The sequence below is a fragment of the Dendrobates tinctorius genome, unplaced genomic scaffold, assembly GCF_039654945.1.
Source record: "Dendrobates tinctorius isolate UK_male_01 unplaced genomic scaffold, ASM3965494v1 ptg000192l, whole genome shotgun sequence".
In the NCBI taxonomy this organism is placed as follows: Eukaryota; Metazoa; Chordata; class Amphibia; order Anura; family Dendrobatidae; genus Dendrobates; species Dendrobates tinctorius.
This window is the reverse complement of record NW_027361859.1, coordinates 9,651,503-9,772,324: the sequence shown is the minus strand read 5'-3', so window position 1 is coordinate 9,772,324 and position 120,822 is coordinate 9,651,503. Positions and strand designations below refer to the sequence as shown.

Below are 120,822 nucleotides of genomic sequence, written 5' to 3'. Positions count from 1 at the left end.
GATGCACGGAGCGGAGCTGCGTGTGTATGAAGCGGAGCCGCGTGTGTACGAAGCGGAGCCGCGTGTGTACGCGGTGGACAGAGCAAAGCCGCGTGGGTACGAGGTGGACGGAGTGGAGTCGCGCGTCTGAGGTGGACGGATCGGCGTCGCACGCGCACGAGGTGGATGGAGCGGAGCTGTGCGTGCATTTTGGCATGGGGGGGCCCCCCATTTGAAAGTTTGCTCCGGGGCCCATAACTTTGTAGTTATGCCACTGCACCCAAGTTATGGGTATTCCGATATGGTGGCCGGGATTCATATCCCACGTCGGCTGAGCAAATGAGTCTTTTCGTGCGGGATTTGAATCCCCTGCCAAGCTGTGGAGATGGATTCAAATCCCCCGCCAAAGCCGCAGGGCCCTGCTCATTGGCTTAGCCGGCGGCGCGGGGGATTACTTACTTACATACTTACCTGACCGGGAGGAGCGTTGCCTCGGCGCTTCTCTTCTCACCGGAGATCGGGGGGCAGGAGTGCGGTGTCGGAATCGCGCATGCGCATAGCGCTATCCGGCCCCATTTTACTGAAAACATATTTGCAGTGTGCCTTCAGCAATATGGCGCCGGACAGCACGGTATGCGCATGCGTATACTCTGGCGCTTCTCCCCCGGCCTCCGGCAGAACGGGACAGCGCTGGAGCACAGGGAAGAAAGGCGAGTATAAATGTTTTTGTTTTTTTTTTGTATGTGTGCAGTTTAATAGGGGTCAGAGGACCCTACATATCAGGATAGGGGGGTGAGAGGCAGCATGCATACCAGGATAGGGGGTGAGGGGACCATGCATATCAGGATTGGGGGGGGTGAGAGGACCATGCATATCAGGATTGGGGGTGAGAGTGTAAGAGAAAGTTCTTACTGAGAGCTGGAAGAGCCGGAAAAATATGGAAACGATCCTCTTATCAAGCTGAGGTCGAAGTTTATTTAGAGATACACGGCAGAACAGGCACAGACAATCAGGGAAGCTAAAGCATGCGGGCACAAAAACAGGAAACAGGAATTCAGACAGGCAGAGATTCGCTGTGAAGTCTGGCAATGAAAAGGCTCCATGCCCTGGCCATGGTGTGGCACAGCGGCATGATGGCGGTGGAATGGCACCGAGCAACAGTAACGGGCTTTTTGTACATAATGGGAACAAAGAAAGCTGCATCTTGCCGCAGAGGGCGCTTACATGATAATTCTAGAGAAACATGGTTTAGAGCAAAGAATATAATGACATAATACAAAGACATTAATGTTTCCCCAAACAACACTAAACCCATAAAAGTCATTGATATGTATAGCTACTGTCTTTAGTCTTATCCCTGCTTCCAGGCTTGATCCATAAATTTATGCTTTTGACATTTTAATGAGTCTTGTTTTTCTACCAACACTATCACGTATACACACATTGACCATATATTTGTTAACCCCATTCCCCTATTGATCCAATTTTCCTGCCAGATCTGCTAGCAGACATGATCTTATTTCACATCCTCCATTTCAAAGTACATCTTATTAGTTCTTTTGTACCTGTTGAATCTTTTTCTAACTTTGACAAGATGGCTGCCTGATTCATCATGGCCGCTCAGTATATTATGGCTGACCATTCTCTTACAAGAGGACCATGCATACCAGGATAGGGGGTGAGGGGACCATGCATATCAGGATTGGGGGATGAGGGGACCATGCATATCAGGATTGGGGGGGTGAGTGGGCCATGCATGCATTCAAATCCCGAGCAGCACCGCTCATTGGCTCAGCCGGCAGGGCGGGGGATTTGAATCCCGCACTGCTCATTGGCTGAGCGCCAGGGGCGGTCAGCCAATGAGCGGTGCGGCGCGGCTTTGGCGGGGGATTCAAATCCCGCGCAGCACTGCTCATTGGCTCAGTCAGCGGGGCGGGCGATTCAAATCCCCCGCCAAAGCCGCGCGGTACCGCTCATTGGCTGAGCCGCCCGCCGGCGAATGTTCATTTCACCGCACTCCCGATGCAATGGCATCGGGCCTATTTCTTGTGTATATATATATATATATATATACACACACACTCACTGGCCACTTTATTAGGTACACCATGCTAGTAACGGGTTGGACCCCCTTTTGCCTTCAGAACTGCCTCAATTCTTCGTGGCAGAGATTCAACAAGGTGCTGGAAGCATTCCTCAGAGATTTTGGACCATATTGACATGATGGCATCACACAGTTGGCGCAGATTTGTCGGCTGCACATCCCTGATGCGAATCTCCCGTTCCACCACATCCCAAAGATGCTCTATTGGATTGAGATCTGGTGACTGAGGAGGCCATTTGAGTACAGTGAACTCATTGTCATGTTCAAGAAACCAATCTGAGATGATTCGAGCTTTATGACATGGCGCATTATCCTGCTGAAAGTAGCCATCAGATGCCTGTTCTTAGCTGAGAGGAGTGGTACCCAGTGTGGTCTTCTGCTGCTGTAGCCCATCTGCCTCAAAGTTCGACGCACTGTGCGTTCAGAGATGCTCTTCTGCCTACCTTGGTTGTAACGGGTGGCAATTTGAGTCACTGTTGCCTTTCTATCAGCTCGAACCAGTATGCCCATTCTCCTCTGACCTCTGGCATCAACAAGGCATTTCCGGCCACAGAACTGCCGCTCACTGGATTTTTTTTCTTTTTCGGACCATTCTCTGTAAACCCTAGAGATGGTTGTGCGTGAAAATCCCAGTAGATCAGCAGTTTCTGAAATACTCAGACCAGCCCTTCTGGCACCAACAATCATGCCACGTTCAAAGGCACTCAAATCACCTTTCTTCCCCATACTGATGCTCGGTTTGAACTGCAGGAGATTGTCTTGACCATGTCTACATGCCTAAATGCACTGAGTTGCCACCATGTGATTGGCTGATTAGAAATTAAGTCTTAACACACAGTTGGACAGGTGTACCTAATAAAGTGGCCAGTGAGTGTATATAATATACAGTGTGTCTGTAAAGTCATGGTGCACTTTTATAGTTTACATTTTGGCACCCTTTCTCTGGCCCAATCATATCAGACCTTTTCATGAGGAGAGATAACAATTACCAATCAAACAACACAAACTCATTTAAGCTGTTGCTGAGCCCCCAGATCCACAATGAACTTCTGGAGTGAGTTTGCTGCACTGAAAGTAAAGGGGCCGAATAATATTGCACTCCCCATTTACAGTTTTTGACTTTCCACAAAAATTTAAAATAACCATGTGACGTTCCACCGGAAGTGACGTGTTAGAAGCTGACCCGAAATGAGGTAATTTTGGGAGGAGATTGTGACGGAACCATGATAGTACTTCAGGGAATGCTTCAGATTTAACACCGTGCCCTCCTCCGACAGCGCGGACAGCCTTGGAACCGGGGATGCTGGCCATGTGAGCGGATCATGATATGTCCTGCGTCGGGAGGCTCAGGTGGGCACTACAATGGGAGCAGTGCTGCTATAGTATCTTTGTAGAATCTCTCTCTCTCCGTTCTCTCTCTAATCTTTCTTTTTTTTTTCCTTTTTCTCTCTGTTCTTTGTTTCTTTCCTCTTTCTCTCTCTGTTCTATCCTCTTTCTTTCTCTCTGTTCTTTCTCTGTTCTTTCTTTCCCCTCTTTCTCTCTGTTCTCTCTTTCCTTTCTCTCTCTGTCCCCTCTTTCTATCTGTTGTTTCTTTCCCCTCTTTCTTTCTCTCTCTCTGTTCTTTCTTTCCCCTCTTTCTCTATCTTTCTTTCTCTTGCTGGTCTTCCTTTCTCTCTGTTTTCTTTCCCCTTTCCTTCTCTCTGTTCTTTCTTTCCCATCTCTCTTTGTTCTTTCATTCCCCTCTTTCTGTTTTTCTCGCTTTTTTTTTCTGTCCCCTCTTTCTTTTTTCAATCTGTTCCTTTCTCTCTTCTTTCTCACTGTTCTTTCTTTCATTCCCCTCTTTCTTTATTTCTCTCTGTTTTCTTTATTTCCCCTCTCTCTGTTCTCTGTTTTCTTTTTTCTCTCTCTCTGTTCTGTTTTCTTTTTTCTCTCTCTCTGTTCTTTCTTTTCCTCAGTACCAGTCAGTGTACCCACAGTACCAGCCACTGTGCCCATAATGCCAGCGACTGTGCCCTCAGTACCAGTCAGTGTGATCAGCAGTGATAAATGTGTGTTTGGGGCGTGGACATGTGTGACTAGTTGTGAAATGGGTGTGGTTGGGGCGTGGCCTAAAATTGGCCATGGCGCACTGCGCACGCCGCAGCCTTTGTCCCTCATTCCCTTCTTCAAAAGTTGGAAGGTATGCATTACAGGCTGAAAGCAGTTCAGGACATGCTGAATCAGGTAATATTACAGGCTGGGAGCAGCTGAGGACATGCTGAATCAGGTCACATTACAGGCTGAAAGCAGCTCAAGACTTGCCGAATCAGATAGCATTACAGGCTGAAAGCAGCTCAGGACATGCCGAATCAGGTAACATTACAGGCTGAAAGCAGCACATAATTATACATCTTGTTTGTTCTACCCAAATACATGACCTTACATTTATCCCTATTAAAGCTCATTTGCCATTTATCAGCCCAAGCTTCTAGTTTACATAAATCCTCCTGTAATATAAAATTGTCCTCCTCTGTATTTTTTACCCTGCAGAGTTTAGTGTCATCTGCCAATACTGAAATTCTACTCTCTATGCCCCCTACAAGGTCATTAATAAATATGTTAAAAAGCGGGCCCAATACTGACCCCTGTGGTACCCCACTTCTAACCGTGACCCAGTCCGAGTGTGCTCTATTAATATCCACCCTTTGTTTCCTATCCCTGAGCCAGCTCTTAACCCACTTACACATATTTTCCCCTATCCTCATTGTTCTCATTTTATGTATCAACCTTTTGTGTGGCACCATTGTGGGGGGTTTGCAGGTACGCAGGATGCAGTGACGAGTCGCGAGACAATTTGGTGCTTTCTATAGTAACGTTTATAAGACTAGAGGGAGCTTTCCTCAGTCACGGCCTGATCAACAAAAGGGGTAACACGGATTGCCCTCGCAGGGGCTCTATACAAGCAAACACAAACGGGTAGAAAACGACTACTTCCGGCAGTAGCCGGTCACTATAGGGCCGCGGTATGGCCGACTACGGGTCCTTAATTATATAGTCAACTTAGCCATCCAGACGTCCCTCGCCGTTCGGGATGGTGGTCTTTCGGCGTAGTAGTCGCTGGGCCCAGTTGCTGAGGCGCTGACGAAGTCTTCGTGCACTCCGGCGTGCTGCTGACACTGGAGCCCCACAGGCCCCGGCGGAGTCCTTAGACGGAAGGGCCGCAGCCCCTGGACTGGGGCAAGCGGCGGCGATGCGGGGTGGCGGGTGATAGGCCACCTGTGGAACTAGCAGCTTCGACGGGGACTCCGCGGTGAGCAAAGGCCCGGCCCTTGCCGCGGACCGGGACAGTGGTGGTCGCCGATAGCACCGGACTTGCCGCGGCCACGGGTGAGAGCAGGGCAGCTGCGGGTGGCGGGAGACAGGCCGCAGCCGTGAGCTGGGGCGAGGCGGCAACGGCTGCGGGCTGAGGTAAGGCGCCAGCAAGTCTCGGACCGTCGTCCCAGTGCCGTCCCTCTGATGTCCTCCGTGAGCGTCTCCCCTGTGTGACGTCCGTCCGCGAATCTGGGCTGCAATAAGGACAGCACCCCAAGAAACCCCGAGACCCTTAACCCCTATACAGGGATCTGGAATTGTAGCAAGGCCCAGGGGGTGGCTGTCTAGAGGAGCAGTGGGCCAGAGCAGGACAGTCGCCAAGGCAAAAAGGCAGGGAATCAAAAACGTAGACAGAAATCGGGAGAGCAGCGAGGTACGGGAGGTACCGAATCGGCAGGCAGTGGCAGAGTAAACAGTCCAGGCCAATTTTGGGAGAGTGGCAAAGGTACAAAAACGGCAGGCAGTAGCAGAGTCGAATATCCAGGCCAAGGTCACAAACCAGGAGAGTAGCAGAGGTACAAAATAGTCAGGCAGTAGAGGGGTCAGAAATCCAGGCTGAGGTCAGAGTCAAACAATAGCAAATCACACCATAGCACACAGGGGAACCAAGAATATATCCGGCGGCTTGCAAGACCAGTCCCAAGGTATTTGAGGGATCAGGTCATCCCTCACAGGTTTTCGGACTGATGATGTCATCAGGACCGCCCCCAGGACCAGGCCAGATGGTGATGCACCAACCCCTTCATGACAGAGGAGCGGAGCCTGCGTCCACCAGATGCCTGCGCAGGAGCCCCTTCTCTGTCGCCGCCATCACTCGGGGGCAAACCACGGCTCCTCCCAGTGGCCAAGGTAGGAACAGCAGGCCCCGAGTCAGACGGCGACGTGACAGTCCGGGGCCTCCTGGTGGCCGAGGTCGGGACAGCAGGTCCCGAGTCTGACGGCGATGTGATGGTCCAGCGCCTCCTAGTGGCCAAGGCTGGGACAGCAGGCCCCGAGTCTGACGGCGACGTGACACCCTGGCACTGGTAAGTCGCTCTGGCTCTCAGTCGCTCCCACGGTCTTTGCTTTTGTCCCGGTCTGCTGACTCATCGTCCCGGGAATTCCACGCCTCCTTTATACTGGTCCCTCCCCCAGCCCATCTGCCTGTCACAATGGTCCATCCCCGAACTCTGTCCCCCTTGGACAGTTTCCCCCTGAACCTAGATGACGGCTCCCGTGGTTCCAGCCCGGACACTCGACGGGGGCCGTTACTCCCACACCGTATCAAAAGCTTTTGAAAAGTCCATGTACACCACGTCCACTGCATTTCCTTGGTCCAGTCCGTAACTTACCTCTTCATAAAAGATTATCTGATTAGTCTGACAGGAACGGTCCCTCGTAAACCCATGTTGATATTGGGTCATGAGGTTATTCTTCTTCAGATACTGCAGTATAGCATCTCCTAGAAAACCCTCCAGGATTTTACCCACAGTTGAGATAAGCTCACTGGCCTATAATTTCCAAGTTCAGTTTATGTCCCCTTTTTGAATATTGGCATCACATTTGCTATACGCCAGTCCTGTGGTACAGACCCTGTTATTATGGAATCTTTTCATCAGGTAATTTTTTATTAAACATTTTCAAAAACTGAAAAAAAAGAGGTAATCACATACAGGATAGTTCTCAAATAGTGTATTGCATAAACACAATAGAAACCCACAAAAATCCCTCCCATCTTACCCCCCACCCTCACCTGACAAAAAAACTCTCTTCTCTCCCGATGCATTAGGTCTCTCACGGCCAGAGTTTTCCGGTTATATCCTCCTCAACGCTCTCATCCATGTTAATCTAGAAGGAGCCAACCCAGGTGTGTCTAACCAAGGTGCCCACATATCCTCCCATTTCTTAATTGTTCTCTTTTGGTACACATATTTCTCCATATCAATATTATTATTAACTGCATCAGTAACTGCCATGATTATGGGTACAGAAGATCCCTTCCAGTGAGCCGCCACTCTCTTACGAGCTTGGTATAATATTCTTGAGACTGCCAGCTGGTGTCCCTCCGAGAGCAGCAAATTCTCCACCCGACCCAGGAGAGCCATTTTGGGGTCTAGTACCATTTGACATTGATAGACAGTTTTAAGTAAATCAGTCACATCCCCCCAAAACCTACGTACCCGGGGACAGTTCCAGGTCATGTGTATCAGATCCGCACTGGGCATTCCAACAATCTGCCTCTCTAGCATATCCCATTTTCAACAGCCGTATAGGAGTTCGATATACTCGGTGAAGCAAATAAAGATGTGACACTCTCTGCGCCTCGCTAACCGAGACTTTTGTGACTTCTTGCAATGTATCTTCCCACTCATCGTCTGTTAAATCACCTACATCAACTTGCCACTTATTCTTCAATGCTCCAAGCTTGCCACTCTCTTTTCCAATATTGTTGCATATATCATGGACATAATACCTCTTGATCCTCCTCCTCTCACTACTCTATCCAACAGCGGAGTTTTGGCTGGGTTACCTAGTGGAATGAGTCACTGTTGTGTTTCACAAGCATGTCTCAGCTGGAGATATTGAAAAAATCTTGCATTAGGAATGGAAAACGTCTGTTTAAGATCCTCAAAAGATCAAAACTCCCCTTCTGAATAAAGCTGTGATATTAGTTCAACCCCTCTCCTCTCCCATAGCTCAAAACCCTCCAATTTATTTAGCTCTGTACATGTCAAGTTTCTCCAGATCAGGGAATGCCCCATGACTCCCTGTATACCCAATATTTCTTTGGCCATGTTCCATACCTTGTCCATGCACTTCATTATTGGACTATTGATAGCTTGACCCTGACGGAAACGCCCCGAGTCTAGCGCCTGCACCAGTAAGTTCTTTCCCACTACACATGTAACCATACACCCCGAGGAACTTCGCATGATGGAATCCTCCTCCCCCATCCTCTAAAATGCTGCAACTGCGCTGCAAGATAATACAGAAACAGGTCAGGAACCGCTAAGCCCCCCAGTTCTTTAGATCAACGCAAAACCTCCAACCGAATTCTAGGAACACTCCTCTTCCAGATAAGCTCTCTAAATATTCTATTTATCTGATAAGACTCAACCATTTAAGCGTCCGGCCAATCCCAAGGAATTCTCGGGGGTCTCTCCCACCGGCATAATTGAAGATTTCTCCCAGTTAATACATAGACCAGAGATCGCTGCGAAGGATCCAAAGACCTCCATTGACACCCTCAAAGAAGACGGCCAATCTCCCAAAAACAAAAGCATGTCATCAGCATACAATGCTATTTTTTCTTGCAAAGACTCATATTCAAACTCTTTAATTTCAGGTGTCGCTCGAATCACTACTGCCAAGGGCTCAATTGCCAGAGTATCTGGATCCTGATCCTGCCGCGGCTGAACAGGGTATCTCACCCAGACTACGGGAGGACCCGGGGTCCGATACTGCAGGGAAAGTTCAGACAACAGAACCTGCGACACTGAAAGTAGTTTAGCAGTACAAGGACCTACGATCATGTGACCACAGGGGGCGTGGCTTAGCGTCCTGCTGCAGGATAGGGTTCTATTACAGGAATCCTGGAGCAAAGGCTAGGGAGACTCAGGTCAGACAAGCGGGGGTCATACACGGAGATGACGGCGTGGTACCAGAGGGACAAGCAGAGAATAGTCAAAACATAAGCAATGAATCATACACAGAGACAGCAATGCAGTACAAGGGAGGCAGTCAGAGTAGTCAGGTCCAAGGCAAAAGAGTCATACACACGGGAATAGCAGAGCAGTACAAAAGGAACAGGCAGAACTCGTAACAGGGACAGAAACGGATCAAAACCAAGCAAGCACAAAGTATCACAGTCACAAAGCACACCAGGGTCACACACTCGGCCAAGGGTCGGAGTATAAGCGACAAGGAGTGAGCCCACAATGAGGCTATAAAAAGTCTCCCAGAATCTCAGAGTGAGGCTGTCCAGATTAACCTCTGAACTACCTGATCACACAAACTCAGCAGATCATGACACAGAGCAAACAGTAGAGGAGACAGGGGGCACCCCTGTCTGGTCCCTCTGTGTAGGTTAATTGTATTTGAAATCTCCCCATGTACTCTAATTTTGGCCTCTGGATTCGAATACAGCAGCAGTATCCAGGCTCTGGAAGACAAGGATCCTTATCAGCCTTGGGGATCACCACTATGATTGCTTCATTCAAGGACCTGGGCAAGTGCCCATCTTCCCTACCTGCCTCAAACACCATCAACAGCTGTGGAAGCATTGTATTTGAGTACTGTTTATATACCTCCACAGGCAGCCCATCAGACGCCGGTGTCTTATACCCTGCCATAGAATCTAGAGCCTCCTCTAATTCCTCCAGACTAATTGGTGCCTCCAGTCCAACAGCTATTATGGAATCTAATCTTTAAAGATTAAAAATAATGGTCTATCAATGACTGTACTTAATTCCTGCAGTACTTGGGGGTGTATCCCATCCGGGTCTGGGGATTTGTCAATTTTAGACGCAGCCGTACTTCCTGTTGTGTTAAGCAGGTGACATTTAATGGAGAATTTTTTCTATCACTGATCATGTTATCCGTCATCGGATTTTCTTGTTTAAATACTGTAGAAAAAAGTCATTTAGCATATTGGCTTTTTCCTCATCCACCATTTCACACAGACTATTTTTAAGGGGGCAACACTATCATTTTATAGTTTCTTATTATTTATGTAGTTAAAGAATATTTTGGGATTATTTTTACTTTCTCTGGCAATGAGTCTCTCTGTCTCAATCTTTGCTGTCTTGATTTGCTTTTTACAGAATTTATTTAATCTTCTGTATTTAGTTAATGCCTCATCACTACCTACTTGCTTTAATTCGCTAAATGCTTTATTTTTATCTCTTATTGCGCCCCTTACAGCTCTATTTAGCCATAGTGGTTTCTTCCTATTTCTCGCATGTTTATTCCCATACGGTATATATTGTGCACAGGTCCTATTCAGGATGCTAATAAACGCCTCCCATTTTCTGTGTATTTTTATGTCTCAGGATATCGTCCCAGATAATTGCACCAAGATCATCTCTCATCCGTTGGAAATGTGCTTTCCTGAAGTTTAGTGTCCTAGTTACCCCTCTACTACACATCTTATTATCCCCTTTCTGCCATGAGACGTACTATCCCGTCCATGTGCCCTGGGACTTAAAGGGAAGGTGCCATCCCAAAAAAAATTTTTCAGCAATTGAAACAATGTAAAGAATTAATGTTTACATTTTCTTAAAAAATATTATCATTTGTTTTTAATTTTGTAAAATATGAAAAATAATTTTAAAAAGTTTGGCATTTCCACTTGTTAACACTAGGGGGAGCAGATACTGAAATTTGGCACAAAAACCTAGTGTACAACTAGCTCACATTACTGTCCTGCAGTAATTATGGGCATACAGTGTCCATGATGTTTGATTTTGATATATGATCATGCCCTAAAATGGACACTGTATGGGCGGAATCTGCTGACATGGGTGTGGTGTCACTCCTCTCATCCCCTTCTGGGTGTTTGCTAAGGGAAAAGAGAGGATGACATCTAGGAACACAGTGAGCAGCCATTTTGATGGGGCCTGCAAAGTTACTGACTGTCTTTGCATGCAAAGTCTGGATCAGAACAGGTCATCAATCAGAAGAAATGTTTCCTGGATTTCTGTGGAGCAGATGGTCCATCCATGTGTATAGAAGACAGCACTCTATGTACAATCCCTGGCACCGAACAGGGTGCCCCCCACAGACCAGCATACTGCTCTCCTGAAATACTCTGTGCTGCTGTCGCCCTGCTCCTTCCACCATATATCAGGCCCCTGTCGCCTCGCTTTCACACATCGCCAGGGCAGGATCTGAGGAGAGAAATGGGGTCTTCAGTCACCGAGGATGGCAGGCAGCAAGGATTCTGGGAGCAGGGTGACAGAAGCACAGAGTATTTCAGGAGAGCAGTGTGCTGGTCTATGGGGGGTCACAGAGGGAGATATATGGTGGAGGGAGCAGGGTGACAGCAGCACAGAGTATTTCAGGAGAGCAGTGTGCTGGTCTATGGGGGGCACAAAGGGAGATATATGGTGGAAGGAGCAGGGTGACAGCAGCACAGAGTATTTCAGGAGAGCAGTGTGCTGGTCTATGGGGGGGCACAGAGAGATATATATGGTGGAGGGAGCAGGGTGACAGCAGCACAGAGTATTTCAGGAGAGCAGTGTGCTGGTCTATGAGGGGCACAGAGGGAGATATATGGGGGAGGAGCAGGGTGACAGCAGCAGAGTATTTCAGGAGAGCAGTGTGCTGGTCTATGGGGGGCACAGAGGGAGATATATGGGGGAGGAGCAGGGTGACAGCAGCACAGAGTATTTCAGGAGAGCAGTGTGCTGGTCTATGGGGGTCACAGAGGGAGATATAGGGTAGAGGGAGCAGAGTGACAGCAGCACACAGTATTTCCGGAGAGCAGTGCGCTGGTCTATGGGGGGCACAGAGGGAGATGTATGGGGGAGGAGCAGGGTGACCGCAGCACAGAGTATTTCAGGAGAGCAGTGCGCTGGTCTATGGGGGGCACAGAGGGAGATATATGGGGGAGGAGCAGGGAGACAGCAGCACAGAAATCCAGGAAACATTTCTGCTGATTGATGGCCTGTTCTGATCCAGACTTTGCATGCAAAGACCCCATTCCCCTCCTCAGATCCTGTCCAGGTGGTGTGAAAGTGAGGCGACAGGCGCAGTCCGGGGTGACGTTGGGAAGCAGGCTGGGGGGGGGAAGAGAGCCATACAGTAACGATAAAAATGAGACCCCTCTCTTCAGCTGCCTCCCCAGCCTTCCCCTGACTGCACCTATTACCCCTGACCCGTGTGCAGGTGCTCAGCCAGAACCTGTCATGGTCACGTGTGTCTGGACGCAGATGTTTCTGCAAGGCGAACCCATGTGACACACGTGACCCTGGATACACCGCCTCCAGTGGGGCGCATTTAAATAATAAAACGTGCAGGTGGATACACCGCCTCCACCTGGCGAATTTGGGAATTACACGTTATATACATAAAATCTGGAAACCCCGCCTCCAGTATGGCGAATTTAAATAATAAAGGGGGAACCTGGGAAACTTTAACAATGGTGGGCCCTGCGATAGGGAATGGGGACATGGAGACCTCCTAAGCTCCCCTGAGCCAGTGTCCCTGCACTCCTTACATTCCCTAAACAGGCTCCGCACCTGTCGCCGCACGCGTACCTTAACGCCCTTGCTCACCCTGACCCTAAACCCTCACTAGGGAATGGGTCGGTGCGGAGACTAATCCCACCACTGCACTAATAACACACGAGGAAAGAGACAATACAGGGGAAACACCACTTAGCTTTGCTCTGCTGCGTGCGCTCCCAGCAACAGAGCCCACCACCTGCGTGCGTCTTCTCCTCCACCCGGATCCATCACCATAACAGGATCCTTCACCTTAGTGCAGCCTTGGAGCAGAGTCCACCACCAGTTGCAGCTGCTTAGAACCAGAGTCCCAAGGATGAGTTCAGCTTCTGACCCGAAGTCGAGCATGCTTGAGTCCAGTTCAGCAGCCAAGTCCCACATGGTGAGTGTCACTCTCCATAGTCGCCACTCCACCAGCCCATGCAGACACTTCCCACTGACACCATCACTGCGACTCCACCACGCCATGCCAGCCCTTCGTCCAGACACCATAGCTGAAACACATCCCCCCTGGCTAAGCTGCGCAGGACTCCTCACCAGCTCCATCCTTCCTCCAGGCTCTCCAACTCAGAGTGAATACAAACTCACAAGCAGTGATTGCACCCCCTAGCACACCTTTATAGGGTGTCACACCTGATTCATAATTAAGTGCAAAAACCTAACCTAAGGTGCAATACCACAACCACCACCGGGGACAGCCAAAACACCTTTGAACTTTCCAAAGTAAAAAAAGTTCACCCAGTGCAATTTAAAACTGTCAGATCATGACAGTACCACCCCAGAATGGGTCCCCTTTTAGCAGATCACAAATAATACCGCCATATACTTCACACACAATGCCGCCATATAGATCATACACAATACCACCATGTAGATCACACATAAAACCAGCAGGGTGACAGCAGCACAGAGTATTTCAGGAGAGCAGTATCACACGGCAGAGAATTAGATACACGGCTCAACAGACAGTATCACACAGGAGAGGATTAGATACACGGCTCAGCAGACAGTATCACACAGGATAGGATTAGATACACGACTCAGCAGTCAGTATCACACAGCAGAGGATTAGATACACGGTTCAGCAGTCAGTATCACACAGGAGAGGATTAGATACACGGCTCAGCAGTCAGTATCACACAGCAGAGGATTAGATACACGGTTCAGCAGTCAGTATCACACAGGAGAGGATTAGATACACGGCTCAGCAGTCAGTATCACACAGCAGAGGATTAGATACACGGCTCAGCAGTCAGTATCACACAGGATAGGATTAGTTACACGGCTCAGCAGTCAGTATCACACAGCATAGGATTACATACATGGCTCAGCAGACAGTATCACACAGGATAGGATTAGTTACACTGCTCAGCAGTCAGTATCACACAGGATAGGATTAGATACACGGCTCAGCAGTCAGTATCACACAGCATAGGATTACATACATGGCTCAGCAGACAGTATCACACAGGATAGGATTAGTTACACTGCTCAGCAGTCAGTATCACACAGGATAGGATTAGATACACGGTTCAGCAGGCAGTATCACACAGGAGAGGATTAGATACACGGCTCAGCAGGCAGTATCACACAGGATAGGATTAGATACACGGCTCAGCAGTCAGTATCACACAGGATAGGATTAGTTACACGGCTCAGCAGTCAGTATCACACAGCATAGGATTACATACATGGCTCAGCAGACAGTATCACACAGGATAGGATTAGTTACACTGCTCAGCAGTCAGTATCACACAGGATAGGATTAGATACACGGTTCAGCAGGCAGTATCACACAGGAGAGGATTAGATACACGGCTCAGCAGGCAGTATCACACAGGATAGGATTAGATACACGGCTCAGCAGTCAGTATCACACAGGATAGGATTAGATACACAGCTCAGCAGGCAGTATCACACAGGAGAGGATTAGATACACAGCTCAGCAGGCAGTATCACGCCAGACAGTATTACAGATATGCCCACACTGGTGAAACTCCCAGCCCCCCCCAATTATACACTAGACTATGGGCTGTATATGTCACTGTCCTCAGACAGCCATAAAAGCTCTCATAAAAAGGAAGGTGTCAGCTTACCGGAGATCACTGGGGCTGTGTGTGAGTGAGGATGCAGAGACAGAGCAGGAGGACAGTGGAGCTGGAGCAGGAAGCACGGTGCAGAAAGTGGAGCTCAGCAGATAGCACTGGGCTACAGTAAAATGGCGCCCAGCCACACCTACAGCAGTGAATGGTGCAGCCCACAGGGGCGTGCCCAGTTCACTGCTAAGGGTATGTGCACACATAGTTTTTTGTCTCTGCGGATTTTGTAGAGAAAACTGCATGAAATCCACAGGACAAAGTGCTGCGGTTTTTCTGCGGTTTTACACCTCATAATGGATGAGGTGTAAAACTGCAGCGTTTCTGCACCAAACAATTGACATGCTGCGTTTTGAAAACCGCAGCAAAACCGCGCGGAAAAAAACGCAGCATGTGCACAGCTTTTTTTATTTCCATAGGAAATAAAGGTACTGTACAACGCAGCAGAATCTGCTGCGTTTCTGCAGAGCCAAAACCGCTGCGGAAACGCAGCAGAAACCGCAAAGTGTGCACATACCCTAATGAGGCTGCAATGTGGGGTCGGGAGCCGACCGCAGTCTCCTATGTCCAGGGACGGCCATATTTGCAGACTGTATGAGTCCTCCACAGATCTGCAAATCAAGATGGCAGCGCCCAGTGGCTACATTAAAACATTATTACAAACAAACCATAAATCCTGGTTAGTACAACATTTGCTGAAACATGTTTTGTTACTCTTTTTTTGCAAATTATATAAAATTGCGGCACCTTTCCTTTAATTCCCAGGGACGGGATAGTACGTCATAGCGATCAGCGGCGCCCACGTGGTGAGCACCGCTGATCGCAACCGGGTGTCAGCTGATTATCACAGCTGACACCCAGCACAATGTGTCAGGGGCGGTCACGGACCGCCCCCGACACGTTAACCCCCTTGTACACCGCGATCAAACACGATCGCGGTGTACCGGGGGTTAAAGGGAAGCATCGGCAGGGAGGGGGCTCCCTCCGTGCTTCCCTGAGCCCCCCCACAGCAGCGCAATGTGCAGCGATGCTGCGGGGGGCTCTTTCCCTACAGGCCCCCGGATCCAAGATGGCGACGGGGACCTTCGCAGGCATGAGGAAGTCTGCAGCAGTGCCTGTGACAGATCGCTGATCTGTCACAGTGATCTGTGATGTGACAGATCAGCAATCTGTCACAGGACAGTGATGTCCCCCCTGGGACAATGTAATAAAGTAAAACAAAAAAAGTGTAAAAATAATTTTAAAAAAATCGCTAAATAAATTAGTAAAAAAAAAAAAATATTCCCCAATAAATTCATTTTTGAAAATAATTAAAAAAAAAACAATAAAAGTACACATATTTGGTATCGCCGCGTCCGTAATGACCCGCCCTATAAAACTGTCCCATTATTTAACCCCTTTAGTGAACTCCTTAAAAAATAAAAATAAAAAACGAAGCAAAAAATAATGATTTATTATCATACCACCGAACAAAAAGTGCAATAACGCGCGATAAAAAAGACGCAAATAAATATCCATGGTACCGCTGAAAATGTCATCTTGTCCCGCAAAAAACGAGCTGCCATACAGCGTCATCCGCAAAAAAATAAAAAAGTTATAGCTCGCAGAATAAAGCGATGCAAAAATAATTATTTTTTATATAAAATAGTTTTCATTGCAAAAAAACGACAAAACATAAAAAAAGACCTAATTGAGGTATTGCTGTAATTGTATTGACCCGCTCCATACACCTTGTACACACGAGCCTCAGCTCCGTACACATCGTAGACACACGGCTCCGCTCCGTACACCTCGTACACACACGGCTCCGCTCCGTACACCTCGTACACACGCGGCTCCGCTCCGTACACCTCGTACACACGCGGCTCCGCTCCGTACACCTCGTACACATGCGGTTCCGCTCCGTACACCTCGTACACACTCGGCTCCGCTCCGTACACCTCGTACACACACGGCTCCGCTCCGTACACCTCGTACACACGCGGCTCCGCTCCGTACACGTCGTACACGCGCGGCTCCGCTCCGTACACCTCGTACACACACGGCTCCGCTCCATACACCTCGTACACACACGGCTCCGCTCCATACACCTCGTACACACACGGCTCCGCTCCGTACACCTCGTACACACGCGGCTCCGCTCCGTACACCTCGTACACACACGGCTCCGCTCCGTACACCTCGTACACACACGGCTCCGCTCCATACACCTCGAACACACACGGCTCCGCTCCGTACACACACGGCTCCGCTCCGTACACCTCGCACACACGCGGCTCCGCTCCGTACACCTCGTACACGCGCGGCTCTGCTCCGTACACCTCGTACACACACGGCTCCGCTCCATACACCTCGTACACACACGGCTCCGCTCCGTACACACACGGCTCCGCTCCGTACACCTCGCACACACGCGGCTCCGCTCCGTACACCTCGTACACGCGCGGCTCTGCTCCGTACACCTCGTACACACACGGCTCCGCTCCATACACCTCGTACACACACGGCTCTGCTCCATACACCTCGTACACACACGGCTCCGCTCCGTACACCTCGTACACACGCGGCTCCGCTCCGTACACCTCGTACACACACGGCTCCGCTCCATACACCTCGTACACACACGGCTCCGCTCCATACACCTCGTACACACACGGCTCCGCTCCGTACACACACGGCTCCGCTCCGTACACCTCGCACACACGCGGCTCCGCTCCGTACACCTCGTACACGCGCGGCTCTGCTCCGTACACCTCGTACACACACTGCTCTGCTCCGTACACCTCGTACACTCGCGGCTCTGCTCCGTACACCTCGTACACACACGGCTCCGCTCCGTACACCTTGTACACAGACGGCTCCGCTCCGTACACCTCGTACACACACGGCTCCGCTCCGTACACCTCGCACACACGCGGCTCCGCTCCGTACACCTCGTACACGCGCGGCTCTGCTCCGTACACCTCGTACACACTCTGCTCTGCTCCGTACACCTCGTACACTCGCGGCTCTGCTCCGTACACCTCGTACACACACGGCTCCGCTCCGTACACCTTGTACACACACGGCTCCGCTCCGTACACCTTGTACACACACGGCTCCGCTCCGTACACCTCGTACACACACGGCTCCGCTCCGTACACCTCGTACACACACGGCTCCGCTCCGCACACCTCGTACACACACGGCTCCGCTCCATACACCTCGTACACACACGGCTCCGCTCCATACACCTCGTACACACACGGCTCCGCTCCGTACACACACGGCTCCGCTCCGTACACCTCGCACACACGCGGCTCCGCTCCGTACACCTTGTACACACACGGCTCCGCTCCATACACCTCGTACACACACGGCTCCGCTCCATACACCTCGTACACGCGCGGCTCTGCTCCGTACACCTCGCACACACGCGGCTCCGCTCCGTACACCTTGTACACACACGGCTCCGCTCCATACACCTCGTACACACACGGCTCCGCTCCGTACACCTCGTACACACGCGGCTCCGCTCCGTACACCTCGTACACACACGGCTCCGCTCCATACACCTCGTACACACACGGCTCCGCTCCATACACCTCGTACACACACGGCTCCGCTCCGTACACACACGGCTCCGCTCCGTACACCTCGCACACACGCGGCTCCGCTCCGTACACCTCGTACACGCGCGGCTCTGCTCCGTACACCTCGTACACACACTGCTCTGCTCCGTACACCTCGTACACTCGCGGCTCTGCTCCGTACACCTCGTACACACACGGCTCCGCTCCGTACACCTTGTACACACACGGCTCCGCTCCGTACACCTCGTACACGCGCGGCTCTGCTCCGTACACCTCGTACACACTCTGCTCTGCTCCGTACACCTCGTACACTCGCGGCTCTGCTCCGTACACCTCGTACACACACGGCTCCGCTCCGTACACCTTGTACACACACGGCTCCGCTCCGTACACCTTGTACACACACGGCTCCGCTCCGTACACCTCGTACACACACGGCTCCGCTCCGTACACCTCGTACACACACGGCTCCGCTCCGTACACCTCGTACACACACGGCTCCGCTCCGTACACCTCGTACACACACGGCTCCGCTCCGTACACCTCGTACACACACGGCTCCGCTCCATACACCTCGTACACACACGGCTCCGCTCCGTACACACACGGCTCCGCTCCGTACACCTCGCACACACGCGGCTCCGCTCCGTACACCTCGTACACGCGCGGCTCTGCTCCGTACACCTCGTACACACACTGCTCTGCTCCGTACACCTCGTACACTCGCGGCTCCGCTCCGTACACCTTGTACACACACGGCTCCGCTCCGTACACCTCGTACACACACGGCTCCGCTCCGTACACCTCGTACACACACGGCTCCGCTCCGTACACCTCGTACACACACGGCTCCGCTCCGTACACCTCGTACACACACGGCTCTGCTACATCCACCCTGTAAACCCCTCCTGACCCCACACAGAAACTTCCCCTCATCCAGCACCATGACAACCAGCACAGCAGAGTCCTGCATACAGTGAGGCCCCTGATCATGTGACCCCTGACTCCTCCCTTCCTGTGACCTCATCACAGGTCCTGTGCGCACAGAGCAGCCATATATGTGGAGTGCGGCTCTGCGGGTGGAGGTAGGTGCTGGAGATTCCCCATTATTGGGCGCGTGAGACATTAACCCTTCAGCACTGAGTCTCTTTTGGGGTCTTTGTTGCCACTGTATAAGAATCATAACGTTTCTGTGCTGTTTCCTGTAATAGATACATACGACCCAACTCTGGGAGACAGGAAGGGAGAAGCGTATTGTTCTCATAGTACAGGGCCCCTTTATTGATTCCCACACAGTGTAATGCCCCTTAAGAAGTATGTATGATGCCCCCCACACAGTACATTGTTCCCAGAGTACCGCCGTCTTCCCACGCACACACAGTATAATGTTCCCACAGTACCGCCGTCTTCCCACGCACACACAGTATAATGTTCCCACAGTACCGCCGTCTTCCCACGCACACACAGTATAATGTTCCCACAGTACCGCCGTCTTCCCACGCACACACAGTATAATGTTCCCACAGTACCGCCGTCTTCCCACGCACACACAGTATAATGTTCCCACAGTACCGCCGTCTTCCCACGCACACACAGTATAATGTTCCCACAGTACCGCCGTCTTCCCACGCGCACACAGTATAATGTTCCCACAGTACCGCCGTCTTCCCACGCCCACACAGTATAATGTTCCCACTGTACCGCCGTCTTCCCACGCACACACACTATAATGTTCCCACTGTACCGCCGTCTTCCCACGCGCACACAGTATAATGTTCCCACAGTACCGCCGTCTTCCCACGCGCACACAGTATAATGTTCCCACAGTACCGCCGTCTTCCCACGCACACACAGTATAATGTTCCCACAGTACCGCCGTCTTCCCACGCACACACAGTATAATGTTCCCACAGTACCGCCGTCTTCCCACGCACACACAGTATAATGTTCCCACTGTACCGCCGTCTTCCCACGCACACACAGTATAATGTTCCCACTGTACCGCCGTCTTCCCACGCACACACAGTATAATGTTCCCACAGTACCGCCGTCTTCCCACGCACACAGAGTATAATGTTCCCACTGTACCGCCGTCTTCCCACGCACACACAGTATAATGTTCCCACTGTACCGCCGTCTTCCCACGCACACACAGTATAATGTTCCCACTGTACCGCCGTCTTCCCACGCACACACAGTATAATGTTCCCACAGTACCGCCGTCTTCCCACGCACACACAGTATAATGTTCCCACAGTACCGCCGTCTGCCCACGCACACACAGTATAATGTTCCCACAGTGCCGCCGTCTTCCCACGCACACACAGTATAATGTTCCCACTGTACCGCCGTCTTCCCACGCACACACAGTATAATGTTCCCACAGTACCGCCGTCTTCCCACGCACACACAGTATAATGTTCCCACAGTGCCGCCTGAGCTCCTGCAGTTGGAATAACTCCTGAGATTTTACAGTTGGAATGATCCCTCTGGAAAATGGTTTGACATATGGTAAAAAGAAAGTCCGCTCACCTAGTAGTTGAAGTCCAGCTTGCACAGAATCAGGGGGATCCACACCAGATATTTTGCTTAAGGAAAACAAAACTTGTTGTTCCAGCGTCTGGTAAATAGTTCTTTCTTTATTTTAAGTCCATTAAAAACTTAGCAAGACGCGTTTTGAGCGCTCACTTGCGTTCTTTATCACAGCTTGGCTACATAGGCAAAAGGATTTACTAAAATACTAAAGATGTGCCAATGAAAACAGTTGGAACAAGTCACATGACACAATTATGTCAATGAATACATTCATTAAGCAACAGGTGTATGAAAACAGTCAATAGTGATACATGATTGTCTTTGCAACCATTGTAATTTTTGTAAGTTTTTAATGAACTTAAGATAAAGAGAGAACTATTTACCAGATGCTGGAACAACAAGTTTATTTTTCCTTAAGTAAAATGGTTTTACCTTTGCTTGCACCCTTACATACAGTTGAAACCAGAAGTTTCCATACACTATATAAAAAGACACATACAGTGGGTATGGAAAGTATTCAGACCCCTTTAAATTTTTCACTCTTTGTTTAATTGCAGCCATTTGGTAAAATTCAAAAAAGTTCAATTTTTTTCTCACTAATGTACACTCTGCACCCCATCTTGACTGAAAAAAAAACATAAATGTAGAAATTTTTGCAAATTTATTAAAAACGAAAAAACGAAATATTACATGGTGATAAGTATTCAGACCCGTTGCTCAGACACTCATATTTCAGTCACATGCTGTCCATTTCCACGAGATCCTCCTTGAGATGGTTCTTCTCCTTCATTGGAGTCCAGCTGTGTTTAATTAAACTGATAGGACTTGATTTGGTAAGGCGCACACCTGTCTATATAAGACTTCACAGTGCATGTCAGACCAAATGAGAATCATGAGATCAAAGGAACTGGCCAAGGAGCTCAGAGACAGAATTGTGGCAAGGCACACATCTAGCCAGGGTTACAAAAGAATTTCTGCAGTACTCAAGGTTCCTAAGAGAACAGTGGCCTCCATAATTCTTAAATGGAAGAAGTTTGGGACCACCAGAAGTATTCCAAGACCTGGCCGTCCAGCCAAACTGAGCAATCGTGGAAGAGCCTTGGTGAGAGAGGTAAAGAAGAACACCAAGATCACCGTGGCAGAGCTCCAGAGATGCAGTAGGGAGATGGGAGAAAATTCCACAAAGTCAACTATCACTATAGCCCTCCACTAGTCGGGCCTTTATGGCAGAGTGACCTGCCAGAAACCTCTCCTCAGTGCAAGACATTTGAAAGCCCTCATAGAGTTTGCTAAAAAAACACATGAAGGACTCCCAGACTATGAAAAAAAAAGATTCTCTGGTCTGATGAGACAAAGATAGATCTTTTTGGTGATAATTCTAAGCAGTATGTGTGGGCAAAACCAGGCAGTGCTCATCACCTGCCCAATATAATCCCAACAGTGAAACGTGGTGGCAGCATCTTGCTATGGGGGTGTTTTTCAGCTGCAGGGACATGATGACAGGTTGCCATTGAAGGAAACATGAATGCGGCCAAGTACAGAGATATCCTGGATGAAAACCTCTTCCGCAGTGCTCTGGACCTCAGACTTGGCCGAAGGTTCACCTTCCAACAAGGCAATGACCCTAAGCACACAGTTAAAATAACAAAGAAGTGGCTTCAGAACAACTCTGTGACCATTCTTGACTGGCGCAGCCAGAGCCCTGACCTATACCCAACTGAGCATCTCTTGAGAGACCTGAAAATGGCTGTCTACCAACATTCACCATCCAACCTGACGGAACTGGAGAGGATCTGCAAGGAAGAATGGCAGAAGGTCCCCAATCGAGGTGTGAAAAACTTGTTGCATCATTCCCAAGAAGACTCATGGCTGTACTAGCTCAAAAGGGTGCTTCTACTCAATACTGAGCAAAGGGTCTGAATATTTATGACCATGTGATATTTCAGTTTTTCTTTTTTAATAAATTTGCAAAACTTTCTACATTTGTTTTTTTCAGTCAAGCTGGGGTGCAGAGTCTACATTAATGAGAAAAAATTGAACTTTTTATGAATTTACCAAATGGCTGCAATGAAACAAAGAGTGAAATATTTAAAGGGGTCTGAATACTTTCCGTACCCTATGTATTTTTTTCCGCAATATCTGACAAGGAATCAGAAGAAACCTTTCCCATTTTAGGTCAATTAGGATTACCATAATTATTATTTGTCAAGTGCCAGAATATGAGAGAGAGAATGTTTTAAGGCATTTTTATTACTGCAAAATCAAAAGTTTACATACATTTCATTAGTATTAGGTACCATTGCCCTTAACCTGAATGACTTGGGTTAAACGTTTGGGATATCCTTCCACAAGCTTCTTACAACAGTTGGTCGGAATTTGAGCCCATTCCGCCTGACAAAACTTGTGTATGTGATCCAGGTTTGTAGGTCTCCTTGCTCTCACCGTCCTTTTCAGCTTTGCCCATAAATTTTCATTAGGATTGAGATCAGGGCTTTGTGATGGCCACCCCAAAACAAAACATTGACTTTGTAATCCTAAAGCCACTTTGGCAGTATGCTTCGGGAGAATGTCCATTTGGAAGACCCATTTCCGTCTAATCTTTAACTTCCTGGCTGATGTCTTGAGATGTTGTTTCAGTAGTGCCACATAATCTTGTTTTCTCTAATAACCCCGCCAAGACGGCACACAGGAGGATGTCATCTCATCCTAATAGGGACAGGAAACACGAAAGAGGTCAAATAGCTCCTCCCATCTCCTTTCCCCAGTGTTTTTCCTGTCCCCCTATAGGGATGAAGAGGTCATCCTAGGAGTGCTCTGTGCCAGCGGTAGACACTAGAAAAAAATATATAGCCGGACAGCAGGAGATTGTTTGGTCTCACCTCTCGTCTCCTTGTGCTGTTCCTGACTCCATCGGACTCAGGACTTTCCCCTTCTAGTTTCTGCCTTCGGGTAAAGTCTAAGTGGGTCTTCAGGCTGGAGGCCTCTCTGAGCTCTCCAGCCCATCTCTTCCCCCCTTCTTACTTGGCTGGATCGGAGCAGCCGGGATGCAGCGAGGGAGGCTTGTTTCCGACTTCCCTAGCTGAAGCTTGCGTGGCGTGATCCGGGTGTCCGGAAGTGATGTCAGATGCTGGGTGTCTTTTGATCCCATCACTTCTGGGTTTGCGTTCCACAGTGGAACGCACCGAAGAAAAAGTGCAAGAGGCAGACTGATACATCCTGAAGGTTCCCTCAACACCTTAAACGTAGGGGGAGGAGTCCCTCTGACTCAGAGGAGGCGCTGATCCGGGCACCTGCATAAAAGAGCACCGGACAGAGGGCCAAGTAAGGTAGGACAAATTTGTGAGATTCCAGTTGGGCTTCCAGCCATGTGCTTAGGGCATGCGCACTTGCTCCCGCCCTCTTAAAGGGCTAGCATGTGCTATTTCCTCCGCTATTGACTGAGAACCATTATGTATGTATTGCTTCCTCCAAACTAGGGAGGTGCCTGAGCAACCTTCCTGTTTTGCAGTCTATGTTGCGTAAGGTTGTATACCAGTCTGTTATGAATGGGTCACCGAGGAGGATGGCAGGAACAGGCTAAGCCACCAGAAGACCAGAGAGGTTGGTAACTAAGCGAATTGCAGACCCCTGATTCTATCCGCACAACTAGCAGTAGCCGTGGAGCGTTCCTACGATGCCCTAGACACTTCGTCACAGCCGGAGGACTAACTAAGCCTAAAGACAGAAAGATGAAATCTAAACTGCCCCGCAGATCCCCAGAGAAATAGACTGCCCCCAAACATATATTGTCGGTGAAACAAGATGAGACACAAACACAGGCAGAGGACAGACTGAGCAAACGGTGGGGCCCAAGCTGTCTAGACATGACAGAAAAAGATACTGTCTGCAATCACGCACAAAACCCTGAAAAAGTCCAACACTTCTGATATACAAAAATACCTGAGATCACACGCTCACCCCAGCTAGATCATCACTCTGGTATAATCTGGCAGCAAGCAAAAAGATACTAACATAACAGGGGACTGAACAAGCTGCAACATATGAAGCAGGGCCCAGCGCTGCCCCCAGCAGTGAGCACGCAGACCCCTAGCAGTGAGCACGCAGACCCCTAGCAGCAAAACAGAAAGCAAAAAAAAGACACAACGAGATTAGCTGCAAAGGATTAGCAAAAGTATCACTTAGCTGAACATGCAGATCAGGCAGTGGACAAAAGAGCTCCAAATGCACACAGAGGAAAAAATCACCGGCAACCTTCAAGAGCAGCCAGCTCCATTATATGCTCCCAGCCAGCAATCCTAGATTCCCAATTATCGTCAGGTGGAGAACCTCCATCCACCTGGCCAGCTCCACTACTCTCAGTAACCACCAGAGGAAGCAGAGGGAGCTTCGGCTCAGAAATCCGAGCAAGGGAGTTCACAACACCTGTCCCTGCTGCAGATCCTGCCTGCTGCACTCTCACATGAATACTGTCTGCTGCACTCTTATACAAAGTCTGCCTGCTGCTCCATCCAGTCTGTCCTTCTTGGTCCACCTGCTGCACGACTGTTGGTCTGTCCTGGAGTGGCACCTGGTGTTCATTGGGAGCCAAGTCTTACCTCACCATCAGAGGCTCTATTCAGCAGTCCGCTGCTTGCTTGGTCACGCTCCTTCAGGCTCTCCTCTGTCCGTGGCATAGTAGTTCCACAAACTACGTCTGTGACATACAGGTCCTTCCTGCTCTGTATCTGTGGAACCCAGTGCTGTTTCGTTCCCTGTAAGTAAACAGGCATTGTATTCCCTCCATGGTGCAGGTACAGAACATAAGAAACTTATTTCCTTCTCCCATTTTTTTCAGGGGGACAAGCTACCTGCACCAAGGAGCAAATTCAAGGCCACGAGCTGCTGTTAGGCATTGGGTTCCTGTCGCTGCACAGCGGGAATCCCGAGCCTTGCTTCCAGCGGTCTCCCATTCCTCTCCAGCCACAGAGGAGGTTGCTCAACAAACTTGTTGGTCCCGGCGCTCTGCCCAGACCAGCTCCGTGGGTTTGCTTGCTGCTGCCACCTCTGGCACAGCTTTGGCAATGCAGGCTGCTCAGCAGCGAGATTCTCCAGGGACTAAGTCCTCATGTCGGGCCACTGAGCATGCCCGTGGAGTGATCTCCCATTGGAGATCGAAGGTCACGTGCTCAGGTCCTGCTCCTGTTCGGATTGGCCCATCCGAGAAGCCAGGAAGGTCCCGGACGCTCGCGGCTATAAAAGGTTCGCATGGCCGCTCGGCCATGCGCTAGGATAGACTGTATTTGCAGACTATTTGGAGTGAGTGATGTATGCACGTATGAATGTCTCTGGTGAATGACTCATTAAGAAACCCCTACCCTTGGTACGCATGTGTTGTGCAGCCTAGCCTGCTAGTGCCCAGGCTTAGGTGTAGGTAGGTCAGTGGTTGAGTCAGGCATCAGTCCTCACCAGGGACTCGGCACGCCTCAGTGCACGTGCTCCATAGCCAGCGCGCTCAGTGGGCCTAGAAGGACTCTAACCCCGTGTCCTTGGGTTAGAGTTCTGTGGCCGTACACTGTGCGCTCTTTTGGCCGGGCTCTGTGAGCTAAACAGGCTCCGGCATCTACGTTCAGCGGTTGTGCGGCTCTGTGCATTAACAGAGTTCGCCCCTGTTCACATTGGGTGACGTAACCCATGTGTGACTGGTTTCACACCGCTTAATTCTTCCGCCATTACTTAGCAGCAGTATACCCCCTCCGCAAGGTGGACCCCGGGCTGCGAACGCACCTACTATTATTTTATAATTTGGTGCGTTCCGCCAGCCCTTACATTATCCTAGCGCCAGGGTCTGGCTAATAATGGCGGACGAACAACGACTGCATAGATACATCCAGCAGCTGGAGGGTAGGTTGGCAGTGCTAGAGCGTTCCACCTCAGCTGCGGATGTTACTTCGGTCGCTGTTCGAGCAGCTACAGAGGCTGTCGCCTGTGTCTCCACGGCTAGCCCTGCCCCGACCTTGTCTCGCCTCCCGCTGCCCGAAAAGTTCTTGGGTGATAGTGCTTCATGCAGGGGTTTCGTGAGTCAGTGCTCCATTCACCTGGAGTTGCTGGCAACATGATTTCCCTCTGAGCGGGCCAAAGTGGGATTTATCATCTCCCTTCTGTCGGGCAGGGCTTTGGAGTGGGCCACCCCACTGTGGGAGCGTGGGGATCCCCTGGTACAGAGTGCCACCCATTTTCTGGTCACTTTGAAGCAGGTGTTCCTGGGGCCTCGGGTCATGCACGACACCGCACTGCAGTTGCTGGCCCTAACCCAGGGTTCGTCTCTGGTCAGTCAGTATGCCATCCTCTTCAGAACGCTGGCCTCAGAGCTGGAGTGGCCAGATAAGGTTCTCAAACCTATTTTCTGGAGAGGCCTGGCTGATCATGTCAAACACGCCCTGGCCACCAGGGAGGTGCCCACCACTTTGGAGGAGCTCATTATGGTCTCCACCCGAATCAACATTCGCTTCACTGAGCAAGGGCTGGAGCGCTCCAAGTCCTGCCAACAATATAGATTGGCACCAAACTTTGTTAGGCCGCTGGAACCCCTCAGCCTGCCGCCTGAGCCTCCAGAGGCCATGGAGGTGTCTAGCACTGGGTCCAGGGCCCAGTCCGCGCGGTTACCTTCAGTCTGCTTCCGTTGTCCACAGCGCCCGGGAAACGCTCCCGTCTAGTGGTTATCGGAGGGGGCCTACTCCGACTTTCTCCTCCAAGCTCCTGTTTAAAGGGGCGTTAGAATTTAATTCCGCTCTGGTGGTGGAGGTTTGTGTGGACTCTGGAGCGGAGGGCAATTTCATGTCATCTGCCTTCGCCCTACAACACGCAATCCCCCTGGTCCTGCCTCCTCAGCCAGTCACTATCAGAGGGGTGAATGGTGCGACACTCCTGTCCCAAATCACCCACCAGACGGCTCCACTGAGACTCTCACTCTCTCCTTCCCATCAGGAGATGCTGTCTCTTCTTGTCATGCCCGAAGGTATCAACCAGGTCCTTCTAGGAGTTCCCTGGTTACGAGCTCACTCTCCTCACATATAGTGGTCCTCGGGAAAAATCCTCGGTTGGAGCAAGTCCTGCGAGGGTAGGTGTCTGAGGGACTGCGTACAGGTCGCTACCTCTGAGGTTCCCGCAGATCTCTCCTCGCTTCCCAAGCCGTACCAGCAGTATGCAGACGTTTTCTCCAAGAAGGCGGCGGAGACCCTTCCGCCGCACCACCCTTATGACTGTCCTATTGACCTCTTGCCCGGTGCTGAGCCTCCCCGGGGTCGAGTCTACCCCCTATCTCTCTCAGAGACAGAAGCCATGTCTCAGTATATCAGGGAGAATCTAGCAAGAGGATTCATTAGGAAGTCGGTGTCTCCGGCGGGAGCGGGATTCTTCTTTGTCCAAAAGAAGAATGGAGAATTACGTCCGTGCATCGATTACAGGGGTCTTAACGCCATAACCGTTAAGAACAAGTATCCTCTACCCCGATATCGGAACTGTTCAATAGGCTACGGGGAGCGAGAGTGTTTACTAAGCTTGATCTGCGAGAAGCCTATAACCTGATTCGCATCCGTGAGGGGGACGAATGGAAGACGGCATTTAACACCAGAGATGGGCACTATGAATACCTGGTGATGCCCTTCGGGCAATGTAATGTGCCAGCCGTCTTCCAAGATTTTGTGAACGATATCTTCCGGGATATGCTTACCACCTCGGTAGTAGTCTATCTGGACGATATTCTCATTTACTCTCCAGATATTGACTCCCACCGGAGAGATTTTCGCAAAGTTTTCGATCTCCTGCGGGCAAACTCCCTTTACGCCAAGTTGGAGAAATGTGTGTTTGAGCAGGAGTCCTCGCCTTTCCTGGGCTATATCATCTCGGCCCAGGAGTTGGCCATGGATCCTGCCAAACTACAGGCGGTGATGGATTGGCAGGAGCCCCATTCTCTCAAATCGGTGCAGCGCTTTATGGGGTTCATAAATTACTATCGCCAAATCATCCCCCATTTCTCAACTTTGGTAGCGCCCTTGGTAGCCCTCATCAAGAAGGGTGCAAACCCCAAACTGTGGTCGGAAACTGTCTCCAAGGCCTTCGCCGCAATTAAATCCCATTTCGCTAGCGCTCCCATTCTACATCGCCCCGATGTAGATAAGCCCTTCATTCTGGAGGTGGATGCCTCTTCCGTCGGTGCTGGAGCGGTCCTGTTCCAGAAGGACTCGCAAGGTCGAAGCACCCATGCTTCTTCTCTAAGACCTTCACACCGGCGGAGAGGAATTATTCCATCGGGGACAAGGAGTTGCTAGAAATGAAGCTGGCCTTCTCAGAGTGGAGACACCTCCTGGAGGGGGCTCGCCATCCTTTCCAGGTGTTCACCGACCACAAAAATTTGGTCTATCTACAGACTGCCCAGCGGCTGAATTCTCGCCATGCCAGATGGTCCTTGTTCTTCTCCCGATTCCATTTCACCTTGCATTTTCTCTCCGGGGAGAAGAACGTCCGGGCCGACGCTCTTGTGTGTTAGAAACGCGTATATCTGCACAGAGATTGAAGCTTCAGAGACTGGGAGTTCTGTGGAAACTGTTTGGGTAAGAATACAAGGACAGAACAATGGAAAGGACACCATTGTAGGCATTTACTACAGGCCACCTGTGCAAGCTGAAGATATGGATGAACTCTTTATGCATCAAATGGCCAAGTTCTCCCAAAAATATGACATAGTTGTCATGGGAGATTTCAACTATCCAGACATTTGTTGGGAATCTCTCTCAGGCAAAACTAACAGGTCAAGGAAATTCTTATCCTCTCTTGCTGACAACTTTATCTTCCAAAAGGTAGGGGAGAAAACAAGGGGAACTGCTACCTTGGATCTAATCCTTATAAACAGGGAGGAAATGGTTGAGGAGGTAAAAGTGGCTGGGACCCTAGGAGGTAGCGACCATGCTATTTTAGAATTTTGGATAACTAGAGGAGGAAGACCTGTGAAGACTCAGACGTCAAGGTTAGATTTCAGAAAGGCAGATTTTAAGGGATTCAGAAAGAGAATTGGAGGGATCCAATGGCTGGATATCCTTAAAGACAAAAATGTCCAGGAAGGATGGGAAATCTTGAAAAATGAAATTCTCAAAGCACAATTGTTAACAATTCCGAAAAGAGGGAAGAATAGGAAGCATTTAAGGAAGCCAGGATGGATGAACACAGAACTTAAGCACATGCTAAAATGGAAGAAAAAAATGTTTATAAAATGGAAAGAGGGAGGCATATCTAAAGAAGAATATAATGCTGTCTGCAGAACCTGCAGGTCACAAATCAGATTATCTAAAGCTGACAATGAATTGAGGCTTGCAAGAGATGTCAAAAGCAATAATAAAGGATTTTGGGGATATGTCAAAAGTAAAAGAAAAGTCAAAGATGCTATAGGATTTTTACAGGATGAAAATGATGAAATGGTAAGACAGGATGTTGAGAAGGCCGAACTTTTAAATTCCTATTTTGCATCTGTTTTCTCTCAGAAAGGAAATGTGACATCAACTGTTCTTCACTGTCCTATTAAGGGAATAGAAGAATCCAGGATATCTATAAACAGAAAGATAGTGAGGAAACACTTAGCTAACCTAAATGAATTCAAGTCTCCAGGTCCAGATGAATTACACCCCAGAGTACTGAAGGAGATAGCAGAAGAAATTTTTGAACCCCTCTCCATAATATTTGAAAATTCTTGGAGAACAGGAGAAGTCCCGGAAGACTGGAGAAGAGCAAATGTTGTTCCTATCTTCAAAAAGGGGAAGAAGGTGGACCCAGGCAACTATAGGCCGGTGAGTCTGACTTCTATACCAGGAAAGATCTTTGAACAAATTATTAAACAACATGTATGTCAGTACCTGGATAAGAATGAAGTGATTAAACAGAGTCAGCATGGGTTTGTAACTAATAAGTCATGTCAGACTAACTTAATTTCCTTCTATGACGGAATCACTGATTGGGTGGATCAAGGAAATGCTGTAGATATAGTATATCTTGACTTCAGCAAAGCATTTGACAAAGTATCTCATACAATCCTTATTGAAAAAATGACTAAGTATGGAATGGACAAGGCAACTGTTAGGTGGATTCATAACTGGCTTAGTGATCGGACCCAAAGAGTGGTCGTAAATGGCAGCACATCCAGTTGGAAGAATGTCTCAAGTGGGGTACCACAGGGCTCTGTCCTGGGCCCTTTATTGTTCAACATCTTTATCAACGATTTAGATGAAGGAATTGAGGGTAAACTGATTAAATTTGCTGATGACACAAAGCTAGGAGGGATAGCTAATACTAGAGAAGAGAGAGAGAGGATTCAAAAAGATATAAATAAACTGGAGAAGTGGGCAGCAACTAACAGAATGGTTTTTAACAGGGAAAAATGCAAAGTACTACATCTGGGCAATAAAAATGAAAAAAGCATATACAGAATGGGAGGAATAGGCCTAAGCAACAGCACATGTGAAAAAGACTTGGGTATACTAATAGATCACAAACTGAATATGAGTCAACAGTGTGATGCAGCAGCAAAAAAAGCAAATGCAATTCTAGGATGTATTAACAGAAGCATACAGTCTAGATCACGTGAAGTCATTATTTCCCTCTACTCCTCTTTGGTCAGACCTCATCTGGAATATTGTGTCCAGTTTTGGGCACCACATTTTAAAAAAGACATCAACAAACTGGAGCAAGTTCAGAAAAGAGCAACCAGAATGGTGACCGGTCTGCAAACCCTGTCTTATGAGGAAAGGTTGCAGGATTTGGGATTGTTTAGTTTGCAAAAGAGAAGACTGAGTGGAGACTTAATAGCTGTCTACAAATATCTCAAGGGCTGTCACATTGTAGAAGGATCATCTTTATTCTCATTTGCACAAGGAAAGACTAGAAGCAATGGGATGAAACTGAATGGGAGGAGACACAGATTAGATATTAGAAAAAACTTTTTGACAGTTAGAGTGATCAATGAGTGGAACAAGCTGACACGAGAAGTGGTGAGTTCTCCTTCAATGGATGTCTTCAAACAGAGGCTGGACAGACATCTGACTGGGATGATTTAGCGAATCCTGCTTTGAGCAGGGGGTTGGACCAGATGGCCCAGGAGGTCCCTTCCAACTCTACGATTCTATGATTCTATGATTCTTTCTCGCTCTGTGGTGTCATCAGAGGAGGAGGAGCCTCGGCTGATAGTTCCATCGGAGAGTCTGAGGACCGTGGCTCCGGTTGCTCTCGAGTCGGTACCTCCGGGCAAGACTTTTGTCCCTGCCCATCTGCGACCGGAGGTCCTCTCTCTTGGGGCTCGTTCGTTCAGGGTGGGGGGACATTTTGGGACCAAACGGACCTCTGATCTCCTGGCGAGGACGTACTGGTGGCCGCATATGGCTCGTGACGTCGGGGACTATATTCAGCCGTACGTCTCTTGCACCCAGAATCGGTCCTCTCGGCAGTGGCCCGCTGGGTTACTCTATCCCCTGCCGGTAGAGGACAGGCCCTGGGAGATGGTCGGTATGGACTTTGTGGTGGGTCTGCCAAGTCCAGTGGCAGCACCGTCATTTGGGTGGTCACCGATCATTTCTCCAAGATGGTGCATCTGGTACCACTCTCGCGGCTACCTTGTGCACGGGGCCTGGCAGCGTTGTTTATTAAACATGTTTTCTGCCTGCACGGCATGCCGGATAAGATTGTCAGCGACCGGGGTCCTCAGTTTGCATCTCAGTTCTGGAGAGAGCTCTGTTCTCTGCTCAGCATTGAGCTAAATCTCTCCTCGGCCTATCATCCCGAGACGAACGGGTTGGTTGACAGAGCCAACCAGACCCTGGTGACATATCTGCGACATTTTGTCTCGGCCAGGCAGGATGATTGGGCATCCTTGCTGCCGTGGGCGGAGTTCGCTTTGAACAAAGCTGTGGCCGATTCCACCGATCAGACCCCATTCCTCTTAAATTACGGCCAGCATCCGCGCGTCCCCATGCTCATGCCGGTGTCATCCATCGACTCTAGGGTGGCAGACTGGGCGGTGGAGGCACGTGACATTTGGGATCGCACGCAGGATGCTATCCAGGCCTCCAAGGAGAGAATGAGGGTCTCCGCTGACGCACACAGGCGTCCTGCTCTGACCTTCGCCCCTGGCGACTTAGTGTGGCTTTCTGCCCGAAACATCAGGCTGCGGGTTGAATCCGCTAAGTTCGCACCGCGCTATATTGGCCCTTTCAAGGTCCTCGAGCAGATCAACCCTGTGGTCTACCGCCTGGCCCTTCCACCACACTTGGCTATCTCCGACACGTTTCACGTGTCTCTCCTTAAGCGGGTTTTCTGAGCCATCTGACGGGACATCGGACCTGTCGTCAGACGAGTTTGAGGTCAATGCTATCATGGGATGCAAGGTGATGCGGGGCAAAAAGTTTTACTTGGTGGATTGGAAGGGTCATGGTCCAGAGGCTCGGACCTGGGAGCCGGTGGAGAACATCCACGCTCCTCTTCTCAATGCGGAATTTGAGCGCAACGAGGCTCAGACAGGAGGGGTCCCTAGGAAGGGGGGTAATGTTAGGCGTCAGGTTCCTGTCGCTGCACAGCGGGAATCCCGAGCCTTGCTTCCAGCGGTCTACCATTCCTCTCCAGCCGCAGAGGAGGTTGCTCAGCAAACTTGTCAGTCCTGGCGCTCTGCCCAGACCAGCTCCGTGGGTTTGCTTGCTGCTGCCACCTCTGGCACAGCTTTGGCAATGCAGGCTGCTCAGCAGCGAGATTCTCCAGGGACTAAGTCCTCATGTCGGGCCACTGAGCATGCCTGTGGAGTGATCTTCCATTGGAGATCGAAGGTCAAGTGCTCAGGTCCTGCTCCTGTTCGGATTGGCCCATCCAAGAAGCCAGGAAGGTCCCGGACGCTCGCGGCTATTAAAGGTTCGCATGGCCGCTTGGCCATGCGCTAGGATAGACTCTATTTACAGACTATGTGGAGTGAGTGATGTATGCACGTATGAATGTCTCTGGTGAATGACTCCTTAAGAAACCCCTACCCTTGGTACGCATGTGTTGTGCAGCCTAGCCTGCTAGCGCCCAGGCTTAGGCGTAGGTAGGTCAGTGGTTGAGTCAGGCATCAGTCCTCACCAGGGACTCAGCACGCCTCAGTGCACGTGCTCCATAGCCAGCGTCTATAGCGGCGCTCGCGGCAGCAACGCCGCACGCTCAGTGGGCCTAGAAGGACTTTCTAACCCCGTGTCCTTGGGGTAGAGTTCTGTGGCCGTAACCCATGGTGCGTTCCGCCAGCCCTAACAGCTGCTAGTGTGCAATCTGCTCAAAAAGATGGTATCTTCACTTAGAAAGCACGATGCCAAGAATGTTCAGATAAAATAGTTAAAGCGCAGCCCTCCTTAAGGAAGGAAATTAAAGGGATAGTCCGCCAGGAAATACAGTCCTGCCCCCTAGATTATGTAGTCAAGCGGAAAAGGGAGTTTAGGAGGAGGGTGGGGGGGCATTTTGGCTATACATGCCATGGTTGGGACACTCCTTTAGGGAGACACATGAACAGTGTACATCAAGGTGAAACCGGAGACATCTCCTTTTGTATCATTGAGGTGGTTAAACCCAATGTGAGAGGAGGTGATCACAACAGATGTATCCTCAAAAAGGAAAGAATTTTTAGACTGGATTCACTAGCAACTAAGGCACTCGATTAACACATTTCCTATGCCTGTGTAGTGTGAATACAGCCCCATTCTGGATTACATTTTGGATTTTATACTCTACCCATAGCTACTCAGTTACCTGTGAATGGGGTTCACATACTGTCCATCATCGAGATATCTGAGCTTCTATATCAGAAATATTTCTTACTAGCTGAGGAGCCCGGCGCTGCACTGGCATAGTAACTAACTATGGTTAGTTATAACAAATTATGATTAAATCTACATTATATGTATAAAGCTGAGTGTAGAGCCTCGCCCACTCCGCATAGCCACATTCACTATAATATCCCACATCATCACGTCAGCCAGAGCTACCGGACTACTACCACTAATATCCCACATCGTCCCGTCAGCCAGAGCCACCGGACTACTCTCCCTAATATCCCACATCATCCCGTCAGCCAGAGCCACCGGACTACTACCCCTAATATCCCACATCATCCCATCAGCCTGGGGTCAGAGCCAGAGCGCAGAGTGGATTTGCCCTTCCTTCCATACCGGGGATCCCTTTAAGAAAGGCCTGGGGTTAAAACCAAAGCGCTGGATGGATTTGCCCTGACTTCCATACCAATGATCCCTTTAAGAGAGGCCTGGGGTCAGAATCGGAGCGCTGAGAGATTTGCCCTAACTTCCATACCCGAGATCCCTTTAAGAGAGGCCTGGGGTCTTTACCAAAGTGCAGAGTGGAATTGCCCTCACTTCTGTACTGGGGATCCCTGTAAGAGAGGCCTGGGGTCAGAAACAGAGTGCTTATTGGAATTGCTCTAACTTCCATACCAATGATTCCTTTAACCCATTCACCCCCCAAGGGTGGTTTGCACGTTCATGACCGGGCCAATTTTTACAATTCTGACCACTGTACCTTTATGAGGTCATAACTCTAGAACGCTTCTATGGATCCCGGTGATTCTGACATTGTTTGCTCGTGACATATTGTACTTCATGTTAGTGGTAAAATTTCATTCAAATAAGGCTGGTTTCACATTAGCGCATTTTATGCGCGCGCACGGCCGGGGGTAGCTCCGCCCCCGAGCCGGCTCTCTGCCCGGCGTGCCCGCCCCTTCCTTGTAGCGCCGCCTCCTAGCGCACAGCGGCGCCTGCGATCGGCGCACCCTATCTTTAGCATAGGGTGCGCCGATCGTGCGCAGGTCGTGCGCTAGTTGCGCTTTGACCTGCGCTGCGCACTTTTGACGGTGCGCAGTGCGCGCCAAAATCGAACTTTTCGGATTTTGGCGCGCACGGCGCAGGTCAAAGCGCAACTAGCGCACGACCTGCGCACGATCGGCGCACCCTATGCCAAAGATAGGGTGCGCCGATCGCAGGCGCCGCCGTCCGCTAGGAGGCGGCGCTACAGGCAAGGGGCGGGCACGCCGGGCAGAGAGCCGGATCGGGGGCGGAGCTACCCCCGGCCGTGCGTGCGCATAAAATGCGCTAATGTGAAACCAGCCTTACTTGCGTTTATTTGTGAAAAAAACGGAAATTTGGCAAAAATTTTGAAAATTTCGCAATTTTCCAACTTTGAATTTTTATGCCCTTAAATCACAGAGATATGGCACAAAAAAAACTTGATAACTAACATTTCCCACATGTTTACTTTACATCAGCACAATTTTGGAACCAAAATTTTTTTTTGTTAGGAAGTTATAAGGGTTAAAAGTTGGCCAGCGATTTCTCATTTTTACAACACCATTTTATTTTTATGACCACATCACATTTGAAGCCACTTTGAGGGGTCTATATGATAGAAAATACCCAAAAGTGACACCATTCTAAAAACTGCACCCCTTAAGGTGCTCAAAACCACATTCAAGAAGTTTATTAACCCTTTAGGTGCGTCACAGGAATTTTTTTGAATATTTAAAAAAAAATGAACATCTAACTTTTTTTCACAAAAAAAATAATTCAGGTTCAATTTTTTTTATTTTACCAAGGGTAACAGGAGAAATGGGACTGCAAAAGTTATTGTGCAATTTGTCCTGAGTACGCTGATACCTGATTTGTGGGGGGGAACGACTGTTTCGGCGCATGGCAGAGCTCAGAATGGAAGGAGCGCCGTTTGACTTTTTCAATGCAAAATTGGCTGGAATTCAGATCGGACGCCATGTCACGTTTGGAGAGTCCCTGATGTACCTAAACAGTGGAAACCCCCTACAAGTGACCCCATTTTGGAAACTAGACCCCCCAAGGAACTTATCTATTATGTGGTGAGAACTTTGAACCCACAAGGGCTTTACAGAAGTTTATAACGTACAGCGGTACAATTAAAAAATCATATTTTTTCCACAAAAATGATCTTTTCACCCCAATTTTTATTTTCCCAAGGGTAACAGGACCCTAAAAGTTATTGTGCAATTTGTCCTGAGTACGCTGATACCCCACATATGGGGGTAAACCACTATTTGGGCGCATGGCAGAGCTCGGAAGGGAAGCAGCGCCATTTGACGTTTTTGGCTGGAATTGAGATTGGACACCATGTCGCGATTGGAAAACCCCTGATGTACCTAAACAGTGGAAACCCCCCACAAATGACACCATTTTGTAAACTAGACCCCCCAAGGAACTTATCTAGATGTGTGGTGAGCACTTTGAACCCCCAGTGCTTCACAGAAGTTTATAACGCCCGGGCGTGAAAATAAAAAATTCATATTTTTTCCACAAACATGATCTTTTAGTCACCATTTTTTTTATTTTCCCAAGGGTAACAGGAGAAATTGGACCCCAAAAGTTGTTGTCCAATTTGTCCTGAGTATGCTGATACCCCATATGTGGGAGAAAACTACTGTATGGGCACACGTCGGGGATCGGAAAGGAAGTAGTGACGTTTTGGAATGCAGACATTGATGGAATGGTCTGCGGGTGTCATGTTGCCTTTGGAGAGCCCCTAATGTACCTAAACAGTGGAAACACCTACAAATGACCCCATTTTGGAAACGAGAACCCCTAAGGAACTTATCTAGATGTGTGGTGAGCACTTTGAACCCCCAAGGGCTTCACAGAAGTTTATAATGCCCGGGCATGAAACTAAAAAAATCGTATTTTTTCCACAAACATGATCAATTAGTCCCCAATTTTTTCATTTTCCCAAGGGTAACAGGAGAAATTGGACCGCAAAAGTTGTTGTCCAATTTGTCATGAGTACGCTGACACCCCATATGTGGGAGAAAACTACTGTATGGACACACGTCGGGGCTCGGAAGGGAAGCAGTGCCATTTTGGAATGCAGACTTTGATGGAATGGTCTGCGGGTGTCATGTGCGTTTGGAGAGCCCCTGATGTACCTAAACTATTGAAACTCCCCACAAGTGACCCCATTTTGGACACTAGACCCCCCCACGGAACTTATCTAGATGTGTGGTGAGCACTTTGAACCCCCAAGTGCTTCACAGAAGTTTATAACGCTCGGACGTGAAAATAAAAAAATCATATTTTTCCACAAAAATGATATTTTTGCCCCCAATTTTTTATTTTCCTAAGGGTAACAGGAGAAATTGGACCCCAATAATTGTTTTGCAATTTGTCCTGAGTAGGCTGATACCCTACATGTGGGGGTAAAACACTGTTTGGGCGCATGGCAGAGCTTGGAAGGGAAGGAGCACCATATGACTTTTTCAACTCAGAATTGGCTGGAATTGAGATCAGACGCAATGTTGCATTTGGAGAGCCCCTGATGTGCCCAAACAGTGGAAACCCCCAATTCTAACTCCAACCCGAACCCCAGCACACCCCTAACCCTAATCTCAGCCCTAACCCTAGCCCTAACCCTAACCCTAATGGAAAAATGGAAATAAATACATTTTTTTTAATTTTATTATTTTTCCCTAACTAAGGGGGTGATAACGGGGGGTTTGATTTACTATTTATGGCGGTTTTTATTTTTGGCAGCTGTCGCACGCTAAAAGACGCTTTATATTGTAAAAATAGTTTTTGCATCACTACATATTGAGAGCTATAATTTTTCCGTATTTTGACCCACTGAGTCATGTGAGGTCTTATTTTTTGCGGGACAAGTTGACGTTTTTATTGGTACCATTTTCGGGCACGTGACTTTTTTGACCGCTTTTTATTCCGATTTTTGGGACGCAGAATGAACAAAAACCAGCGTTTCATGAATTTCTTTTGGGGGAGTGCGTTTACACCGTTCCGCGTGCGGTAAAATTGATAAAGCGATTTTATTCTTCGGGTCAGTACGGTTACAGCAATACCTCATTTAGGTCGTTTTTTTATGTTTTGTCGGTTTTTTGCAATGAAAACTATTTTATATAAAAAATAATTATTTTTGCATCGCTTTATTCTGCGAGCTATAACTTTTTTATTTTTTCGCTCATGATGCTGTGTGGTGGCTCGTTTTTTGCGGGACAAGATGACGTTTTCAGCGGTACTATGGATATTTATATGCGTCTTTTTGATCGCGCGTTATTACACTTTTTGTTTGGCGGTATGATAATAAATCATTATTTTTTGCTTCGTTTTTTATTTTTATTTTTTAAGGGGTTCGCTAAAGGGGTTAACTAATGGGACAGTTTTATAGGGCGGGTCGTTACGGACGCGGCGATACCTAATATGTGTACTTTTATTGTTTTGGGGTTTTTTTATTTTCAAAAAATGAATTTATTGGGGAATATTTTTTTTTTTTTTACTAATTTATTTGGCGATTTTTTTAAAAAATTATTTTTACACTTTTTTTTTATTTTTTTTTCACTTTATTACATAGTCCCAGGTGGGACATCACTGTCCTGTGACAGATCGCTGATCTGTCACATCACAGATCACTGTGACAGATTAGCAATCTGTCACAGGCATTGAAGAAGACTTCCTCTTGCCTGCGCTTTGCAGGCACTGAGGAAGCCAGCTTCCTCCAGGCCCCCGAAGGCCCCCGTTGCCATCTTGGATTCGGGGGCCTGGAGGAAAGGAGCCCCCCGCAGCAGCGCTGCACATTGCGCTGCCGTGGGGGGCTCAGGGAAGCACGGAGGGAGCCCCCTCCCTGCCGATGCTTCCCTTTAACTCCCAGTACACCGCGATCATGTTTGATCGCGGTGTGCAAGGGGTTAACGTGTCGGGGGCGGTCCGTGACCGCCCCTGACACATTGTGCCGGGTGTCAGCTGTGATAATCAGCTGTCACCCGGCCGCGATCAGCGGCGCTCACCACGTGGGCGCCGCTGATCGCGGTAGACGTACTATCCCGTCCATGGGCATAGGGGCCCGGGTCCCATGGACGGGATAGTACGTCGGATGTCAGGAAGGGGTTAAGAGACCCTGGGGTCAGAACCAGAGAGCTGAGTGGAACGGTCCTAACTTGCATACTGGGGATCCGTTTAAGAGAGGCCTGGGGTCAAACTAAAGCGCTGGATGAATTTGCCCTAACTTCCATACCGGAGATCCCTTTAAGAGGGAAGATGTATGATATGTACAGTATATTGGGCACAGGAGGGGGGATTTATTTCTGTCATGTGCGCTCTGCTCCTTTCTGGGGGGCAGACAATGGCTGGGAGCTTATGTTTCCGGGGTGCTAGTTTTCTACCACCAAGTCAGTGTCTGCTGAGGTGCTGTCATGGAGTGAGAAAACTGTTGCTCATAGCAACCAATCACAGCTCAGCTTCTTTTAAGCAGCTCTGGTGAAATGAAAGATGCTTCGTGATTGGTTGGTGACACACACACACACACACACACACACACACACACACACATTCAATTTTATATATAGAGATCAGTTATATCCCACATATATTATTTAGTAATTAACAAGTGTGGTGATCCTTGTGTATCTCTAATTATGCATTTGAAAGTCAAATATTATATTACTATTTAGGAACATACTGTGGGCCATCATCCCATGTTTTATCTTGAGATAATGTATGTCTACATGCCTATTGCATGACAGGAAGATGTGCCATACTTATGTGCCATACTTATTAAAATGATAGTGTTGGTCCCCTTAAAAATAGTCTGGGTGAAATGGTGGATGAGGATGAGGAAAAAGCCAATATGCTAAATGACTTTTTTTCAACAGTATTTACACAAGAAAATCCCATGATGGATAACATGATCAGGGATAAAAATTCTCCATTAAATGTCACCTGCTTAACCCAGCAGGAAGTACGGCGGCGTCTACAAATCACTAAAATTGACAAATCCCCGGGCCCGGATGGGATACACCCCCGAGTACTGCAGGAATTAAGCACAGTCATTGATAGACCACTATTTTTAATCTTTAAAGATTCCATAATAACAGGGTCTGTACCACAGGACTGGCGTATAGCAAATGTGGTGCCAATATTCAAAAAGGGGACAAAAACTGAACTTGGAAATTATAGGCCTGTAAGTTTAACCTCAACTGTGGGTAAAATCCTGGAGGGTTTTCTAAGAGATACTATACTGGAGTATCTGGAGAAGAATAACCTTATGACCCAATATCAACATGGGTTTACAAGAGACCGTTCCTGTCAGACTAATCTGATAAGCTTTTATGAAGAGGTAAGTTCCGGACTGGACCAAGGGAATGCAGTGGACGTGGTGTACATGGACTTTTCAAAAGCTTTTGATACGGTGCCACACAAAAGGTTGATACATAAAATGAGAACAATGGGGATAGGGGAAAATATGTGTAGGTGGGTTAAGAGCTGGCTCAGGGATAGGAAACAAAGGGTGGTTATTAATGGAGCACACTCGGACTGGGTCACGGTTAGCAGTGGGGTACCACAGAGGTCAGTTTTGGGCCCGCTTCTTTTTAACATATTTATTAATGACCTTGTAGGGGGCATAGAGAGTAGAATTTCAATATTTGCAGATGACACTAAACTCTGCAGGGTAATTAATACAGAGGAGGACAATTTTATATTACAGGAGGATTTATGTAAACTAGAAGCTTGGGCTGATAAATGGCAAATGAGCTTTAATGGGGATAAATGTAAGGTCATGCACTTGGGTAGAACGAACAAGTTGTATAATTATGTGTTTAATTGTAAAACACTGGGCAAAACAGTCACTGAAAAAGACCTGGGTGTATGGGTGGACAACAAACTCACATTTAGTGGCCAGAGTCAAGCAGCTGCTGCAAAGGCAAATAAAATAATGGGATGCATTAAAAGAGGCATAGATGCTCATGAGGAGAACATAATTTTACCTCTATATAAGTCACTAGTGCGACCACACTTAGAATACTGTGTACAGTTCTGGTCTCCGGTGTATAAGAAAGACATAGCTGAACTGGAGCGGGTGCAGAGAAGAGCGACCAAGGTTATTAGGGAACTAGGGGGTCTGCAATACCAAGACAGGTTATTACACTTGGGGTTATTTAGTTTGGAGAATCGAAGGCTTAGGGGTGATCTTATTACAATGTATAAATATATGTGGGGACAATACAAAGACCTTTCTAATGATCTTTTTACTCTTAGACCTGTGACGGGGACAAGGGGGCATCCTCTACGTCTGGAGGAAAGAAGGTTTAAGCATACTCACAGACGCGGATTCTTTACTGTAAGAGCAGTGAGACTATGGAACTCTCTGCCATATGATGTTGTAATGAGTGATTCACTACTAAAATTTAAGAAGGGACTGGATGCCTTTCTTGAAAAGTATAATATTACAGGGTATATACACTAGTCTCCTTAATATTGCGTTGATCCAGGGAGCTAGTCTGATTGCCGTATGTGGAGTCGGGAAGGAATTTTTTTCCCCAATGTGAAGCTTACTGTTGCCACATGGGTTTTTTTTGCCTTCCTCTGGATCAACATGTTAGGGCAAGTTAGGATAGGATATGGGTTGAACTAGATGGACTTAAAGTCTCCCTTCAACCTTAATTACTATGTTACTATGTTATTAGTCTCCCATGATGCTGATCTCAGAGAACTTTTCTATACTGATGGAATGCCATCCAAATCCTTTGTGCGCTCCGACGTGGAACACATGTTTCTAGATATGTGCAGTCACAGACAACAATCTTAGATGCACTCTGGCGTGGAACGCATAACTATGGACATGAGCAGTCACGGGTCCAAGTGGCAATAGGAGACTGTGTTGTGCTCAGGCATGAAACACACATATCCAGGCATGCGTAATCACGGACAATGACTGTAGATGCGCTAAGGCGTGGAACGCATAACTGTGGGAGTTCGCAGTCACGAGTACGAATCGGTTTTATTCGGTGTTTCAGTTTAATACACGTCCCTTCCAAACATGCACACTAGGGTATGGACATTATCGGACGTCTGAAGCACGAGAAGTAGAAAAGTCGCAGTACATTATTATAGACAGACTTCGTTCGATATATCCTTTGACAATTCATCTCTAGGAATGGGAATGGGTCTCCTAGTCTGGGGAAGTTTTTTTGATGAAGTGGGATATTTAAACATGGACACCTGACTATTAGGCACACCATACTGAACATCATGAATTATCATCTCTGTATCAAAGCTCCTTATGAACCTGTTGGAGAAACGTGTCAAGGCGGATTATTGAAACATTCTCTGAGTACTATTCTTTTTTCCTTTATTTATACCTTGAGACATATCTGGTGCTATTTAATATATCAGTGTGTTTTTTAGATATACAGCTCTAGCAAAAATTCAGAAACCACTGCAAAATTTTCAGTTTGTCTGATTTTTCTCTTAGGTATAGGTGTTGTGAACTCATTTTCTGGTTTACCTCTGGCTTGTGGTGAGGGTGGTGGAGCTGGCTGTGTTAACAGAGGAGTCGTGAGTTCTCCATCCAGGCTCCCTCTGGTGGTGACAGCAGGTAATGAAGTTGATCTAAATGGCAGAGACCTGCCACCTGAGGAGGAGGACTGTGATTGGACATCAGGAGTCTCTGACTGGATTTAAGACAGCCGACTCCCTAATTTTGTGCTGGTGATTTTTTTCCTGCCCTGAGGTTCTGGTTTCCAGTTCTGTTCCTGCCTTCTCAAACTAAGTGTGGTCTGCTATTTTTTCACATGAGATTTGTTCTGGTTTACTCAGTTTTTGTGGTCAGCCAGCCCCTGCTGGGGCTGTGCTGAATTTCCATTCTTATGTCTCTGTTTATGCCAGTTTGCTTTTTGTCCCTGATCAGATTGGTCTCTTTTTGCTCTGTCTTCAGAATATACCAGAGTGCTGATATAGGGAATTGAAGTCTAGCGACTTCAGGGTTTTTGTTATCAGAAAGTGTTGGACATTTTTTGTCAGGGTTTTGTGCGTGATTGCAGACAGCATCTTTCCTTTCCTGTCCTTTCTAGTTAGTGTGGGCCCCATCGTTTGCTCAGCCTATTTTTCTATCTGTATTTGTGTTTTCATCTTGTCTCACCGACAATAGATGTTTGGGGGCTGTCTATTGCTTTGGGGTCTGCTCTGGGGCAGTTTAGATTTCCCCTTTTCATGCTTTAGGCTTATTTAGTTCTCCGGCTGTGACGAGGCGTCTAAGATCATCGTAGGTACGCTCCACGGCTTCTGCTAGTTGTGTGGATAGGATCAGGGGTCTGCAATCCGCTTAGTTACCAACCTCTCTGGTTTTCTGGGGCTTAGCTTGTTTTTGTTTTTCCTCCTTGGTGACTAATTCATAACATATAGGTCTTGTAACGGGGTCTACCAAGCTGGGGTACCTCTTTCAGTACCACCCCGTGTTTTCGGAGGTCCGCTCTGCGTTGGCTGGAGTCTGAATGAATGACGCTGGTTGGAATTTCTTGGTTACATGGGTGCATATAAAAGATCACTGCTTCTCCATTTATTTCCAGTCTGACAACACTTTAATCACAGGACACAGAATATATCACACAGATACAGAGGGCCGGCCAATAGAAAAGCGGCAGGCCAGACATACATTACAAAAGCCGCAGGTGGCCGGAGCCCAGGGGCGCAGCCTGTGAACTGATGCATTAGGGACATGCATATCACATAGAACCTATTATACATACATATAACTGCACAACATATTCTGGGTGCTGAGTGGTTCTGTAACACGTAACACGGCTCCCCTTTTCAGCGACGCGATCGGCATACACAGTCTGATCCTCAACGGATCGGTTTGGGGATGACCGAAGTTTATGGGGTTGGTACAAGTTCCGTTTGTCGACTTAGTCCATCAGCGTTACCGTTTTGTTTGCCGGGTCTGTGGTGGATGGTGAAGTCCAGAGGTTGTAGGGCTAAACTCCACCGCAGCAATCTGGCGTTGTCTCCGGAGACCCGATTAAGCCAGACTAGGGGATTATGGTCCGTTAGGAGGGAAAACTGTCGTCCATACAAATATGGTTGCAACTTCTTGAGTGCCCATACTACCGCCAGGCACTCCTTCTCGATGGCCGCATAGCTTACTTCACGGGGCAGTAGTTTCCGACTCAGGTAAGCTACCGGGTGTTCTTGGCCGTCCGGCCCGACTTGGCTCAGTACTGCCTCCAGTCCAAACATAGAAGCGTCTGTGTGAACAAGGAAACGTTTAGTTGGATCGGGTGCGGCCAATACAGGGGTATTGGTGAGGGCGTCCCTTAGTTGGCGGAAGGCTTCCTCACACTCTGAGGTCCAGGTTACCTGGCGGGGTTGGTTCTTATGGGTCAGATCAGTGAGGGGCTTGGCTACGCTGCTGTAATTGGGAACGAATTTCCTGTAATACCCCGCTGTCCCTAGAAACACCATGACCTGGATTTTAGTGCGTGGGATGGGCCACTTGGCTATGGCCTCAATCTTGGCTGGTTCTGGTTGCTGTTTCCCACTTCCCACCCAATGCCCTAAATACTGAACATCTGCTTTGCCCACGTGACACTTGTTTGGGTTCAGGGTGATTCCGGCCTGGTGGATCCTGTCCAATAGTGTCTCTAGGTGATTTAGATGCTCTTCCCATGTCGCACTGTAGATGGCGATGTCGTCCAGGTAGGCACAAGCATAGTCCTGCAGACCATCCAGAAGCCAGTCAGCCAGCCTTTGGAAGGTCGCCGGGGCATTCTTCATCCCGAATGGCATAACTCGAAACTGGAATAAGCCGAACGGGGTGACAAATGCCGACTTGGGAATAGCGTCAGGACTAAGGGGAATCTGCCAGTAGCCTTTGCATAGATCGATGGTTGTGAAATACTTTGCCCCCGCCAGCCGGTCTAACAACTCATCCACACGCGGCATGGGGTATGCATCCGTTAATGTTTCCTCATTGCGCCTACGATAGTCTACACAAAACCGTGTAGTCCCATCCTTCTTGGGCACTAGCACTACGGGGGGATGCCCAGGGATTATCTGATGTTGTGAGTTCATTTTCCCCTTCACCATTGAGGTCTGATGAACTCCCTCTTCTGGTGAAGGAAGGTAGTGAGGCTGATTACCAAGCAGCTGGGCAGGATGATGATGACTGGGTGACGGGAATTACTGACTGGATATAAGGCAGCCGACGCCCTTCTGCCTTGCTGGTGATCTCTCTGTGGGATTCTAGGAGACCAGTCTGATTCCTGCTCCTCAAAAGCTAAGTTTTCTGTTCTACTTTTGCATTTGTGTTTTGGTTTTGTTTTGCATTGTTTTCCTTGATTTCTACCATTCCCTGCTGGGGTGAGCTGAATTCCTTTTTGCTTTGTCTTCAGAAAATACCTGAGTACTGATATAGTCTTTTTGAAGCCTAGCGTCTTCAGGGCTTTTTTCCCTATCAGTCTGTTGGCTCTTGTTTTGAGAGGGTTTTGGCGGATTACAGACCGCAGCTTTTCTATCCTGTCCTATCTAGTTAGCTTGGGCCCCATCATTTGCTCAGCCTATCTTTCTATCTGTGTGTGTTTTTTCATCTTGCTTCACCGTCATTATATGTTGGGGGCTGCCTATTGCTTTGGGGTCTGCTCTGGGGCAGTTTAGATTTCCCTTTCTGTCTTTAGGCTATGTAGTTCTCCGGCTGTGATCGAGGGGTCTAGGGCACCGTAGGAACACCCCACAGCTACTGCTAGTTGTTGTTGAAAGGTTCAGGGGTCTGCAATCCGATAGCTGCCAACTTCTCTGGTTTTCTGGACTTAGCTAGTATTTCTATTTTTGCCTCCTACGGTGACTCATTCATAACAATCTGACTCTTCAATGACCCCTAAACGCAGCATCTCTTGTATCTCTTGTCGCATCCCCTCTCGTACAGACTCAGGGACGTGGAAGGGGTTTCGTCGCAGGGGGGTCTGATCCTGGGTCTCAACCTTGTGTTGTGCCAGGCGAGTGTACCCTGGTCTCCCCAAAAACATCCTCTGTCGCTGCCTCAACAACTCCTCCGCCTGCTGTCTCTCCCGGGGGCCTAGATCTTCACCCAAGTGTACCTGGTCCCATGTTTTAGACTGAGTCCTTTCCCCTAAGACATCCGGCAAGGGAAGTCCGGCTAAATCCTCTGCTTCAGGTGCACAGATGGCCACTACCTCTTCCGGGCGCTCCCGGTAGGGCTTCAGCATATTCACGTGGAACATGTGGATAACCCTGGGGTCGTCACAATCGGCGACATTATAGGTTGTGTCGGCTATTTTCCCCACTACCTGGTAGGGCCCCTGCCATGCAGCTTGAAACTTATTCTGCTTAGTGGGCTCTAACACCAGGACCTTCTGTCCTATTTCCAAAGTGCGCTCTCTAGCCCTCTGATCATACCATATGCGCTGGCGCCACTGGGTCGCCTGCATGTTCTCACGTACAGCTCCTGTAGGCGGTCCCGGAATTCCAGCACATAGGGTACAATAGGTACCCCTTCTATGAGGCCCTCCCCTTCCCAGTGTTCCAGCACTAAGTCTAGGGGTCCCCTTACCCGTCTCCCGTATACCAGCTCGAACGGGGAGAACCCCGTGGATTCTTGGGGCACCTCCCGATAGGCAAACAGGAGGTGTGGCAAGAATTTCTCCCAGTCCCTGTATGTCCTGGTAAAAGTCCCAATGAGCTGTTTTAATGTCTTGTTAAAGCGTTCACACAACCCATTGGTTTGCGGGTGGTACGAGGCACTTCTAATGTACTTTACGCCGCACAGCTTTCACAGTTGGTTGGTCACCTCTGCTGTAAACTGGGTTCCCTGGTCCGAGATAATCTCCTGGGGAAATCCAACCCGTGAGAACACCTGGAGCAGGGCGGCCGCCACGTCTCTGCCAGTATGTTAGGTAACGCAACCGCGGCATAATCTACCACTGTCAATATATACTTTTTCCCTGACGGACTGGGTTTGGCTAACGGCCCTATCAGATCGACCGCTACTCGGCCAAATGGTTCCTCCACAATGGGGAGGGGGCGTAATTTGGCCTTGCATCGATCCCCCCTCTTGCCAATGCGCTGACAACTGTCACAGGTCTGGCAGTACTGACGAACATCATAGGTTACCACCGGCCAAAAGAAGTTTTGTGTCAGACGATGCCTGGTGCGACTGACGCCGAAGTGCCCGGATAAGGGTATGTCATGAGAAATTCGCAGTAGCTCCTGCCTATACTTCTTGGGAACTACCAGCTGTTGTTTTATAGTGGGGCTCGTCCCTGTGTGGTGCTGCTCTGTGATCCGGTAGAGGAGTCCCTGCTTCCATACAAACTGTTCCCCTTCCAGTACCCCTCTCCCCTCCTGTGCCTTCCCACAATATCCCTCTAATGAAGGATCCTCAAGTAACTCCCTCTTAAATTCATCTGGGGTGGCCCAAGAAATGTGTCTGGCTATGGGAATACGTGTAGGGCTGGGATGTCTTACGTGGGCCTCCTCTGAGTGTGATTCCACCTCCGCAGCTCGAGCTTGTCTCCGGGTGGTCACAGGATATGTCTCAGCCAGAGGGGCCACCGAGAATGCAGACAACATGGGCCCCAAGTCATTTCCCAGTAAGACGTCTGCAGGCAAATCCTCCATCAAGCCGACCTCAACAAGGCCATCCCCGACTCCACAGTTCAGGTGAATACTGGCAGTGGGCAGTCGATGTATGGCTCCCCCTGCTACACGGACTGCCACTGTCCGGTCCTTCTTCTCTTGGTCCGGACGAGATGAGGCTTCACAAGGGTCAAAGTTGCTCCGGAATCTCTTAGTCCCTGCATATGTTTCCCATTAACCCACACAACCTGTCGATGCTGTTGTCGATTATCTGCCCGGGCTGCCTGCACGGGGTCTACTTCATGCAGCACTTCCTCCATCTCTTCCACCCCTTGGTTAGTCGTAGCCCCCAATGCCGGGTCAGCTTCGCCTTGGTAGCAGTGTACAGCAGCCCGGCTGAAGGTAGCTGTTCCCGCCTTTGGCCACTGGGTATGCTGAGTCCGGTTGGGACATTGTCTTTGCAGGTGGCCCAGCTGACGGCAGGTGTGGCATCGCGCCCCAGGGGGACTGTGGTAGGCCGGGTTTCTAGCTGGTCCCCCTACAATCTTCGGTGGTTTGGGGCCCTCCAGGTCCATGGGCGGGCCCCTAGTGACCATCTTTGATCCGGTCAACTGCGGCCTCCTGGCATCATGATGTTCATCAGCCAGACGAGCGGCTTCCTCAAGAGTCGTTGGCCGCCTGTCCCGAAGCCATTCCTGTGTCTCGGGGGTTAGTCCATTAAAGAATCGTTCTAACAAGAAGAGCTGGAGGACGTCCTCCTTAGTGGTTGCTTGGCTCCCTTGTACCCACTGTAGCAGTGACCGCCGTAATTTACAGGCCCATTCAGCGTGGGTATCGGTTACACGTTTTATAAGTCTGCGGAACTTTTGGCGGTATGCCTCTGGTGTCAGCGCATACCGGGCCAAGATGACTTCTTTGATCCGCTCATAGTCCATACAGTCCTCATCAGGTACCGCGCGATAGGCGTCCGCTGCCCGGCCTGTCAGCTTGCTGGCCAGAATCTGAACCCGTTCCTCCGGCTTCACTTGATGAAGGGCACACTGCCGCTCAAAGCCCTGCAGAAAGCCATCAATGTCTTCCTCTGCCTCCCCCAACTGTCGGAAGGCATTATACTGAATCTTTTTGTGGCTTACTGTTGAAGGTACCTGGTCGAAGGCCAGAGCTCCCCCTGCTCGCTGACTCTCCTCTCCGCTCTGCCATCTCCATCTTGGCCAGCTCCACTTTGGTCCGCTCTGCCATCTCCATCTTGGCTATCTCTATCCTGGTCCGCTCGGCCATCCTTTCCTTCAGATCAGTACGCACATCAGCCATCACCTCTCATATGATCTCTACCACAGGTTTTGGGCCATAGAACGCCAATCTGTTCTTTACCTCCCTCTGGAATTCGGTCTCCTCCACGTTCACATTGGGGGGCACTGCACTGTCGTGTTCCATGATGGCTGCTATCAAATCCGCTTTTGTTTTGTTGCTGGCAATCAACCCTTGGGCTTCCACCAGATCTTTTAATGTAGTCCTCTTTAACTTCTGGTAGTTGTTTTCCATTCATTCATTTCCTCCTGTAGAAGGGGTATCATATCCCGCCGCTGCCACCAGTGTAACGGGGTCTACCAAGCTGGGGTACCTCTTTCAGTACCACCCCGTGTTTTCGCAGGTCCGTTCTGCGTTGGCTGGAGTCTGAATGAATGACGCTGGCTGGAATTCCTTGGTTACATGGGCGCATATAAAAGATCACTGCTTCTCCATGTATTTCCAGTCTGACAACACTTTACTCACAGGACACAGAATATATCACACAGATACAGAGGGCTGGCCAATAGAAAAGCGGCAGGCCAGACATACATTACAAAAGCCGCAGGTGGCCGGAGCCTGCCGATGTTTACTGTGGGAATTACAAAGGTAGGGGAAGGGCGGACAAAAGGAGAATATCGTGTCCCCTCTGCCCAGGGGCACAGCCTGTGAATTGATGCATTAGAGACTTGCATCTCACATAGAACCTATTATACATACATATAACTGCACAACATATTCTGGGTGCTGAGTGATTCTGTAACACGTAACAGGTCTATTTTGGAGGAAAATGTAAATTGCTCTTTTATTCTATAAACTACTGACATGTCTCCTAATTTCAAAGCACTACAATTTGTATTTATTTTCAGAAAATGAGACAACAATACTAATTTTTTAAATCAGGAAGAATTCAGAAATCAACATTTTGTGGAATAACCATGATTTTTAATCACAGCTTTCATGCGTCTTGGCATGCTTTCCACCAGTCTTTCACACTGCTTTTCGGTGATCTTATGCCACTCCTGGTACAAAAATTTAAGCAGTCTTTGTTTGATGGCTTGTGCCTATCCATCTTCCTCTTGATTACATTCCAGAGGTTTTCAATGGGGTTCAGGTCTGGAGATTGGGCTGGCCATGACAGGGATTTGATGTGGTGGTCCTTCATTCACCCATTGATTGACCTAGCTGTGTGGCACGGCACATTGCCCTGCTGGAAAAACCAGTCCTCCAGAGTTGGGGAACATTACCTGAGCAGAAGGAATCAACTGTTTTTCCAGGATAACTTTGTATGTGGCTTGATTCATACATCCTTCACAAATATTAACCTGCCCAATTCCAGCCTTGCTGAAGCATCCCCAGATCACCAGCCATCCTCCATCAAATTTCACAGTGGGTGCAAGACACTTTGGCTTGTACGCCTCTCCAGGTCTCCACCTAACCATTAGACGACTAGGTGTTGGGCAAAGTTGAAAATTAGACTCATCAGAGAAGATTACCTTACTTCAGTCCTCTTTGGTCCCATCCTTTGGCAAACTTCAGCCTAGCTCTCCTTTGCTTCTCATTGATGAAAGGCTTTTTTCTAGCTTTACATGACTTGAGACCTGCCTCTAATAGCCTGTTACAAACTGTTCTTGCCGTGCACTTCACCCCAGCTGCCATTTGCCATTCCTTTTGTAGGTCACTTGATGTCATCCTTCGGTTGCTGAGTGACATTCGAATAAGATGACTGTCATCCCTGTCAGTGTAGAGTCATTTTTGCCTTCCGGTCTGTAGCTTTGTTGTTCCCAATGTCTGCTGCTTGACCTTGTTGTAATGGACTGCCATCTTAGAGATTTTAAGGATGGAGGCAACATGACACTCACTGTATGCCTCTGCTAGTAAAGCTAGAATTGAGCCCTTCTTTTCCACGCTCAAGACTTTTCTTTTCAACGCCTTTGACATTGTTAAAATTCATTTTTCCTTTCCTATTACTTTTGCGATATTACTAGCAATTGTTTTGCCATCCAGCTTGTCCTATTGCGAGAGGATTGTGAACACCACAGCAGGTTTTTTTTATATATATACTTTCCTTCGTTAAATACGATTTAATCCATGTAATCACCTAATCAGATGCACGTTAAGTAAAATGAGGTGTACTATGGTTGGAATTCAACTGACATTGGAATGGAATGTCTGTCAGACATGTAGAGAAGCTAATTTTTATAACACTGTGCAGTGGTCTCTTAATTTTTGACAGAGCTGTACAGTGGGAAAAAAAAGTGTTTAGTCAGCCACCATTTGTGCAAGTTCTCCCACTTAAAAGATGAGTGAGGCCTGTAATTGACATCATAGGTAGACCTCAAATATGAGAGTCAAAATGAGAAGCCAAATCCAGAAAATTACCTTGTCTGATTTGGCAAGATTTATTTTTAAAATTATGGTGGAAAATAAGTTTTTGGTCACCTAAAAACATGCAAGATTTCTGGCTCTCACAAACCTGTAACTTCTTCTTTAAGAGGCTCCTCTATCCTCCACTCATTACCTGTAGTAATGGCACCTGTTTGAACTTGTTATCAGTATAAAAGACACCAGTCCACAACCTCAAACAGTCACACTCCAATCTCCACTATGGTGAGGACCAAAGAGCTGTCAAAGGACATCAGAAACAAAATTGTAGCCCTGCACCAGTCTGGGAAGACTGAATCTGCAATAGGCAAGCAGCTTGGTGTGATGAAATCAACTGTGAGAGCAATAATAAGAAAATGTAAGACATACAAGACCACTGATAATCTCTCTCGATCTGGGGCTCCACGCAAGATCTCATCCTGTGGGGTCAAAATGATCACAAGAACGGTGAGCAAAAATCACAGAACCACACGGGGGACCTAGTGAATGACCTCGATAGAGCTGGAACCACAGTAACAAAGGCTACCATCAGTAACATACTACCCCACCAGAGATTCAGATCTTGCAGTGCCAGACGTGTCCCCTGCTTAAGTCAGTACATGTCCAGGCCCGTCTGAAGTTTGCTAGAGAGCATTTGGATTATCCAGAAGAGTATTGGGAGAATGTCTTGTGGTCTGATGAAACCAAAGTAGAACTGTTTGGTAGGAACAAAACTCGTGTTTGGAGGAGACAGAATGCTGAGTTGCATCCAAAGAACATAATACCTACTGTGAAGCATGGGGATGGCAACATCATGCTTTGGGGCTGTTTTTCTGCAAAGGGACCAGGACGACTGTGTACATGAAAGAATGAATGGGGCCATGTATTGTGAGATTTTGAGTGAAAACCTCCTTCCATCAGCAGGGGCATTAAAGATGAAACATGGATGGGTCTTTCAGCATAATGATTCCAAGCACACCGCCAGGGCAGCGAAGGAGTGGCTTCATAAGAAGCATATGAAGGTCCTGGAGTGGCCTAGCCTGTCTCCAGATCTCAACCACATAGAAAACCTTTGGAGGGATGTGAAAGTCTGTGTTGCTGAGTGACAGGCCCAAAACATCACTGCTCTAGAGGAGATCTGCATGGAGGAATGGGCCAACATACCACCAACAGTGTGTACCAACCTTGTGAAGACTTACAGAAAATGTTTGACCTCTGTCATTGCCAGAAAGGATATATAACAAAATATTGTGATGAACTTTTGTTAATGACCAAATACTTATTTTCCAGCATAATTTGCAAAATAAATCTTGTCAAATCAGACAAGGTGATTTTCTGGATTTGTTTTCTCATTTTGACTCTCATAGTTGTGGTCTAACTATGATGTCCATTACAGACCTCTCTCATCTTTTTAAGTTGGAGAACTTGCACAATTGGTGGCTGACTAAATACTTTTTTTCCCTACCATATATGTATATTAAGGTTTACTAGGGCTTTTGAGGGACACTCATCGGTGAGCGAGTATGCCATTGTCATTCCTTATGGTGCAAGCATCAGCTTTGTTTAGGTACGGATAAGGTAAGGTAGTGACGATCAATTATTCAGCAGCATCATTGTTTACATCTGTTTATATACATCCACAACAAGACATTCAGTTTGTAATTTTACTAGTTTTCAATATATATATGTTTTTAGTCCAGTTTTTAATGCATATATTGAATAAGGGTGTAAGATTTTATTTTAGGGTTTTTTATAATAATAAATGTTATTTCTATAGCGCCGACATATTCCACAGCACTTAACATTTCGGAGGGGACTTGTACAGACGATAGACATTACAGCATAACAATAATCACATAGATTATAACAGATACCAAGAGGAATGAGGGCCCTGCTCGCAAGCTTACAGTCTATGAGGAAAGAGGTAGACACGAAAGGTGGGTGGTAACAGTTACCCTGATTGTATGGACCAGCCATAATGTTAAGTGTGTAACAGTACAGACACAGAGGGCTAATGGATGCATAAAGCATGTGGGAACATGATGCTGGGAACCTGGTTATGGTAAAACTTTTGGCTCTGCCACACAGGGATAGATTAGGTTAATGTGTTGAGGCGATAGGCCAGTGTGAATAAATGCGTTTTCAGGACACGCTTAAAATTGTGGGGATTGGGGACTAATCGTATTGACCTGGGAAGTGCATTCCAAAGAATTGGCGCAGCACGTGTAAAGTCTTGGAGACGGGAGTGGGAGGTTCTGACTATTGAGGATGCTAACCTCAGGTCATCAGCAGAACGGAGGGCGCGGGTAGAGTGGTATACTGAAACAAGGGAGGAGATGTAGGGTGGTGCTGAGCCATGGAGGGCTTTGTGGGTGAGGGTAATAAGTTTATACTGAATTTTTTTTTTCCCTCAGTACTGCCTCCTGACACACAATATGGTACCGTCCTCCCCACCTACTACCCCAACCCCATGGCAAATTAATAAATACTCACTTAGCCCCATTCTTGGTGCAAATGCTAATCAACGTAGAACCTGAGCTATTTACCACACAATAGTTGGATAGTCAGGGGCGTATCACCCATAGCAGGGCCACTATGGTGCCCGTGAATTGAGAGGACTCGGTGTTGCTCTTCACTTGTCACCCTCTCCTTACCCATCATCACAGTTTCAGTGATATCCATATTCCCGTGACTTTGATACTATTGAATAAAATAGTGAATCAGGGAGTTGAAAGATCCTGATCCACCATTCAGCCTTCACCTGTGAGTTTGAGAATTCAAGAACTGCATGCACAATGATGTCACTATGTCACATCTGTTGTATGGAGCCTCGGTACTCACACTGCACTGATCAGAGCAGCGTACCTCGGGAACGGGAATGGTTAAGTAGTGTGCATATTTTTTTTAAATATTAAGAATTATGGGGACATCATATTAAGTGAAGGGTTGTGGGGGCTCTCATACTGAGTGGTTGGCTAGTGGGGGCCATTATACTAAATGGGGGAGTGTGGTGCACTGTATGGGCCTTCATACTACAGTGCCTTGCAAAAGTATTCGGCCCCCTGGAACTTTTCAACCTTTTCCCACATATCATGCTTCAAACATAAAGATACCAAATGTAAATTTTTAGTGAGGAATCAACAAGTGGGGCACAATTGTGAAGTTGAACGAAATTTATTGGTTATTTTAAATTCTTGTGGAAAGTCAAAAACTGAAAAGTGGGGTGTGCAATATTATTCGGCCCCTTTAACCCCTTAGTGACATAGCCAGTTTGCAGCTTAATGACACAGGCCAATTTTTACAATTGTGACCTCTGTCACTTTATGAGGTTATAACTCTGGAACGCTTTAATGCATCCCTCTGATTCTGAGATGGTTTTTTCGTTACATATTTTACTTCATGTTGTGATAAAATTTCTTCGATAAGTCTTGTGTTTATGAAAAAAATGGAAATATGGTGAAAATTTTGAAAATTTTGCAATTTTAAAACTTTAAATTTTTGTGCCCTTAAATCAGAGAGATGTGTCACACAAATTTCTTAATAAATAACATTTCCCACATGTCTACTTTACATCAGCACAATTTTGGATGCAAAATTTTTTTTTGTTAGGAAGTTATAAGGGTTAAAATTTGACCAGTGATTTCTCATTTTTACAACAAAATGTACAAAATCATTTTTTTATGGACCACATCATATTTAAAGTCATTTTGAGGGGTGTACATGACAGAAAATACCCAAAAGTGACACCGTTCTAAAAACTAGACCCCTCAAGGTGCTCAAAACCACATTCAAGAAGTTTATTAACCCATTACGTGCTTCACAGGAACTAAAGCAATGTGGAAGGAAAAAATTAACATTTAACTTTTTTTGCAAAAATTTTTCTTCAGAACCAATTTTTTTTATTTTCACAAGTGTTAAAAGAGAAAATGAACAACAAACTTTCTTGTGCAATTTCTCCTGAATACGCCGATACCCCATATGTGGGGGTAAACCACTTTTTCAGCGCACGGCAGAGCTCGCAAAGAAAGGAGCCCGTTTGACTTTTTCAATGCAGAATTGGCTGGAATTGAGATGGGATGCCATGTTGCATTGCGTTTGGAGAGCCCCTGATGTTCCTAAACAGTGGAAACCCCCAACAAGTGACCCCATTTTGGAAACTAGACCCCTTAAAGAACTTATCTAGATGTGTGGTGAGCACTTTGAACCTTCAAGTGCTTCACAGAAGTTTATAACGTAGAGCCGTGAAAATTAAAAATAATTTTTTTTTTACTCAAAAATGATTTTTTAGCCCGATATTTTTTATTTTCACAAGGCTAACAGGAGAAATTGCACCACAAAAGTTTTTGTGCAATTTCTCCTGAGTACGCTGATACCCCATATGTCGGGGGGGAACCACTGTTTGGGTGCATGGGACAGCTTGGAAGGGAAGGAGTTCCATTTTGGAATACAGACTTTGATGGAATGGTCTGCTGGTGTCATGTTGCGTTTGCAGATCCCCTGATGTGACTAAACAGTATAAACCCCCCACAAGTGATCCCATCTTGGAAACTAGACCCCCGAAGGATCTTATCTAGATATGTGGTGGGCACTTTGAACCCCCAAGTGCTTCACAGAAGTTTTTTAACGTAGAGCGTGAAAATAAAATCTTTTTTATTTCCACAAAAGTGATTTTTTTTTAGCCCCCAATTTTTAGACCCCCAAAGTTGGTAAATAGTGGAAACCCCTCAATTCTTTCTCCAACCCTAACCCCAACACACCCCTAATCCTAACCCTAATCCCAACCCTAATCCTAATTCTAACCCTAATCCTAATTCGCCCTAACCCTAATTCTAAACCTAATTCTAGCCTTAATTCTAACCCTAGCCCTAACTCTAGCCCTAACCCTATCCCTAACCCTAATGGAAAAATGAAAAAAAAAATATTTTCTTTATTTCATTATGTTTGCCTAACTAAGGGGGTGATAAACGGGGGGGTTATTTACTATTTTTTTTATTTTGATCACTATGATAGTTTATCATAGAGATCAAAATGAATGAAGGGAATCTGCCAGCCGGAGCCTGCAGATTCTCGGCGGGCGCACTGCGCATGCGCCCGCCATTTTCTCCGGATCCAAGATGGCGGCACCCACCGGAGGACGCCGGCGGGACGCAGGACCACCGGGAGGGGACCCTGGACCACGAAGATGTACCGGGCAGGGATCGGGGACCCTATTTCTCTCTCCTCTGATGTGCGATCACATCAGAGGAAAGAGAAATTAAATGCAAAATCGCTGCTTTTTTTTTGCGATCGCCGTTATAGGGTTAATAACGGCGATCGCAAAAGCGGGGTCGGTAAAAACCGACCCGATTCATGTTCTCTGGGGTCTCGGCTACCCCCTGCAGCCGAGACCCCGGAGAAAATCCGACACTGGGGGGGGACGCTATTTACTTACGCGCTGTGGTTTAAGTACCCTTAATTGCCGCCGTTAAAAGGCGTATCGGCGGTCATTAAGGGGTTAACTTAATACTTTGTTGCGCCATCTTTTGCTGTGATTACAGCTGCAAGTCACTTGGGGTATGTCTCTATCAGTTTTGTACATCTAGAGACTGAAATTCTTGCCCATTCTTCCTTGGCAAACAACTAGAGCTCAGTGAGGTTTGACGGAGATTGTTTGTGAACAGCAATTTTCAGCTCTTTCCACAGATTCTCGATTGGATTCAGGTCTTGACTTTGACTTGGCCATTCTAACACCTGGATATGTTTATTTGTGAACCATTCCATTGTAGATTTTGCTTTCTGTTTGAGATCATTGTCTTGTTGGAAGACAAATCTCCATCCCAGTCTCAGGTCTTTTTCAGACTCCAACAGGTTTTCTTCAAGCATGGTCCTGTGTTTGGCTCCATCCATCTTCCCATCAATTTTAACCATCTTCCCTGTCCCTGCTGAAGAAATCAGCCCCAAACCATGATGCTGCCACCACCATGTTTAACAGTGGGGATGGTGTGTTCAGGGTGATGAGCTGTGTTGCCTTTACCCCAAACATATCGTTTGACATTGTTACCAAAAAGTTTGATTTTGGTTTCATCTGACCAGAGCACCACATGTTTGGTGTCTCCCAGGTGGATTGTTGCAAACTTAAAACGACACTTTTTATGGATATCTTTGAGAAATGGCTTTCTTCTTGTCACTCTTCCATAGAGGCCAGATTTGTGCAGTGTACGACTGATTGTTGTCCTATGGACAGACTGTCCCACCTCAGCTGTAGATCTCTGCAGTTCATCCAGAGTGATCATGGGCCTCTTGGCTGCATCTCTGATCAGTCTTCTCCTTGTTTGAGATGAAAGTTTAGAGGGACGTCCAGGTCTTCGTTGATTTGCAGTGGTATGTTACTCCTTCTATTTCAATATGATCGCTTGCACAGTGCTCCTTGGGATGTTTAAAGTTTGGAAATCATTTTGTATCCATATCTTGCTTTAAACTTCTCCACAACAGTATCAAGGACCTGCCTATTGTGTTCTTTGGTCTTCATGATGCTCTCTGTGCTTCAAACAGAACCCTGAGAGTATCACAGAGCAGGTGCATTTATACGGAGACTTGATTACACACAGGTAGATTATATTTATCATCATTAGTCATTTAGGACAACATTAGATCATTCAGAGATCCAAAATGAACTTCTGGAGTGAGTTTGCTGCACTGAAAGTAAAGGGGCCGAATAATATTTCACGCCCCACTTTTCAGTTTTTGACTTTCCACAAAAATTAAAATAACCAATAAATTTCGTTCAACTTCACAATTGTGTTCCACTTGTTGTTGATTCTTCACCAAAAATTTGTTATCTTTATGTTTGAAGCATGATATGTGGGAAAAGGTTGAAAAGTTCCAGGGGGCTGAATACTTTCACAAGGCACTGTAAGGCTGTGTGCACACGTCTGGCATTCTCACAGATTTTATGCATTTTTTCACCACGAAAATGCTGCAAAAACGGATAAAATAAGCAAGCCATTGTATTCAATGGCATTCCGCACATGCTGTGCTAACGCTGCATTTTTTTCCGTGGCAAAATCGCATCGCGGAAAAATACGCAGCATGCTCACTCTTTGTGCGGAATCGCGGGAATTCTGCACACATAGGAAAGCATTGTTCCGCTTACTTTCCGTATGCAGCATCGCAAGGATCGGGGACGATGTGCAGGACACCGGAAGGTGAGAATATCGCAATTTTTTATTTTTTTTATTTTTAACTTTATATCTTTTTACTATTGCTGCCGCATAGGCAGCCTCAATAGTAAAAAGTTGGTCACAGTAGTCAAACACTGTCAATCATTTTTCCAAGCGATGCTACAGATCGCTTGGAAAACACTAGCATTCTACAAGCTAATTACGCTTGCAAAATGCTAATTAAAACGCAGGAATTACACATGCGGAATTTTAGCGTATTTCCCACGGCAGGGAGTGGCGGAGTTCCCGTGGAAATTTCCGCTGCAATTTCGCAACGTGTGCACATAGCCTAAGTGTGGGTTCTCATTTTGTGTAGCAGGATGTTGTGGCCATTGTACTGTGTTGGGTGTGTGGGGGCCATCATACTGTGTCGGAGCCCTCATTGTGATCTAAAGTATATGGACACCCAAGAGAAACAGGCAACCCATGTATGTGTTGCATTTCTCTACCGCCGCAAAGTATGAAGCCGCAGAAACTCGAACATATCCGAGCACGCCTAAGATACTCTGAAAACAGGTTATCTGAGCATGTTCGCTCATAACTAATTGGCTCATGTTTTTCTCATTAAGGTCTCTACAATATTGGATCCTCTCAGTGAAGATCTTCTATACAAGATAGTTTTCTTGACTTTTTCCATCAGTGATGGATAAGGACAGAAACAAGCTGGCGGAGAAGATATTACCTCTCACCCTAGAGATCCTCTTTCAGCTTACTGGAGAGGTGAGAGATTCGGATGACGTCACATTACATCATTCTTATCTATGGGAATAACAGATGGACAGAACTGGAGAGGTGAGGACTCTGGAAATGTCTGTAGTGAGATTTATTAATGTGTCTCTCCATAACCAGGATTACACAGTAGTGAGGAAGACCTCTAGTGAGCGCTGTCAGGGCCCTGTGTCTGAGGGATGGGGAAGACCCCTGAGCCCAATCACGGGACCTCCACCTCACCACCTGATACATGAGGACATCAATGACCAGAAGATCCTAGAACTCACCTACAAGATGATTGAGCTGCTGACTGGAGAGGTGACACTGTTGGGAATTCTGGGACATTATACAGTAACGCTATGAAGCGATCGGGGGGATGATGGTATCATTGTATGTGACAGGTTCATATAAGGTGTCAGGATGTCGCTGTATATTTCTCCATGGAGGAGTGGGAGTATTTAGAACGACATAAAGATGTGTACAAGGACGTCATGATGGAGGTTCCCCGGCCCCTCACATCACCAGGTAATAGACAGGACTAAATACACACAGCCTAGAATTACCTGTATGTAAAGAATGAATTCAGTCCCTGTATGCGTTTCCTCCAGATCTATCCAGTAAGAGGACAACACCAGAGAGATGTCCCCGTCCTCTTCTTCCACAGGACTGTAAACAAGAAGATCCCAATGTTCCGCAGGATCATCAGGTAGATGGAGAGAAGGTGTCATGAGACCTCCCCTATGATGTATAGATGGCTGTGAAGGTCTTGTGCTCAGTCTTGTTTTATCCACCAGTATTACAGTGGATACGGAAAAATATTCAGACCCCTTTAAATTTTTCACTCTTTGTTTCATTGCAGCCATTTGGTAAATTCAAAAAAATTCATTTTTTTCTCATTAATGTACACTCTGCACCCCATCTTGACTGAAAAAAACAGAAATGTAGACTTTTTTGATAAATTTGCAAAAATTAAAAACCGAAATATCACATGGTCATAAGTCTTCAGACCCTTTGCTCAGACACTCATATTTAAGTCATATGCTGTCCATTTCCTTGTAATCCTCCTTGAGATGGTTCTACTCCTTCATTGGAGTCCAGCTGTGTTTAATTAAACAGACAGGACTTGATTTGTAAAGGCACACACCTGTCTATATAAGCACTCACAGTGCATGTCAGACCAAATGACAATCATGAGGTCAAAGGAACTGGCCAAGTATCTCAGAGACAGAATTGTGGTAAGGCACAGATCTGGCCAAGGTTACAAAAGAATTTCTGCAGTACTCAAGGTTCTAAAGAGCACAGTAACCTCTATAATCCTTAAATGGAAGAAGTTTGGGACCACCAGAAGCATTCCTAGACCTGACCGTCCAGCCAAACTGAGCAATCGTGGGAGAAGAGCCATGGTGAGAGAGGTAAAGATGAACCCCAAGATCACTGTAGCTGAGCTCCAGAGATGCAGTAGGGAGATGGGAGAAAGTTCCACAAAGTCAGCTATCACTGTAGCCCTCCACCAGTTGGGCCTTTATGGCAGAGTGGCCCGACAGAAGCCTTTCTTCAGTGCAAGACATATGAAAGCCGCATAGAGTTTGCTAAAGAAGCACATGAAGGACTCCCAGACTATGAGAAATAAGATTCTCTGGTCTGATGAGATAAAGATAGACCTTTATGATGATAATTCTAAGCCCAATACAATCCCAACAGTGAAACATGGTGGTGACAGCATCATGTTATACGGGTATTTTTCAGCTGTAGGGACAGGACGTCTGGTTGCAATTGAAGGAAACATGAAAGTGGCCAAGTACAGAGCTATCCTGGATGAAAAGCTCTTCCAGATTGCTCTGGACCTCAGACTTGGCCTAAGGTTCACCTTTCAACAACACAATGACCCTAAGCACACAGCTAAAATAACAAAGGATTCAGAACAACTCTATGACTATTCGTGACTGGCCCAGCTAGAGCCTTGACCTAAACCCAATTGAGCATCTCTGGAGAGACCTGAAAATGGCTGTCCACCAATATTCACCATCCAGCTTGACAGAATTGGATAGGATCTGCAAGGAAGAATGGCAGAGGGTCCCCAAATCCAGGTGTGAAAAACTTGTTGCATCATTCCCAAGAAGACTCATGGCTGTACTAGCTCAAAAGGGTGCTTCTACTCAATACTGAGCAAAGGGTCTTAATACTTATGACCATGTGATATTTCAGTTTTTCTTTTTAATAAATTTGCTAAAATTTCTACATTTCTGGGTTTTTTTCTGTCAAGGTGGGGTGCAGATTGTACATTAATGAGAAAGAAAAGAACTTTCTTTAATTTACCAACTGGCTTCAATGAAACAGAGTGAAAAATTTAACCCCTTAAGCCCCAAGGGTGGTTTGCACGTTAATGACGGGGCCAATTTTTACAATTCTGACCACTGTCCCTTTATGAGGTAATAACTCTGAAACGCTTCCATGGATCCCGGTGATTCTGACATTGTTTTCTCGTGACATATTGTACTTCATGTTAGTGGTAAAATTTCATTCAAATAACTTGCGTTTATTTGTGAAAAAAACGGAAATTTGGCGAAAATTTTGAACATTTCGCAATTTTCCAACTTTGAATTTTTATGCCCTTAAATCACAGAGATATAGCACACAAAAAACTGAATAAGTAAAATTTCCCACATGTTTACTTTACATCAGCACAATTTTGAAACCAAAATTTTTTTTTGTTAGGAAGTTATAAGGGTTAAAAGTTGACCAGCGATTTCTCATTTTTGCAACACCATTTTATTTTTACGGACCACATCACATTTGAAGCCACTTTGAGGGGTCTATATGATAGAAAATACCCAAAAGTGACACCATTCTAAAAACTGCACCCCTTAAGGTGCTCAAAACCACATTCAAGAAGTTTATTAACCCTTTAGGTGCGTCACAGAAATTTTTTGAATATTTAAAAACAAATGAACATTTAACTTTTTTTCACTAAAAAAATACTTCAGGTTTAATTTTTTTTAATTTACCAAGGGTAACAGGAGAAATTGGACTGCAAAAGTTATTGTGCAATTTGTCCTGAGTACCCCGATACCTGATATGTGGGGGGAACCACTGTTTCGGCGCATGGCAGACCTCAGCAGGGAAAGAGCGCCATTTGACTTTTTCAATGCAAAATTGGCTGAAATTCAGATCGGACGCCATGTCGTGTTTGGAGAGCCCCTGATGTATCTAAACAGTGGAAACCCCCCCAAGTGACCCCATTTTGGAAACTAGACCCCCCAAGGAACTTATCTAGATATGTGGAGAGAACTTTGAACCCACAAGGGCTTCACAGAAGTTTATAACGTACAGTGGTACAATTAAAAAATCATATTTTTTCCACAAAAATGATCTTTTCACCCCCAATTTTTATTTTTCCAAGGGTAATAGGTCCCTAAAAGTTATTGTGCAATTTGTCCTGAGTACACTGATACCCCATATGTGGGTGTAAATGACTATTTGGGTGCATGGCAGAGCTCGGAAGGGAAGCAGCGCCATTTGACGTTTTTGACTGGAATTGAGATCGGACACCATGTCGCGTTTGGAAAGCCCCTGATGTACCTAAACAGTAGAAACCCCCCACAAATGACACCATTTTGGAAACTAGACCCCCCAAGGAACTTATCTAGATGTGTGGTGATAACTTTGAACCCACAAGGGCTTCACAGAAGTTTATAACGCCCGTGCGTGAAAATACAAAAATCGTATTTTTTCCACAAACATGATCTTTTAGTCACCAATTTTTTTCATTTTCCCAAGGGTACAAGGAGAAATTGGACCCCAAAAGTTGTTGTCCAATTTGTCCTGAGTACGCTGATACCTCATATGTGGGAGAAAACTACTGTATGGGCACACGTCGGGGCTCGGAAGGGAAGTAGTGACGTTTTGGAATGCAGACTTTGATAGATTGGTCTGCGGGTGTCATGTGCGTTTGGAGAGCCCCTGATGTACCTAAACTATTGAAACTCCCCACAAGTGACCCCATTTTGGAAACTAGACCCCCCCCACGGAACTTATCTAGATATGTGGTGAGCACTTTGAACCCCCAAGTGCTTCACAGAAGTTTATAACGCCTGGGCGTGAAATAAAAAAATCATATTTTTCCACAAAAATGATATTTTTGCCCCCAATTTTTTATTTTCCTAAGGGTAACAGGAGAAATTGGACCCCAAAAGTTGTTTTGCAATTTGTCCTGAGTATGCTGATACCCTATATGTGGGGGTAAAACACTGTTTGGGAGCATGGCAGAGCTTGGAAGGGAAGGAGCACCATTTGGCTTTTTCAACGCAGAATTGGCTGGAATTGAGATCAGACACCATGTTGCATTTGGAGAGCACCTGATGTGCCCAAACAGTGGAAACCCCCCAATTATAACTCCAACCCTAACCCCAACACACCCCTAACCCTAATCTGAGCCCTAACCCTAGCCCTAACACTAGACCTAACCCTAGCCCTAACCCTAATGGGAAAATGGAAATAAATACTTTTTTTTAATTTTATTATTTTTCCCTAACTAAGGGGGTGATAACGGGGGGTTTGATTTACTATTTATGGCGGTTTTTATGTTTGGCGGCTGTCGCACGCTAAAAGACGCTTTTTATTGTAAAAATAGTTTTTGCATCACCACATATTGAGACCTATAATTTTTCCGTATTTTGACCCACCGAGTCATGTGAGGTCTTATTCTTTGCGGGACGAGTTGACGTTTTTATTGGTACCATTTTTGGGCACGTGACATTTTTTGATCGCTTTTTATTCCGATTTTTGGGACGCAGAATGAACAAAAACCAGCGTTTCATGAATTTCTTTTGGGGGGGTGCGTTTACACCGTTCCGCGTGCGGTAAAATTGATAAAGCGCTTTTATTCTTCGCGTCGGTACGGTTACAGTGATACCTCATTTAGGTCGTTTTTTTATGTTTTGTCGGTTTTTTGCAATGAAAACAATTTTATATAAAAAATAATTATTTTTGCATCGCTTTATTCTGCGAGCTATAACTTTTTTATTTTTTTGCGGATGTTGCTGTTTGGTGGCTTGTTTTTTGCGGGACAAGATGACGTTTTCAGCGGTACCATGGATATTTATATGCGTCTTTTTGATCGCGCGTTATTGCACTTTTTGTTCGGTGGTATGATAATAAATCATTATTTTTTGCTTCGTTTTTTATTTTTTAAGGGGTTCGCTAAAGGGGTTAACTAATGGGACAGTTTTATAAGGCGGGTCGCTACGGACGCGGTGATACCAAATATGTGTACTTTTTATTTTTATTTTTATTTTCAGAAAATGACTTTATTGGGGAATATTTTTTTTTTTTTTTTACTAATTTAGCGATTTTTTTTTAAAATTATTTTTACACTTTTTTTTTTATTTTTTGTTTACTTTATTACATAGTCCCAGGTGGGACATCACTGTCCTTTGACAGATCGCTGATCTGTCACATCACAGATCATTGTGACAGATCAGCAATCTGTCACAGGCAGTTCTGCAGACTTCCTCATGCCTGCGCTTTGCAGGCAGTGAGGAAGTCAGCTCCCTACAGGCCCCCGAAGGCCCCCGTCGCCATCTTGGATCCGGGGGCCTGTAGGGAAAGAATCCCCCGCAGCAGCGCTGCACATTGCGCTGCCGTGGGGGGCTCAGGGAAGCACGGAGGGCGCCCCCTCCGTGCCGAAGCTTCCCTTTAACTCCCGGTACACCGCGATCGTGTTTGATCGCGGTGTACAAGGGGTTAACGTGTCGGGGGCGGTCCGGGACCGCCCCTGACACATTGTGCCGGGTGTCAGCTGTGATAATCAGCTGACACCCGGCCGCGATCAGCGGCGCTCACCATGTGGGCGCCGCTGATCGCATTAGACGTACTATTCCGTCCTTGGGAATTAAGTCCCAGGGCACATGGACGGGATAGTACGTCTAATGGCAGAAAGGGGTTAAAGGGCTCTGAATACTTTCCGTACCCACTGTATATGTTTTATACTTGTGCAATGAGAACGGTGGAGATGGCAGAATTAGAACTGATCATAGTTGTGACTTCTCCGTCTGTCTGTGACTTTTACAATATTTGTTTCAGGGTGAAGATCTGACCCCTATTAATACTACAGAGACATATGTGAGGGGTGATGAGTGGTGTAAAGAGGAGATTCCTACATATGGCTACCCAGGTGAGTAGTAACCATTAAATACAGAGAAGTCACAGATTCTTCTCAGTCGCCGGCTGTGGCTGCTTTATCAGTGGTGTAATCCGGCTGTATCACAATCATGTGATCACCATTTTGCCTTTAAACCACAACATTCTTCTCCACCAAAAACTGTTCAAATGACTGGGCTTTGAAAGCCCTTTTTTATAGTACTTACAACCTGGAAGATCCATCTACTACCTGTGATTAGAAGATGCTGACTGCTACCTGCCCAGATCTGTAAACTACAAAGCCAAATTACAGTGTGCGTAGAATGTGCTGACAAATTAGTAAATCAGTTGAAGGAAAATATTATTATGGTACTGTAAGAGAAATTGTAGCGCCAGCGTCTCTGCGTGTGGTCCCTCTCCCCCAGCAAAGACGCCAGATTACTCACCGCTGCAGCGCCCCGTCCTTCTCTGTCTCCTCCTTCCGGACATGCAGCTGCCTGGGGTGCCGTGCGCGTTCCTCAACATGGAGGTGCCTGTGCAATGTTGAGTTTGTTTCCTAACACTCTTGTGAGTTCTCAGTGCACATATCCCTATACACTGCACATGCCAGTGTTTATCTCTGCATCAGCCGGTCGTGCTGCACCTGCCATTGCTCATCTCTACATCAACTGGTCCCGCAGCATCTGCCAGTTCTCACATCTACATCACCTGTTCCAGTTGCACTTGCTATCGCTCATTTCTCCATAAGCTGGTTCAGTCTGCATTCGTTGTTCCTTTCTTCTTACTCTGCCTGCCTCCATCTATTGGACAGTCCCTCGGGCCACCCCATCTACCCATTCCTAGGAGGTCAGCTGCCATTTACCCAAGGTCACTTCCTGGATTAGCATCTGAACCACCTCCTTTGTCTCTCTTTGGATCTCAGTATGGTATGCTGCTGCATATCTGTGGTCAGATTGGGTGAGGCTCCTAGTCACGACCCTCCAGGACTTGCTTGGCTCTGGCACAATGGCTCCACCACCAAGCCCGTTACAGAAAGTGGAGGGTAATGATGCTGTTGGCTTTCTAGATCCCTGATATCTTATTGGATGAATCTCCCTTCTCTCCCTTCTGTGCTGCTGAATGTGCTCATATGGTCCCTACAAGACCAGGTCCAGTCTTTCTGACCAAACTTCACTTTTGTGATCGACAACAATAAATGTGCACTGAGTTCAAGTGTGAATTTCTGTACAATAACGACAACGTTTCCCTTTATCCTGACTTTATCCTGTGATAAGGCAGGAAGGATTAGCAGATCTTGAATTTATCCTCCTCTGCATTCACTCTGTATTTTGATGTCACATATGTGCAGGAAGTAGTGCCACTATGTGGAAATAACCTCTTTTAGGCACAAATAGTTGTTATTTTTGTCTCATAGGTAGGATACAGATTGTGGTGCTGTGTGATCAACACAGATCTCAGCACCTCTTCCTTAAAGTATTGTATATTTTCGGTGGTTACTCCGTCTATCTATATTGGTGAGATACTATTTATTACCAAGGACAGATATTGGTCTATTTAGCTTGCTATTTGATGCCTTATTTTCTGGACCAAACAGGTCGGCTAATGTGTCAGTGACCGACCCAAGGGGTGGGTACCTTGGTATTGTGACTGGGGCCTTTGACATAGTCCAGTATTTAGCAAGTTGATACCTCGGTCCGGACAGTGAATGTTGTATGTTGTATGTGAATTGTTAATTAGTTCCCAGTTTGCTAAGACTTACATAGAATTGTGATAAACTATACAAAAACATTACAGCTGTGCCACGATATATCTCTTAAGCTTTGCAGGGCTGATGGCTGTAATATACATTTATTCAAGCCTGCAGGAGATGTGTTGGCATGGCTCGTGCTCTGGTTTCATGGATTCACGCCACGTCATAAATTACATTATGTTTTAATTCTTAAGGAATTCAGATTACTGCACAATATCTCCTGAAATGGGGGCACTAATACTTTTTCTACTCTTCTGGTCAGGACTCATATTAGCTCCAATGTCCACCATAAATAAGTGCAACTCCGGTTTCGTGTTGGAGTTTTCCCCCCAAACATATGTACACTGCTCAAAAAAATAAAGGGAACACTAAAATACCACATCCTAGGTATCTCTGAATGAAATATTCCAGTTGCAAATTTTTATTCATTGCATAGTGGAATGTATTCAGAACAATAAAACATAACAATTATCAATGTAAATCAAAATGAATATCCCATGGAGGTCTGAATTTGGAATGATGCTCAAAATCAAAGTGGAAAATCAAATTACAGGCTGGTCCAACTTCAGACAAGGAAAAGATGCTCAGTATTGTGTTTGGCCTCCACGTGCCTGTATGACCTCCCTACTGTACAATGCCTGGGCATGCTCCTGATGAGGCTGCGGATGGTCTCCTGAGGGATCTCCTCCCAGACCTGGACTAGAGCATCCGCCAACTTCTGGACAGTCTGTGGTTCAACGTGACGTTGGTGGATGGAGCGAGACATGATGTCCCAGGTGTGTTCAATCGGATTCAGGTCTGGGGAACGGGCTGGCCAGTCCATAGCTTCAGTGCCTTCATCTTGCAGGAACTGCTTTTGCAGGAACTGCTGACACACTCCAGCCACATGAGGTCTGGCATTGTCCTGCATTAGGATGAACCCAGGGCCAACCGCACCAGCATATGGTCTCACAAGGGGTCTGAGGATCTCATCTCGGTACCTAATGGCAGTTAGGCTAACTCTGGCGAGCACATGGAGGGCTGTGTGGCCCTCCAAAGAAATGCCACCCACACCATTACTGACCCACTGCCAAACCGGCCATGCTGAAGGATGTTGCAGGCAGCAGATCGCTCTCTACGGAGTCTGACTCTGTCACGTCTGTCACATGTGCTCAGTGTGAACCTGCTTTCATCTGTGAAGAGCACAGGGCGCCAGTGGCGAATTTGCCAATCCTGGTGTTCTGTGGTAAATGCCAAGCGTCCTGCATGGTGTTGGGCTGTGAGCACAACCCCCATCTGTGGACGTGGGGCAATCAGACCATCCTCATGGAGTCGGTTTCTAACCGTTTGTGCAGACACATGCACATTTGTGGCCTGCTGGAGGTCATTTTGCAGGGCTCTGGCAGTGCTCCTCCTGTTCCTCCTTGCACAAAGGCGGAGGTAGTGGTCCTGCTACTGGGTTGTTGCCCTCCTACGGCCCACTCCACGTCTCCTGGTGTACTGGCCTGTCTCCTTGTAGCGCCTCCAGCCTCTGGACACTACGCTGACAGACACCATAATAATAATAATAATAAATTTTATTTCTATAGCGCTGACATATTCCGCAGCACTTTGCATTTCAGAGGGGACTTGTACAGACAATAGACATTACAGCATAACAATAATCACATAGATCATAACAGATACCAAGAGGAATGAGGGCCCTGCTCGCAAGCTTACAATCTAGGAGGAAAAATGTAGACACGAAAGGTGGGTGGTAACAATTGGCCCTGATTGTATGGACCAGCCATAATGTTAAGTGTGCAACAGTACAGACACAGAGGGCTAATGGATGCATAAAGCATGTGGGAACATGATGCGGGGAACCTGTTTATGGTAAAAACTTTTGGCTGTGCCACACAGGGATAGATTAGGTTAATGTGCTGAGGCGGTAGGCCAGTCTGAATAAATGCGTTTTCAGGGCATGCTTAAAATTGTGGGGATTGGGGACTAATCGTATTGACCTGGGAAATGCATTCCAAAGAATTGGCGCAGCACGTGTATAGTCTTGGAGATGGGAGTGGGAGGTTCTGATTATTGTGGATGCTAACCTCAGGTCATCAGCAGAACGGAGGGCGCGGGTAGGGTGGTATACTGAAACAAGGGAGGAGATGTAGGGTGCTGAGCCATGGAGAGCTTTGTGGGTGTGGGTAATAAGTTTGTACTGGATTCTGGAGTGGATAGGTAGCCAGTGTAATGACTTGCACAAGGTAGAGGCGTTGGTGTAACGATTGGCGAGGAATATGATCCTGGCTGCTGCATTCAAGACAGATTGGAGGGGGGAGAGTTTGGTAAGAGGGAGACCGATTAGAAGAGAGTTACAATAGTCGAGATAAGAATGAATAAGAGAAACAGTAAGAGTTTTTGCGGAGTCTAAAGTAAGAAAAGGTCGAATTCTAGAAATGTTTTTGAGGTGCAGATAACAAGAGCGAGCCAGTGATCGTATGTGTGGGGCAAAGGAAAGCTCGGAGTCAAGTAAGACCCCAAGACAGCGGGCATGTTGGGGAGTAGTAGTGGAACCACACATGGAAATGGCAATGTTGGGTATAGGTACATTAGTAGAGGGAGGAAACACAAGGAGTTCAGTCTTTGACAGGTTCAGTTTCAGATATAGTGAGGACATGATGTTAGAGACAGCGTTTAGACAATCGCTGGTGTTTTCCAAAAAGGCAGGCGTGATGTCAGGAGAAGAAGCATATAATTGGGTGTCATCAGCATAGAGATGGTACTGGAAACCAAATCTACTGATTGTTTGACCAATAGGGGCAGTGTACAAAGAGAAGAGGAGGGGGCCTAGGACTGATCCTTGAGGGACCCCAACAGTAAGGGGAAGATGAGAGGAGGAGGAACCAGCAAAAGATACAGTAAAGGAGCGGTCAGAGAGATAGGAGGAGAACCAGGAGAGAATGGTGTCCTTGAGGCCAATGGAATGGAGCATAGTGAGGAGGAGCTCATGATCCACAGTGTCGAATGCTGCAGAGAGATCCAAGAGAATTAGCATGGAGTAATGACCATTTGATTTAGCTGTTAGTAGATCATTAGAGACTTTAGTGAGGGCAGTTTCAGTAGAGTGTAAAGAGCGGAAACCGGATTGGAGAGGGTCGAGAAGAGAGTTATCTGAGAGATAGCGGATAAGACGGGAGTGGACCAGGCGTTCCAGGAGTTTAGAGATGAAGGGAAGATTAGAGACAGGTCTATAGTTAGCGGCACAGTTTTGGTCGAGGCCTGGTTTTTTAAGTAGTGGATATATGATGGCATGCTTAAATGAGGAGGGAAAGATACCAGAAGAGAGAGAGAGGTTAAATAAACCTTCTTGCCACAGCTCGCATTGATGTGCCATCCTGGATGAGCTGCACTACCTGAGCCACTTGTGTGGGTTGTAGAGTCCGTCTCATGCTACCACAAGTGTGAAAGCACAACCAACATTCAAAAGTGACCAAAGCATCAGCCAGAAAGCATTGGTACTGAGATGTGGTCCCCACCTGCAGAACCACTCCTTTATTGAGGGTGTCTTGATAATTGCCAATAATTTCCATCTGTTGCCCTAACTATTCCATTTGCACAGCATGTGAAATTGATTGTCAATCAGTGTTGCTTCCTAAGTGGACAGTTTGATTTCACAGAAGTTTGATTTACTTGGAGTTATATTCTGTTGTTTAAGGGTTCCCTTTATTTTTTGAGCAGTGTAGTTATTGGGGATATAACACATCTTTTAATTCTGTCTTTTTTTTTTGTCTGATAGTTTGATTGTGGTGGGATCAACCTGCCTCACTTATGAGTCTGCAACTCCCTAGTAATCTTTAAAAAAAAAAAAAGTCTCCATTTCCTCTTCCAAATGCCAGAGATCTAGATTTCAGACATCTCAGCTCTGCACTATTATAAAAAGTTCTCTTTCCATGTGTAATATTTTTTCTTGAAATTCATCTGCCAAAAAAGAGCCACCGAGCCCCATACTGTAATTACCCCAGAGAGGTTTCACCACTAGTTACTCATTTTACTGATGAAGACCGTTGAGTTTGATCATTTCAGTAGACGTGTTATTGTCTATGATCAGTTTTTGACTACAGTAGTTAGTGCCCAAAATACTCTGATGTACCACTTTCCGGAGACAGTTTTGGGCTCCTAATCAGTTTTCATTTTTCTAATCTGACATGTGTCACTTTTTGTGGTGATTATTTTGGAATTATTCACAAAGGATAAGTAACAAATGGACCTTACAAACTATTTTCCAACTTCTCTTGAATGCAACAATACCCTATACGGTTGTACACAACTATCTGGGCACATGGCAGGGTTAAGAAGGAAAGGAGCGACATTTAGCTATTGGAATGCAGATCTTGCTGGAATAGGTTGCAGACACAATGCATTGGAGGCACTGTTCATGGTCACATGGCTGCACAAAAGATGGCTACCACGAACAGGCTTGGCGTGATCTACTCTGTTTACCTGATTCCAGGGACTGTCTTGCTCATCACACGTTAACCCACTGTAGAGGTTTGTACTCACTCAGCTGCTCCTGAGGTAGGCACAGGAGGCGGTTTTCATGCAAAGTCCAGGCAAGTTTATTGAACTTCATAAACCGCTCCAGGTGGCAAAACAAAAAGAAGCATTGTCAGGCACAAAGTAAAAAACAAACTGAAAACAAATAGTCCATACAGCACTGCGGTTCCACCTGCTCAGGTCAGTGTCTTTAGCAACACACACTGGAGGTCTCCGCACCTCCAGCCACAGACACTGAATGAGAGACTCCGCCTCCATTTTATCTGCCAAACCACGCCCCTGGAGTTGGGATATGTGAGCGGTCATTCCCACCCATCTCCTATGATCGCTTGTACAGCCCAGCCCTGGAATGGCCAAATAACTCTCTGCACTATAGGTGCTGGAGCATGCTTCCAAGCTCACATCACTGCAGTTAACAGCCGCAATGACACATATCTCCCCTCAAGGACTTGCACATCACTGCAGTTAACAGCCGCAGTGACACATATCTCCCCTCAAGGACTTGTCCGGCGGCCCTCTTACATACCCTCCCCCTCTGCCCAAAGCCGGGGTGCTTGGCACCTTCTGCCAATAAACAGTGGACTAGCGACAGAGCGTCAGCATTGCCATGCAGTTTCCCTGACCTATGCTCCACATGGAAGTTAAAATCCTGAAGTACTAGGAACCACCTGGGCACTTGGGCATTGTTCCCACTTCAGTGGGGCATGGTCTGACACCAGTCTCATTTTCCTGCCCAGGTAGTATATCTTAGATGGTCCAATGCCCACTTGATGACTAAACATTCCTTCTCCACTATGGAATAGTTTTTCTTGCAGGATGACAACTTCCAGCTAAGATGCATGATGGGGTGCTCTTCCCCATTCACCTCTTGATATAAGACAGCGCCCAGCCCAACATCCGACACGTTCGTCTGGACCACAAACTCCTTGGAGAAATTGGGTGCTACCAGCACTGGCTCTTTGCACAGGGTCAGCTTCAGGTCCTGGAAGACCACTTGGGTATAGCCAACTTTGTACCTTTTAAGGAGGTCTGTCAGAGGCAGCTACCATGGCAAAGTTTGGGATAAACTGGTGGAAATAGCTCACAATGCCCAAGAACGCCCTAACCTGCTTCTTTGAGAGAGGTTGTGGCCAGCCCTGGATCGTCTCAGCTTTGTTTATCTGGGGCTTTATTTCACAACTGCCTACAACATAACCCAAGTATCTCACTTCCTCCATTCCCAAGGCACACTTCTTTGGGTTTATGGATATCCCTGCCTCCCATAGAGCATCAAATATCGCTAGACCTTGCGCAGATGGCTTCCCCAATCCTGATGAAGACCACAATATTGTCTAGGTAGGCCGCTACATACCTCTTGTGGGGAGCTAGGATCCGGTCCATGGATCTCTGGAATGTTGCTGGAGCGCCTTGTAACCCAAACGGCATCCTTGTGTATTGGAAGAATCCATCTGGGGTTGAGAAGTAGTATTCTCTTTGGCGCATTGGGACATGGGGATTTGCCAATAGCCTTTCGTGAGGTCAAGGGTAGTAATCTACCGAGCCGGCCCTAGCCTCTCAATTAATTCATCGACCCAGGGCATCGGGTAGGCATCGGTCTTAGAAATCTCGTTCAGCTTCCGATAGTCATTGCAAAATCTCCATTCCCCATCTGGTTTCGGCACTATGACTATTGGACTGGACCAGCCACTCTTGGATTCCTCGATGACTCCCAGGCTCAGCATATCCCCTTCACCTCCTTTGAGATCACCTTTTGGCGTGCTTTGGGAATCCAGTATGGGTTCAAGTTGACCCAGACAATGTAGCAGTAGAAATCCCCATAAAATGACACCGTTTTAGAAATTATAGCCCTCAGTGAATTAATCTATAGTAGTAGTGACTATTTTGACTCCACAGCCACTTTTCGGATATTGGCACCCAGTGAATGTTGAAGAGAGAAAATTGCACATTTGCTAGTTTATTACCCAACACAGAGATGAGTAGACTTTTTTTTTTTTTGTATTTTCAATTATACATAACATTTTTTGGTGGCTTTTCAATCAATATTTGGGGGGCAGAATGAACAAACAATTGAACACTACGTTTTACTGGTTCATCATATGAGGTTTTCTATCAGACTATGAACTGTCATTGTCTTGGTGAATGATTCAATATTCTTACATAAGCTGTCATAAAAATGGCATGTTAAGTAGAAAATTTAAAATATATAACTTTCAAGGATATTTTATTAAAAAAAATTGGTTTTAATCTTGGCAGATGACTGTACCAGGAGATCAGAGGGACAACTGACATCTTCAATTTTTAAATCAGATCTTGTGATCCCACAGAATACAATTGAAGTGAATGCCATTACTCCAGATATACCATCATCCCTTCACAGCAAAGATTTATCATCTGATCCTTTGAAACATGTCCCGTCTTCTAATTCATTATTGAGTACAAAGGAAAATCAAAGTCACAAAATAAGCAATAAAAAACAAACTGCTCCAAATGCAAAGAAGTCTTTTTCACGTTCAGAACACGGAAATTGTTTTCCCGTTGAAAATTCTTTTCCTAAACATAAAATAATTCACACAGCAGAGAACAGATTTTCTTGTTCCAAATGTGGGAAATGTTTTAACCAGAAATCACATCTTGTTAGGCACCTGAGAACTCACACAGGGGAGAAGCCATTTTCCTGTTCAGAATGTGGAAAATATTTTACACAGAAATCAGCTCTTGTTACACATCAGAGAACTCATACAGGAGAGAAGCCTTTTTCCTGTTCAGAATGTGGGAAATATTTTAAAAAGAAATGGAATCTTGTTATACATCATAGAACTCACACAGGGGAGAAGCCTTTTTCATGTTCAGAATGTGGGAAATGCTTTAACCAGAAATCATATTTTGTTAAGCATCAGAGAACTCACACAGGGGAGAAGTCTTTTTCCTGTTCAGATTGTGGGAAATATTTTAACCATAAATGGAATCTTGTTATACACCAAAGAAATCACACAGGGGAGAAGCCTTTTTCATGTTCAGAATGTGAGAAATGTTTTAACCAGAAATCAGATTTGGTTAAGCACCAGATAACGCACACAGGGGAGAAGCCTTATTCATGTTCAGAATGTGGGAAGTGTTTTAGCCAAAAATCTAATTTTAATAAGCACCAGATAACTCACACAGGTGAGAAGCCTTTTTCCTGTACAGAATGTGGGAAATATTTTTCACTGAAATCAAATTTTATTAAGCACCATAGAATCCACACAGGGGAGAAGCCTTTTTCTTGTACAGAATGTGGGAAATATTTTACACAGAAATCAAATTTTGTTAAGCACCAGAGAACTCACTCAGGAGAGAAGCCTTTTTCATGTTCAGAATGTGGGAAATGCTTTAACCTGAAATGGAATCTTGTTATGCACCAAAGAACTCACACAGGAGAGAAACCTTATTTATGTTCAGAATGTGGGAAATGTTTTAACCAAAAATCAGTTTTTGTTAAGCACCAGAGAAGTCACACTGGGGAAAAGCCATTTTCATGTTCAGAATGTGGAAAATGTTTTGTGCAGAAATCATCTCTTCTTAATCACCAGGACAGTCACACAGGGGAGAAGCCTTTTTCATATTCTTAATGTTGGAAATGTTATACACAGAAATAAATTCTTAATAAACATCAGAGATGTCTCACAGGGGACAATCCTTTTTCATGTGCATAATGTTAGAAATGTTTTAACCGAAAATTATTTCTTAAAGGGGTTGTCCACTCCTCTTGTTTGGCCTTGTTAAAATAAAAACACTCATATTGACCATGCCAACACCATTCCAGCGGTGTCAGCACTCATATTCTTGGGTCTTATGAGAGATTGTTGCGTCACGTGAGCCCTGCACTCAATTGGTGCCAGCTCCATTGTCCCTGCCTTTGGACTTATTGAACAGGAAGCCAGGGCTGCAGCTGCTCTTTCACTTCCTCATAATGTTCGATTTGTTTGAAGGTGGTCACAGAGAACTGCTCTCTGCTCCATCCCCACACTTATCTAACTGATGCAGAGCAGGAGTGAAAGGTGCCGAGACCTGCACAGAGATTGCATGTCTTGGGTGATGCAGCTGAAGAACCTTATACCTGACTAGCTCAAGGACCTTGATTACATGATCTGAAATCACATGACCTGGAATGATATGTAAATGTGCATATGTAGTAGTACTGAGTGTACGTGCAATATCCATGCAGCAGTGTTTGTATATATGTGCGCTGTAGATTGTTCATTAACCCCCAAGCCTGTTTGCAAATTCATGACAGGCCTAATTTCACAATTCTGACCAGTGTCAGTTTGAGATAATAACTATGGAATGCTACAACAAATCCCACTGATTCTGCAATTTTTTTTTTTTTTCGTGACATATTGTACTTCATGATAGTGGTAAAATTTCTTCTATATGACTTGCATTTATTTGTTAAAAAAAGGACATTTGTCAAAAATTTTGCAATTTTCAAACTTCTAATTTTTGTGCTCTTAAAGAGTTATGTCACAAAATAGTTAATAAATAACATTTCCCACATACCTATTTTACATCAGCACAATTTTTGAAACATATATTTTATTTTTGGTAGGACGTTATAAAGGTTAGAAGCGATTTCTAATTTTTTCAACAAAATTTACCTAACCATTTTTTCAGGGATCACATTGCATTTAAAATAATTTTGAGGGACCTATATGACAGAAAATACCCAATTGTTACACCATTCTAAAAACTGCACCCCTCAAGGTGCTCAAAATCACATTCAAGAAGTTGATTAACCCTTCAGGTGCTTCACAGGAATTTTTGGAATATGGAAGGATAAAATTAACATTTTTTCATCACAAAAATTTCACTTTAGACCCATTTTTTTTTTTTTTCACAAGGGTACCAGGGAAAAAATGGAGCCCAAAAGTTATGCAATTTCTCCTAAGCATACTGATACCCCGTATCTGGGGAAAAATACTGTTTGGGTGCATGGCAGGGATCAGAAGGAAATGAAGCCATTTGACTTTTTGAATGCAAAATTTGCTGTAATAATTAGCGGATGCCATGTTGTGTTTGGAGAGCCCCTGATGAAATCCCTCACAAGTGACACCATTTTAGAAACTAGACCCCTCAGGAAACATCTCTAGATGTGTGGTGAGCACCTTGAAAGCCCAGGTGCTTCACAGAAGTTTATAGCATTGAGCCGTTAAAATAACAAAAATCACATTTTTCCCTCAAAAATGTTTTTTTTAGCCCCAAAATTTGCATTTTAATATGGGTAAAAGGAGAAATTGCTCCATGTATAGAGCAAGGAAATATTCAGCTCACCATCTCTGTGGAAAATCCCAAGTTCCACAAACCTCAGGAAAGGATTCACGTCTCTGCCAGACATCTTGTGAATGCAAATAGAGAAAAAGGAATCCAGCTCCAAGGAATAAAATCAATTTTCTTTATTCAGTTTCATATGCAGAAAAATACAAAAAGCCATGGACATGCTAAAGCCGGATAAACCGGTAGAGAAAAGTGCCTGTAAGAAACTGTTTCGAACACTCACGTGCTCTTAGACTAAGAACACGTGAGTGTTCGAAACGCGTTCAGAAATTGCTCCATACAAAATTGTTGTACAATTTTTCTTGAGTATGCTGATATCCAATATGTGGAGGAAAACTACTGTTTGGGAGCACAGCAGCGCTTAGAAGGGAAGGAGCGACATTTGTCTTTTTGAAAGCAAAATTTGCTGGGTTAATTAGCTGACGCCATAGTGCGTTTGAAGAGCAACTGATGTGCCTAAACAGTGGAAACTCCCCACAAGAGACAACATTTTGGAACTTAGATCTCTCAAGAAATGTATCAAGAAGTGATGAGCACCTTGACCCTGCCAGTGCTTCACAGAAGTTTATAAACTTGGGCTGTGAAAATGAAAAATCACATTTTATACAAGTATAACTTAGCCCAAAATTTCTATTTTCACAAGGGAAACAGAAATTGTAAATTGTTGTGCAGTTTCTCCTGAGTATGACAATACAGAGGAATGTGGAAGAAAACTACTGTTTGGGCACACAGCAGGGCTTAGAAAGGAAGGAGTGACATTTTAGAATGCAGACTTTGATGGAATTGTGTTCCGGTGTAAAATCATGTTTGGAGAGACCCTGGTGTGCCAAATCAATGGAAAACCCCAACAAGTGACCTTATTTTGGAAGCTAGACTTGCGGTGAGGTGCTTCTCAGAACTGTACAATGTTGATCTATGAAAATGAAATTCATCTAGGAGTGCAGTGATCATATTGACATCACATGTGCCGCACAGATTTTTATAATATTGGATGCTGAAAAAAGAATAATTACATTTCCACTAGAATGTTGTTTTAGCCCCAAGTTTTAAATTTTTCTAGGGGCTAATAGGAAAAATAGACCTTAATTTGTTGAAAAAATTACACCTGAGTGTGCCAGCATCCTACATATAATCGGGAAATACTTTTCAGGCTCAGTGAAAAGCTCAGAAGGGAAGGAGTGCAATATTATAGTGCAGATTTTACTGTTATGGTTTGCGGATGCCATTACCCACTTATAGAGCCCCTGAGGTGCTAGAACAGCAGAACTCCTCATAAGTGACCCCATTTTACAAAATAAACATTTTGATGATTTCATCTAGGGTTGCAGTAATCATATTGACATCACAGGTGTGTCACAGAATTTTAGACTATTGGGCTGTGAAGAAAAAAATATATTTTTAGCACACAAAATAAGTTTTAGCCTCAGATTTTATGTTTTCACAAGGATAGATGGGTAAAAATGACACCAAAATTATTACACCGCTCCGTCATACTCACCCGGCCTCCGCTCCCACGCCGCAGCCGGCCTCCGCTCCCACGCCGCAGCCTCTCCACCCGACGGCCACGGCGGTCACCTCTGACGGGCTCACGGCCGACGCCATCCCTGCATGCAATGCGCATGCGCCATAGGCCTCGCCTCCCTGCTGCTTCCTGTGCTCCGGCTGTGTCCTGACCCGGAAGCACCTTCGGACCAATGGCAGACCAGACGGGGCTATATCAGGCCGCTTCCCCCTGAGGGAGGCGCCTGATCGTTGTGTTACCTTGCACACTGGGCCCTGCTTCCTCCTGTGCCCTCTACAGTCTCTCGGTGCCGTCCTCAGTGTTTCCTGCAGCAGCCTGTCTTCCGTGTTCGCTAATAGTTATTCTCAGTCCTGCTCCAGTGTTCCTGTTTCCTCCGTCTCCTGCCTCCGGTGTTCCTGATCCATCCTGCTCCAGTCCTGCCGTCCTACTTTAGTCCTGCCTCCGATGATCCTGTTCCAGTCCTGCCGTCCTACTCCAGTCCTGCCTCCGGTGTTCCTGAGCCACCCTGTTCCAGTCCTACCATCCTACTCCAGTCCTGCCTCTGGTGTTCCTGTTCCATCCTGTTCCAGTCCTGCCATCCTACTCCAGTCCTGCCTCCGGTGTTCCAACTCTGTCCTGTCATCTACACTTCAGTTCCTCCACGTTCCAGTCTATAGTCTTTCTCCATCCCTGTCTCCTGTGCGCCAGCCCTGTTCTGTCATCTACACTTCAGTTCCACTGTCCTACTCCAGTCCATCCTCAGCCACCCCTCTCGGTACCGGCTACCGTGGTACTCGAACCCCTGGGCCTGCTCCTAACGGTCCCTGTATAGGGGTCAGTTCCAGCTGGCAGCTCGCCCGGGGCCCCTCGGTGTCACGGTCCAGAGGGTCCACTCCTGGAGATTCCGGCCCCTGACCACCCACGCTAACAAAAATGTGTCCTACAATTTAATTTCAGACATGCCCCATATGTGGCTGTACAGTACAGCTTAGCCATATGGAGACACTTGGGAGGGACCTAGCACTATTTGCCTCCTGGAGCGCAGATTTTCCTAGAATAGTTTGCGGACTCCATATACAGAGCCCCTAAGTGCTAGAAGACAAGGACCCGTGTCATCACTACAGAAATGTCAAACATATGGATGCTAAATGTGGTTTAAGCACACTGGGGCTCAGAAGGGAGGGGGGCATTTGGATTTGGGAGCTCAGAATTTGCTAGATTTCTTGTGGGATATAAGAAGCCATAGCGCTTTGCCAGATCATTTTTGCTACCAATAACGTGGAAGCTCCTTATATTTCCATTGACGGGTGACAGACCTAAGTGGGGACTGCTTTTTTTGTGGCTTGACTTGAAGCTTTTACTGGAAACATTTTACATAACATTTAGGATCACATTTATTCTTCGCTCTAGGCTGAACACTTACTTTGGGGTTTCCATGTAAATCTCAGAGTGACGTGATTCAGATGAAACCCCTGAGGGATCCATTAACTATAATGAGGCAGCAGAGTTACTCTGGACTTCGACTTGTCCTTCTTTTCAGAGGTGCACATAAGTGTGGTGGAACGCATTTTTATGCACACCTTAAAAGACAGACATCGCCGGATCATAGGCCAGATGGCCACCATCTGCCTCATTATAGGGAATTTACCGCCAGAGGTTCCATCTCAATCACGTATTTCAGAGGTTTACACAGAAACCCCAGTGTAAACACTTAACTGGTGAAGTATTGGTTTTATTTATTTTTTACGCTGTTCCTCGTGTGGTAAAAGTGATTAGATGACTTTATTCTTCCGGTTGATGTGATTATAGCGATACCAGATTTATATATTTTTTTATGTTTGGCAGCCTTCACGCACTTATTATGGACCCGTAGAAGCGTCAAGAGCACGTGAAACGGCCATTGTCCACTCCGTAGCCGCACATATCCCCTGCAATCCTGCCCCGTTTATTGGATTAAAGGAATTTTTAGAAAAAAAGGATTTGGTGAGTGCTAGTGATGAGCGAGCATACTCATCACTACTCTGTGCTCACCCGAGCATCTCACTGCTCGAGATGCTCGAAGCTTGCCGAGTATTTCCGAGGTTGCTTGCTGCGGAAGCTCGAGTCCCCGCCCTCCATGTTTGGCGATCTTTAGAAAGCCAATGAAATGAACATGCAGGGATTGTCTGCCACACAATGTGATGTCGCAGCCATGTTGGTTGTGGCATTACAGTGATTGGCTGGCCGCACAGCGTCATCAGGTCTATATCAGACCTGGCGCCACCATGCTTGTCACAGTCTACTCCGGAATCAGGCAGTGTAGGGAGAGTTGCTGCTGAGCTAGGGAGAGATTTGCTTGATTTTACTAAGTGTGGGTATACCATATATAATACACATATCCATCTCAACTAACAGTCCTTCTGAGGACTAACAAAGCTGCATAGATATCAGTGGTAGGCAGGCAGGCAGTGCATATAGCAAGAGGGTCCATTCCAGTTCTGTCTGCTGCTATTACAGATATTTCTAGACATAGCCCCAGGTATCAGGGGCCAGGAATATTTTTTTTACAGGCCAGATATTTCAAACAGTGGTTTGTCTGTCACACGGATCAGAGATAAAAATTGCGATCAATAATCTGCCATTTCTGGCATCCCTTTAAATTTTGTTGCAGTGTGTTATCAAATTTATTGAAACCAGTTTTCTGGTGAAAAAAGTTACCTACATGCCAGCTATTTCAAACAGTGAGAATTCCTAATGAGAAAATGCCTAGGAGACAGCTTCAAATATAAATCAAATGAAAAAGGGAAAATGGAAGGCAAGTCTTAAAAAAAATCTCAAATTTTTATTATGGTATTATTAAAAAAAAAATTTTTTTTCATTAAATAAGAAAATCAATAAGTACATAAAACATGAGGACACTGCAACAAGAAAAAGTACCGCTGCACCATGACGGTAAATAGCATAAATGACTGAAGAAAATAAACATCCCAATTGATATGAATTGATATTTACATATACAGATAAATTATGCGCAAAAAGCGGAGGTTTATTTCCATATGTATATCAAAAAATCCTGTGATTTAAATAAAGATACCATGACAGTATTCAACAGTATTCATTGTGTGAGCTTTAAAATATCAAGGCATAAAAAAGTGCAGAGTGCAAGGACATGTAAACAGTAAAGCCCCGTCACACATAGCGATCTCGCAAGTTTTGTGACGCAACAGCGATCTCACCACCGAGATCGCTGTGGGTGACACTGACCAGCGACCGGCCCCCCACCGGGTATCGCTGATCATCCTGGAATGGCTAGGACATTTTTTTTGATCGCTGGTCTCCCGCTGGCCAGCAGGCATCGCTGCGTGTGACAGACGGGAGACCAGCGATCAGCGCTCTGGTAACTAAGGTAAACGCAGGGTTTCTAAGCAGCGCGCGGTGCTTAGAAACCCAATGTGTACCTTAGTTACCAGCGCGCTGATGCAGGGAGCTGGTAACCAAGCTACACATCGGGTTTCTATGTGACGCGCGCTGCTTAGAAACCCGATGTGTACCTTAGTTACCAGCTCCCTGCATCAGCGCGCTGGTAACTAACGTACACAGCGACGCGCCTGCTCGGCGTCGCTGGTGCTGATCGCTGGTGAAGCTGCCTGTTTGGCAGCTCACCAGCAATCATGTATCAACTCACCAGTGATCCTGACACGTTGATATCGTTGTCGGGATCGCTGGTGAGTCGCTATGTGTGACGGGGCCCTAAGTAAATAGAATCAATAATCTTTGCTTGTGCAGTGTATAGGGATAATTACCCCCGGGATGCATGCTGAGACATCAGAGTAGACAAATAAGGTAAGAGGCTAAAGTGCCATAAATAAACAGTATAATGAATGCATATTACCTCAGTGGTGCAGGCAGGAGATATGATATACATATGGAAATAAACCTCTGCTTTTTGCGCAGTAATTTTTTGGGCATAATTTATCTGTGTATGTAAATATCAATTCATATCAATTGGGATGTTTATTTTCTTCCGTCATTTATGTTTTTTACCGTCATGGTGCAGCGGTACTTTTTCTTGTTGCAGTGTCCACATGTTTTATGTACTTATTGATTTTCTTATTTAATGGAAAAAAAATTTTAAATACCATAATAAAAATTTGAGATTTTTTTTAAGACTTGGCTTCCATTTGCCCTTTTTCGGATATTTCAAACAGTGGTTTGTCCATCACACGAATCAGAGATAAAAAGGTCACTCGTAATTCTGCCATTTCTGGCCTCCCTTTAAATTTTGTTGCAGTGTGTTATCGAATTTACCCACCCACATCTTCTCGCCCGACCTTGCTGTCCGAATTACTAGGGGACCGCAGCACACCACTATTGAACCCAGAGCAGAGTCAAAAGGTTGTTGGTTGCTTCCAGTCACTTTGCCACCACCACCACCACCCTGTCTGCCACACGGTCAAGTCTCAGTAGCCGTGAGTCTGGAATGCATATTCCTCTCCCTGATCCTCCTTCCTCCCACCATGCCGAGTGCCCGGAGACAACTGATCCCACACTTGGACACTTTTCCATTTATAGATTCGGGCTTCTTGCCCGATTCACTTGAAGCGGGACAAGAGGAGATTGCATGTAGCGATGTACAAATATTTGAGCAGACATGGTCACAAGAAGGCGACAGTGGGAAAGTGTCACAAGATGTGGATGATGATGAGACACAATTGCCAGAAAGTCAGGAGGACCAGGGTGCAGAAGTGAAAGACAAGGTGGTGGATGATATAGTAAATGACCCAAGCTAGCAGGAGGACAGACAGAGCGAGGACAGCAGCACACAGGGGGAGGGAGGCGTAGCACCCCAACAGGCAAGAAGAAGCAGTATGGTGGCCGCAGACAGAATCCGGGGTAACCGTTCCCCATAACACCAACAAGACAGAAATTGTCAGTCCAACTGTTAGGTCTTCCCAAGTCTGGTCGTTTTTTAAAGACTCTGCCGATAACGCCAAAAAGGCCATTTGCACCACCTGCCAGACCAGCAACAGCAAGGGTAGCAAAACTACCAGCCTGAACTCCACCAGCATGACCAGGCACATGGTAGCAAAGCACCCGACTTTGTGAGCCGAACCCCAGGGTCCAGGAACAGTGTCTGCGGGAGACACCACTGCTTCTTCCTCCCCTATTGTTCCTGCAAGCCAATCCCCTGTCCATGGTGCATATGAAGATGCCTCCTGCCCTGCACCTGTCATTGCACACACTGAACTAGCACCATCAGCAAGCAAGTCCATGTCCTTGTCACAGCGCAGAGTTCAGTTGTCCATACCCCAATCCTTGGAACGCAAGCACAAATATGTAGCCAATGCCCCACAGGCCACACAATTAAATTCATACATTTCGCGACTGCTTGCACTTGAGATGTTGCCTTTTAGGCTCGTGGAGACGGAAGCTTTCTGCAACCTGATGGCGGCTGTCCCTCAGTACTCGGTCCCCAGCCGCCACTATTTCTCCCGGTGTGCCGGCCCTGCATTACACAAGCACGTGTCCCACAACATTAGCCATTCCCTCAACAATGCAGTTACTGGGAAAGTCCACCTAACTATGGACACGTGGACAAGTGCTTGTTGGCAGGGACAGTACATCTCGCTGACGGCATACTGGGTTAACATTGTGGAAGACCTTGGGATGGATCACATCCTCCTGATGCCGAGATTGTAGGTTAATAAGGGTTGCCTCCACTACAGCTCCTGCACCTCATCATCCTCCTGTTAGGAATCTGGGTCCTTCTATGCCTATGCAGGTACCCAGATTCTCACATTTATCTCCAGAGGCTAAGTCCTTTTTCCCAGGTTCTGAGCATGCTCACGGGATGAGCTCTCATTGGAGTTCAGGAGTCAGGTGCTCAGGTCCTGCTCCTGATTTTATTGGTTCTGTTCTGGAGATTTCCGGAAGGTCCCGTAAGCTATAAAAAGTTCCGCCATGCGCTAGTATTTTCTTACTGCTGCTGTGTGTATGGTGATGGATGCTTGGACTGGTGACTGACTCATTAAGAAACCCCTTCCCTCTGATAATACGTCTGTGTGAGTGTGTGGTATTCAGTCAGTATCTGCGCTAGCGCCAGCGCGCACAAGCTCCATCTATCCAGCAGCTAAGCGTCCTGCATCGCGCTTGCAGTATAGCGGTGCTTTTCCTGTGGCTCAGTTCTCGCCGCGCTGCAGTTGCAGTCTGTCGGACATGCGCAGTTGCGACGTCCCGCTTCTCAGTTTACGGTAGGTCTAGACGGAGTAGTCCTCACGTCTAAGGCTACGCCTGTGACTCTTAAATACCGTGTCTGCTCTGCTGAAGTCTGTGACCTAGAACAGACTCAGCGGTTTTGTATGCTTTAAAGCTTGCAGCTCTGTGACTTTAACAGAGCTTACTTTAGTACACTGGGTGCAGTTACAACCCTGTGCACACTACCGCCATTGTGCTCTGCCTCTCTAGCAGCGGTTTCTACACCTACCGCACGGTGGACCCCGGGCGGCGAACACGCTTTATTTATATTTTTATTTAGTGTGTTCCGCCGTCCATAACATAATACTAGCGCCAGGGTCTGGCTGGAGATGGCAGATCAGCAGCAACTGTTGCAGTGCGTGCGACAGCTCGAGGCTCGCTTGGCTACCCTTGAGAGGGCTCTCACAGCTTCGCAGGCCACAGACGCTGCTGTTCAGGCACTCACGGATGCGGTAGGGCATATGTCCACCCTTGCGCTGACAGTTACCCGCCTCCCATTGCCCGAAAAATATTCTGGGGATGGCACCTCCTGCAGAGGTTTTATCAGCCAGTGCTCGATTCACCTGGAGCTGCTGGCTGCGCAATTCCCTACAGAGTGGGCCAAGGTGGCCTTTATTATATCCCTACTGTCGGGCAAGGCGCTGGAATGGGCTACTCCGCTATGGGAGCGTGGTGACCCGGATGTTCGGACCGCAGCTAATCTGCTAACAGCTATCAAGCAGGTGTTTCTCGGGCCACGGGTTACACACGGTACCTCTCTCCAACTGCTCACCTTGTCTCAGGGATCACTCTCAGTGAGTCAATACGCTGTCCGTTTTCGGACACTGGCGTCTGAGTTAGAGTGGTCTGACAAGGCACTGATCCCAGTTTTTTTGAGAGGGTTAGCTGAGCACGTGAAGGATGCTCTCTCCACTAGAGATCCCTACCACTTTGGAGGAGCTAATCTCTATCTCCTCCCGTATCGACCTCCGTTTTTCGGAGCGTGGTATGGAGCGTGCTCACTCCAAACGGAGAGGTACTCCGGCTCCCAAATTTTTTGAGACTCTGGATCTGCCTGAGCCAGAGGTTCTACCTCCCGAAACCATGGAGGTGTCTTGCGCCATTTCTGAGACATGTCCAGCTCAAGAGTCCATATGCGGTTGTCACCATCTACTCGCTGCTTCCCAGGAAGGCAGCGCCCCGCAATGGTCTGACTGAGTCGGTAGGCGAGACTTTTGTTCCTCCTCGCCAGCTGCCTAAAGTTCTCGCGTGGGCACATGCGCCCAATGCGGACGGCCATCGTGGCTATATGCAGACCATGAAGTCACTGGCCGGTTTGTATTGGTGGCCGCACAGGGCTCGGGATATAAAAAAATTAATTCGGACATGCACCCTATGTGCTCAGGACAGCCTTCCCGAACGAAGTGTGGCTACGCCCGCCGATACACGGCGGCGCCCTCCTAAAACTCCCGCTCCCATTGTCTCCCGGGTGTCCCTCTTGAGACCTGGCGACCTGGCCTCCGCTGATACCGTCCGCGTGTCCCGGTTTTCGCACAAGCTCCATCTTTCCAGCAGCTAAGCGTCCTGCATCGCGCTTGCAGCATAGCGGTGCTTTTCCTGCGGCTCCGTTCTCGCCGCGCTGCGGTTGCAGTCTGTCGGATGTGCGCAGTTGCGACGTCCCGCTTCTCAGTTTACGGTAGGTCTAGATGGAGTAGTCCTGACGTCTAAGGCTACTCCTGTGACTATTAAATACCGTGTCTGCTCCGCTGAAGTCTGTGACCTAGAACAGACTCAGCGGTTTTGTATGCTTTAAAGCTTGCAGCTCTGTGACTTTAACAGAGCTTGCTTTAGTGCACTGGGTGCAGTTACAACCCTGTGCACACTACAGCCATTGTGCTCTGCCTCTCTAGCAGCGGTTTCTACACCTACCGCACGGTGGACCCAGGGCGGCGAACACGCTTTATTTATATTTTTAATTAGCGTGTTCCGCCATCCATAACACCTCCTCTTCAGCCTCCATCTCCGAAATGATCACATCAGTCACAAGCTGGAAGCACTGCAGCACTGCCTCAGCCAAGCAGCAACAGGCTGTGCTGAAACTAATATGATTAGGTGACAAACCACACAATGCTGAAGAGTTGTGGACAGCTCTGAAAGATCAGGTAGATCTGTGGCTGACACCATTGAACCTACAGCCAGGCATGGTCATGTGTGACAATGGCCGGAACCTGGTGGCAGCTCTGAGGTGAAGCGAGCCCACACATGTACCATGCCTGGCCCATTTGCTTAACCTTGGGGTTCAGCAATTTCTCAAAATCTCCCCAGAGATGACGGATCTGCTTGTCAAAGTACGACGCCTGTGTGCCCATTTTAAAAAGTCAGCTGCAGCTTCCGCCGCTATTGCCGTGCGTCAGCAGCATTTGCAGTTTTCGGTTCACCGACTGATGTGTGATGTCCCTATATGTTGGAACTCTACACTGCAGATGTTGGAAAGGATTTGTGAGCAGAAGAGGGCAGTTGTTGACTACCAGTATCAACAAGGCCATTGGTATTCAGTTCAGACTCCACACATAAGACCTCAGGAGCAGATATGGATGTCAGACATATATATCATCCTTCAAAACTTTGAGGACTCCACCAAGATGATGAGCGGCAATGACGCCATAATTAGCATCACCATCCCAATTCCCTGTGTTCTGAAACGCTCTCTGCTCACAATGAAAGGATGCATTACAGGCGGAGCAGGATGAGATGGAGCAAGGAACCATACAGGCCTCATGTCATCCCAACGTGGATTGAGTGACGAGGAAGAGGAGGAAGAACAAGATCTAGTTTCATGCGCTATAAACGTACTACCTACACAACTGTCATACCGTCTGTTCAGCGTGGATGGCCTGAGGACAGGGAGGAGAAGGAGTAGAAGGAAAGCATGGTCAGTCCTCTTGGTGAGGACACAGAAGTCTTGCCTGTTAGCAGTCTGGCACGCATGACTGAGTTTGTTACGCTGCCTTTCCCGTGACTCTCGCATTCTCAAAATTTTGGCTGACAGACATTACTGGTTGGTGACACTTCTAGACCAATGATACAAGGAGAATTTTCTATCTCTTATTCCCGAGGCAGACAGGTCTCCTAAAATGAGGCAGTACCAGAAGGCCTTTGTTGCGGAATTATTACAAAAATTCCCATCTGAAAACGCTGGCGGTAGAGGTCACAGTTCCTTGGAGTACAAGCGAGAGAGACACAACTCCAATCCAGCAGAGGAAGGGGAACACTGGCAATTTTCTGGGAGAGTGCAAAGTTTGGGAAGATGCTGAGGGAGTACCTGGCTGACCATACCAACATCTTACGTGATTCCTCTGTACCTTATAATTATTGGGTATCCAAGCTAGACGTGTGGCATGAACTGGCTCTCTACGCCTTGGAGGTCCTAGACTGCCCTGCCGCTAGCGTTTTCTCAGAATGAGTTTTTAATGCCGCTGGTGGAATTATAACTGATAAGCGCATCTGCCTGTCAACTGAAATTGCTGACAGGCTGACTATTATAAAAATGAACAAGGGCTGAATTGTGCCAGACTTCTCAACTCCACAGAATGATAGCAGCTTAACATAAACTCAAATCCAGTGTATTTTTTTTGGAGGTCTATTCCCATGCACCTCTTCACACCCACACATGGATATACGCTTCCTGATTTTGGCTATTTGCTCTTATCCTCATCCTCATCCTCCACCACATCACCAGAGTGACTGTGGTCCATAATGCAACACCCACATAATTTTTTTAAAGGGTGATGCCCATAAAAAATGGTATTCAGTAAGTTCATGTATACACCCCAGGGGTAAATGTTTGTCAGCCCATACACTTAGTGCATGGGCAATACAAGTATAGGAGCCGCTCCTTTCTAATGGGAACATATTTTTATGAGACCCTCCTCCACGTGTCTTCCAAGGGGCATTGGAGTGTGCTGTGAACTCATTTTCTGGTCTACCAGTTGTGAGTTCTCCTTCCGGGCTCCCTCTGGTGGTAACAGGAGGTAGTGAGGTTGATTTAATTAGTAGAGATCTGCCACCTGATGATGAGGATAATGATTGGATCTCTGGAATCTCAGACTGGATTTAAGACAGCCAACGCCCTATTCTGGTGCTGGTGATTCCTTCTGGCTTTTCAGGTCTTGGTTTTCAGCTCTGTTCCAGTCATCTCAAGCTAAGTGTTTCTGCTAATGTTCACACTTGATTTTGTTGGTCTATTCAGTTTTTTGTGTGGTCAGCCAGTGTGCTGAATTTCCACTCTAATTTATCTGTATTTGCCAATTTGCTTTTTGTCCCTTATTAGATTGGCCTCTTTTTTGCTCTGTCTCAGAATATTTCAGAGTGCTGATATAGTGGGAGAAGTCTAGTGACTTCAGGGTTAATTTTTTTATCAGAAGTGTTGGACATTATTTTTGTAGGCTTTTTTGGGCAGATTGCAGACAGTGTCTTTCCTTTCCTGTCCTTTCTAGTTAGTTTGGGCCCCATCGTTTGCTCAGCCTATTTTCCTGCCTGTGTTTGTGTTTTCATCTTGTTTCACCATCAATACATGTGTGGGGGCTGTCTATTCCTTTGGGGTCTGCTCTGGGGCAGTTAGTTTTCCCCTTTTCTTGCTTTAGGCATATTTAGTCCTCCGGCTGTGAAGAGGCGTCTAGATTCATCATAGGAACGCTCCACGGCTGCTGCTAGTTGTGTGGTTAGGATCAGGGGTCTGCAATCTGCATAGTTACCAACCTCTCTGGTTTTCTGTGACTTAGCTTGTTTAGTTTTCCTCCTCGGTGACCCATTCATAACAGGAGTGCCTCCAAATTTTTGGCAGCCCTTGCATTCACTGCATAGTCAAACACTATGGGAGACCCACCTCTGTTATGAATGAGTCACCGGAGGAGGAGAAAACAAAAATACAAGCTAAGTCCAGAAAACCGGAGAGGTTGGTAGCTATCGGATTGCAGACCCCTGATCCTATATACCGCAACTAGCAGTAGCCGTGGGGGGTTCCTACGGTGCCCTAGACCCCTCGTCACAGCCGGAGAACTACATAAGCTTAAAGAAGGAAAGGGGAAATCTAAACTGCCCCAGAGCAGACCCCAAAGCAATAGACAGCCCCCAACATGTATTGTCGGTGAAATACAGATGAAAACACAGACAGAAAGACAGGCTGAACAAACGATGGGGCCCAACTAACTAGATAGGAAAGGACAGAAAACATGCTGGCTGCAATCCGCAAAAAACCCTAACAAAAATGTCCCAACCGTCTGATAGGGGAAAAGGCTCTGAAGTCGCTAGACTTCAAAATCACTATATCAGCACTCAGGTATATTCTGAAAACAGAGCAAAGAGATAAACTGATCAGAGACAAAAATGGAATTCAGCCAGTCCCAACCAGGACTGGCTGAATATAAACACTAAGGAAACCAGACAAAATTTCATGGAATAATAGCAGGGCAAAAACTTAGCTTTTAGTAGACAGGAACTAAACTGGATGCAAGAGCTCAGAGCAGAAAGGATCACCAGCAGCCCTGCAGGGCGTCGGCTGCCTTATATCCACTCAGAAATTCCAGATGTCCAATCACACTCCGCCTGTTCAGATGACAGGTTCTTCCCATCCCAATCAATTTCACTACCTCTCTTCACCAGCAGAGGGAGTTCATCAGACATCAAAGGTGAAGGGGAGAATGAACTCACAACAGTACCTCCCCCTTGAGGAGAGGTCACCGAACCCTCATCCACACCACCAGGGCGATCAGGATGGGCCCGATGAAAAGCACGAACCAATCTCTTGGCATGAATATCGGATGCAGGGACCCAAGAATTATCCTCCTGGCCATAAACCTTCCATTTAACCAAATACTGGAGTCTCCGTCTAGCCAGATGAGAATCCAGTATCTTCTCAACCTCATAGAATCATAGAATCGTAGAGTTGGAAGGGACCTCCTGGGCCATCTGGTCCAACCCCCTGCTCAAAGCAGGATTCGCTAAATCATCCCAGACAGATGTCTGTCCAGCCTCTGTTTGAAGACTTCCATTGAAGGAGAATTCACCACTTCTCGTGGCAGCTTGTTCCACTCATTGATTACTCTAACTGTCAAAAAGTTTTTTCTAATATCTAATCTGTGTCTCCTCCCATTCAGTTTCATCCCATTGCTTCTAGTCTTTCCTTGTGCAAATGAGAATAAAGATGATCCTTCTACAATGTGACAGCCCTTTAGATATTTGTAGACCGCTATTAAGTCTCCTCTCAGTCTTCTCTTTTGCAAACTAAACAATCCCAAATCCTGCAACCTTTCCTCATAAGACAGGGTTTGCAGACCGGTCACCATTCTGGTTGCTCTTTTCTGAACTTGCTCCAGTTTGTTGATGTCTTTTTTAAAATGTGGTGCCCAAAACTGGACACAATATTCCAGATGAGGTCTGACCAAAGAGGAGTAGAGGGAAATAATGACTTCACGTGATCTAGACTGTATGCTTCTGTTAATGCATCCTAGAATTGCATTTGCCTTTTTTGCTGCTGCATCACACTGTTGACTCATATTCAGTCTGCGATCTATTAGTATACCCAAGTCTTTTTCACATGTGCTGTTGCTTAGGCCTATTCCTCCCATTCTGTATATGCTTTTTTCATTTTTATTGCCCAGATGTAGTACTTTGCATTTTTCCCTGTTAAAAACCATTCTGTTAGTTGCTGCCCACTGCTCCAGTTTATTTATATATTTTTGAATCCTCTCTCTCTCTTCTCTAGTATTAGCTATCCCTCCTAGCTTTGTGTCATCAGCAAATTTAATCAGTTTACCCTCAATTCCTTCATCTAAATCGTTGATAAAGATGTTGAACAATACAGGGCCCAGGACAGAGCCCTGTGGTACCCCACTTGAGACATTCTTCCAACTGGATGTGCAGCCATTTACGACCACTCTTTGGGTCCGATCACTAAGCCTGTTATGAATCCACCTAACAGTTGCCTTGTCCATTCCATACTTAGTCATTTTTTCAATAAGGATTGTATGAGATACTTTGTCAAATGCTTTGCTGAAGTCAAGATATACTATATCTACAGCATTTCCTTGATCCACCCAATCAGTGATTCCATCATAGAAGGAAATTAAGTTAGTCTGACATGACTTATTAGTTACAAACCCATGCTGACTCTGTTTAATCACTTCATTCTTATCCAGGTACTGACATACATGTTGTTTAATAATTTGTTCAAAGATCTTTCCTGGTATAGAAGTCAGACTCACCGGCCTATAGTTGCCTGGATCCACCTTTTTCCCCTTTTTGAAGATAGGAACAACATTTGCTCTTCTCCAGTCTTCTGGGACTTCTCCTGTTCTCCAAGAATTTTCAAAGCTTATGGAGAGGGGTTCAAAAATTTCTTCTGCTATCTCCTTCAGTACTCTGGGGTGTAATTCATCTGGACCTGGAGACTTGAATTCATTTAGGTTAGCTAAGTGTTTCCTCACTATCTTTCTGTTTATAGATATCCTGGATTCTTCTATTCCCTTAATAGGACAGTGAAGAACAGTTGATGTTACATTTCCTTTCTGAGAGAAAACAGATGCAAAATAGGAATTTAAAAGTTCAGCCTTCTCAACATCCTGTCTTACCATTTCATCATTTTCATCCTGTAAAAATTCTATAGCATCTTTGACTTTTCTTTTACTTTTGACATATCCCCAAAATCCATTATTATTGCTTTTGACATCTCTTGCAAGCCTCAATTCATTGTCAGCTTTAGCTAATCTGATTTGTGTCCTGCAAGTTCTGCAGACAGCATTATATTCTTCTTTAGATATGCCTCCCTCTTTCCATTTTATAAACATTTTTTTCTTCCTTTTTAGCATGTGCTTAAGTTCTGTGTTCATCCTATTTTGACCTTAATGACCTGGCCATTTTTTGCAATTCTGACCAATGTCCCTTTATGAGGTAATAACTCACGAATGCTTCAACGCATCCTAGCGATTCCGAGAATGTTTTTTCGTGACATATTGGCCTTCATGTTAGTGGTAAATTTAGGTTGATACTTTTTGCGTGTATTTGTGAAAAAAATGGCAATTTGGCGAAAATTTTGAAAATTTTGCAATTTTCAAATTTTGAATTTTTATTCTGTTAAACCAGAGAGTTATGTGACACAAAATAGTTAATAAATAACATTTCCCACATGTCTACTTTACATTAGCACAGTTTTGGAAACAACATTTTTTTTCGTTAGGAAGTTATAAGGGTTAAAAGTTGACCAGCGATTTCTCATTTTTGCAACAAAATTTACAAAACCATTTTTTTAGGGTCCACCTCACATTTGAAGTCACTTTGAGGGGTCTATATGGCAGAAAATACCCAAAAGTGACACCATTCTAAAAACTGCACCCCTCAAGCTACTCAAAACTACATTCAAGAAGATTATTAACCCTTCAGGTGCTTCACAGGAGCTAAAGCAACATGGAATGAAAAAATGGACATTTTAATTTTTCCAACCAAAATTTTCTTTTAGCATCAGTTTTTTCATTTTCAAATGAGTAGCAGGATAAAAGATATCCTAGTATTTGTTGGGCAATTTCTCCTGAGTACACCGATACCTCATATGTGGTCATAAACCACTGTTTGGGCGCACGGCAGGGCTCAGAAGGCAAGGAGCGCCATTTGACTTTTTGAATGGAAAATATGCTTGAATAATTAGCGGTTGCCATGTCGCGTTTGGAGAGCCACTGTGCGCCTAAACATTGGAGCTCCCCCACAAGTGACCCCATTTTGGAAACTAGACCCTCCAAGGAACTTATCTAGATGCATAGTGAGCACTTTGAACCCCCTGGTGCTTCACAAATTGATCCGTAAATAAAAAGTACTTTTTTTTCACAAAAATTTTATTTAGCCTCAGTTTTTTCATTTTCACATGGGCAACAGGATAAAATGGATCCTAAAATTTGTAGGGCAATTTCTCCTGAGTACATCGATATCTCATATGTGGTCATAAACCACTGTTTGGGCGCACGGCAGGGCCCGGAAGGGAAGGAGCGCCATTTGACTTTTTGATTGGAAAATTAGCTCCAATCATTAGCGGACACCATGTCGCATTTGGCGAGCCCCTGTGTGCCTAAACATTGGAGTTCCCCCACAAGTGACCCCATTTTGGAAACTAGACCCCCGAAGGAACTTATCTAGATGTGTGGTGAGCACTTTGAACCCCCAAGTGCTTCACAGAAGTTTATAACGCAGAGCAGTGAAAATAAAAAATCATTTTTTTTGCTCAAAAATGATTTTTTAGCCCGATATTTTTTATTTTCACAAGGCTAACAGGAGAAATTGAACCACAAAAGTTGTTGTGCAATTTTTCCTGAGTACACCGATACCCCATATGTGGGGGGAACCACTGTTTGGGAGCACGGGAGAGCTCAGAAGGGAAGGAGCGCCATTTTGGAATGCAGACTTTGATGGAATGTTCTGCGGAAGTCATATTGAGTTTGCAGAGCCCCTGTGCGCCTAAACAGTAGAAACCCCCACAAGTGACCCCATTTTGGAAACTAGAACCCCCAAGGAGCTTATCTAGATGTGTAGTGAGCACTCTGAACCCCCAAGTGCTTCACAGAAGTTTATAAACGCAGAGCCATGAAAATAAAAAAATATTTTTTTCCCTCAAAAATGATTTTTTTTAGCCTGCTATTTTATATTTTCCCAAGGGTAACAGGATAAATTGGACCCTAAAAGTTGTTGTCAAGTTTGTCCTGAGTACGCTGGTACCCCATATGTGGGGGGAAACCACTGTTTGAGCGCACGGCATGGCTCAGAAGGGAAGGAACGTCATTTGACTTTTTGAATGGAAAAATAGCTCCAATCGTTAGCGGACACCATGTCGTGTTTGCAGAGCCCCTGTGTGCGTAAACTTTGGAGCTCCCCCACAAATGACCCATTTTGGAAACTAGACCCCCTAAGGAACTTATCTAGATGCATAGTGAGCACTTTGAACCCCCAGGTGCTTCACAGAAGTTTATAACGCAGAGCCGTAAAAATAAAAAAAAAATTTTACCTCAAAAAATATTTTTTTAGCCTGCTATTTTTTATTTTCACAAGGGTAACAGGATAAATTGAACCCAAAATTTGTTGTCCAGATTGTCCTGAGTACGCTGGTACCCCATAAGTGGGGGGAGACCACTGTTTGGGCACACGTTGGGGCTCGGAAGGGAAGTAGTGACGTTTTGAAATGCTGACTTGATGGAATGGTCTGTGGGCGTCATGTTACGTTTGCAGAGCCCCTGATGTACCTAAAGAGTGGAAACCCCCCACAAGTGACCCCATTTTGGAAACTAGATCACCCAAGGAACTAATCTAGATGTGAGGTGTGCACTTTGAACCCCCAAGTGCTTCACAGAAGTTTATAACACAGAGCTGTGAAAATTAAAAAATTATTTTTTTTCCTCAAAAAATGATTTTTATCCCACTATTTTTTAATTTTACAAGGATAACAGGATAAATTGGACCCCAAAAGTTGTTGTCCAGTTTGTCCTGAGTACGATGGTACCCCATATGTGGGGGGGACCACTGTTCGGGGACACGTTGGGGCTCGGAATGGAAGTAGTGACGTTTTGAAATGCCGACTTGATGAAATGGTCTGTGAGCGTCATGTTACGTTTGCAGAGCCCATGATGTACCTAAACAGTGGAAACCCACCACAAGTGACCCCGTTTTGGAAACTAGACCCCCCAAGTAACTTATCTAGATGTGTGGTGAGCACGTTGAACCCCCAAGTGCTTCACAGAAGTTTATAACACAGAATCGTGAAAATAAAAAATCATTTTTTTTCCACAAAAATAATTATTTTAGCCCCCATTTTTTATTTTCCCATGGGTAACAAAAGAAATTAGACCCCTAAAGTTGTTGTGCAATTTTTTCTGAGTACGCTGATACCCCATAAGTGGGGGTACACCACTGTTTGGGCACACGTTGGGGCTCGAAATGGAGGGAGCACCGTTTGACTTTTTGAACGCAAAATTGGCTGGAATAAATGGTAGCTCCATGTCGCGTTTGGAGACCCCGTGATGTGCCTAAACAGTGGAAACCCCTCAATTCTATCTCCATCCCTAACACACCCCTAACCCTAATCCCAACCCTAATCATAACCCTAACCACAACCCTAATCCCAACACACCCCTAACGAAATCCCAACTCTAACCCTAACCACAAGCCTAACCGTAATCCCAACCCAACCCTAACCCTAATCCCAATTACAACCCTAACCCTAATCCCATCCCTAAGTCCAACCCTAACCCTAAGTCCAACCCTAACCCTAAGTCCAACCCTAACCCTTAGTCCAACTCTAACCCTATTTCTAACCCTAATTCCAACCCTAGCCCTAACCCTAGCCCTAACCCTAGCCCTAATGGAAAAATAAAAAAATATATATTTTTTTTATTTTATTATTTGTCCCTACCTATGGGGGTGATAAGGGGGGCGGTGATTTACTTTTTTTTTATTTTGATCACTATGAAAGTTTATCATAGTGATCAAAATAAATGAATGAATCTGCAGCGTTGCAGATTCGATTTGGCGCACTGCGCATGCGCCCGCCATCTTCCAAGATGGCGGCGTCCATGACGCTGGACAGCGGGACGGATAGCGGGAGGTAGGAGGCACAAAGGAGGGTGAGCTAGTGATCGGAGGGTGAGGAAGGCGGGGGGGCAGATTATGATGGCAGCTGCCGATCGGTGCTGTCAGACGGTGGCGGCAGCCGATTGGTGCCATCAGTCGGTGTGTGGGGGGGTCAGGTCTCGGTCTCCAGCCATGTCCGATGCTATTTCTGCATCGGCCATGGCTGGATTGTAATATTTCACCAATTTTCATTGGTGAAATATTACAATCGCTCTGATTGGCAGTTTCACTTTTAACAGCCAATCAGAGCGATCGTAGGCACGTGGGGGATAAGCCACGCCCCCAGGTGTTAACTCTGAAGGGTCCTTTGTGTGCGGGTCGGGTGACCTTTCAGTGACCCCGGTCCCCCGATCCGCAGGAGGGTAATCAATTCATGACGCCACATAGGCGTCATGGGTCGTATTGTCACGACTTGTCATGACGCCTACGTGGCGTCAAAGGTCGTGAAGGGGTTAATATAGGATCGCATAGCCTCGTGCTCGGGTACAGATAAATTGAAAAGTCGACCCTTGGGAAATTTACACCCAGGGCTCAGCTCAATTGCACAGTCATAACTCCTATGAGGAGGCAAAGACGCAGACTCATTCTCACTAAATCCATCATAAAAATCAGCCAAATAGTCATGAACATCATGCGACTGGGGAGAGGTGGAGAAAACAGGAGCGTCACTAAGGGCACACCGACAACCCCAACTCACCACAGACAAAGATTTCCAATCCAAAACTGGGTTATGGATTTGCAACCAGGGAAACCCCAGAACGATGGTATCATGCAAATTATGCAACACCAAAAATCTGCAATTTTCTTGATGGTCTGGGGCGACCCGCATTACCACCTGAATCCAAAACTGAGGTTTATTCTTCGCCAAAGGAGTAGCATCAATACCCCTCAAAGGGATAGGCGTCCGCAGAGGTGTCATAGGAAACCCACAACGTTTAGCAAAATCCAAGTCCATCAGGTTCAGAGCTGCTCCTGAATCCACAAAAGCCTTAGCGGAAAATGTGGACAGGGAGCAGATCAGAGTAATTGCCAGAAGAAACTTAGGTTGAACACCACCCACAGCAAATGTGTGTGCAAAACGTTTCTCTCGTTTAGGGCAGACAGAAATAATATGAGAGGCATCTCCACAGAAAAAACACAGCTTATTACACCTTCTGAACTCCTGACGTTGCGCCCTAGACAAAACTCTATCACATTGCATAGGTTCAGACATTTGTTCAACAGGTGGCAACACCTCTCGTGCAGTTTTGCGTTCACGCAAATGCCGATCAACCTGAATGGCTAATGACATAGAATCGTCAAGACCAGAGGGAACAGGAAATCCCGCCATAGTATCTTTTACGGTTTCTGACAAACCCTTTCGAAAGAGACCGCCCACTTTCTGAATTTTTGACAGTACAACTCTGCAGAATCCTGACCCTGGCTCAATGCCAACAGGGCCTTTTCAGCCTGATCAATAGCATTAGGTTCATCATACAACAACCCCAAGGCCTGAAAAAATGCATTCACATCAGTCAGAATAGGATCATCAGGTTTCAAAGAAAACGCCCAATCCTGGGGATTGCCGCGCAGCAAAGAGATGACAATTTTAACCTGCTGCGCGGAGCTCCCAGATGAGTTAGGCTTCAAGGCAAAAAATAATTTACAATTATTCTTAAAATTCAGAAATTTAGACCGATCCCTAAAAAACACATCAGGAGTAGGGATCTTTGGTTCAACAGTATGTGAATGAGCAAGATAGGCGGAAATTCCCCGCACTTCAGCAGTTAGCTGCTCAACACGATCACACAATTGCTTAATCTCCATTGAGAAAAAATTCCCCCTACGGCCTCAGAGAAATAGAGGAAAAAATATACACACAAAAAAAAAATTCTGACACTTTTTTTTTTCTTTTTTTTTTTTACAATTCTTTCCTGCTATTGAGTACCCTAGAATCTGCGGTATGGCTGGTGATTCTGTTATGAATGAGTCACCGGAGGAGGAGAAAACAAAAATACAAGCTAAGTCCAGTAAACCGGAGAGGTTGGTAGCTATCGGATTGCAGACCCCTGATCCTATACACCACTACTAACAGTAGCCGTGGGGGGTTCCTACGGTGCCCTAGACCCCTCGTCACAGCCGGAGAACTACATAAGCCTAAAGAAGGAAAGGGGAAATCTAAACTGCCCCAGAGCAGACCCCAAAGCAATAGACAGCCCCCAACATGTATTGTCGGTGAAATACAGATGAAAACAAAGACAGAAAGACAGGCTGAACAAGCGATGGGGCCCAACTAACTAGATAGGAAAGGACAGAAAACATGCTGGCTGCAATCCGCAAAAAACCCTAACAAAAATGTCCCAACCATCTGATAGGGGAAAAGGCTCTGAAGTCGCTAGACTTCAAAATCACTATATCAGCACTCAGGTATATTCTGAAAACAGAGCAAAGAGATAAACTGATCAGAGACAAAAATGGAATTCAGCCAGTCCCAACCAGGACTGGCTGAATATAAACACTAAGGAAACCAGACAAAATCTCATGTTATAATAGCAGGGCAAAAACTTAGCTTTTAGTAGACAGGAACTAAACTGGATGCAAGAGCTCAGAGCAGAAAGGATCACCAGCAGCACTGCAGGGCGTCGGCTGCCTTATATCCACTCAGAAATTCCAGATGTCCAATCACATTCCGCCTGTTCAGATGACAGGTTCTTCCCATCCCAATCAATTTCACTACCTCTCTTCACCAGCAGAGGGAGTTCATCAGACATCAAAGGTGAAGGGGAGAATGAACTCACAACACACTTGCTAATAATGGGAATAAGTAAGTCTCGTCAAAGGGGTATTCGGCTGCGTCCAAATTTTGGGCAGGCTTGCCACTATCTGCATAGGCAAACACTCTGGGAGACCCACTTTCTAATAACGGGAACATTATTTTCAGGAGGCTCCTGTATGTCTCGTCAAAGGGGTATTCGGGTGCGTCCAAATTTTGGGCTGCCCTGCCACTCACTGCATAGGAAAACACTATGGGAGACCCACTTCCTAATAATGGGAACATTTTTTCATGAGGACCTCTTCTATGTCTCTTGAAACGGGCATTGGAGTGCCTCCAAATTTTTGGCAGCCCTTGCATTCACTGCATAGGCAATCAGTATGTGATACCCACTGTCATACCCATCATGTCTCTTATGCTACATGACCCCTGGAGCAGTGTGCACGCGCACCTCATGACTGTTATGCTGCATGACCCCTGGCTATACGCCATTGCTTGTGCGCACATGTGCTACCTCTCATGGCTGTGCGCTATCATTAGCTCTGCCTGCTGTGGTCCTCTCTATGGTCCTGGAGGACCGAATCCAGCAATCCTCTCTATGGTCCTGGAGGACCCGACCATGTGATCCTCTCTATGATCCTGGAGGACTTGACCCGGAAGTCCTCCCCTGGTCCTGACCTGGAAGTTCAGGTGCTAATGCTAATGCCCAGGACCATTCTTTGTACCGTGCCCCTGGCGTGCCTCTAGCACGTGCAGGACCTTGAATCTTGAATCCTGGTGGCTCCTCTAGCGCGCATAGGACCTTGAACCCTGGTGTGTCCCCTAAACATGCACCATGCCTAATATCTTGAACCTTGGTGTTTTCCCTTAGCACGCACCCTGACTTGGACCCTGGTGTGCCCCCTAGCACACACCCTGCCTTGTACCCTGCCTTGAGCCCTGCCTCGAACCTTGGCGTGCCTCCTAACACGCACCATGTCTTGGACTCTGGCGTGCCTCCTTGCCTGAACCCTGGCCTGCCTGCCGGATGCCCGGAGCATGCCGATCGCTGCCAGAGGTCCGGAGCCTGATGACTGTGGCCTGATGTCCAGAGCTGATGTCCGCAGCCTGATGACCGGACCCTGTCGATCGTTGCCAGATGTCCGGAGTCCGATGACATTTAGCCCTTGCCGGAACCCTGGCGTGCCACCTAACACGTACCATGCCTTGGACTTTGGCGTTCCCTCGCACGCACCTTGCTGTGTATCGCATTGTCCTCGTAATTAAGTCTTGCACCTGATGTTACCCTGAGATCACGCTTTAATGAAGATACCCTGAGACCACGCTTTGTCTTGTCTTGTATCCTGCACGTACCCTGTTGTCAGACACTCACACTTGTGTCTTTCTTGAGCCGGCCATTTGTTTCCAGCAGTTGTGGTGGCTCACCCCCTTGGTCTTTCCCCTGACACTCCCCTGTATAGGGGGTGGTTCCTCACAATGTCAGCTCACCCTAGGTGGGTGGGTGCCACAACCCAGAGGGTCCACTCTAAAAATTCCACTCAGCAAAAGCTGACTCCATCACACCCACTTCCTAATAATGGGAAAATTGTTTTCAGGAGGCCCCCTCTACGTCTCTTCAAATGGGGTATTGGGGTGCGTCCAAATTTTGGGCAGCCCTGACACTCACTGCATATGAAATAACAGTATAGGAGACACAGTGTTTAATAATGGGAACAACAAAGCATAGCTGGCTCATGGCTCTCTTAAGCATAATGAGGGCCGACTGCTGGTCCTTTAAGAATAATAAAGGCCGCCTGATGGCCCTATAAAAATAGGCTTTGTGACTTTCAGAGTCCCTCCTTCATAAATGGAACAGGATGTGTCTGATGATGTGTCACACACCACATAGCCAGATAAGGTTGTAAAATGTTAAAATGACATTTCCCAGTGATTGCATGTGTCTTGGTTGAAAGCAATGGTAAAGTTCAAAAACACATAAAAAAAGCTACGTGTGAACATAGCCCAAGGTGTGGAGGAGCATTTTTATTTATAGTTATTTATTTTGCCTTATATACAAGTCTTTACCCTGGAAAGGATGTTTCTTAACATATTTCACATGGCTCCGCACACCTCGTACACACACGGCTCCGCTCCGTACATCTCGTACGCACACACGGCTCCGCTCCGTACACCTCGCACACACACGGCTCCGCTCAATACACCTCATACACACATGGCTCCGCTCCGTACACCTCATATACACATACGGCTCTGCTCCGTACACCTTGTACACACGGCTCCGCTCCATACATCTCGTACACACACGGCTCTGCTCCGTACACCTCGTACACACGCGGCTCTGCTCCGTACACCTCGTACACACACGGCTCCACTCCGTACACCTCGTACACACACGGCTCTGCTCCATACACTTCGTACACATACGGCTCTGCTCCTTACACCTCGTACACACGCGGCTCCTCTCCGTACACCTCGTACACATGCGGCTCCGCTCCGTACACCTCGTACACACACGGCTCCTCTCCGTACACCTCGTACACACACGGCTCCGCTCCGTACACCTCGTACACACACGGCTCTGCTCCATACACTTCGTACACATACGGCTCTGCTCCTTACACCTCGTACACACACGGCTCCGCTCCGTACACCTCGTACACACACGGCTCTGCTCCATACACTTCGTACACATACGGCTCTGCTCCTTACACCTCGTACACACGCGGCTCCTCTCCGTACACCTCGTACACACACGGCTCTGCTCCGTACACCTCGTACACACACGGCTCCACTCCGTACACCTCGTACACACACGGCTCTGCTCCATACACTTCGTACACATACGGCTCTGCTCCTTACACCTCGTACACACACGGCTCCGCTCCGTACACCTCGTACACACACGGCTCCGCTCCGTACACCTCGTACACACACGGCTCCGCTCCGTACACCTCGTACACACACGGCTCTGCTCCATACACTTCGTACACATACGGCTCTGCTCCTTACACCTCGTACACACGCGGCTCCTCTCCGTACACCTCGTGCACACACGGCTCTGCTCCATACACTTCGTACACACACGGCTCTGCTCCTTACACCTCGTACACACGCGGCTCCTCTCCGTACACCTCGTACACACACGGCTCTGCTCCGTACACCTCGTACACACGCGGCTCCTCTCCGTACACCTCGTACACATGCGGCTCCGCTCCGTACACCTCGTACACACACGGCTCCTCTCCGTACACCTCGTACACACACGGCTCTGCTCCATACACTTCGTACACATACGGCTCTGCTCCTTACACCTCGTACACACGCGGCTCCTCTCCGTACACCTCGTGCACACACGGCTCTGCTCCATACACTTCGTACACACACGGCTCTGCTCCTTACACCTCGTACACACGCGGCTCCTCTCCGTACACCTCGTACACACACGGCTCTGCTCCGTACACCTCGTACACACGCGGCTCCTCTCCGTACACCTCGTACACATGCGGCTCCGCTCCGTACACCTCGTACACACACGGCTCCTCTCCGTACACCTCGTACACACACGGCTCCGCTCCGTACACCTCGTACACACACGGCTCTGCTCCTTACACCTCGTACACACGCGGCTCCGCTCCGTACACCTCGTACACACACGGCTCCGCTCCGTACACCTCGTACACACACGGCTCCGCTCCGTACACCTCGTACACACACGGCTCTGCTCCGTACACCTCGTACACACACGGCTCCGCTCCGTACACCTCGTACACACACGGCTCTGTTCCGTACACCTCGTACACACACGGCTCTGCTCCGTACACCTCGTACACACACGGCTCTGCTCCGTACACCTCGTACACACACGGCTCCGCTCCGTACACCTCATACACACACGGCTCTGGTCCGTACACCTTGTACACACACGGCTCTGCTCCGTACAGTTAGTACAAACACGGCTTCGCTCCGTACACCTCATACACACATGGCTCTGCTCCTTACACTTCGTACACACACGGCTCCGCTCCTTACACTTCGTACACACACTGCTCCGCTCCGTACACCTCGTACACACGCGGCTCCGCTCCGTACACCTCGTACACACGCGGCTCCGCTCCGTACACCTCGTACACACACGGCTCCGCTCCGTACACCTCGTACACACGGCTCCGCTCCGTACACCTCGTACACACACGACTCCGCTCCGTACACCTTGTACACACACGGCTCCGCTCCGTACACCTTGTACACACACGGTTCCGCTCCGTACACTTCGTACACAAACGGCTCCGCTCCGTACACTTCGTACACACACGGCTCCGCTCCGTACACCTTGTACACACACAGCTCTGCTCCGTACACCTCGCACACACACAGCTCTGCTCCGTACACCTCGCACACACACGGCTCTGCTACATCCCCCCTGTAAACCCCTCCTGACTCCACACATAAACTTCCCCTCATCCAGCACCATGACAACCAGCACAGCAGAGTCCTGCATACACTGAGGCCCCTGATCATGTGACCCCTGACTCCTCCCCTCCCGTGACCTCATCACAGGTCCTGTGCACACAGAGCAGCCATATATGTGGAGTGCGGCTCTGCAGGTGGAGGTAGGTGCTGGAGATTCCCCATTACTGGGCGTGGGGGACATTAACCCCTTCAGCACTGAGACTCTTTTGGGGTCTTTGTTGCCACTTTATAAGAATCACAACGTTTCTGTGCTGTTTCCTGTAATAGATACATACGGGGTGGACACTGACAGCCTGGCGCCTCTGTGCAAGAAATGTGTCTGGGGCCCCTTCCTTTTATGGTGACAAAGCTACATATATATATATATAGCCACACACACATACATGAATATATATTATATAGTCTCCTTTATTATGTAAATTGCTGTCCCTTACACAGTGCCCTCTCATGTTATGTACACTACCACCCCTTACATATTGAATTATATAGAGCCCTGTTTTTTATTACATACCGTCCTGTCTTGTTAGCTGTATAATGAAATGATGGCTGATGGAGCATGGGAAAGCTTCCGTTCTAATGGAGGAACTGATGGACTGGTAGTCTGGTCATCTGCTCCTCGCTCAGCAGTCATTTTATTTCTAAAAAGAGAGCAGACTATGTAATAGTGAATAACAAGAATACACTGTGCAAGAAACAGCACTGTGTATAACAGCAGAGGAAGCTATATAATAAGGGACGGCACCATATATAACTAGAGAGGATGGTACGTAATAAGGGACGTGTTATACATAATAAAAGAGGAAACTATGTAACTAAGGATGGTGTTATGCAGAATTAGTGAGTACACTGCATACTAAGGGGCTGTGTTATACATAATAAGTACATATACTATATGCTAAGGGACTGTGTTATACATAATAAGTACGTACACTATATACTAAGGGACTATGTTGGACATAATAAGCGATAATGTCTTCCTCCACCTTCCCTTGTTCCTAAGGCCATTATAAGTCCCCCTTCCTCCCATCCCAATCCCCCACACCCCTCATTGTCCTCCTCCCCCCGCATCCCATTATTGTCCTCTCCCCCACCCCATCATTGCCCTCTTTACCACCTCCATTATTTTCTTCTCCCCCAACACTATCTTTGCTTTCTCCCCCACCAATCCCCTCATTGCCCATTCCACCACCTCCATCATTTCCTCCTCCTCCACCACCCCCATTATTGCCCTTTTCACCACCACCATCATTGCATTCTCCCCTACCACCCCATCATCATTTCTTTTTCCCCCACCACCCCATCATTGCCCTCTCCATCACCCCCATCATTGCCTCCTCTCCATCACCCCCATCTGTTATGAATGGGTCACCGAGGAGAAAACAAAACAAAACATGCTAAGTCACAAAAAACCAGAGAGGTTGGTAACTATGCAGATTGCAGATCCCTGATCCTAACCACACAACTAGCAGCAGCCGTGGAGCATACCTACGATGGTCCTAGACGCTTCGTCACAGCCGGAGGACTAAATAAGTCTGAAGCAAGCACTTTACATTTCAGAGGGGATTTGTACAGACAATAGACATTACAGCATAACAATAATCACATAGATCATAACAGATACCAAGAGGAATGAGGGCCCTGCTCACAAGCTTACAGTCTATGAGGAAAGAGGTAGACACGAAAGGTGGGTGGTAACAGTTGCCCTGATTGTATGGAACAGCCATAATGTTAGGTGTGTGACAGTACGGACACAGAGGGCTAATGGAGGCATAAAGCATGTGGGAGAATGATGCGGGGAACCTGGTTATGGTAAAACTTTTGGCTCTGCCACACAGGGATAGATTAGGTTAATGTGTTGAGGTGGTAGACCAGTCTGAATAAATGCGTTTTCAGGACACGCTTAAAATTGTGGGGATTGGGGACTAATCGTATTGACCTGGGAAGTGCATTCCAAAGAATTGGCGCGGCACGTGTAAAGTCTTGGAAACGGGAGTGGGAGGTTCTGACTATTGAGGATGCTAACCTCGGATCATCAGCAGAACGGAGGGCGCGGGTAGGGTGGTATACTGAAACAAGGGAGGAGATGTAGGGTGGTGCTGAGCCATGGAGGGCTTTGTGAGTGAGGGTAATAAGTTTATACTGAATTCTGGAGTGGACGGGTAGCCAGTGTAATGACTGGCACAAGGTAGAGGCATCGGTGTAACGACTGGTGAGGAATATGATCCTGGCTGCAGCATTCAAGACAGATTGGAGAGGGGAGAGTTTGGTAAGAGGGAGACCGATTAGAAGAGAGTTACAATAGTCGAGACGAGAATGAATAAGAGAAACAGTAAGAGTTTTTGCAGAGTCAAAAGTAAGAAAAGGTCGAATTCTAGAAATGTTTTTGAGGTGCAGATGACAAGAGCGAGCCAGTGATCGAATGTGGGCGAGCATGCGCAGTCACGGGTACAAGTGGCTCGGTCGCAATCAGTTTATCTGGCATTTCAGTATAAAGCACGGGGGAAATAGGAGAGCAGGGCAGGCCAGACAGGTTCTGGTAGTGGGAGACTCAATTATTAGGGGAACAGATAGGGCAATCTGTCACAAAGACAGGGATCGTCGAACGGTGTGCTGCCTAGCTGGCGCTCGAGTCCGACACATCGCTGATCGGGTTGACAGATTACTGGGAGGGGCTGGAGAGGATCCAGCGGTCATGGTGCACATTGGCACAAATGACAAAGTTAGAGGTAGGTGGAAGGTCCTTAAAGATGATTTCAGGGAATTAGGCTGTAAGCTTAAAGCAAGGACCTCCAAGGTGGTATTTTCGGAAATACTTCCTGTACCACGTGCCACGCCAGAGAGGCAACGAGAGATTAGGGTGGTTAATAAGTGGCTCAGGAATTGGTGTAGGAAGGAGGGGTTTGGGTTCCTGCAGAACTGGGCCGACTTCTCAGTTGGCTACAGGTTCTACGCTAGGGACGGGCTGCACCTCAATGGGGAGGGTGCCGCTGTGCTGGGGGAGAAAATGGCTAGAAGGTTGGAGGAGTGTTTAAACTAGGGACGGGGGGGAGGGTATTCCTTTTATAGGAGGGGAAGACAGTGCAGATAGAGACCTGGGCACAAATAATGACATTGGGGGTGGAGGTGGCATGGGGGGTGGGGTTAGAACAGTTAATAATTTAAGAAAGAATAGAGGTACAGAGAGATACATAAAGTGCATGTATACTAATGCCAGAAGTCTCGCCAACAAAATGGAGGAATTGGAGTTAATGTTGTTGGAACATAATTATGACATGGTGGGGATATCTGAGACATGGCTGGACGAGAGCCACGACTGGGCGGTTAATTTACAGGGCTATAGTCTGGTCAGAAATGACCGAACAAATAAGCGAGGGGGAGGCGTGTGTTTATATGTAAAATCATCCTTAAAACCCATCCTTCGTGATAATATATATGAATCTAATGAAAATGTAGAGTCCCTGTGGGTAGAGATAAGGGGAGGGGGGAAAAATAATAAATTACTGATAGGGGTTTGTTATAAATCTCCAAAAATAATGGAAGCAACAGAGAATATCCTCATAAAGCAAATAGATGAAGCTGCGACTCAAGGAGAAGTCATTATTATGGGGGACTTCAACTACCCTGAAATACATTGGGGAACCGAAACCTGCAGTTCCAGCAAAGGTAATAGGTTTCTGACAACGATGAGAGACAATTACCTTTCACAACTGGTTCAGGACCCAACAAGAGGGGGGGCACTGCTAGACCTAATATTAACCAACAGGCCAGACCGCATATCGAATGTAAGGGTTGAGGGTCACTTGGGTAATAGTGATCACAAATTAATAAGTTTTCATGTATCCTTTAATAAGATGTGTAGTAGAGGGGTTACAAGGACACTAAACTTCAGGAAGGCAAATTTCCAACGGATGAGAGATGATCTTGGTGCAATTAACTGGGACGATATCCTGAGACATAAAAATACACAAAGAAAATGGGAGACGTTTATTAGCATCCTGAATAGGACCTGTGCACAATATATACCGTATGGGAATAAACATGCGAGAAATAGGAGGAGACCACTATGGCTAAATAGAGCTGTAAGGGGCGCAATAAGAGATAAAAATAAAGCATTTAGAGAATTAAAGCAAGTAGGTAGTGATGAGGCATTAAATAAATACAGAAGATTAAATAAATTCTGTAAAAAGCAAATCAAGACAGCAAAGATTGAGACAGAGAGACTCATTGCCAGAGAAAGTAAAAATAATCCCAAAATATTCTTTAACTACATAAATAGTAAGAAGCTAAAAAATGATAGTGTTGGTCCCCGTAAAAATAGTCTGGGTGAAATGGTGGATGAGGATGAGGAAAAAGTCAATATACTAAATGACTTTTTTTCAACAGTATTTACACAAGAAAATCCCATGACGGATAACTTGATCAGGGATAAAAATTCTCCATTAAATGTCACCTGCTTAACCCAGCAGGAAGTACGGCGGCGTCTACAAATCACTAAAATTGACAAATCCCCGGGCCCGGATGGGATACACCCCCGAGTACTGCAGGAATTAAGCACAGTCATAGATAGACCACTATTTTTAATCTTTAAAGATTCCATAATAACAGGGTCTGTACCACAGGACTGGCGTATAGCAAATGTGGTGCCAATATTCAAAAAGGGGACAAAAACTGAACTTGGAAATTATAGGCCAGTAAGTTTAACCTCAACTGTGGGTAAAATCCTGGAGGGTTTTCTAAGAGATACTGTACTGGAGTATCTGGAGAAGAATAACCTTATGACCCAATATCAACATGGGTTTACAAGAGACCGTTCCTGTCAGACTAATCTGATAAGCTTTTATGAAGAGGTAAGTTCCGGACTGGACCAAGGGAATGCAGTGGACGTGGTGTACATGGACTTTTCAAAAGCTTTTGATACGGTGCCACACAAAAGGTTGATACATAAAATGAGAACAATGGGGATAGGGGAAAATATGTGTAGGTGGGTTAAGAGCTGGCTCAGGGATAGGAAACAAAGGGTGGTTATTAATGGAGCACACTCGGACTGGGTCACGGTTAGCAGTGGGGTACCACAGGGGTCAGTTTTGGGCCCGCTTCTTTTTAACATATTTATTAATGACCTTGTAGGGGGCATAGAGAGTAGAATTTCAATATTTGCAGATGACACTAAACTCTGCAGGGTAATTAATACAGAGGAGGACAATTTTATATTACAGGAGGATTTATGTAAACTAGAAGCTTGGGCTGATAAATGGCAAATGAGCTTTAATGGGGATAAATGTAAGGTCATGCACTTGGGTAGAACGAACAAGTTGTATAATTATGTGCTTAATTGTAAAACACTGGGCAAAACAGTCACTGAAAAAGACCTGGGTGTATGGGTGGACGACAAACTCACATTTAGTGGCCAGATTCAAGCAGCTGCTGCAAAGGCAAATAAAATAATGGGATGCATTAAAAGAGGCATAGATGCTCATGAGGAGAACATAATTTTACCTCTATATAAGTCACTAGTGCGACCACACTTAGAATACTGTGTACAGTTCTGGTCTCCGGTGTATAAGAAAGACATAGCTGAACTGGAGCGGGTGCAGAGAAGAGCGACCAAGGTTATTAGGGAACTAGGGGGTCTGCAATACCAAGACAGGTTATTACACTTGGGGTTATTTAGTTTGGAGAATCGAAGGCTTAGGGGTGATCTTATTACAATGTATAAATATATGTGGGGACAATACAAAGACCTTTCTAATGATCTTTTTACTCTTAGACCTGTGACGGGGACAAGGGGGCATCCTCTACGTCTGGAGGAAAGAAGGTTTAAGCATACTCACAGATGCGGATTCTTTACTGTAAGAGCAGTGAGACTATGGAACTCTCTGCCATATGATGTTGTAATGAGTGATTCACTACTAAAATTTAAGAAGGGACTGGATGCCTTTCTTGAAAAGTATAATATTACAGGGTATATACACTAGTCTCCTTAATATTGCGTTGATCCAGGGAGCTAGTCTGATTGCCGTATGTGGAGTCGGGAAGGAATTTTTTTCCCCAATGTGAAGCTTACTGTTGCCACATGGTTTTTTTTTGCCTTCCTCTGGATCAACATGTTAGGGCAAGTTAGGATAGGATATGGGTTGAACTAGATGGACTTAAAGTCTCCCTTCAACCTTAATAACTATGTTACTATGTTACTATGTTACTTTTGGACATGCATGCTAGAGGATGGACATTATGGGTCCTCTAGCGCATGAGAAGCAGCGCAGGCACAGTACATTATTTTAGACAGACGCCATTCTTTATGTCCTATGATAATTCACCTCTAGGAATGGGAATGGGTCTCCTAGTCTGGGAAGTGGTTTTGGATGATGTGGGATATTATAATATTATTATTATTATTATTTATTTATATAGCACCATTGATTCTATGGTGCTGTACATGAGAAGGGGTTACATACAAATTACAGATATCACTTACAGTAAAGAAACTAACAATGACAGACTGATACAGAGGGGAGAGGACCCTGCCCTTTCAGGCTTACATGCTACAGGATGGTGGGGAAGGAGACAGTAGGTTGGTGGATTGCAGTAGTTCCAGTGTTGGTTGAGGTGATATCTCCGGTATTGGTGAGAGAGAAGGAGGTAGCGGGGTCATTGCAGGCTGTAGACTTTCTTGTAGAGGTGGGTTTTCAGGTTCCGTCTGAAAGATCCAAATGAGGTTGATAGTCGGAATTGTTGGGGCAAAAAATTCCAGAGGACAGGGGCAATTCGGGAGAAGTCTTGGAGGTGGTTGGATGAGGAGCGAATAAGTGTGGAGGAGAGAAGGAGGTCTTGGGAGGACCGAAGATTACGTGAGGGAAGGTATCGGGAGATTAGTTCAGAGAAGTATGGGGGAGACAGGTTATAGATGGCCTTGTAGGTCAGTATTAGTAATTTGAACTGGATACGCTGAGGGAATGGGAGCCAGTGAAGAGATTTGCAGAGGGGAGAAGCGGAGGAGTAGTGAGGAGAGAGATGAATTACTTGGGCAGCAGAGTTAATGATGAACTGGAGAGGTGCGAGTGTGTTAGCAGGGAGACCACAGAAAAGGATGTTGCAGTAGTTGAGGCGGGAGATGATGACGGCATGCACAAGCATTTTAGTAGATTGAGGGTTGAGGAAAGGACGGATTCTGGAAATATTTTGGAGCTGGAGGCGACAGGAGGTAGAAAGAGCTTGGATGTGTGGTTTGAAGGACAGGGCAGAGTCAAAGGTTACTCTGAGGCAGCGCACTTCCGGTACTGGGGAAAGCGTGATGTCATTATTTGTTATAGCTAGGTTGGGTAAGGAAGATCTGTCAGATGGAGGAAAGATGATGAGTTCAGATTTGTCCACAAAGAGGATATGGCTGATAGACAATCTGGGATTCTGGACAGCAGAGAGGTGACGTCTGGGCCAGAGAGGTAGATCTGAGTGTCATCAGGATAAAGGTGGTACTGGAATCCGTGGGACTTTATGAGTTGCCCCAGACCAAGTGTATAGATTGAGAAGAGTAGGGGTCCTAAAACAGAGCCTTGGGGGGCTTCAACAGAGAGAGGGTGGAATGAGGAGGTGGTGTGGGAGTGGGAGATGCTGAATGTGCGGTTGGAAAGGTATGAGGAGATCCAGGATAGGGCGAGGTCTTTGATGCCGAAGGAGGAGAGGATCTGTAGTAGGAGGAAGTGGTCAACTGTGTCAAATTCAGAGGACAGGTCTAGAAACAGGAGTATAGAGTATTGTCCATTTGATTTGGCGTAAGTAGGTTGTTAGTAATTTTGGTCAGGGCTGTCTCAGTGGAGTGATGGGGGCGGAAACCAGATTGTAGATTGTCAAAGAGCAAGTTAGATGATAGGTGGGAGGAAAGTTCAGCATGGACGTGCTGCTCCAGGAATTTGGAAGCGAATGGGAGCAACGATATTGGGCAATAGCTGGACATAGCGGTTAGGTCGAGGGTTGGCTTTTTAAGGATAGGTGTGATTGTGGCATGTTTGAAAGCAGAATGGAAGGTACCAGACGTTAGTGATAGGTTGAAGAGGTGGGTTAGGGATGGGATAAGAGTGGTGGTGAGGTTGGGGAGGAGGTGGGATGGAATGGGGTCAAGTGCACAGGTTGTGAGGTGCGATTTGGAGAAGAGACAATTAAGCTCCCCTTCAGTGATGTTGGAGAGTGAGGTTATGGGGTTTGGGCATTGGCCTGGTATACAAAGGGGTTGTGGTGGTTGAACGATGAAGACTTGCCTTGTTTAGTCAATCTTATTTTTGAAGTGTGTGGCAAAGTCCTCGGCAGAGATAAGGGAGGTTGGAGGGGGCAGTGGTGGGCGGAGGAGGGAGTTAAAAGTTTTGAATAACTGTTTGGGGTTGTAAGATAGGGAAGATACGAGGGTTGTGAAGTAAGCCTGTTTAGCAGAGGTGAGGGCAGATTTGAAAGCGAGTGTTGCCTGTTTGAATGCGGTGAAGTCGTCTTGCGAATTTGTTTTCTTCCATCGCCGCTCTGCAATCCTGGACATTTGCCGGAGCTTTTTAGTGGTGTTATTATGCCAGGGTTGTCTGTTGATACGTCGCATTCTGCCATGAACGAGAGGGGAAACCGCGTCAACAGCTGATGCGAGAGTGGCATTGTAGAAAGCAGTGGCAGTGTCTGTGTCGTGGAGTGAGGATATGGATGCCAGTGGTAGAATAGAGTCAGAGAGCATGTGGGTGTCTAGGAGTGCAAGGTTTCTTCTGGGGTGCGCATGTTGCTGGACATGGGTGACAGGGGAGGAGGACAGGATGAGAAAGTGAGTAGAGGGTGGTCAGATAGAGGGAGAGGGCAGGTGGTGAAGTTAGAAAGAGAGCAGAGACGGGTGAAGACCAGGTCCAATGTGTGTCCGTCTGTGTGGGTGGCTGAGGAGGACCACTAAGTAAGTCCAAAGGATGAAGAAAGGGACAGGAGTTTGGATGCTGCTGACTGAAGGGTATCAGTGGGGATGTTGAAGTCATCCATGATGAAAGTGGGGATGTCAGTTGAAAGAAAGTGAAGAAGCCCGGTAGAGAATTGGTCAATGAAGACAGTGGTCGGGCCTGGAGGTCGGTATATGACGGCCACTTGGAGGTTGGAGGGAGAGTAGATGCGGACAGAGTGGACTTCAAAAGAGGGGAGGATAAGGGAGGGAAGAGGTGGGATTGGGTTAAAGGTGCAGTTTGAAGAAAGGAGGAGACCCACTCCTTCACCATGTCTTTTGCCAGGGCGTGGAGTGTGGGTGAAGTGGAGGCCGCCGTAACACAGCGCAGCAGGGGAGGCGGTGTCAGAGGGTGTCAGCCAGGTTTCTGTGAGGCCGAGGAAGGCAAGATTGTGAGAGAGAAAGAGGTCATGAATCACGTGGAGCTTATTGCAGATGGAGCGGGCATTCCAAAGTGCTCCCTAGAGAGGGAGCAGGAGGTTGGGTGTCAATGGCACAGGTTTTAAGTTGGAAAGATTGCGGTAGTTCTTATTAGATAGGGAGTGGTAGAAAGGGGTAGTAATCGGGGTATGAGCTGTGGGGGTCCAGGATTGGGAGATATGTCGCCAGCAGTGAGGAGAAGCAGAGAAAGTGAGAGCAGATGGGAGGAGAGTGGGCAGCTTGTTTTATGTTTCATTCGGACAGGTTTGAGGTTGAGGAGCAGTTCAGCAGAGGAGGTCAGGTGGGGAGGAAAGAGGGAAGGGGAGATGATTATTTGGTTAGAGGGTGCTGGGGTTTGGGGATAGCGAAGGAGGGTGAGGATTAAAGGAGCAAACACTGTGAGGCCATATGTAAACATGGTGGAGGAGTAGGAGGGTGAATAGAAAAGCTAGATCCAAGTAATAAGAAGTGCTTACCCAGCAGACATACCCAAAAGAGACAGGTACATAGTGTGGGGTCCTGACTCCTGCCATGACTAACTGCCGTAGTAATAACTGCAGCTTCACGATACTTTGCTGCAGTGATACTTATGCTGCAGGGAGACACTTGCCTAACCCACACACGTGCCCCCCTAGGAAGCATCTGAATATATAGGACTGAGTGGAGGATCAGGTGAGAGGGATTGTGGGAAATGATTTGGGATAAATTACCAATTGCCTAGCACACCAGGGGATGTTAGACAATCAAAGGCACAGGGCCTGGCTACATCCATATGCTAGTAAAACCTTGCACCTGATAACATCTCTACATGGATGTTTTGCCTTCTTCCACGTATGACGCTGTGTGGATTCCAGCATACGGCTTAACCTTTCATCCACTCCCAGAAACAAGATTGCATGGGTGCTTAAGTTTATATTTATTGTGATGATATGGATAACAATGGGAGATAATAACAGATGGTATAGTAGAACACAGTAGTAGATGAGATCAGGGGTTGTTGTACAAAGTTGTAGATGATATCAGAGATTGTTGAACACAGATATGGATGATTCAGATATTGTTTATATTGTACACAATGTGGATGATTCAGGTAAAAACTATAAAGAACAGATAATATAGCATGTCAGTACTGGTAGACAATATAGAATACACAAATACTGGCAGGTAATAGCAATGATACAGAATGGTGTCATGTCAATAGCATGCATTATATAGAAGCTGAGCAATATAACATACACAGCAGTAAAGGAGAAATATATCTAAAACAACTAATGGCTGCCAGCTTGCACTCACTGACAAGAGGATGCATATCCAGAGGATGCATATAACTATTATGCAGTGTAATAACATTACAGGAGCTGAACATGCATTGAAAACATCATGGGGGGCTGCATTATGGCTGCTAATACAGATGCATAACTCATAGTTGCATTAACCTTACCGGAATCCGCTTGTTAAAGCAATGGTTTTGCAGAGAGCTGAGCTGAGTACATGTGAGCTACTCAGAAGACAGATGAAAATGGTTACATGTTGTTGACCTGGGCAGGAAGAAGGGCCTTTCTGAACAGTTAACCATTTGGGAGAACAGAAGATTACAAACGCAAGAATAAAAAGAGAAGGGCAACTTTTGACAACTACTGGCAATAACTGGAACAGCACTTAAAAATCTGTTGCTGCACAGAATGGGCAGAACAATGGACACCTGGCTATTGCCCACTAAGCTTGGCCCAGAAAATGGAGAATTAACCCCATCGAACATGAAATGCTGGAACAAAACTTCCAAGCCCATATCACAGAAAATTGCCCTTTCTGTGATGCATATCTCCTCCTGTGGTACATTATCAGGGACCCTGTCACATATCCCCCTCCCCTGACAAAAGCTGTGGGGTTTTGCACCAATCATTACTCGACCAGAGAATCCTCTCTGTGTCGATGGTCTGATTCTGTGTTGTCACGTGAGTTATTGAGTTACTGTCTGGGTGCCTCAGCCCTGTTCTGACAGAGTATTTGACACATTTAGAACGTCTGCGCCTTATATGAAAACATTTTTGGCAGTCTCCCTGTTGGCGACTTTCTTTAACTCTTTTACCAAGTGGTAAAGGAGTTAAAGACATCTTTCCTTCCGAACTCCGCTCCGGAGCTTTGATTGCTACTAGACTTATAATAGGGAACTCTATGACCTCGGTCCCTTTTAATCCTGGACCTATTTCCATGAACAGTTGAGGCATTCCTTCCCACTGCTGCTTGGTTTGAAAGTCGCGGACTCACATCTATTTGTTGCAGCTGTGCGGCAATTTTATATTTTTCAAGCCTTAACTGCTCAATTTCTTTCAGGTATGCCACGTAGTATTGAAGGAACACCTAATAAATATATATATCTCTATATGTAGAAATGAATTAATGTATGTGTGTATCACCAATCAATCACGAAGCATCTTTCATTTCACCAGAGCTGTTCAAAAGAAGCTCAGCTCTGATTGGTTGCTACGATCAACAGTTTTCCTTGCAAACAATCACTAAGCAGCTCTCATTTCACCAGAGCTGGTTAAAAGTAGCTGAGCTGTGATTGGTTGCTATGACCAACAGTTTTCTCACTGCATGACAACACCTCAGCAGACACTGACATGGTGGAAGAAATCTAGCATCCCCAGGAACATAAGCTCCCAGCCATTGTCTGCCCCCCAGAAAGGAGCAGAGAGCACATGACACAAATGAATCCCCCCCCCTCCCGTGGATCAATGGTATTCAAGTTAGGGCAGATCCACTCAGCGTTTTGGTACTGACCCCAGGCCTTTCTTAAAGTGATCTCTGGTATGGAAGGCAGGGCAAATCAATCCAGTGCTTTGGTTCTGACCCCCCATGTCTCTCTTAAAGGGATCCTCGGTATGGAAGTCAGGGCAATTGCCTTCAAATGCTCTGGTACTGACCCCAGGCTCTCTTAAAGGGATCTCCTGTACGGAAGTTAGGGCAAATCCCTCAGTGCTCTGATTCTCACCCCAGGGTTCTATATTAAAGGGATCGATCATTGGTATGCAAGTCAGAGCAAATCCATCCAGCGCTCTGGTTCTGATCCCAGGCTTTCTTAAAGGGATCCCCGGTATGGAAGGGATGATGTGGGATATTAGTGGTAGTTGTCCGGTGGCTCTGGCTGATGGGATGATGTGGGATATTGGGGGTAGTAGTCCGGTGGATTTAACGGAATGATGTGGAATATTAGTAGTCCGGTGGCTCTGGCTGATGGGATGATGTGGGATATTAGGTGTAGTAGTCCGGTAGCACTGGCTGATGGGATGATTTGGGATATTATAGTGATTGTGGCTATGCGGAGTGGGCGGGGCAATACACTCAGCTTTATATATATATATATATATATATATATATGTATATAGATATAATCATTATAATTTGTTATAACTAACCGTAGTTAGTTACTATGCCCGGGCAGTCACGGGCTCTTCAGCTAGTATATATATAATTGAATGTATGTGTGTATCACCAACCAATCACGAAGCATCTTTCATTTCACCAGAGCTCTTTAAAAGAAGCTGAGCTGTGATTGGCTGCTATGAGTTTCCTTGCAACCAATCACTAAGCATCTTTCATTTCACCAGAGCTTTTTAACCCCTGAACCCCCAAGGGTGGTTTGCACGTTAATGACCGGGCCAATTTTTACAATTCTGACCACTGTCCATTTATGAGGTCATAACTCTGGAACGCTTCCATGGATCCTGGTGATTCTGACATTGTTTTTCTCGTGACATATTGTACTTTATGTTAGTGGTAAAATTTCATTCATGTATCTTGCGTTTATTTGTGAAAAAAGCTGAAATTTGGCGAAAATTTTGCAAGTTTCCAACTTTGAATTTTTATGCCCTTAAATCACAGAGATATGGTACACAAAAATCTTAATAAGTAACATTTCTCACCTGTTTACTTTACGTCAGCACAATTTTGGAACCAAATTTTTTTTGTTAGGAAGTTATAAGGGTTAAAAGGAAGGGAAGCAGCGCCATTTGACTTTTTTGGCTGGAATTGAGATCGGACGCCATGTTGCATTTGGAGAGCTCCTGATGTGCCTAAATAATGGAACGCCCCCCCACAAATGACACCATTTTGGAAACTAGACCCTCCAAGGAACTTATCTAGATGTGTGGTGAGCACTTTGAACCCCCAAGTGCTTCACAGAAGTTTATAACGCCCGAGCGTGAAAATAAAAAAAATCATATTTTTTCCACAAGCATGACCTTTTAGTCCCCAATTTTTTTATTTTCGCAAGGGTAACAGGAGAAATTGGACCACAAAAGTTGTTTTCCAATTTGTCCTGAGTACGCTGATACCCCATATGTGGGAGAAAACTTCTGTATGGGCACACGTCGGGGCTCGGAAGGGAAATAGTGACTTTTTGGAATGCAGACTTTGATGGAATAGTCTGCAGATGTTATGTTGCATTTGGAGAGCTCCTGATGTGCCTAAACAGTGGAAACCCCCCCACACACACACACAAATGACACTATTTTGGAAACTAGACCCTCCAAGGAACTTAAAGCAAAAAACACAAATATAACTAAAAAGTTGTTTTTTATTTGTTTTTTATTGTTTTTTATTTATTTTTTTTTTTTTTGTTTTTTATTTCCTCCAAGGAACTTATCTAGATGTGTGGTGAGCACTTTGAACAACCCATATGTGGGGGTAAACCACTGTTTTGGTGCAGAGCTTGGAAGGGAAGGAGCACCGTTTGATTTTTTCAATGCAGAATTGGCTGGAATTGAGATCAGACGCCATGTTGCGTTTGGAGAGCCCCTGATGTGACCAAACAGTGGAAACCCCCCAATTCTAACTCCAACCCTAACCCCAACACACCGCTAACCCTGGCTCTAATGGTAAAATGGAAATAAATACTTTTATTTTATTTTATTATTTTTCCCTAACTAAGGGGGTGATAAAGGGGGGTTTGATTTACTCTTTATAGCAGGTTTTATGTTTGGCGGCTGTCACACGCTAAAAGACGCTTTTTATTGTAAAAATAGTTTTTGCATCACCACATTTTGAGAGCTATAATTTTTACATATTTTGACCCACCGAGTCATGTGAGGTCTTATTTTTTGCGACAAGTTGACGTTTTTATTGTCACCATTTTTGGGCACGTGACATTTTTTGATTCCTTTTTATTTTGATTTTTGGGACTCAGAATGAACAAAAAGCAGCATTTCATGAATTTCTTTTGGGTTTACACCGTTCCGCGTGTGGTAAAATTGATAAAGCGGTTTTATTATTCGGGTCAGTACGATTACAGCGATACCTCATTTATATAATTTTTTTATGTTTCGGCGCTTTTATACAATAAAAACAATTTTATATAAAAAATAGTTATTTTTTGCATCGCTTTATTCTGCAAGCAATAACTTTGTTATTTTTTTGCTGATGACGCTGTGTTTGGGCTCGTTTTTTGCGGGACAAGATGATGTTTTCAACGGTACCATGTTCAATCATATCTATCATTTTGATCGCGTGTTATTCCACTTTTTGTTCAGCTGTATGATGATAAAGCATTGTTTTTTGCCTAGGTTTTTTTTTGAAGGGGTTCACTAAAGGGGTTAACTAGTGGGACAGTTTTATAGGTCGGGTCGTTACAGACACGACAATACTAAATATGTGTACTTTTATTGTCTCTTTTTATTTACAAAAAAAAAAGAATTTATTAGGGATTTTTTTTAATTTATTTAGGATTTTTTTTAAAATTATTTTTACACTTTTTTTTCACTTCATTATATTGTCGCAATGTGGAACAATATAATAAAATGTCAGATCGCTGATCTGACAGTTTGCACAGCACTCTGTCAGATCAGCGATCTGACAGGCGCTGCACAGGCTTCCTCAGTGCCTACTCTCAGCAGGCACAGAGGAAGCCGCCTCCCTGCAGGACCCCGAAGGCCCCTGCGGCCATATTGGATCCGGGGGCCTGCAGGGAGGAGACCTTTGGAGCTGCACAGCACATCGTGCTGCTCCGAGGGTCTCAGGGAAGCACACAGGGAGCCCCCTCCCTGCGCAACTCTTCCCTAATCCCCCGGTACACTGTGATCATGTTTGATCGCAGTGTGCCAGAGTTTAATGTGCCGGGGGCAGTCCGTGACCGCCCTGAACATAGTGCTGGGTGTCAGCTGTGATAATCAGCTGACACCCGGCCGCGATCAGTGGCGCTCCCCCCTGGGGGCGCCGCTGATCGCTATGACGTACTATACCGTCTCCAGTCATACGGGCCTGAGTACCGTGGACAAGATAGTATGTCAGAAAGAGGTTAAAAGAAGCTGAGCTGTGATTGGTTGCTATGAGCAACAGTTTTCTCACTCCACAACAACACCTCAGCAGACAGTGACTAGGTTGGAGAAATCTAGCATCCCTGAGAACATAAGCTCTCAGACATTTTCTGCCCCCCAGAAAGGAGCAGAGAGCACATGACAGAAATGAATCCCCCCCCCTCCCTGCCCATATACCCATCACACATCCTCCATCCCATAGGCACATCTTCCCTCTTAAAGTGATGTCTGGTATGGAAGTTAGGGCAAATCCCTCAGCACTCTGATTCTGACCCCAGGCTCCTATTAAAGGGATCATTGGTATGGAAGTCAGGGCAAGTCCATCGAGCGCTTTGGTTATGACCCCAGGCGTCTCTTAAAGGGATCCCCGGTATGGTAGTTAGGACCGTTCCACTCAGCGCTATGGTTCTGACCCCAGGGTCTCTTAAAGGGATCATTGGTATGGAAGTTAGGGTAATTCCACTAAGCATTAGTTCACCTCAGGTCAGCCAGGGGACTCTGCGCAGCCTCACTGACGTCACTGGCTGACCTGAGGTGAACTAATAAGCGTGGGAAAAAATGCAGAAATTTTCCCATGCTCATTAGTTCCTCTCCGGGCACTCAGGGAGGCTGCGCAGAGATGAAATAATGCATTCTGACAGTAGTTTACAGAGGGGCTGGTCGCATTAGCACCAGTCCCCTTTGTTAACCAGTTAACACCTTCTGATGGATTGCAGAGGGGGACGTGACTGAGCAGCGGAGAGGTAAGGATATTTTTGCTTTTTTGTTTTATTTTTGTTACAGGTCCATGGTTTAGTTTTGGATTAGCAGAGGAATAAATCTTGTCAAAAACTTGGTGCCTTTATTTCACTAAAAGAATTTTTCATTAATGTCTGTGTGTGTTTTTTAATAATTTAATAGTCTAGGGTTAATAATGGATAAGTGTCTAATTGACACCTCTCCATTATTAATCGGCTTAAGGTCACCTTCCAATTGCAAGGTGACATTAACCCAT

General features: G+C 46.5%; 2 protein-coding genes and 1 pseudogene across 2 annotated transcripts in view; 2 read left to right on the top strand and 1 right to left on the bottom strand.

Moving 5' to 3' along the window:
• Positions 1 to 19,258: 19,258 nt before the first annotated feature.
• Positions 19,259 to 76,030, top strand: LOC141055843 (uncharacterized). Its single transcript, XM_073552552.1, has 7 exons — positions 19,259 to 19,392; positions 59,687 to 59,837; positions 59,967 to 60,146; positions 60,230 to 60,353; positions 60,437 to 60,534; positions 65,910 to 66,000; positions 74,488 to 76,030. The coding sequence occupies exons 2-7, from the start codon at positions 59,760 to 59,762 to the stop codon at positions 75,840 to 75,842; spliced, it is 1,926 nt and encodes a 641-aa protein (XP_073408653.1). The 5' UTR covers positions 19,259 to 19,392; positions 59,687 to 59,759; the 3' UTR covers positions 75,843 to 76,030.
• Positions 76,031 to 104,238: 28,208 nt separating this feature from the next.
• The window catches only part of LOC141055866 (uncharacterized), a 363,279-nt gene continuing 346,695 nt past the window's right edge, over positions 104,239 to 120,822 (top strand). The window contains 1 exon segment of the mRNA XM_073552584.1: positions 104,239 to 104,281. The gene's annotated coding sequence lies outside the window, so the exon portion shown is untranslated.
• LOC141055964 (RNA-binding protein FXR1 pseudogene) overlaps positions 115,600 to 120,822 on the bottom strand; it is a 15,239-nt pseudogene continuing 10,016 nt past the window's right edge.

Excerpts from the sequence above, each read along its gene's own strand:
- LOC141055843 (XM_073552552.1), top strand. The coding sequence starts at position 59,760 with ATGGATAAGGACAGAAACAAGCTGGCGGAGAAGATATTACCTCTCACC. Across the intron at positions 60,354-60,436 it reads CCGGCCCCTCACATCACCAG|ATCTATCCAGTAAGAGGACA; the intron begins GTAATAGACAGG and ends CGTTTCCTCCAG. Across the intron at positions 66,001-74,487 it reads TCCTACATATGGCTACCCAG|ATGACTGTACCAGGAGATCA; the intron begins GTGAGTAGTAAC and ends TAATCTTGGCAG.